The sequence below is a fragment of the Xyrauchen texanus genome, chromosome 4 (assembly GCF_025860055.1).
Source record: "Xyrauchen texanus isolate HMW12.3.18 chromosome 4, RBS_HiC_50CHRs, whole genome shotgun sequence".
In the NCBI taxonomy this organism is placed as follows: Eukaryota; Metazoa; Chordata; class Actinopteri; order Cypriniformes; family Catostomidae; genus Xyrauchen; species Xyrauchen texanus.
The window spans coordinates 25,809,996-25,954,174 of NC_068279.1; positions in this window are offsets into that span (position 1 = coordinate 25,809,996).

Consider the following 144,179-nt stretch of genomic DNA (forward strand, 5'->3'; position numbering starts at 1 on the left):
TGAAGCTCATGTCTGAGACCTCTCGCGTTTTTGTGAGTACACTGCACAACCGTAGGGGTCCGGACAGCCCCAAGTGCTGCGGCGTGGGTATTGCGTTCCCGTAGCGCTTAGCAGCGCAACATCGTAGTGAAGCCTTTTGTAAAGGAACGCCTCGGGTTACATGTGTAACCCTTGGTCCCTGAAAAAGGCGGAACGAGATGTTGCGCTGCTTTGCCGCACTGGGGCGTCCCAGGACTGCTCTTCAAAAAGAAGTATCTGACGACACCTGGTGACGTATCCATTTATAGCCTGGCCTCAGGTGCATCTAATGATTACATCAGCCGAGGCAATAAATTCCGGTCAATGTTCATTGACGTGTTCCACACATTTATTCAGCTCGGCTCACAGCTAAAGCTGTTCCCCGTAGCACTTAGCAGCGCAACATCTCGTTCCGCCTTTTTCAGGGAACAAGGGTTACACATGTAACCCGAGACTTTTTCCACCTGAAAGGACTAAATATTAAATGAAACAAATGACAATAAAATGCAAAGAAATCTCGTCAGTAATCAAAATACTTTTTGAATGTAACTCTATTCTAATTACCAATGATTTAAACTGTAACTGTAGTGGAATACAGCTACTTATATTTTGTATTTTAAATACATAATCCCGTTACATGTATTTCGTTACTCTTTTTGAGGTGCATTTTCTGCTGCAGTATGTAGCCTACTTTTTTATTTTTATTTTAAAAGAACAACACTTTTACAATAATTTAGCAATACAATTTATCAATATATGTTTTATTATATTCTTGTTAATGACCTGTGTCCATAATATATTAATTATATATAATGTTAGCACAATTTGCATAATCTACTCACCTCATTATTATTCAAAAATAAATTAAATAAGTGTTTAATTAAATACAAAATAATAAGAGTGTGGCCTTCAAAGCTAAAGGGACCATGCTTTCCTGCCCTCGGCTTTCCAAAATTGAGCACCTCTTGTCTAGAGGGCACTGCTTTTGAAATGGTTTAGAATAAGCACCTCTTTGCCTCTTTCTGGTTTACTCATATGAGCTGAAATCTGTTAAGTCCTTTGCTTTAGGTTGATATCCACATTCAGCTATTGGCTTTTCTGAGGAATGATGTTCACAGGGAACTCTCCTGTCCCACATAGCCTATCTCTACAGTTCAGGTGTGTTTGTGTGTGTGTGAGTGTGCAGGTTTGGGGGGTTTACGAGGACTTTTTTTTTAGGTTGCAATCTGGTAATTACAAGGGTATTATGCTATAAATGTGGTTAATGAGGATATTTTTAGTGTCCCCATAATTAAATTGCTTCAAAAACATAAATTATGTTTGGTTTTTTTTTTATTTGAAAATGTAAAAATGCAGAAAGTTTTTTGTGAGGGTTAGGTTTAGGAGTAGGGTTTGTGTTAGGTGATAGAATATATAGTTTGTACAGTATAAAAATCATTATATGGAGAGTCCTCATAAGGATAGCCGCACCAACAGAGTGCGTGCGTGTGCGCGCGTGCGCGTGTGTGTGTATTAGGTGTACAGCTGTAGGCAGTATTAGCAGGTGCAGTGCTGAGATTAAAGGCTGAGGTGTCCGGTGGCATAGCTAATGGTCAGAGTTAAGGAGTTCAAACAACATACATGTCCACTCACTTACAAAGATCCATACGCTGACTCTATACTTTATTTGATTTTTCTTTTGATTCTGTACAGTGCCATTGTATAGAGCTGTTCAGTTTGTAGTTCTTAAACCTGAAATTAGCATTTATGAGCAGTGGGTTCTCTCTGTAAGTAGGTTTTTAGAATAGCGGTTTTTAATTGATAACAAAGAAATATGTACCACATTAATTAAACATACCTGGGGGAAGTCACCATTTATTTGCACATGCTGTCTGCACTAGTTTAGCGGGAGTTTCAATGAAGGAATTATGCAGATCAGGAATCAAATTTCAATCTCGCTGACCGGTATTGAGCACAATATTTTGGAGGATGCAGCAGACTACCGCAATCTGACTCACTTTTCTGGGACTTTACAGCACCACTCCAAACACCTGAATCATCTGTTTAAGGTCATTTTAAGACCTGTAGAATGTTTGCTTTGTTCTGAAAAGAATACTAAATTGTTACAATGTTGCATTTTCTCCTTGGTTTGGATGTGTTAACGTGGGTCACATGTGAGTACACTATACCATCATTGGTCAAAGTACGATGTTTATGTTCTGGCGTTCCACTTATACCAGCCGGATATTATCTATCAAAATGGATGGACAACAGCTCTGCGGGCTTATTGTGGCTTTTTTTCTAATCACAGTTATATTAACTTAGCAGTTTGATAGGGAAATCAAGGCTGCATCAGAACAACATTGCCATGCACTTGTTTCGTAGAAGAGCATAGCAAGATCTATCGCTTATCTAATCTCTATAGCTTATCAGCATTTCACGAATGTTTAACCCTCTTTTGCATCATGTTGCCTTAAAACATTTATGGTCAAGTAAATTAATTGCATGTTATGTGTATTTGTGTGAAAATTAAATGGATATACCTCACCAGTTCACATACTCTATGCGTGTTTAATATTTACTTAGAAGTTGGCTATATTAAGTTTTCAAAAAAAAAAAAAATTATATATATATATATTCAGTTTTGTCCCATTTATAGTATTCTGACTACAAAATGTCACACATTTTCTGAGGTAAATCACTCTTTGTGATGAAAACAGGACGAGAAGGATTCAAATGCAGAAACAGGTTTAATCGTAGAATTCAAAACACAGAGGAAAAATCCAGAGAAGTGAGGAAAACACAGTCCAAAGTCAGAGCCAAAGATATCAGTCCAATTAAACAAACAGGTGGAGCAGGGGAAAAAACAAACACGAGAATGAACGCTAGAATTACAACAGGTTTTCTAAAGGAGTTAGCAAAGCAGGATAAGAACATGCAATAACCAACAAAGTCAAAAGTGAAAAGGCAGGGTATAAACAGAGTCCAAAACAGCGCAGGTGAAACTAATATTCAGGAGATTGCGCACGAGTGTGGGAACTGGAAGAAGTGGGGTGGATTATGGAACTGGAGTTCATTACACTCTTGATGATGTATCATTTGCATTTTGTTGTCACCCCATCGCAATTCTAAATCCGGTCCTTTAGGCCCCCCCAACAATGCAAATTTTGTACACAAGGACACAAAATGTGTAGTGTTGGGGGCCTCCAGGACAGGTTTGAGAACCAATTTTTGGAGAACCAAGGACCCGCACATTACTTTTGTCCAAATAAATTACCTTCAGAGAGCAGCTGACATAAGTGTCATTATATGCATGTAAAGTTTAGATGGTAAATACAAAGAGAGGAATACTTAACACAGTAAAACTTCTTCTTGAGTTGTTAACTTGTTACTGTAACATTTGTAGCTGGCAATAGCAATAGCAATGGCAATGGCAATGGCAATGATGAAGACGATGAAATGAAGAACACAAGTGCAGTTTAATAATCAAAGTGAAAACCAAAAACCCTAACTATAAACATGAATAAAACATAACATAAACTTGAAACTTAAACATGAACATGGTAGGCAAGGCTTAAACTTGACATGAACTTGAACACTGATACACAACTAACATCAATACTAGACAATGGCAAACATGAGTGCTTAAACACATGGACATGGGGAAACATAAGCCAATGAACAAACAGAACTCTAAACAAGATAACAAGACAATAAACTAAAACCAATGACAAACTAAAACTGAAAACAAAGTAATCAAACAATGAACCAATGAAAACAAGACACATGAACATGGAGGGAAACAGAAACATCACATGACAAGAAAACAGGAACAAAACATGACATGAACTTTTCAAAATAAGAGACATGAAAAACAGGAACCAACTGAATAAACATGACAGTTACCTAGTTACAGCTGAGTTACTTATATTGATGATGAATTCGGACCTCGGTTCAGACCCAAATAATATGATGTGAACAGAGACCAGTAGGGGCAGGAGGAGGGGGTTCGGACCAAGTAAACGATGCAGGTGTGAACGCACCCTCAAATACTGAGACTTTGCTTATATATATTTTGATATATGCCAAGTAATAACACTCTTCTCCATCATTTGATCAATATTTCATGATGAATTACTGATGCTATGATCAATATAATATGTGCACATTCTTCTCTTTTGAATAAAAATCTGTTTACCCCCTGTTTTCTTTGAGCGGTATTAGCGTAACATTTATTGCATATTACATGGAGTTTTGTGAACAAAGCGCAAAATATAATGAGCTTAAGTCACACAGAAAGGAGGCAAGTTTCACAGAAAGGAATGACAATGATTCGTTTAAATACTCAAGATGCAGGGCTATCTTAGCACTGATTGGGGCTGCTTAAATAATGTACGAACAAAACGTGAAAGTCCTCAAGAAATGTTAACCACAGATCTTATTGTACTCATATATCGAAAACCATTTTCTAAATGCCCATGGGAAATTATAGAGGGAACTCTGTAACTCTTTTTTAGAGTATTCTTTTGTATGGATATAATCAATGCAATATTCACTCTAAGACACAAGAGCAACTCAAGCATATAAATAAAGCACAACCTTATGTGAGCTTTAGTGTTGTACTCTAGCTACAGAGCTGAAGGCAACGAGACATGCTGGGTTAACACCGTTGATCTGATGGTCAGGCCGTGCTGTAAGAGCTCAAGGCTATACACTATGCTACACTAACCACATCATTGTCAGGCCAGGAGAGGTTAATGACTGCATGCCCACATTGGCAGTCGTTCTGTGTTAGCAGCTTCAGTGCCAACAGATCCACATTATCTTAAGACACACATCAGTATAAACAGAAGTCCATGTGTCATGTAGACACATTCAAAATAGAAACACCACACAAGAAAAAGCAATGGAATTTGTAGTTACACACATTGTAAGTGACACGTAGATGAGTGAAATTTGAAATTATTAACAGATACACATGCACTAGTAATGAGTACTGATTTTTCCCAATGACTCAAATCTTTTGAATCCATTTGCAAATCCATAACAAATATTCAGTTTGTATAGATTGGCTCACTGGTTTGTGCGTGTTTGAACCTCAAGCTTTGCTTAGTGCTGTTCAGTCAGTAAGTCACTTTAAAACACATCCAATGCTGACCGAGTCTTGTTTTGAGTCCGGACAGATTTTTTTCACCTCAAAGCACTGCATTTCCAATAGATCACTTGCACTCAACATAATTTTAATTTTGTGTTTATCTATTTGTTTTTTGTTTTTTACATTTTCATCTTCAATTTGGAAGTTTCAGACTCAAGGTTTGGTCACATTTACTTTATGCTTTTGCGAATTCATGCTATCAAAAATATTGATAGGGTTAGTATTAAGGTAACTTTGACACATGAATTCACCATGTTGACCAATAGGAAGTTGCCTGTATGTCTTTAAAACTTGCTTGAGTTTCATTATAACTTCATTTTCTCTGAGTATAATGCAGCATGAAAAAGAGGCTGCTTTGCAAGACGTTTTTGGGTGTTTCACACTTGTTTAACACCCATGCCTTCTTCAGCTAAGAAATGTCACTATTTAAAGAGAAATGTGACTGAGCCTTCAGATGGCACAACTACAGACCGTTCACAGTCTGTTGCTCACAAATCTGAAAACACGTCTATAATCTGGCAAACTCTAATTAGCATGTAAAACAATACAAACTGTAATTGGACACTTTACATGTGTCTTCCTGTCTAAGCAGGTGTTTTTTTGCCAGATTAAGCTGCAATGTGGAACATACCTTTTGCCATTTAATTAAAGGTCTTGCTACATCAGACTAATAAATTGGAGGTTATGCTTTGTGCAAACCTTTAAAACTTGGCCTAGTGCTGCACTCTTTTCATTGTACTACTTCCGCCCTATTTTGCTTCATGTTAAACAGGTAAAACTCCTAAGGGAATGAATGGTAAACTCAGACTCAAAACACTAATTTGCCAGTGTATGTTGTGAGAAGCTTAGGGGTTTATTCTGCAGGTTTCAATGCTCTTTTCCAGCCCACCCATGCTACAGCAATTTTCTTTCACATTCAAAATGTCTAATACACAAAGAAGCAACTCATTTAAAATGTCTAACTCACTATTCACATTTCTGATTTAACTTCTCTGTATCTTATATTTCCTGTAGAACAGTGCAATTTGCCCATACCGAGCTAGAAATGCTGCATCATCAGATAATGAGGTTGACTAGGGACCATACAACACAAGAGGGACCAAAGGTTGTCCTAACATCCTTTCAAAAGTGGCTAAATATTGACCTCATTCAACACAGGAAGTTGGGTGATTTTTCTCTTGTTGTTTCTATGGTAACCACTGACAGGTAGGGCAGACAGTGTGCACACCTGAGTTCTATGTTTAGCCCCTGCATCAAAGTATTTCATAGCAACAATAGATATTTTTCCACAGGAGCTACCTGGGATTACCTGATTGATGCAATCAGTTGCCATATACTTTAGCATCTAGTGTAAATTTGAAGAAAATACAACAACAACAACAACAACAACAACAACAAAAGAACACCTTAATCCATGAGTGAATGTGTCCGATAACAGGGCAGTTACTGAGATTAAGGGAGTTGCATTCAGCTGGTCATGTAATCCTAAAATTGCAGACCCCATGAGGGGATGCTCTCCGTGTAGAATAAAACAGCTTGTATTAGGTTTTAATGTGACTGGAGTCTTGATCTTATTTGATTGCTAATGGTTTAACACATGTGTTTCCAAATTACTAAACATTTCTTTTGGAATAAAACTTTTTTAAATAAGGAAAAAAATCACTGAGTGCACCTTTAACACCAACTCATTCACCTTTTGCCTCCTACACAATACACAACTTTCAAAGACGTTGGATTGTGGTACCATTCATATTACACAACTGTCTGTCTTGTCATAGAAGTCGTAGCGTTTTCAAATGACACAATGAATTGGGGGCAGAAGAACACATTACAAAACATTTCAGTATTGACGAATCCTCGACGACACTGCCTGGACTTCAAATTACATTTCACAACAGAGTACATGTGAGAAGTGATACGAGATTTGAAAACAAATACATGATCATATGTTATACATTTCAGAATATGATGTGTATGTTTTTAATCGCCTTTACATAATGTGTAAATGCATCATATATTTTATTGGTTAAACTATGAAAATGTAACTCCTACTGAAATATCTACCTATTTGCTTACCTGACTGTCCAAGATAATTAGCAATTTCTCTTCAACTCTTCTCTTTCTCCACCCGGTTGTGTTAAAGTTCAGATGAAACATCAAATAGGCACTGGTGCTCCTGCCAATGTTCCACTACTTTTTCCTCCATTTGTTTGGTCCAATGAGACTTTATTGATACCGCAGCCATGCTAGTTGATGTTCTGTTGCAGGTACATCAGGACTCCTCCCTATGAAACTTCCCGTGCCCCATTTCTTGATCTCTCATTGGCTGGAGGTCAATGCTGCAGTTGTATTCAGTCAAGATATTTAATCAATCCAGATATTTAAAATTCTAGATATCTCGCTGACATCAGCGATGCGTCGGTGCTTCCCTCAAATCGTGTATTTGACAGGAGTGGTGGTGGCGTAGTGGGCTAAGCACATAACTGTTAATCAGAAGGTCGTTGGTTCAAGCCCCACAGCCACCAACATGTCCTTGAGCAAGGCACTTAACTCCAGGTTGCTCTGGGGGGATTGTCCCTGTAATAAGAGCACTGTAAGTCACTTTGGATAAAAGCGTCTGCCAAATGTAAATGTAAAATGATAGTTCATACATTGCGATCCTCGCTCATGGGAGTAGAGCCTGAAGCCATTTGTTTTGAGAATAATGGCTGGCTGATGAAGTTATTGGCTGGCTAGCCGGCTCAGCCAAAACCTAAATGGCTGCTGCAGCCGCCAAATTTTTCATAGCTGCAAATGGCTGAAGCTGCCACTTCATGTCTACAGAATGACGGCAGAGATCGCGGAGAAGTATGTTGATTAAGAACGCAAACTTTTGTTGAATTTATGAGAAATCTACAGACGCAAACAGACGAAGTGTAGTAAAATAAAGACCTAAATGTGTATTTCGGACTTTTTTTCACCACAAGTCTGAAAGCAGACATTTTATTGAAGACAAATATCCAAAACTCTCCAAATTGACCAGTAAAAAAAAACGATGTTTTTGTCTGCCGTGTCTCGCCTTAATATAAACACACACTGTTATCAGTATTATTTTGGACAAAGTTTTGCACATTTCACTTCAATGTACACTGAAGCATGCGTCATGAATTAGCAATGTGGAAACGGTGGTTTGTTACTGCAGTAATATCACGTTCAGTGCTATAAATCTCTCCGTTCCAGAATATTTGGTTCATAACATCAATCTTTGATTCAGGTGTTTGTGCAACCGTGCCCTGAAGATTTAACAAAAGTCTGGGTAGGCCTAAGTTAAAAAAAAAAGTAAGTAGGAATTAGGAAAGTATGTGAGAAGTGAGATCAAAATTACATTGATCTCCATTTCACCTCAGTGCGAGAAAAAAATGCATCGCTTCTTCTGTACGGAAAACGAGCAATTTTAATTGGTCGTCAATTCACTGTGAGTCTGTGTATCGTAGCAACGAGCACAAGACTGTGCTGTTATGAATCCAGTGGGAAAATAGATCTTGTGTATTGTTTATATATTTTGTGTGTGTATGTCTCTATGTGATAGAATTATTATTTGATGCAAATAATTCTAGCCGGCTCAGCCAAACTTTATCAGATGGCGGCTCAATTTGGCTTACGAAATTATTGGCTGGCGGCGGCTGAAATTCTAAATGGCGCAAATGGCGGCACCTGGCGGCGGCTTCGGGGTCTACATGGGAGCGGGCTCAGATTTGCCTACGACTTCAGGCTTTCGATCTCCACAAAACTGTTGGCGAGCAAAAATCGGGCTTAAAATCGTGTAGTGTAAACTCTGCATTACATATATATATACATACACATGATCAAACTCTCTCGGCTCCTTTTCTTGTGGCCACTGTGAGATTCCGCAGTATCAGTAACCATTAATTAAAAACAGCTCTTAACCTCATTTACACATTATAAAAATAAAACAAACAGTGCCTATTTATGACAGTAGTCATAAATCCTCATTAATTATTATAAAATATATCAAAGGCCTTCGATCATTATGCAATACAACAAGCAAGCAAACTAACACTAATGCTACCTCTTAAACTAACTGACACTAGGGAGATGTGGCTTTCTAATTAAGTCAGGTGTTTAGCTTTGTTTTGATTGTCATTACTCTATAACTGCTTGTTCCTTTTAAATGCGACACAACTTTAACAAGCTTGTTTGTTTCACCTCTAAATCTTGCTTCTTGTGATCCACACACAAACACACACAGCTTCTGTCACACTGTCTCATTGATTAGCCTATTGATCTCTGTTTCCTCTTTGCATTTCCTGTAAGAGTATGACTGGATCTCAGCCATCGGTGTGTGTGTTTGTGTTAGAAAGAAAGGAGGAAATAGAGAGAGAGAGTACAATTAACTGGATATATTGAATGTCTGATTTGTATTTAACAAGGGCATGATAACTTTTGAGAGAGCTAAGAATGCATGTCATCACTAGGATAACACTCTTCTGCTCCTCTTTCTCTGAGGCTGTTGTGTGATTTTTACGAGCGTATGTTAGCAGAACAGCTGTTTGCGTTTGTTTTTCATTCTGTGTAAGATGTCTTCTTTTATGAGTTGTCTGGATTCTTTCGACAATGTTTTCGATTTTATTGATTTTTACAAGCTTATGGCTTCAGAGATCTGGGGGTGTGCTTTAGAATGTGAGAAAATCCCAGAATAGAATCTGATTGTGGTGTTCTGGAGGAATCTGCCACGTTGTAAATCAGTAGCATGCTTCAGAGTGTTTTGCTATGGGATCAAAAATAGAGCTCTAAATTGCAGTGCTGAGAACTTAACAATTATATCTTGTCACCCTTTCAAAACTTCTTGAGTTATCTGTATTAATGATGTAGACAAGATCAGAATGTACATACTGTATGTCTGCTGCTGCTCATCTCAATGTTTTTACATCAAACTACTACACGCCGCTCACAAAAGTCTGAAATGCTCAATTTGTGTTTGTTACCAAACTGGTTATTGCAGCACAGTCTTTGTATTATGACTACTTTAGACAGAACATGAATGAATAACAACAAAAGACAGGAGGCATGAGTATCACTGAATGTGCAAAGCAAAAATTGGCTCACTGAAAAAGAAAAACAAATGTATGTGCAAAATTGTTGTTCTGTATATGAATAGCCATTAAAAGCCTTAGTTAAAGCTGAACTGTGTCATTTCAGAGCCACTAACAAGAACTATTGGAATAGTAAAAATAATAATTGTCTTTAATCAGCTTTCTGAATACACATCTGCCATTGGTTGAACAAACAGATAGCCCTGCCCCAAACTCATGCCATTAGAGTCAATGTTACTGTGTCGAGCTGGTAGGGATGCTCAAATAAAAAGAGCCAATCGTTTTATACTGCCACAGTTGATCACACTGTATCAACGTGTTAAATAAGCAGCCCTAATTTTAACGTTGCAAAAATGACACAGTTCAACTTTAATTTATGCAATATTTTATGCAGGTATCAATTTGGAACTTTCACATAGTTATATTTAGGGACTTTAATCTTAAAAGCAAAAAAAAAGCTCATGTTAAAGAACTAAAGTGACCAAATATGTCTCTGTCTGTTGCTATTTTGCAGCACAGAAATGTATCTCCTGGTATCATCTGACATGCTAACCTCTCTGGCTTAAATGGAACATTATGTGTTTGTAATCTGGATATGTACTTCAGCTGAAATCTGGTTTCCAAAAGCAAAAGAGAGATGTGAGACAGACCCTTCAGGCACAGACATTTAGCATATTAGGTCAAGATCACAAGCCTGCAAACATCATCGTCCGCTACTGGCAATGTAATGAGAATAAGAGAGAGAAAGTAATGAAAAACAGTGGAGGAATAGAGTGCTGTCGGAAAAAGAGACGAGCATAACAGAATAAGAGAGAGGGATAGCTGGTTTGAGGGATGAAAGACATAAATAGAGGGAGGAAAGAATAATATGGTCAAATGGATGGAAAATGAGCTGTAAGTGGCCTGCTGATAAAGTGATCCTGAGATGGGGTGAAGGAACTGGGAGGAGACTACACCATGCACCCTGTGAGACAGAGGCCACAGCACCCACTTTCACAAAGCCTTTTTAAGCATCATTGCAATGAGGAGGAGGGCATGGCCGGGCCGTGATGACACATACCCAGCCCTGAATTGATCTAATCAGCTGGGAGGGTGAGAAAGGTGAGCAAGAGGAGCCAGTTAGAGAGAGAGAGAGACACACGCAGCTGCTGTGTGTGTGTGTGTGTGTGTGTGTCTGTGTGTTTTATGTTATGTTTCAGTTGATTTATGTAATTAACGTTATGTTGACTGTTCTGCCAGTTCCCGCCTCCTCCTTGCCAATTGTAAAAACCCTGTTACATTGGTGACCTGGGAAGGATGAGGGATGCACTGTTGTGGAGTCCTCGGCGCTGCCGTCTGCCAGGGGAGGAGCCATGGCCGTCCACTAGGGGACCGAGGATTCGCTGCCGGTAGTCGAAGGAAACGTTGCTGTCTGCCAGGAAGGGGAGGAGCCTTTCCATCCACCAGGGGTCGGAGGACTTGCTGCTGTCCACCAGGGGAGGAGTGGCTGTCATCCACCAGAGGGCGGAGGAGTGGCTGAGGACCAGGCGGTGGTGTGTCCGGGAATCAACGAGTGATTTTTTTTCTCTTTCACTCCAATCTCTCTCTGTCTCTCCCCCTTGCTCTTACCCTCTCTCCTCTCCCTCCCCTCGTCTCTCCCAGGGCTCCAAAGAGGCAGGGAAGACCTACTGGCAGAAGGACGGCCGGAAGGGAAACACCTCCCCTCCAGGAAGGGAGGGGAATACGCCATGCTGGAGGTTTCCCTGGCCTGTGTCGGGCAGTGGAGGAGTGTGATGAGGAGGAGGGCATGGTCGGGCATTGAGGATGCACACCTTGCCCTGAATTCGTCTAATCAGCTGGGAGGGAGATAAAGGCAAGCCTGAGGTGCCGTTTGAGAGAGAGAGACATGCACGTTGTAACTGTGTATGTGTGTCTGTGTATTTTATGTTATGTTTCAGTTGATTTATATCTTTAAAGTTATGTTGACTGTTCTGCCGGTTCCCTCCTTCCCCTTGCCCATTTTAAGAACCCTGTTTCAATCATTTACATCAAATTGCTCAAAGGTAAATACTAAAAGATGTTTGCATGCCTGGACTGGACTAGATCAGACCAGATATTTTCTGATTTAGCTGTAACTTCTCGACAGAGATCAAAATCACCACAAGTAAAGACTTGCTAAGTAAAGGTCTCCACAAGAGGCTAAAACCTAACACAAACTTGCACAGACCAGGTGCTGGGTTAAGGCTCTGGTGAACGTGTCTGTAAAATATTTGCATTTGTGTGCAGAGATGATCAGTGATGGAATGCAGTGTGTGTTTGTGTGTGAATGGATGTAAACGTGAGTATGCGTGATATCCAATGCATTTGGGCTGTGGGCCAAGAGTAGCCTACCCAACAGCTGCTTTCAACAGGCTGTTGTCGCCACCCCCCTTAAAAAAACCCCTCACCCTTTCACACACAGAACCCCTATTTCAAAAGAAAGAGCAACAGAGACCATTTCTTGTTTAGTATTTAGAGTGGTTTTAGAGTAATTTCAGTTATTTTATATGATAGATTTCTGTTTCTGCATCTATGGACATGGTTACAACCTACCTAAGTCATATGAGAAGAACCCTTGAGGTCTGTAATCACTCAGTCTTGTGAGATGAACCCCAAAGGTCCATAATCACTCAGAGTATGAGAACACATCTTGATCCATCTGTTCCAGTGACCTGACCTCATTCAGAATAGACTTCATTTAGATCAGAATTTGTTTAAACCGCCCTGCTGAAAAGACTATCTTAGACCAACATGAATTTTCATGCTGGTTTATGCTTAAATTTATGGAAATTAACATCATATCTCCATCAAATAACTTATGTTTATGTTCCTCAGAAGAAAGAAAGTCATATGAGTTTGAGACACCACAAAGGGGAGTAAATTATGAGAGAATTATCATTTTTGGGTAAACTATTGATTTAAAGGGTTCTCTCATCATTTACTCACCTACATGCCATCCCAGATGTATGTGACTTTCTTTCTTTCTTCAGCAGAACACAAACAAAGATTTTTACAAGAATATTTCAGCTCTGTAGGTCCATACAATGCATGTGAATGGTGATCATCACTTTCAAGCTCCATAAAGCAAAGACAGTTGAAGTAAAAGTGACCCATACGACTCTTTTGTTAAATTAATGTCTTTTAAAGTGATACGATTGCTTTGGGTGTGAAATAGATCAATATTTAAGTCGTTTTAAATGTAATTGTGTCAAGGAATGAGGTGGGGAAAACCAGGGGAACAGAATGGGCCAGGCCAAGAGACAGATGACAGACAAGCAAGGGTGGGTGGGGGAGACCAAGGGGATGGTCTGGACCAGGCTGTAGGTGGACCAGACGGTCATGGTGGAGCCAGAGGAGAAACCGGAGGCCTAGATGGACCAGCAGGCCAGGGCGGAGCCGAAGAAGGACGTGGAGGCTAAGGCAAAGTCCGAGCCGCTGAGCAGTTGGAAAGGTCAGTGGTGGCCACAGAGGACTGGACAGACTAGTTGGTAATCATAGGGGTCAGACTGGTCGACGACTGCTGGGTACATGACTGAATGAGTGGCACCTGCTGGGGACTGAACAGACAGAGTAAAAGAGAGTTGGAAAGGGTCAGACAGGGCGTGACCACTGAGAACTGGACTGGGTTAGACTGGACGTAGACGGCCACTGGGCAGCGTGCAGACAGGACGTGGGCAGCCACTGGGTATGGTGGCCGCTGGACAAGGGTTAGACTGGACGTGAGCAGATGGAGGACAGGACTCGAGATAAGGTTCGACAGCCACAGGGAACTGGACAGGCCTGTCGACAGCCACGGGGTACTGGAAAAATCTGACAAATACAAGAGGGAAGAGGGCACAATATATAGTCAAGGCACCTGATATACAGTCAAAGGCAATTAACATAACAAGGACTAAACGAGGGAGATTGACAAGGGAAGAGGAGGAGAGGAAAGGGAAGGGAAGCATACGGCTAACAGAAACATAGACACAGCCAATTACACATACACATGACAAACACACACAAACAGAAAACAGACAGAGACCGAAGGGCAGACAGAACAGGATCATGACAAATTGTTTACTTCCAGTCACTCACCAATGCTCGTCCATTAGGGGAATCTGTTCACGCTGCCTCTCTCATGACATAAGCGTGCTGGCATTTTCACGTGAGAACTGATGTGAAACAACCAGAAGTGCAACTTGTTTAATTTACAATAGAACACTGTTCACAAGCTTCATTGTTTTTCTTTCATTTGAACATTTGGCAAAGGATTAATTTGGGCAGATATTCAGTTTGTCCAGAATACTTTGTGAGCTTTATGTTTTAATTTAGGATATGATTTGTTTCATTTGCAGTGGACATATGGTTTGTTGACCAGGCTCCCAAACACTTCAGGGTATGAATCAATCATGCATCTTAGGATAGGAACATTTTGTCCCAATTCAGAGTCCAGATGAAACACACATGCTTTTAGCACCATGGTAACATAAGTGGACCTATTCAAAACCCATACAAACACACTCTCATGAAAGTGATCTGTACCATATGGAGCAATATTAAAAATTATACGGTTGTGAAATAATTACATTTCACACATCAGTGAGGTATCATTAGCACTAGGTAACGCTAACTGACCATAACCTGTCACTACAGCATTATCATGCCAGCTTGTGTATTGTCATAATAATCCCCTGTCATGCTAATACACCAACTGGCTCAAAGGCTCCATTAACTCAGATATGGAGTTAAGTCATGAATTAAGTCATGAATTAAACCTAGTCTTGGGCTAAACCATATTAGTGTTGTGCATTTAACCTAATGATTTGTTACATTTATCTTGAGCTAAAGTTCATCAAAGAATCTAATTACTCCTTCATGGAACCTGGAATCCCCCAGGTACAAATTATGAGCATGTTAACTAAGAACACTATTGGCTAGCTAAATTAAAGCTGAGAGCCATGTACAATTCTAACAAAATTTCAGTTTATAACAACTTTTGTCATCTCACACAAAAATAGTGTTCTGGAAATCATAATAGCAAACTTGGCTGAACATTGCTAAAATGTCCCAGACGTTTTGGAAGCCTGTATTTTAAATAATTTTGATAGCAAGTTATCTGCTGCAAATTCTTGAGAAAAGGGACAAAACTTGTCCTACATACAAAAGTTATCTTTGTGTTAAAAATCAAGAAATGTATAATAATAACAATACTGCAAAACTTAATTTTAAAGGAAATGTGTATACTCAAGGCATTTATTACTTGTATTTTAAAATACTTTGTGGTAGGGTGGAAGGCGGGGCCGGGTCGTGATTCTACACACCGGGTCCCTTATCAGGCTAAAGCCTCCGAGAGGGATAAAGGCCGACTGCGGAAGATGGTGCGGGAGAGGGAGATAGTTTACAGGCATGTCCGTCGTGTGTGTGTTTGTGTCTTTTGTTTAAGTTTCTCATTAAACTATTATTTATATTGTCAAGCCGGTTCTCACCTCCTCCTTTCCATTGAACTGCATTACATACTTTTATTAAATTATTTTTTAAATGAATTCTCTATACTTGGAAGCACATGTAACTTATCCTATCCTCAGGAACAGGTCACGATGTTTAACTGCCAAACAAAGTGTTTACAAATTCAACAAATTAATAAATATGAATATCAAATTAAAGGTTGGGATCCCCTTTTCACACTTCCTGCTCATTGTGGATGTAATAGAAGGAAACATGGTCTGGTAAGTTTGATATTTTTTATATTTTAAACAATGTTTACAACATGTCATCATGTCTTCCCATTGTGATCTTTTATGAATCGTGGGATAAATCTTGGTATTCTAGGTTAGGTTGTAGAGGCAGCACAAAAAACAAAACAAAATTGCTCCAATGTAACAACACATTGTTACGATGGAAATATATTACATTGTGTCAACAAACATTTTATCCTTAACTCCTTTACTGAACAAAATTATTAGATAATTAAAGACTTTACACTCTTGTTTAATAAGTCAAAATAGCATATTTTTAAATGTGTTTGACAGAGTTGACTCAAATTGATCCTTACACTTTCTTGTTCTGACAAGCTCTGCAGAACTCCCCATTGGAATGATTTGGAGATTGCCATGAAGGACACGGTTTTTAGCAAAATACAGCCCTTACTTCATTGTACCCAAGAAGCGGCGGGTTGCGACCAATCTTGGACCTGCGAGTTCTAAACAGGGCATTGTACAGACTCCCGTTCAAAATGCTCATGCAGAAACAGATTCTCACCTGAGTTCGACAGCTAGATTGGTTCACAGCAGTAGACCTGAAGGACGCGTACTTCCACGTCTCCATTCTGACGTGACACCGACCCTTCTTACGGTTCGTGTTCGACGGCCAGTTGTATCAGAACAAGGTCCTCCCCTTCGGCCTGTCCCTGTCCCTTCGCGTCTTCACGAAGGTCGCAGAGGCTGCTCTTGCCCCCCTAAGGGAAGTGGGCATCCGCATACTGAACTACCTCGATGACTGGCTCATCCTGGCCCACTCTCGAGAGTTACTATGCCCCCACAGGGACCAGCTGCTCAGCACCTCAGCTGTCTAGGGCTTCAGGTCAACTAGGAAAAGAGCAAGCTTGACCCGGTTCAGAGCATCACTTTTCTTGGCATGGATTTAGACTCAGTCTCAAAGACAGCGTGGATCACCAACGAGCGCGCTCAGTCAGTGCTCAGGTGCCTCGCTTGCTTCGAGCCCTGGGGCATATGGCATACTCAGATTATTACAGATATCAGCTTTAATTTACCTTGGAGCAAATGTAGGTGTCATTGTAGATGTTATTTGTTCATTTGGTAATGAGGGCTGACACAGTTTAATCCATAACATGCCCTTCTCCACATTTATTTAAAGAACAGAATAGAATAGAAAAGAAAAGAAAACACTGCAGGTGTCCTCTCTGGGTAACTCCTGTCACTATTACAAATGACCCGACAACAAAGTGTTATACTTATATACACACACACACACACACAAGCACAAGCTCTTGATTCGATTCCAATTTTGATTCGAGATGAGTCAATTCAGATAAATGTGGGTATATTTCTGTTATAATGTTCATATTGCTTATATAAAACTAATTTGACAATTATCAATACCAATTTCTACACCTTGTTGTGGTGTAGAAATTGGTATTGATAATTGTCAAATTAGTTTAACACTAACTAATCTGAGTAAACTGATACAAATTACAAGCAAAAGAACAAATAAAAACAATAGAACAAAACAAAGGTACAAATTAAGAAAAAAGTGATTTTCACAGCAGTATCAAGAATTCAAGTAAACATTCTGAAAGCGAAAAATAAATTATGAACTTTAACATAAAACTACTTAATTTTATTGAATGATTCTGAAGCTATTGTTGTTTTATTAATATTAACGTCATACTAGACAGCATCTATTAGGCTGCTTTTGCACATCAGGGCTGATATTTTTATAAAAAATCTGCTTTTTCCCTGCTGTTTACATTCATTTTAGCCCATCCAACCCTAATTAACCCAGGACCAATTAGGCCTGGAACAAAATGTATCTGAGTGAGCTCAGTGAGTACTGTTAATGAAAACTATTTTGAATCTTAGGGCTCCCCTTTTTAAATGTTTCTGTTTGTCCCCACTGACGATGTCCTTGTACATAGTAGTAAGGCTTTTGCAAATAAAGAGCTTTCCCCTGGGATTTCATAACCTTCCATTTAAGATTACCTGTGTATTCGTTTGTGATCTCCCTCTCTGAATGTTGAAGTGGTACAGGATGTTGCTTATGTTCAGTGCTGCGGTGGTATTTTTACACAGGTGAATACAGCTGAATGTCTTAAGGTGATATATGTGCTAGTAGTTGATCTCTCCTGACTTTTCTGTACAGTAGATAGTACACAGACTGCTCTGAGGTGCTCTGTAACACTGTAGAGCTGTACTGGGCTCCCATAGCAAATAAACACCAATCAAGAGTTCACTGTCAATTGCAGATTCACATACCTTAGGCTGTATTAAACAGCGGGTGTCAGCTGTGTTATAGTCCAGGCAAATGGACACCTGTGTTTGTATTGCATTTCAGGGTCTGTTAGAACTTCAGCTCTGGTCCAGACTTAAAGAGGCCCTATTTTGCTTTTGCGATTTTACCTTTCCTTTAGTGTGTAGTATAACTGTTTGTGCATGTAAACGTTCTGCAAAGTTACAAAGCACAAAGTCCAAGCAAAAGGGAGTTATTCTCTCCCACAGAAACACTGCTCAAGAACTACAGGAAATAGCTGGATTGTAGTCCAGCCATTTCTTCTGTAAAGTATCTACGTCACTATGAAACACATTTGCATAATGCCCAACTAAGTGCTTCTTTGGCCCACCCTCAAACAAACGTAGTTATAGCACAGGCCAGGATGAGTAGGGTTAGTGTTGTCGCCAAGTCGAGAAGACATTGTTTTCTTCACTGCGGAACCAAAACCTCTTTGTTTAGACTTCCAAAAGCAGAAGAATTGAAGAATCTATTTTTAGAATTTTAGAACCACTATTCCTCAGCAGTAAAACCACAACCAATGCTGTTTTTTCAAGACAGTTACTACTGAAAGACAGTGCAGTTCCCACTTTGTAGGAACAATCTGGCGCCTCAGAATCACAACCTGTATGTGCGCTTGATTATTTGTGGATTTATCTTTACCAAGAGTTCAAATGTCAGAGTTTTGTGCTGTAGCTACGGTGTACACCCAGTACACAGCTGTAGGTCATTTTACATCTGCAATTCACAGTAGTGCTCGGCTAACTTGCTATGTAATGTTATTGTTTTGGTAAGGGTTTACTATTCAGCTGTGGACCTGCTTTTACCTAAAACTGTGTAACAAAATGGTCGATCTCAACAGTCTTATATAATTATATAATTACAAGCTGTAATTTTAACTTGCTCACTAACCGAAAGCCTCTGTTCTCCGTTCATATTTCAGGCGAAAAATGTTTGGCTAAAAGATGCACTATGTGTCTATTGAGGTGGAAATATCAAAATTCCCCCCAAAATACACACCTTTGGCAAAATTTGCCATTGACATTAGCACTGCCAAAATGATCAAAAATACAAAAATGAAAAAGACAGAAATGTCCTGAAGGTCACACAAGGGTTAAAAGTGTTAAGTTCTTTTCTACTTATGTGATCAGCTTTAGTACAAAGTGACAATAGTGACAATATAAAATACAATTATTTAATTTCCCAAACAATGGTGTTGTCAAAAGTTCCGGCACTTCGCTACGAAAATAAAAAAGATATAATGATATGCAATATGACTGACACACCTCAGCTTTAAAATGCTCACAGGCTTATTTTGAACACATGCTCTGTTACTCCTTTTACACTGAAATTGACAATTAATCCAAGTGACTTGTCCTGGTGTGATTTATTAACCGCTAAAGGCTGCAATCTTAGCGTGGATGAGCTGCGTACTTTAAATGAATGTATAAATCTGACCGCTCAAACCTTGGAAACTCCACCGAAATTGAAAATCATTCACATTGTTTGAGATTACAAAGCAAAGTACTAGTTCACTGTAAAGCACATATTAATATATGACTATATTTGTATAATTATATCACAGCATTTGCACTTTAATCTCAACTTAACTTTATTTTTATTGCATTTAAAACAACAAAGTTGACCAAAGTGCTTCACAATAATAAAAGGTAAAACATAAAATTTCTAAATTATCACATACACAAACGTCTAGGTTACTGTTGTAACTTCCGTTCCCTGATGGAGGAAACAAGACGTGTTGAAGAAGCGACACTAGGGGTCTCTCTTGAGAGCCTTGTGCATCTCTGAACTTGAGAAAATGCCAATAAGAAATTGGCAGACAGAATTTGCATGTCCCTGCAATGCTACAACACGGCGACCAGGGGGCAGCGATGACTGCCCATGGGAGACGCGGGTCCATCCGTAGGAGGACAGTACCGCGGAAAATACATACAGGGGGATTAATCCACACAGGGGCCCGTACTGTAGAGCACCTATTCAAGTACAGAGTAGTTTCAGTACCCGTAGTGGGTCTGGTCGGGGAATTCCTCCGCTGAATTTGCGGACCAGAGGGATAGGGAGGAGTCATCCAGGGAGCCGAGTTAGTGGTATCTCCTGGGAAAAGAGCGCATGTGATCGCCTCAGTGGAGGGGAAAGGCGCTAGGTGCAAGCGGTACACCCGGTCAGTTGTTCCGCGTTACCGAGTTCTACCTGGCTAGGACCTGAGCAGGAGGAGACCGACTCAACCAAGGTATTGGGTGTTGTCCAGCCCGCTGCTCTGCATATGTCTGCTAGGGAGGTGCCACTGGCCAGTGCCCACGAGGATGCCACACTTCTCGTCGAGTGTGCTCGAACCCGCAGGGGTGGGCACGGCCTGGTGTGATAGGTCAATGTTATGGTATCAACAACCCAGTGGAAAAGCCTCTGTTTGGAGACAGCGTTCCCTTTCCACTGTCCACCAAAGCAGACAAAGAGCTGCTCAGAACATCTAAAGCTCTGTGTGTGATCCACATAAGTACTCAAAGCACACACCGGACACAGCAACGAAAAGGCTGGGTCTGCCTCCTCCCGTGGCAGCGCTTGCTGGTTCACTACTTGGTCCCTGAAGGGGGTTGTAGGAACCTTGGGCACGTAGCCTGGTCACATTCTTAGGACGACATGAGTGTCTGCCGGACCGAACACCAGGCAGGTGTCGCTGACAGAGAACGCTTGCAGGTCCCCAACCCTCTTGATGGAAGCGAGCACGATCAGGAGGGCCATCTTCAAGGAGAGGGCTTTAAGAGGACCACTGAGAGATCCCAGGAGGGGAACAGGCTTGGCTGGGGAGGGTTCAACCTCCGGGCGCCTCTAAGGAACCCTTCAAGGTGGAGGGGAACAGCCTCCCCTCCAACCTCTCCTGAAGAAATGAGAGCACTGACCCGACTGCGCACCACTGCGGGTCTTCAGACCAGGTAGAACACCAATTTGTGAACAAGCGCCACTTTAGGGAGCAACATCGTAGTGAGTGACAGACGGGGAACACCAGTTATCTAAAATACAAACACTCCAAATCTGTATCCTACATTTAATTTTTCAAACTCGAAGGACAGTGTAAACGGATGACATTTCAGACATGACTTAAAAGTCTTCAGTGATCACACTGGGCCATGTCGAACTGTTTATCCAGAAAAGTGAAGCTTCCAGTAAAAACACACGTCATAATAAAAGCACAATTCAAAGTAAAAGCTTAAGGCTTGAAATTGAAGAAATTAAATAAAAAAATATATATATACAGGTGAAACTCAAAAAATTAGAATATCGTGCAAAAGTTCATTAATTTCAGTAATTCAACTTAAAAGGTGAAACTAATATATTATATAGACTCATTACAAGCAAAGTAAGATATTTCAAGCCTTTATTTGATATAATTTTGATGATTATGGCTTACAGCTTATGAAAACCCCAAATTCAGAATCTCAGAAAATTAGAATATTACATGAAATCAATAAAAAAAAAGGATTTTAAATACAGAAATGTCAGCCCTCTGAAAAGTATAATCATGCATATGTACTCAGTACTTGGTTTGGGCCCCTTTTGCATTAATTACTGCCTCAATGCGGCGTGGCATGGATGCTATCAGCCTGTGGCACTGCTGAGGTGTTATGGAAGACCAAGATGCTTCAATAGCGGCCTTCAGCTCTTCTGCATTGTTTGGTCTCATGTCTCTCATCTTTCTCTTGGCAATGCCCCATAGATTCTCTATGGGGTTCAGGTCAGGCGAGTTTGCTGGCCAATCAAGCACAGTAATACCATGGTCATTGAACCAGGTTTTGGTACTTTTGGCAGTGTGGGCAGGTGCCAAGTCCTGCTGGAAAATGAAGTCAGCATCTCCATAAAGCTTGTCTGCTGAAGGAAGCATGAAGTGCTCTAAAATGTCCCGGTAGACGGCTGCGTTGACTCTGGACTTAATAAAGCACAGTGGACCAACACCAGCCGATGACATGGCTCCCCAAACCAACACAGACTGTGGAATCTTCACACTGGACTTCAAGCATCTTGGATTGTGTGCCTCTCCATTCTTCCTCCAGACTCTGGGACCTTGGTTTCCAAATGAGATGCAAAATTTGCTCTCATCAGAAAAGAGGACTTTGAACCACTGAGCAACAGACCAGTTCTTTTTTCTTTAGCCCAGGTAAGACGTTTGACATTTGAAGCCCATGTCCAGGACCCGTCTGTGTGTGGTGGCTCTTGATGCAGTAACTCCAGCCTCAGTCCACTCCTTGTGAAGCTCCCCACACATTTGAATGGCCTTTTCCTGACAATCCTCTCCAGGCTACGGTCATCCCTGCTGCTTGTGCACCTTTTTCTTCCACACTTTTCCCTTCCACTTAACTTTCTATTAATGTGCTTTGATACAGCACTTTGAGAACATCCAACTTCTTTTGCAATTACCTTTTGAGGCTTTCCCTCCTTGTGGAGGGTGTCAATAATGGTTTTCTGCACAACTGTCAGGTCAGCAGTCTTCCCCATGATTGTGAATTCAACTGAACCAGACTGAGAGACCATTTAAAGGCTCAGGAACCCTTTGCAGGTGTTTAGCTGATTAGAGTGTGACACTTTGAGCCTACAATACTGAACCTTTTCACAATATTCTAATTTTCAGAGATTCTGAATTTGGGGTTTTCATAAGCTGTAAGCCATAATCATCAAAATTATATCAAATAAAGGCTTGAAATATCTTACTTTGCTTGTAATGAGTCTATATAATATATTAGTTTCACCTTTTAAGTTGAATTACAGAAATTAATGAACTTTTGCATGATATTCTAATTTTTTGAGTTTCACCTATATATATATATATATATATATATATATATATATATATATATATTTAACAACTGTATAGTAAAATGGAATATTCTCTGTAATAATAATAACAAAAATTAATCAATTTATCACCAGCAAGACAGCTGTGAATAAAAGTTTGTCACAAACAAAATGCAGTGACATGTTAAAATATTCTATTTCACTTATTAAAAAAGTTTAAGAATGAATTGATTAGACAAAATGTTGATGATTAAATTTAATTAAACTAGCATGTTCTGGAAAACAAAAATAATTATTAAAAAATTATTAAATTGTTAAAATAACTAAACTTATGTGTTCAATAGCACATTATCATATTAGCATATTTTTGCTGTGATATCAAAATTGGTATTGAGAACCGTGAAATTTCACTGGCATCAACTACTGAAATATTGGTACCATGACAGCACTACTAAGCAATACCTGGTGCCCTATTTTAAGAGCGCTAGCGCTAAGTGCAGGGCCATGCTTCAAGTGAAAAGTGCAAAGTAAGTGGGCATGGCCATGAAGTTTTGGTATTTTCGTGCAAGTATGCGCTATGTCTAGGAGCATGTGGGATTGCCAAAGTGCTAATGGACTGGATAAAGTGCAATTTAATTCTGAGGTTCTTTTCTGGTAATTGCACCCTCTGTGTCCAAAATAAATGGACTGTATGCAATTAATCAGAAAAATAGAAATATGGATTTACATCTTTTTGTGCATCCACCGCATCCTTGTTAAATTCATAGTCATATTTCTATGACAGTTACATGCTCCTTTAATATTTATCTACTGACTCAAGAATCATGACTAGTATTAACAGTGTTTGTATCAGCACACACTTGACTGCTGTTAATTTTTATATTGAAAAATTGTATTAATTAATTGAAACATGAAAAAAAGACACCAAACTTATTTCTAAATTCAAATTACACTTCAAACTAAATGAAAATATAGTAAAAATAACAAAGTGGTAAAGAAAATCATACCAAATCCAAACATTTTATCCTCTCCAACTTCTTCCACCAACCTTTTTTGCAGTGACATAAAAACAGGTGGAAAATTATCAATTCAAATGATATTAATACAGTTGTAAATATAAAAATAATAATAATAATAATAATAACTGAGAAATAAACCATGAACTGGCGATAGATAGTTTATCAAATCTCATAAATGTTTTATATCATAAAATGACTAACAGTTTTAACGAGGGACATACACTGCATGCCCAATTATTAGTCAAGTGAGTATTCTGATCTCATCATTATTTCCATGAACATTTTCCAGCTCCAAACAATATAAACTTGAATACTTATTGGATTCAATAATTTTCAGGTGGTATGTATTTGTGTAATGAGGGAGGGTGTAGCGAAAGTGACTAACACCTTATATTAAGGTGTGCATAATTATTAGGCAGCTTCATTACCTCAGGTAAAATGGACAAAAAAAAGAGATTTAAGTGACACTGAAAAGTAAAATATTGTAAAATGCCTTTCAGACGGATGCAACACTTTTGAAATAGCTAAACTATTGAGGCGTGACCACCGGACAATCAAACATTTTTTTGCGAATAGTCAACTGGGGCACAAAAAATGCATGTAGAAGAAAAGGTGCAAATTAACTGCTAAAGACTTGAGATAAATTAAATGGCAAGCTACCAGGAACCCATTATCTTCCAATGCTACCATATTCCAGAACTGCAACCTACCTGGTGTGTCCAGAGGTTCAAGGTACCAAGTGCTCAAAGACATGGCCAAGGTCAAGATGGCTGAAACACGAACACCACTGAATATATTCACAAGTTGAAGCATCAAGATAAAAAGAGAAAAAAAATACATGAAGACAGATTGTTCAAAGGTTTTATGGACAGATAAAATGAGAGTGACTTTTGATGGACCAGATGGATGGGCCGGATCACTAATGGACACAGGGCACCACTTCGAGTCAGGTGCCAGCAAGGTGGAGGAGGGGTACTGGTATGGGCTGCGATCATTAAGGATGAGGTAGTTGGACCTTATCAAGTTGAAGATGGACTGAAACTCAACTCTCAAACCTACTGCCAGTTTCTGGAATGTACTTTCTTCAAGCAGTGGTACAGGAAGAAGTCCTCAGCATTTAAGAAGGCCATGATCTTTATGCAGGACAATGCTTCATCAAATGCATCCAAATACTCCACTGCTTGGCTAGTAAGGGCCTCAAAGATGTCCAAATAATGACTTGACCCCCTTCTGCACCTGACTTAAATCCTACTGAGAACTTGTGGGCCCATCTCAAACGTGAGATTTACAGTAAGGGAAGACAATACATCTCTTTGAACAGCATTTGGGAGGCTGCGGTTGCTGCTTCAGCGAAAGTTGAACGTGAACAGATCAAGAAACTGACAGACTCCATGGATGAAGGCTCATGGCATTTATTGAAAAGAAGGGTGACTATATTAGTCACTGAATATTTTTGATAGGCCAAAAATGTTATTTAATTGTCATTTTGTGTTACTTATTTGTTGCACCTACTCTAAAAATTGAGAATAAACAACTGTGTTGAGAGAAATTATTTTTGTAATTTAGTTGCCTAATAATTCAAAGACAAAACTCACTTTTTCTTTGTTAAACATTCAGGTTTGAGGTTAAATATAATTTTTATTGACTGAGAACATTGTGTTTGTTCAACAATAAAATGAATCCAGAGGAATACAATTTGCCTAATAATTGGGCTTGCCATGTACATTGATGTCCCACTATATTTTCAGAGTTTGCATATTATCTTTAATACCACCTGCTGGTGGAGTCTCAAAACTACTAATTAAGTAACTGAATTTAGACTTTGCGCTGAGATAAGACGCGCTACTTCATTACCATACAATACACCCATACAGTATTGCCAAAACTGAGAGTCTTTATAAGGTGGGATAGGAGAAAGTATTTTAAAATATAAAAATGATTCACTTCCCATTTGTTGATGTGATCTCTCTCATACAATGTGCTCTATTGCTTTAATTGTTGATAACTGTGCCAAGTTTAATTTGCTGAGGTGAAATGTATAATTTGCTCCGAACGGGTGTCGTCCGTCATAAGGACTGTTCTACTATCTGTTCCACTCTCTTCCAGCTCTGCTTTCTTGCCCCAATTCTGTCTGCTAGGCTGAGAGTGTGTGTGGTGTGTTTGTGCTGACTCCATATTCTTCTATTCTTCTTCTGTCCCTAGTGTTTGTCTCACCTACAAAATGCAACAAACTGTCCTGTTTCTCTCTCTCTCTCTCTCTCTCTCTCTCTCTCTCTCTCTCTCTCTCTCTCTCTCTCTCTCTCTCTCTCTCTCTCTCGTAATTTCTGACTGATGCAACATACAAAGTGCATAATGGAATGTTGTTCAAATTGTGAAGTGTGTCATTTTTTTAAATGTTATAATACTTTCTCCTGTCCCAGAGTAATATGCAAGTATAGACAAGTAAGACAAGTATAAGAAAGCCATTGTTTGGTAAGAACAGATCTAAATGTAAGTATTTATGTAATAATCAGCGTTCCAGTCTGTTGTAATAGTTAGATCCCGACCCTCACTCATTTAAGCATTCAAATATATTAAGCATTATAAGTTTCTACATTATGGGCAAGTGGGGTTCAGCCCCACCAGAGGTGGTGCTATTGTGCAAATTGCATGGCATCATCAGACGTTTATTTTAATAAATAATATATTTTCTGCAACATGTTTTATGTCCATTATAAAAGAAAAAAGTAGATATTATTTTGAGAAATTCTATTATTATTAAGATAAGTTGAGTAAAAGCCATTTAATCATTCTCATTTGATATGTGTGAGGCTAGCCCTTCATCCTCAATGTTAATCAAACGGAGAGCGGAGAACGTCATGCGCATGTGCAACAAGCATTCAAAGATGACCTGAGGGGTTCATTTGCCTTTGCCCCTGAGCCAATCAAAAGCTTTGATCATTTTTATGTCAGCTGTTGACATAAGCATCGGAGTTTACCGCTCTTGACAACAGACCTGCGTAGTGAACTTCACTGGAAAGTTTTAAAAGCTATTTTGTTCTAATGTGCTGTTGTTTGGATTAATTAAGCATTCATCATTTCATTGAACTGTAGCCATTGCTTGAGGTGTTGTGTTGTTGAAGCATTGGTTAGATATCAATGACTGATACATACTGGTAGTCTGTGTTTTTATAAGTTTTGTTATGCTGTTTATTTTAGTTAGTGAGACAATATCTCTTATTTTACTTTCATGGTCACTTAAGCTTTTTGACGTGGATGTGCACATCTTAGTGGTGTTTTGAGATTAAATTATTAGGCATGTTTGTGTGGCATCGTGTTCAGGGGTGCCCCATAAAATATCTTTATTCGTCACTCTCTGTTAAATATCTGTCATGCTTGTTTTCATTTTATAAGTACTAGGGCATTGAGGGGCAGAGCATCTATTTTAATGGCACATGCATTACAGTAGATAGGCTTTTATGATAGATTTTTTACTCTCCTTATTTGAGTGTGGTCTGCCACTTCTACCTGTCAATCAACCGCTGCGCTAACACTTACGTTTTTAAATTTTGCCATTTAAAGTGCACACACATGCACAAGTTCACAGAACTCATAGTCCCTGATGTGAACATAAAGTGTAACACCGTGAAGCTCAGTTAACACAGTTGCTCCACTAAAATAACGGACAATTCTGCTCTAAACGCATGCACTTATTAAATGCATGCATAATTGGCTGCTTTATTGTGTATTCTTTTTGTTTTTGAGGTGGGTAGAGTAGCCAGAAACTTTACTCAAGTAAAATTACAATTATATTTTTTGATTATAAGAATCAAGTAGAAGTAAAAGTATGTTAAAAATGACTCGAGTAAAAGTAAGAATGTATCCAATAAAAAGAATACTTAAGTTTTGAGTAACTAGCTACTTTCACATATGAAATAATGGATATTTACTCTCCTATATTCCTGTATATTATACACATTTTACATGCATTACAGAATGATTCATAATAATAATATTAATATTATTGTCAATAATGGAAATTGTCATCATTCACCACCATGTTGTTCCAAAACCATATGACTTCTTTCATGCATCAAATTAAAGGGATATTTCAACTAAATTTTTAAATGCTCCCATTTTCTCACCCTCATGCCATTCCATGTGTGACTTTCTTCTGCAGAACACAAATTAAGATTTTTTGAAGAATATCTCAGCTGTGTTGGTCCAAAAAGCACATAGAGGCAGCATAAAAGTAATTCATATTACTCCAGTGATTTTCAGAAGCAATATGATAGGTGTGGGTAAGAAAGAGATACATATATATATATAACTTAATAATATATAAAGTCCTTTTTGTTTTTACTATTAATCTCCTCCCTGCCCAGTAGGTGGCGATTTGCATAAAGAATTGAATCACCAAAAACACAAAAAGAATGTGAAAGTGGAGACTTATTAGTAAATTATTTAAATATTGATCCATTTCTCTCCCACACTTATCATATCCCTTTTGAAGACAGATTAAACCAGTGTCATTGGAATTCCTTTAATGCTGCCTTAATGTGCTTTCTGAGCTTCAAAGTTTTGGTACCCATTCAATTGCATTCTAGTACAAACTAACAGAGCTAAGATCATCTAACATCATTTGGGTTCCACAGAATACAGAAAGTTTCACAGGGTTGGAAGAACATGAGGGTGGGAAAATTATGATATAATAGGACCTATTAATTAAAGGCTGAACTATCGCTTTAAGGATGCTTTTCAGATGTGGACAAATCTGTAAATTAGAAGAGAAGTATGGAAACCTTTTTCTAGTAATTATTATGATGAAAAACATGAACAATGTCACATAATCCCAAGTTATATATAATGTTTAATTATACACTGAAGCAAGATCATGCTTTATTCAAGCCTTCTGTCGTTATTTCACAGCTTTTACATCCTGCGTGAGTTTAGTTCAGTGACGGTCCAGCATTGTCAGTGTCGAAAGAATTTAGATAATTAGTTCTGTACACTAAGGGTAAAATGCTCCTTTTCTCTGTGTTTGGAAGCTTGTTGTCCATAAGACAAAGCCGCCTGCCTCTGTCAAATGCTGAGCACGTGCCAACCTTGCATGTGCAGAAATGCTCACAATCGCGAAAGGCAGGGCAAAACATTTACAATTAATGCAGATGTTTACAAGGATTTATTCAGTAGGCACTGACATTTTGCAGCGCTGATATAAAAATGTATACTTGAAACTGAGGTCATAAGAGCCCATAATTACAGATTTACACTGAAAATTAATTAAGTATCACCATGACACACACACGCCCACATTGTGACAATCTCAAAAATTTACCTCACTGTGTTTTCTTATGATGGAGCTGCAATTTTAATCTTGAAATATATCCTTGTCTTTGTGTAAAATGAATTGTGTGGAGTGAAGAAATGTTTGTTTTACACACTTGCTGCTGTAGTGTTGAACGTGACTCGAGTGACAGTCATTGTTGCCAACTATTTTCAATGGAAAGTAGCTAAAGCCTGCTCGAAAAGTAGCTAAATGTCGCCAGATGACGTCATGCGTCATTAGCATATTAATGACGTCATCGCGTCGTATTTGCATTCTGCCTAATTTGTCGGTACTGTAGCCTACTTAAGTTTATAATAATGGTTATCTCCCCTAAACCGTGCTCATACTGTTTTTATATAAGTATATAGCCGAAAAACGGTCAAATTAAATGTTTTGAATTAAAACAAAGGAGAAGGCAGCTGCTATGTGATCACTGATTGGTTCCTGCTAACACAGCGTGCACATGCGCAGCTCATTCATGTCTGTGTCCGCTGGCGTGCAGTCAACGGAATGTGCTGCTCCTATCAGCCGCTCACTGAACAGAGCAGACGCAGCGGGGAAGTAAGACCTCACGCTTGCAGTACTGGCGATATTTGGAATTTGGAAAGTTGCTAAGGTTTGTCCAAAAAGTCGCTAGATTTGTCGCTAGTCGCTTTTTTGAAAAAATGTCGCTAAAGGGGTCTGAAAAGTCGCTAAAAATAGCGACAAAGTCGCTAAGTTGGCATCAATGGTGACAGTGTGCTGCTGTGAAGTTCCGCTGTCGTAAAAATCCCATTTAAAAATCTAAATAAATGACACATTTATTAACACTTATTAAATTAAAACCAGTAATGTAACGACAGGAACGCTACCCATTGTAACACATTTTTTTCATCAGAAATTTACTTCAGTTAGAGTGAGAAGTACCCGCCATAAAACATACTCATAAAAATATTTTTTTGAGTAAATTTAGTGCGTTATTACCCACCTCTGGTGGGTAATATGAAAGACAGAATTTGGAATTGTTCGTCAATGTTTCAAAGATTGGTCAAATAATTTATTAAGTGATTGTTTGTGCCCCACGCTAAATAATGACCCTGAGACTCCACTGTGACCATTTGTCACCAGTTTGGGTGCATATTTTGATTGAGATGTGACTGCCTTCAGGTTGAGGAAGATTTTCAGTGATTAAATCCTTCAGTTTCATTCTGTTCCTCATACAAATATATCATATGGTTTCGGAAGATTTTAAATGCAGCATGAGTAGTTTGGAATATATTTAGTGATTTTTATATATTTATTTATTTTTTAAACAGCTTATTGTGACAGCAATTTTATCTCCTGTTATGTATTCTATATTTTTGAGAATTGGTTAGGTTTCGGCGTAGGGGTGGGGATACGTAAAACATATATATTTTAGTGTAATATAGCTAAAATTACTGTGACTACTTTTACCTGCAAGGTTGCATGGTTTACGGGCGGGGTTGGGTTGGGTTAAACCTCTGGAGTCTGAGGGTATTATGGGCCCTGGAGAAGTTTTGACATGACTTGACATTTGTGCTTTTTTCAGTTGCTTAAAAACATATTAATGGATAAAGTCTAATTACACTGTATTCAGCACAAACTGGGCTACAATAATATGTGAGCAACATGTGTGTACATGTTTGTATTTTTGAGAAAATAACGTTTATGCTTGGTTTTTGAAAAAACTAAATGTTTAAGTCATTGAAATGAGGCCATATAACACATACTAAACATTTGTCCACAAGACTTTTGAGAACTGGATCTTGTAGCCTAGAGTTTTTGCTACAAAATGATGTGAAAACCATCCTGATCACTCATTCATACAAAACAATATAGTACTTGAACTTTTGTAAGACACTTTTCGTGTTGAAAGCTCAAATGTGAGGAGGCGTGAACTATCATGAATATTGAGGTAATTCACACGAATATTGAGGTAATTCACCCCCGAGGACACAAAAGACCCTCCCCTGGGCCTATTGTCGTGTTGTGATATGTAATGCACATGGAAACGCAGGTGGAATGGGCCACGACAAGGAGATGCTTTCACAAGTTTTACTGAAGTTCTTCGGACACAGATGTAAGTTACAGTTCACAGCGCACTCACCAACAGTGTTACATTCATGAACACAGACGTATATCAGGTTGCTGCAGCTGATAGTGCGCTCTTGCTCCGGCACTGGACAGCAGTTTTTCCGATGTGCGATGAGCATGCGAGCAACCTCCAAGAACAACAACTAACGTTACCAACGTAACTTCATGCTCTATACTAAGGAGTGCGTATCTGAACAACCAATGAGCTACAAGAACACAGTAGGCAGTTAAGGGACTTAAAGGGCCAGATTACAACACTATCCCCCCTCTTTTGAGTCCCTTCAGTACAATAACCCAAAAACAGGTAACATTTTTTACATGTAATAATGAACAGTAAGTACCTTTAGCCTGGAAAAGTCCTCAAAGGCATTAACTCTGAAATAACAGTCCATAAGTACTTGCACTTAACTGAAGTCTGGAACAGTCATTCTCTTCTCTCTTAATCATTGTATCTTGCAGGCTTACGAATTTCTCTTCCTTTGTTTGTCCTCTTGATTGTTTCTTCTTGTCCTAGGTCTAACATAAACCCAAGTTCTCTTTCTTTTTTTCTTCGTCGGCGAGCTGTTGTTTGATGTTTTCTTCCTTTGACCAGGTTTTCCTTGGGCTCCAGGTCAGAAGATACTGAATCTGTTTTACTACTGTCCTGGGTTGCAAGTTGTTCAGGTTCAAGCTGAGGTTCTTGAATGATAAGATTTTCCGGGGTACCATTGCCCTTTTGCAGAATCTGGCTCCTTTGGCACTTAACCCATGCTGGAATCACCTCACAGTCGTAAGGTTTGAGACGATCATGATGCATGATTCTCTTGTGTCGTAACCCCTGAACCTCATAAAGTACAGGGCCACGACAGGCAGATATCACAACGGGCCCTTTCCAAGGTGCTTGGAGTTTTGGACTTTGTCCCTTCTTTTTGGTGCTGCCCCTAATATACACCAGATCTCCCACACTATACATCCTCTCCTGAGGCCGGAGATCATACATCTTCTTTTGACGTTGTTGAGCTGTTCGAAGGTGCTCTCTGGCAGTGTCATGTGCTTCTCTTAAGCCTTTCTCCAAGTTGTACAGGAGGTCTGGAACTCCCAAACTATCTGACCTCTGCTCTGCTATGCCAGACCACAGATCTTGAGGTTGATAGACTTCCCTTCCGAGCATCAGCCTATTTGGTGTGAATCTGGTAACTGCATGCTGGGAGCTACGATACACTGATGTAAGGAGGGGAAGATGCACATCCCAGTTTTCTGATCCTGGTTCACATAGCAGCGTATCATCTGCAGGAGTGTATGGTTGAACCGCTCAACTTGCCCATTTGAGGCAGGGTGGTAAGGGGTCATCCTTGTTTTTGTGATCTGCAAGAGACTACAAACATTCTTGAATAGTGAGACTTTCAAAGTTGCGACCCTGGTCTGTGTGCAGTTCAAGTGGTGTACCAAACCGGGAAATGAACTTGTAAACTAGTGTCCTAGAGTGTTGGCACCGTTGTATGTACAAATGTACATCTCCACCCATGCCGTACCAGTGAAAACTCTAACGGAGTCGCTCTAACGTCTTGCCTTCACCCAAATGGCCAGACTGGGGCGGGTTATGGCAGGCTTGCAACACTTCTGTTTGCATTGACGCTGGTACTAGTAGCAGCAAGAAAGGGATGAGTCCTCCAGGCATTTCCCAACGATAGAAGAGAACACCTTGATGTGATTGGACTTGTGGCCAACACAGCCAGTATTTCCTTACTGCTGGACTTTTCAATGCTACCTGCTCTTTTGTGGGAAGGGTTTCCCTCTCTTTCCACTCATGCAAGATTGAAAGATCAGGATCAGCTTTTTGTTCTTGAGCCAGCTGTTGTTTGGTAATGGTTTCTAACCAGTTAATACGTGGGGCTCCAAGCAACTCAGAAGCTGGCCTGTTCCATTCACCTGTGCAAATGTCATTGTGTTCCTCCATTTCACACTCAATGTGCCTTACTGCTAGTGGCACAACGTCATCAACGTCTTCTTCGAACCTCTCCCAATGGTCTTGGAGACTTTGGCAGTGTTGGCAGTCTCCACATGGCAAATCTGAAACATCCTTCCCCGCCTGATAACAGTTACACATATTGTGGATCTTGCCCTCACGTCTTGACATCGCATCAGCATTTGAATGGTGTTTTCCAGCCCTATGCTCAATGTCAAAATCATACTGGCTCAGCTCTTCCAGCCATCGTGCAAGCTGTCCTTCAGGGTGTTTAAAACGGAACAACCAGGTCAGGCTGTTGTGATCGGTGCGCAGAAGGAACTTCTTGCCAAGCAGGTAGTGTCGAAATTGGCGGGTGTAGCAAACAATAGCTAGCAACTCTCGTCTCGTTACACAGTATCTCCTCTGAGCTGGGGTAAGGTGGTTACTGGCGTAGGTGATAACTCTCCTCTCCCCACTGGAGTTGTGATAACACTGCTCCGATGCTGTGATTTGATGCATCTGTGTCCAGGATATATATTTCCCTTCCGCAGAAGGATGCCCAAGTATCGGTACTGAAGTTAACTTTTCCTTGAGCTGTGTGAAGGCATTTTGGTGCTCCTCAGTCCACAGGAATGTTACTTCTTTTCGAAGGAGTTCATTTAGAGGGCTTGCCGGAACAAACTTCCTGTAGTAGTTACACAGTCCAAGGAAGATCTTTAGCTCAAGCACACTTGTGAGGGTTTTCCAAGCTTCCACATCCTTAATCAAAGCTGGATTGGGGCGTATACCCTCACCACTGACCACATGGCCCAGAAAAAGGACTTCATCTTTGAGTAGATGACACTTTGATGGCTTCAGCTTCAACCCGTAACTGTCGAGGCGTTGGAATATGACTTCAAGATGATCAAGGCTCTCGTCTACCCCTTTACCCAGGATTATGATGTCATCCAAGTAAATTAGGAGGGTTTCCCACTGAAGTCCTCGAAGAACAAGCTCCATTGCCCTTTGGAAAGTGCTTTGAGCATTGCACAATCTGAAGGGCATACGATTGTATTCATAAAGTCCACAGCGAGTGATGAAGGCCGTCTTTGCTCTGTCCATTTCATCTACTACAATTTGCCAGTACCCAGCTTGGAGGTCTAAGGTAGAGAAAACACAAGCACCACCAAGAACATTAAGACATTCCTCAATCTTGGGGAGAGGATAAGCATCTTTAATTGTCAGGCTGTTTAGGCGCCGATAATCGACACACCAGCAGACACCACCATCCTTTTTACGGACTAGCACCACAGGTGATGCCCACTCTGAGGAGGAAGGTGTAACGACTCCTGCTTCCAGCATAGCTTTGAGATGCATCTCCTCTTCCCCTTGAAACCCAAGGGGAGTCCGTCTTACAGGCTGGCGTACTGGCCTAACCGCTCCAGTGTTTATCTTGTGCGTGACAGCTGTTAAGAATCCAAGGTCATCATCTGAAATGGCAAAGAGAAACCTGTATGAATGCAGGAGCTTAACTAGTTGTTGTTGCTGTTCCTCACTTAATGCCCCGCTTGAAGGAGCATAAAGGGATTGGAGGTGCTCAGGTAAGTCAATGGCAGTTGTCAGTCTTCTCAGTTCTGAATTAACTGTGTCATCACTCTGCTCTTGAAGACTACAGTCCTCTTCTTGCTGCTTGCAATTTGATAAGCTCTCATCTGAATAAGTTTCAACTAAGAGGCCAAGGCAGGCTCCTTTCAGTAAGGTAGTCTTGTGGCTGGAAAGATTGCAGAGCCTGACAATTACCCGTTGCTCCATGGTTGTCACAACACTTCTAGAAGCCACAGTTTCCGTGATCGGGTAGGGTTCCAAAACAGCACAGACACCAGGTTTTGGATTGTCAACTTCTCCCCAGACAAGACATTCACTTTCTGGAGGTAACATTGTGTCTGTCTCCAGGACCACTCGTGCAACGTGATAGTCTGTTCCATCACCGCCAATGATCCTAGCAGGAACCAGCTCCTCCTCAATTAATACTCTGCCATTAGTGTGGATTATTACGTTTGCAGCTTGCAGAAGATCAAGGCCCAGCAGAACAGAGTCACGTATCAGAGCCACAAAAACATCCCATTCTGCACTCCAGGTACCAATTTGAAATTTAACTTTTAGTCCACCTTTGGCGCTCATGTCTTTCCCTGATTCTGCATTATGGAGGCATGTCTGTGTTAAAGCCGTCTGCCTACTTGAGGGAAACTGCTGATACAAGGTTTCTGAGATAACTGTTGCTTCAGCTCCTGTGTCTACAACTGCTTTCACTGGAATGCTGTTCACAGTTGCATCAATGAGCAAGCTTGGGCCTCTACTTGTAGCGCGTCCCACCTGGGGTGTGGGGGACTTACTTCTCCAGCTTACCGTGTCTCTTGGAGCAGTGCTGCGGTTTTGATCCTTACTACTTTGACCGGAGTTGGGTGGCAGGTTTGACAGCCTCATGCACTCTCTGCGAAAATGTCCTTCTTCACCACAGTGATAACACAAACCTGTTCCAACACGGCTGGGACTTGGGGAGTAGGATCTGGTTTGTGCTACACCACGTTGTGTTGGAGACCGCCCTCGCTTACTTTCCTGATTTTCTTGCTCCAGCTTTCTTGGCTCCTTAGCCACAGGGTTGTCTAGTTTTGATTGCAGCTGCTCCATCTTTTTCATCAGGAGGTGAAACTGGTCAACAGTCACATAGTTCTTACTAATCCTCTCCACTGTCTCTGTTAGGGATGTAGTTTTCTGAGAGAGAAGGGCTAGCTGGTCTGTAGCTACGTAGCTTGGACTATGCACCCTGCGTGAGGCTGCTGGAGCTTCAATGGACACGTCATCATCATCTGCCCATGAAATCCACCTGGCTCTGCTCTTTGAATCAAAACCACGCCCCACAGTGGCTCGATAATTGTGCTCGTGGGCCTCTACAAATCTTTGAGCCTCCACTAATGAATGTGGATCTCTGTTCATTACTTCATAAGCCACCTTTTGGTTACGAAGCCCTTTGAGGAAGAAATCTGTTGCAAGTTGGTCTTGCAGATCGAGGTCCACACCAGGGTAGGCTAAGGTGACTAAGCGTTGTACCACTTCTGCAAACTCTGCTGCCGACTCTTTGAACTGGCAGAGTTCTCCAAGCTTCCTTCTAATTGTGGTTGGGGGTCTCGTTGACCAAAAACGTTGAGTTAGCTGCTCTTTCAGAAGAGTGTAGTCCTCTCGAATATGCTCAGGAAGTGAACAGACGTACTTAATTGCTGCCCCCCTGGCATTCATGTAAATAGTCCACCCTGTGGGCTCCACTCCATCCATACTTCCTGGCCTGCCGTTCAAATGGTACTAGAAATGATTCCCAGTCCCCACTACCATCAAAAATAGCGAGCTTTGCTCTGGGACCCTCTTGAGAAACAGGTTGGCCTTGATGATGAGAAATGCTTTGTCTTTGTTCAAAAGCATAGGTAGGTGGCAGTAGCTGAGAGCCACGTTCACTATTTCGCTGCCTAACACCTGTCTCTATGGAGGGGTAGCTCTGGTGGGGCCTGAAGTGCGTGCTCTCTGTTGTATGACTTCCAGCTCAGCAGCAAACGGTCCGCTGGTAATGTTGCGTGACCTCTCTGGATTCTCTAAGGGAAACTGTGAATCACAGTAAGGCATCCGTCTATCTCTGACAGTGGGCTGCAAGCTCTCACGGGTGTCCCACCTAGGTGCAGTGGACATGGATGTTTGCGGGGCTTGGGTACTACTTGCAATATGGTGCAATATTGGAGTCATCATCGTTCGCAGTTGCTCATTATTCTTGCTCTGATTTTCAAGCATTGCCTTCAACCATTCTGGAGGTTGGTCGGGATCAGGGGCTGCTGCTGCCATTGCTCCTTGGTATAAATCTTCCTGGGACATGCTTTAATATTATTTTATTTTTATTTATTTTTTTATTTTTCCTACTTGTTATCTTGCTTTTTTTAATAATTTTTTTAATTGATTTTTTTTGTAGTTTTTTATTTATTTATTTTTTTTACACAGTCAATTATTCTCAGAAATCTTCCAGGAGCATTTGATTTTCTTAATGTCTCTGGCAATTCACAGTGTAGTTGAGTCAACACAGTTCTCATCGGGCGTGATGACATCAGCCAACTCGCGCCTCCGGCCTCAAGTGAAGTGCTTACAAATTAGAATGCCACTAGCAACTGCACCATCCACTTTTTTTTTAATCGATATCCGATATTCCTCTGGGTCAATTCACGTTGTTACAAACACAATCCCACTTCTGACACCAGTTGTCGTGTTGTTGATATGTATTAATGCACATGGAAACGCGGGTGGAATGAGCCACGACAAGGAGATGCTTTCACAAGTTTTACTGAAGTTCTTCGGACACAGATGTAAGTTACAGTTCACAGTGCACTCACCAACAGTGTTACATTCATGAACACAGACTTATATCAGGTTGCTGCAGCTGATAGTGCGCTCTTGCTCCGGCACTGGACGGCAGTTTTTCCGACGTGCGATGAGCATGCGAGCGACTTCCAAGAACAACAACTAACGTTACCAACGTAACTTCATGCTCTATACTAAGGAGTGCGTATCTGAACAACCAATAAGCTACAAGAAAACAGTAGGCAGTTAAGGGACATAAAGGGCCAGATTACAACACTATAAATGAGGAATGTGACAGAAAGAGAATGAATGTGAGGAGACTTAATGATCAAAATCAAGTTTTAAGTTAAAAGAAGTTACATAAAAGTTACATCTTTACATAAAGACTTTACTTTTAAATGGTAGTGTAGGTCTAAAATTTTTAAATTTTTTTGGTGAACTTCTGCTCACCAAGACTGCATTTATTTGATCCAAAATACAGTAAAAACAATGTGTAAACTCATTTTACAATTTAAAAGAACAGCTTTCTATTTGAATATATTGTAAAATGCAATTTGTGATCAAAGCTGAATTGTCAGCATCATTACTGCAGTCTTCGGTGTCACATGATCCTTCAGAAATCATAATAAGATGCTGATTTTCTAATATGGGCATATTTAAAGTGCATTTTACTCATTTAACCTGAACACATATTTGCAAGCACAAGCATTGATGATATTGAGGCAGCATAAACACTAGATCAAATATATTATAAAATTCATATAATTTTATATCATATTACATATCATATTTATATTATACAGCATACAATTTAAATAACTGCTTTAGCTGAAACAACATTTACATGTAACTAAAACTTGTTTATTAGGACGTATTTCAAATTTCAATATTCTGAATCCTGTCTGGCAAGTCTGGAAACAGTCCCACTAGTAAAATATGTACATGTTTATATAAAATAGCAAGTCAACTAAGGAAAACTAAATGACTTACTCGTCTGAAATTGTATCCTTGGCTGGATCAAGTCTCTATTCAAAATACAAATGTTCATCAGATTCCCGCTCTTCTTCTGAGGAAAATGTTAACTCTTCTTTCCTATTCAGGACATTCATCGCCTGTGTCCTTACAAATGTGCAGTAAATTGAATGAATTTTTTACATCAAACCTCTGAACACTGTTGGGGGTGTTCACCATTTCCCTTGATAGTCTCAGCACATTAGCGTATGAATGGCGCGCTCTGCTGGTGGGTGTGATCACATTATCTATAATTAGATTAACCGGTAAAAACTGTACATCGCTTTGTTTCATACAGATTACATTGCAGGAGAATATTTGTTTTACATTTTAATTGTTTTATTTAAAAGCAGACATTTTAAGCTTTCTTTAGACACATGTTTCATGTTTGTGTGATAAGTATTCGCGGAGTTTCAGTTCATTTTTGTGACATGTTTCAGATATATGCTCACAAACCAAGAGACTGCTGAAAGCTCACGCTTTATATTTTCTTTATTTTACAAAAGCACAAGATTTTGTTGTTATTGTGAGTGTACACAAATAAAAATAGACCCTTTATAGTCTCTAATGATGTCTTACACTTATCTGTATACCCCAAAATGATGGAGTATTTTAAGTTGTTTCAGCTGTAATGACGAAAATATCCAGTCAACCCCAGAGGGTTAAGGGACATAACATTTTGATATGATAATGTAAATACACTTATATATTTATAAGTGTTATTAAACATTCCAGTTAAAAAACAGAAGATTACAGAGCCTATGACAGAATCGAAAGAACTGAGGTGAGAGCGGCATGAAATGGACATTTTAATGTTTTGTTTCATTTGTTTGTCCATCAATGGAAGACAGGGAAGTTTCTGAAAACCTGTTTAATAAATGTGTTTAATTATTTTTGCAATTCTGAAATTACATACTTTACATTTAAACATACTATAGTTCGATCAAGTTACTAAACATTAAAAATCTATAAACAACAGAGTTGCAGTACATCGGCTTTGAGGAATATGTACTGCAAAACCTATAGCACTAGAAGAGCAAAGCCTAAGCCCATCTAACTCTCTTGACTAAATCGTTCCACCAAATATTAATCTTCAGATATAAAATATTTGCCAGCACTGGAGAGTTCACACCGTCCCCTGCGCAATTTATAAACAACTCTCAGTTCCAACAGCTGGAGATTGACTCTGTAGAATAAATGTTTTAATTTTCTTAAAGATATATTGCCTTTGTGTAAATTCCTGAAGTTGAGAGATTTTTGGAAGAGGAACGGACACGATAGTCTAAGAGTCAGTAAATGTTTTGACTTCTTTTTTTTCCGGGGGTTTCCAGTAGAATGCTTCCTGTCTTTCCTGTGGGATGTGTTCAGTCTGTTTAGCTGGAAATGAGGGGCGCTTAGAGAATCAAAGTGAAGCTCACTTCTGAAGAAAAGGACCACCAGATTAAACAGGGCACATTTAAAATGAAGCGGATAACTGTGAGGGTGTCCAGTGTGTATGTGTGAGGTCTTATGGGTTTGCAGCAGAATGTAAATAAAAAGTACAACTTGCATTTGTCCTGGACTCAATAGATCCACCCTGACACCACAACTCAACCCTACTTCCTGTTTACAAGGGTGTGTTTTTTTTTTTACTATTGCAGCCGAGTAGTCAGATTTAAAGAGACAAACACAAATGTTTGGGGGAGGAAAAGTCTTTACACTCCATTTACCTCAGCTTCAGCATTCTCCCAAGTTTACAGTACATAAACCATTGCTTGTATAGTTTTTACATTTTACTCTTTTTTTTTTATTTAATTTTAGTATTTTAGTTTTTATTAACAGTTTAGTTTTATCTGGTTTTTATGGTGCAAAAACAAGTTTTATATTGTTTGCATTTTTTTGTTTTGTACAATGACTAATATTTTTTTATATAGTTTTTATTTAGTGTCTTTAGGTTATAAGTGTGACGAGGAGGAGGGCGTGGCCGGGCCGTAATGTTGGATGGCTGGAGTCTCTCTCAGCCAGGTGCAGTTTCAATCTGTCCCCCTTAGATCGGGACATTCGCGCAACTCATAGAAGAGGCACCGACCACACAGAGAAACGTTTGGTTACGTATGTAACCTCGTTCCCCGAGGGAGGGAACGACACATTGTGTCGGAGAAGCGACACTAGGGGTCTCTCTTGAGCACCGATATCCACCTCTGATCTATGAAAAAAGGCCAATGAGAGTTGGCAGCCAGTATTTGCATGTCCCGACAGTCGTGGGCAGGCGGAAGGCGGGATCGCCACGTCCGGTGTACCGGGACTGTCGTAGTCTGAAAGCAGATTGCCGTGAGAACGGCATCTGCGGGCCAGGTGACCCAGAGGCAAAGGAAATAGCTCTTTTATTGAGAATGTGGGTACCACAGCCCCCGTCAGGGGGTGTGGCAAATGAAAAAACAAAGGATTCTCCTCCCGGCCTTCCACCGGGGGACTTACCACCTCCGGAGCTAACGTCTTCGGCTCTGGGTCGACTGTCTCAGGAACGCTTGGGAGCCTTCCGGGTCCTAGAGGGGGTTCGTGAGACAGGGGGCGTGCGCCACCTGCGGGGTGCTCGACGCTGGGGCTGAGAGCTGGGCCCGGGTTGAGGCGGAGCAGGAGCTGGTTTCTTCGCCGCAGGGTGACGCCCTCAGTGAGCAGACGGGGCAGGGCCCGTAGCGGCAGGTGTGCGGCGGGGCATGATGTGAGATATGGCCTCCGTCTGCTTCTTCACCGCGGAGAACTGTTGGGCGAAGTCCTCGAAAGTGTCGCCGAAAAGGCCAATCTGGGAGACAGGTGCGTCTAGGAAGCGGTTCTTGTCGGCCTCACGCATCTCGACCAGGTTGAGCCAGAGATGGTGTTCCTGGACCACTAGGGTGGCCATTGCCTGTCCGAGTGCCTGCGTCGCTCTCAGGGCGAGGTCGGTCGCTGAGCGCAGTTCCTGCAGCACATCAGGATCAGGTCCACCCCCGTGCATGTTTCTGAGTGCTTTGGCCTGGTGGACTTGCAGGAGGGCCATCGCATGCAGGGCGGAGGCAGTGCGTCCAGCCGCACTGTAGGCCTTCGCGTTGAGCGAGGATGTTGTCCTACAGGGCTTGGATGGGAGTGCAGGCGGCCACGCCAGGAGGTAGGGCTACCGGGCATAGATGGTACGCAACTGCCCTATCGACCTGGGGAATCGCCCGTATCCGTGGCGCTCTCCGCCGTCGAGGGTGGTGAGAGTGGAGCGGGTGGCACCTAGACGAGCGGAGAGCGGGGCTCTCCACGTAGACGTCAGCTCGTCATGCACCTCCGGGAAAAATGGGACCGGGGGGATGTGTGTCCGCAAACGGCGCGCTGTCCCCAGGAACCAGTCATCCAACCGTGAAGGCTGTGGGGAGGATGGAGGGTTCCAATCCAACCCCACGCTCAGGGCGGCCCGGGAAATCATGTCAGACATCTGAGCGTCGGCCTCAGCCTGGGCCTGCTGGCCCGAGCGGCAGTCCAGGGAGTCCTCGGCATCAGACATCACACTCTCCGATGCGGCGGCGAGCTCATCTGCTTCGGGCTCGGGAGGATAGACAGCCAGGCCGTGAGGCGAGCCGCTATCGCCCTTGGCGTGGGCGGGGACCAGAGGCGTGTCGAGAGCGGGAGGTTCGCGGGGGCTACCGGCGAAACTGCACCCGCCGCCGCCCCAAATCGCCCCAGCGCCAACCGCATCGTCCTCAATCCCGTGGGAAGAAGGAACAATGCGAGGTGCAGCTGGGGTTGCTTGCTCTTCAATCTTTCTGTTGAAAGCAAGCGCGATCACTAGCGTGGTCATGGTCATGTTCTCGCAGTGAGAACATGAACCATCCATAAGCGCTGCCTCGGTGTGATCGCGGCCCAAACACATGAGACAGCGCCTGTGGCCGTCTGAAGCAGAGAGGCTTCTACGCATCCAGGAACAACACGGGCGGAAGGGCATCTTGAAAAGACACGTCCTGAAAAGGGCGTTCAAGCGCCGCTGTGTTTTGCTCTTTTAGAGAAATTCACTCTTTTAAGGGAAATAACTCTTTTAATACACAGTATGTGTGTGTGTCTGCGCTGTCGAAGCGCTCAGGGGCAACAATGCATGCCGTGCAAGTAGGAGAAAGCCGCTGTTGTGCGCCGTCAAATCCAACAGCGTGCAGATCGTCAGAGGAAACAGGAACATAGTGGTGTGTAAACTTGCAGCAAACTGCAAACAGACCATCGGCTCCGAAGAAATTTTCTGAATGAACTTCCGTATTTGCGCCGATACCCGTATGTCCGGGGGCGGGACATGCAAATACTGGCTGCCAACTCTCATTGGCCTTTTTTCATAGATCAGAGGTGGATATCGGCGCTCAAGAGAGACCCCTAGTGTCGCTTCTCCGACACAACGTGGAGAGAGCGACAGAAGGGGAATGCCAGTTTCTGAGTTTATAGTTATTAACATGACCTGCTTCTGTATTATTTTAACTTTAATAAAGCTATAACACATTCAATATAACTGCATTTGTAATGCCGGAATGTTTCCTTTGAAGAGCTCCGGCTCCGCTTATTCCACAACGAGACTGCTTCTGAATTTACTTTTTTTTTTATAATTCCCTAATACTTTGGGATCTGCATAAAATGAAGCTGTGAAAGTTTAGTGTGCATATGGACTGTGATCTGTGTAATTATTTCTCTCCTCAGTCAGGCGTGAGCTGCAGTGCTGCTCTTGCGCGTCATCAATACAGTTTAATATGATTTCATTTTACGTTAAATGAGATCAAATGACTATTCGACAATGAGACATTGTCGATAATGTCGACTAATCGTTTCAGCCCTAATGCAAATGATAATATGCTTTTAAACTATCCTGCTTTGGTTGCTTGAATTAATCCGGGTGTCTTGTCTTTCAGGTGATTTATTAAGTTTGATGTGTTTCTTCCTTTTGTCAGAAAATTGCGAATGAAGCATTTACAAATAGGTTTTTGCTGATCTATGATGTATCCCTTTTCATCAGCCTCAAATACAAAGAATTTCCAAACCTGGCTTTTTGACAATATTCAGTTGAGCCTCCCCAGCAGCTACTTTGAATGTCACCATCTTTTGCTTGTTGTGAGCGTTCGAAAGTTCCCGAAACTGCATGGGTACTCCGGTACATTCAGAAATTCTGGTATCATAAAAATGTTTTGTTCGTGTACCGACTTGGTACCGGAGTACCGGTATTTTTGACAACACTACTGTGTAGTGCATAAAGGTGAATGTAGTCACACAAATAGTGTCATGTAGTATTATTATTATTTTCATTGGCCATTGGGGGCCTCCATGGTGTACCGGCCCATGGGCCTCTCAGCTCTTAATCCGTCTGTGATGAAGAGGAGGGCATGGCCGGGCCGTGATGGAGCACGTCCGGAGCTGAATCAGCTGATCAGTTGGAGAGCGAGACAAGGGGCAGCCGGAGACACCGGTTCGAGAGAGAGAGAGAGAGACGCACGCGGCCACATTATGTGTGTCTGTTTGTCTTACGTTTTATGTTGTTTTAAGTTACGTTTTACATTAAAACTTACGTTTACTATTCATCCAGTTCCCGCCTCCTCCTTGCCTCCACCTTGCCTGTCCTTGAACTTCTACACTGTCCTTGACACAGACACACTGGCCCACAGATATGGTATAATTTTTGTATAGAGCATCTCTCACATGAATGAGAAAACAGTGAAATACAGTGACTTTCACACAAGTCTTTTTTTTCTATCTTTTTTCTTTTTCAGACAAGTAGAGGTTAGTAGCTTCTGGACTGGTAATGTAAAAGTCATAAGTTGAATTCCAGGTAGAGGAAACCTCTGAACTGCAGAGCTACTGAGAGAAATCTATCTCTGTTGTGCCCTTGAGCGAGGCACTTAACTCCAGGTTATTCTAGAGGGACTCTGCCTGACATTGGTGTACTGTAGTCACATTGGATAGAAATTTGCTTTGTAACCAATTCAAAACAGCTGTGAGCTTTCAGGACTTTGCCTCAGTAACCTGACTTTGTCTTTGATGATGTTCTGGATAGAGCAAGGTCTTGCTGACCACCAATGGGGAGAGAAAAGGAGGTCTTTTTGACTTTCATGCATGTTAAAGCAAAAAAAAAAAAAAAAATTATTACTCTTTGGCTTATGTGAGTATCATTAATACAACTGTTGCACCCGTAACTGTACTCTAACATTCAATTATAACAAAACTGTACAATGTATGCTTACAGTATTTTTGAACACTTATATAAGATTTTCTTCAACTTTTGCAACTTTTAAGTTTTTACCAAGTACTAAAAAAAAAAAGAAATAAACAAGCATACAGTAGAATGAATAAAAACTATTTCCAAACTAATAAAGCTGCATATTGCCAATTTTCTTCACGATAAGAAATGCACATTGACATATATTATGATTAAATAAGTCGCGAGCCATCGCATTCTAATCTATTCTGAATTTACTTTTTTTTTTATAATTCCCTAATACTTTGGGATCTACATAAGAAGCTGTGAAAGTTTAGAGTGCATCTAGACTGTGATCTGTGTAATTCTTCCTCTCCTCCGTCAGGCGTGAACTGCAGTGCTGCTCTTGCGCATCATCATTACAGTTTAATTTGATTTCATTTTACAATAAATGAGATTAAATGACTATTCGACAACGAATATTTTTCTCGTCAATTTTTTTTTCGATGTTGTTGATAATGTCGACTAATCGTTTCAGCCCTAATGCAAATGATAATATGCTTTTAAAGTATCGTAAAAAAAAAAATTGTTTGAGTACCTACTTGGTACCGGAGTACCGGTATTTTTGACAACACTACTTCCAACTGCACTCGACAGATTCATAAGACTCACCCTTGCAACCTCTATCAGTCCGTCAGATTCTTCAGATGCTTTGCCACTTTAAGAATTGCAAGGTTTTAGCATCTGTTAAATGTAAGAGTGTGTGTGTAAAATGTTTAGTGGGCATGTTACAGGCAGGCACTTTTAGGGTTGCACGGCTTTTTGTCTCTATATTATTTCCAAAACCAAGCCTAAACTCGCCACAGCCTCCCTCTGTCTTGTGAAAACTGACTCTTTTCCTCTCTTTATTCTAGGGCTGTAATTAACAATTATTTTGATAATCGATTAATCTAATGATTATTAGAACGATTATTTGACTATTCGTTGATTATTGCAACGATTAATAATTAGCTCTTAACTGACTATTCAGCTTGTGCCCTGACTTAAAAGGTTGTATTAAACATGCTTACTAACAATAAAGAGGGAAAAATATTTCCAAATGACATTCACTGAATTAAAGGGAAAAAAATACTTTTTATTATGTTTAATTGAGTAAAGAAATTCACTGCACAAAACTATAGTTAGAAACTGTTTTTGTCTTGTTTTCTATTTAAAATCATCTAAAAATTCTTAAAACAAGAAAAATGTACTTGAGAAGCAGCATATACGATATTTAGACTTGCTTTAAGAGAATGTATCTTAAGTATAAGTGTATTTTGTATACAAGTGTATTTTTTCACTTGGTTATACTTCTGCAAGTGCAGTAAAAACAAAATATACTTATATTCAAGATCTATTCTCTAAAAGCAAGTATAAATCTCTTATATGCTGCTTCTCAGGTGAATGCATTTAAAGGATTTTTAGATATTTTTAAATATTTGTATTTTTTATATTATATTCAACATTCTCAGATAAAAAAAATTCTTCAGCAGTGTAGTTCCTAAAGTAAATGTTCATTGTTTTAAATTAGTTTAAATTTTTTTTTGCAGTGTATAATGGGGCGAAGACCTCTCTCACCTTTCTGTTCACTTCAATCCATCTTTAAATCACTAAAAACAAACTCTCTATTATTAATAAAGCTGCATTTTGCCAATATTCTTCACAATAAGAAATACACAGTGACACATATATTATGATTCTATAAGTCATGAGCCATCGCGTTCTAATCTAGCTGCATTAAGTGTGCGCGCTCGAGGGATGAGCGTCCCCGCAACAGAGTGCCTCAGCCGGGTGCAGTTTCAATCTCTCCCCCTTAGATCGGGACATTCACGCAACTCATAGAAGAGGCGCTGACCACAGAGAGAAATGCCATTTTCTGAGTTTATAGTTATTAACATGATCTACTTCTGTATTATTTGAACTTTAATAAAGCTATAACTGCATTAAATATAACTGCATTAAAAATGTAACACCAGAGTGTTTCCTTTAAAGAGCTCCAGCTCCGCTTATTCCACAATGAGTGTGCTTCTGTATTTACTTATTTGTTATTTTTGTATAATTCCCTTCTACTTTACGATCTACATAAGATGAAGCTATTTGGAAATTTTAGAGTGCATCTGGACTGTGATCTGTGTAATTCTTCCTCTCCTCAGTCAGGCGCGAGCTGCAGTGCTGCTCTCATGAGTCATCATTACAGTTTAATGTGATCTCATGTTACGTTAAATGAGATCAAATGACAATTCGACAATGAAAATTTTTGTCGACAATTTTTTGTTGACGATAACGTCGACTAATCGCTTCAGCCCAACTTTACTCTCTTAGTCTCTCATCAATATGAGTTACCTTCTCCCCTTGCAAGATTGTGACTGTCCTTGTCTCCCCTCTTTAGGCCAAAGGTGAAGGTTTCCATCTGTGATTCCAACATTATCTGCTTCAGGATGTGCTCGTCTTTAGCATATTAACACAGACTGCTCATAGAAAGAGCATATGTATACAAATACTGCATTGCAAATAAATAATTTCCTTGAATGTGCGGAATGACTAATTTCACTAACGTTTAAACAAATCGACTAGTCAACTAGGCCAAAATTAAACCAAACTTCAGAAAACAGTCAAAAACAAAATATAAAAACTTTTTTATGCAACCCATTTCAAATACTTCAATTCCGACACAAAATTCAGCTGAAAAGGGGCTGTGACAGGGCAGAGGGCAGGGCCGGGTTGTGATGCTACACACCTGGCCCCTAATCAGGCTAATCAAGCCTCAGAGAGGGATAAAGGCCGACTGGAGACTGCAGTGGGATAGAGAGAGAGATTTGCGGGCAGCTGTCCGACACCTTTGTGTGTTTTGTCTTTTTTTTCAGTTCTTCATTAAACTATTATTTATATCGTCAATCTTGTTCTCGCCTCCTCCTTTACCTTTATCCCTTTACAGACGTGCTCTCCTTGCATTATGATCATTGTACATTAAATATAACATGACATGCATTCAGCTTTAGTGAATTCAGGTTTATTTATTGAAAACAATTGAATGAATAGTGCAGAACCGATAGCGCAACCCAAATAACATATTCTAAATGGAATTCACCAAGTAAAATTTACTTAACATATTAAAACAGTCAGGACATTGTTGAAAATAATTAACAGGTAGGCTAACCAAATCTATGTGAGTAAAAATGTGCCGAAAAGTTGCTTGTATTTCACAACGTGCAGTCGTGCATAAGCCATTGATCTAATATGACAGCTGTTTTGTAAAGAACATTAACCAATAACAGTTACGATGTTACAGTACTTTTACAGCCTTTATTAATCTTTGTTCACGTTAATTTCAACATTAACTAATACATTTTTTAAATCTAAAGTTGTATTTGTTAACATTAGTTAATGCAATATAAACTATACCAACGAACAATTGTAATTTTATTAACAATATTTGTGAACATGAACAAGATTAATAAATGCTGCAATAAATATATTGTTGATTTTTCATTCTTGATACCTAATGCATTCAGTAATGTTAACATTATTGTTATTGTAAAGTGTTACTGATTTTTGTCTTGTTTTCCAGTAAAAATAACTAAACACCCTCAAAACAAGATACATTTACTCAAGAATAAAAATTGTGTTGTAATAAAACTTATTTTCAGAGAATAGTTGATTTTAGTTGAATTTAATATGTTGAATTAATATCTTGAATTAAGTTATTATTTCTCATCTCATGGGCAATTCTTTTCTTATTTAAGCATAAATTATGCTTATTTTTATTAATGCTTAAACAAGATGAAAACAACAATTTATCAATGGAAGATGAAAGATAAACTTGATTCTAGTCTACTCTTTGAAAACAAGTCTTAATATCATATGCACACTTTTTATTTTTTTGCAGTGTTTGACTTTTTACAATACTGGTGCAAGATTTTAATGGAAGAGACTAGCTTTCCAATATCATGTGCCATTTATGAAGGGTCCCTTTAATGACTCAGGTTATAAGCCAGGAAGTAAATATCAAATGACCTTTGAAGAGGGTCAGAGGCAGAATTGTTGATTGATAACATCAAAAGCTACTCGTTTTTCACGAGAAAGCAAAGATGGAATAGATTTAACCTTGGAAATCTATAAAGACAAACAACCGTGCAATTCTAAAAGAGCTGAATCTGGACAGTAATGGGGCCCATGTGAAGCTTTGTGTGTACAGTCTCCAAATCTTCAGAAGATCTAGTGATATTGCAGTGCGTGCTTCATTAGTTCATCTGCTCTAGAAGACTCCTGCTGGTTTTCTGACAGTGTATTTCAGAAATCATTTCTCTGGTTGTATGTATGATGATGATTGGCACAGAGTAAAAATTCTGAAATTTAATCATGAGAGTGTGAGATCAGAGTGATGACATTTATGTCCAAACAGACAGACCAGTTGCAGTTTATACTCCTAATCGTGCAAAATGGCACCTTTGACTAAACAACATAAGGTCTGTTCTACTTTGCAGCTTATTAGGGGGAAAACTGCCTGCTTAGACAGAGAGAGACAGTCTGACTAACATGTAAAATCTTTAACAACAGTTTGTTTTGTTTGTTCTAGGAATGTGCATGGTTACTGTTTTTAACAATCGGTTAACAGCAACGTTTCACGAACGGTTAAGTTTTTCCGTCGGGATGTGGAAATAAATAATGTTTATTGCAATGGAATTTCCTCAAACACTACTCAAAACAGCAGCAAATACATTACACGGTGACCTATGAGCCTAAATAGCAGAATACAAAGATCTTCAAATGATAAAATCTCACATTAAACTTAAACAAAAATAATCAAACGTATATGGGCTCTGCATGCAGCTTCATATTTCTGTGAGGGAGTGAATGCAAGTATTTTCATGTGTGGGGAGTTACACTGCTGCGGTTAAATTGCCTCTTCAGGGTGCTCAAATGCCATTGAAATTGTTTAATTATTGTACAAAAATATGCACACCAGAGCAAAAGGGAAAAAAAAACTGTTTTTCCGTTTATCAAGCGCTGAAACTTTCCTTAGTGAAAAATAACTTGGGATCTTGTTGAATGGTGTCACAGTCACATGAAGCCCTCTTTGCAACCTGAACTTCTTTAGAAAGCAGCAAAATACAATGCAATGAATGAAACAATGTAGTTGTTTTGTGATACCTTTTGTAAAAAAAGAAAATGTGTTCTTTTATATTTCACTTGGTGTCTAAAAATGTGGCGATCTTGCACAAGACGCGGAAAGAAAAAACTGTGAGATTCAGCGCAACAGTCAAAGACACCAGTCCAGCACGTGTTAACAGTATATCAAATTGCGCAGACGCACAGAAAAGCATTTTGAACAGCCCCTAATTTACCCTGTACTTGAAAAACTGACCCAAAACCGGATGGTTTGTCAGAACTCCTCAAGTTCATTTTGGGTTGAAGACCTCTATTGCACATGTAGAATAACCGAATGGTGATTTTGGTTATCATATTGTGGCAAGTCGAGCGGTTAACCAAATTTCGAATATCCGTGCAAATCCCTAGTTTTTACATGATGTTTTAGAGAGGGTTTATCTGTCAGTTAATTCAAATAAAGGCTCTGCAGTTTCTATGAGGAAAACTCCAAGAAAAGAGCAGCTATCATGTATAGACTATGTGATCAGAATTTCTGTCCAAAGAAATAAGTACTGACTATTTCTCAGACACAAATCAGAAACCAAAACAGAATATACATTTCTGCTTGTGGATATCTAGTTAACTTATTACTAAGTGCCTCAAACCAAATTCTGATTATCTTTAAAATATTTCATACTAACCAGACAAATCCAGTGATTATTTGATCCTCAAAAGTGCTTATTGTATCAACTCTGTACCTTGCTAACATATCTTTGTTTCCAGGTGAAATGATTACTCCTGGACGTTGATAAAGTCAGCCAATCAGATTACAACTTGCAGAGAACAGCCTAAGGGAATTCTGTAGTGTGCCGTCTGATGCTGAGACTATATACTATAGCACTGGTTCCTTTCTGGCTCGTACATCATTCTTCTGCTGGAAAGCCAAAATGTAAATAATTTTATTGAAAAGCAAAATATTTGGGGGCCTGGGTAGCTCCACAAGTAAAGACGCTGACTATCACATGTGGAGTCGCAAGTTTGAATCCAGGATGTGCTCAGTGATTCCAGTAAGGCTTCCTTAGCAACCAATTGGCCTGGTTGCTGGGGTGGGTAGAGTCACGTTCAGCTAACCTCCTCGTGGTCACAATAATGGTTTAAAAAAAAAATCTAATTTTTTCTTTCCAAAATTTCCGGAAGTCTTTGAATATGATGCATGAGCAGCATGGACTTTTATTATACTTTTGTGTCCTATTTAAAGATTTGAAATGAGTCACTATCAACTGCCATTTTATAGAAATCAGTCAACGGGACATCCTTTAAAATTCTTCCATTTGTGTTCAGCAGAAGAAAGAAAGGCAGGTCTTTGAATTACATGAGGGTGTGTAAATTATGATGGGATTTTGTTTTTTGGTCGAACTATTCCTTCAAATTATTTTATTTCCTTAGGAGAAGTTTGCACTTGCAATAGAACAGTGCTGATTCTCTTTTCAAGGTGCCTTGAGAAACACTTGGTAACCTCCCCTCAGTTGCTCCAGTATTTTCCATGGTGATTGTGCACCTGTGGGTTTAAGCCTTATCTAAGGGAACTTAGGGTGTTTCTCAATGCAAAGAACGCAAAGAATGGACTTGCACTCTTATGAATAGCAGTCTTGCCAAACTACCTTTGAAAAATTAACTCAGAAGGACAGGAGGAAGTATAACACCTCTGATGCGAGTATTGAAATGTGCTGTGATATTCCTGTTGCACAATTGACATCACTGGCATTATTACCAGTCACAGCATTCTTATCATCACACCAGTGAAATTTTGCATGACTAGTGACAAGTTCAAAGAATAAAGTTTGTTAACACTTGTTTCCTCCATGTGATTATCCATTAAAAAGATCCCCAACAAAACAACAAATGTTTACATACTATGACAAGTTTTACGAGCCATCAGACTTTTGCAAGCTTACAGCGGGAAACTCTTAAGGCAAAACACAATGATAAATGTCCTTCATCTGCCACCTTAGAGGTGGAGTGAAACTGGTTCTTGCCCACAAGTCTCATCCGATGCATTCTCACGGGTAATTTTATGCAATCGCTGTACTTGCGTTCTTGAGTTTTGGAATTGAACTTCGGTGGATGATGATGCCAAGCAAGTCCTCGAGAACATAAGTTTAAAAAAGAACAAACATTTAGAAATAGCTTTAGTGTTGATCTTGCACAGAGGGTTAGGGTTTCCATGGTGATGTCTGTAAACAAGCAGCAAATTGAAGCCTATGTCTGACAGCAACATTTATGTGGATACATACTGTACAACATTCCTAAACCTCATAGGCTGTCTTGGGAACTGCACCATCAGGTAGACATTCTAGTTTATGGTTAATTGGTTGACTGAAATAGGGGTAAACTATGATTGAAGTGAAAGAAACTTCTTTACAGCTAAATGTAAATGTTGAGAAGATTTTTGATTTTTAATCAAAGAGAAAATAATTAAATGATCAATAGTTTGACTCTCACAGTAACTTAAATTCCTGCTAGAAAAGATGATTCTGTAGAAAAGATTCCTATCTGATACAAGCTTTCCACCAAGATAGACCCCAAAAATTGAGCCATTTGGAGCCACTTTTCAAACACATTTTTTGTTTAGCAGTGATGTATGGTGTGATGGATGAAGTAATGAAAAAACATTAATCCTTTGATTTTTGGAAGAGGATGTGAACAATGACTTATTGTTGATGAATAATCAGGCGCAACATTTATCAAAGTGCACACCACAGAACATTCTTTCCAAAAAAGTGCCCCCTTTTCACTTTAAATCAACAAGTACTAACAACCATTTATTTTTAATTCTTTAGTGATTGAGATTTATGCACTGCATAGCAAGCTTACTGTATCTAAAATATAAACATAGAATCATGCACACATTTTTCTGTCCTTGTGAGGACTGTCCTTTGACGCCTATTGTTTTTATACTGACCTTAAGATATTTTCTATCCATTTACCCTAACCCGAAACCTAACCCTCACACAAACCTTTCTTTGTTTTTAGATTTTCAGTAAGACATGATAAAGTTTTAATGAAATGTCACTGTCAATCCCCACAATGTCAGAGATTTCAGGTTTTCCAATCAATGTCCCCACAATGTTGGAAAAACTTTACTCATATACACACACACACATACATACTAACATACTCAGAGATGCTTCTCTTTGTGTAACATATACCGTTGAATGGAAATAGCAGACCATCTCTTTTCACTCCAGTGGTCTTGGAGTTGCTGTGTGATGTCCGTGGGGGATCCACTCTATTCTCTCTACACTGAATCCCACAAGGCAGGAAACTTTCCCCATCCTTGTAAAGGAATATGTTTTAGAATACTTACTGTGCAAGGTTTACAGTGTTTCATTTGAGCTGTATGAGTGGCTGGAGAGCTTCCAAAAAGCTTTAGATTTCTCAGGAGCTGTAGCTAAACATTTTGGCCTTTTGCAAGAGCTTGCTGATCGCTAGCACACTACAGCTGCCATTCACTCTTCCCTTTGCCCTTCTAATTCTGACTCTCTATTTTTCTCAACCTCTTTTTTTATAGCCTGTTTTATAGCCCCCCCCCCCCCACCACCACCAAGGCTCACACATTCTCTCTTAAGCTGCGAGTGAGTTTGTCTGTGGTGCATATCGCGAGCAGTGTAATCACAGGGGCCTCTCTGCTGGCCAGATGTTCAGGGTCTGAATTTGATGCCGCGCTCACTCTTTGAGCTCTTCTGTGGTTCTTTAGCAGGATGATTGGCTGGGAGACAGCGCTGACAGCAATCCCAGACATCCTAGAACAATGACATTCTCAGAACGTTCATTTTAAAATGGGTTCAAGATTGTGCAAGACAGAAAGCAACGAGGATTCTGTTAGAATCTTTTTCCCACCTTTGAACTTCTGAATGTTCAGTGAACATTTTGTGTGTGTGCTGTGCATGGCTCCAGGACTTTGGGTCCGGATCATGACAGTGATGATAGTAATAATATAAATAATCAATTCAGTGGTTGAGAACAATTACATTAACACACACTAATGAAAACAATATTTACACGAAGCCGCAAAAGTAGACCATACTCCACAAACAATATATTTAATACAGCAAGAATACGTTTGTTTACTTTGACCTGGACCAGGTTTATAATGTTGTAATAAAACTAAGCAAAATCAAATATGTTTACAGTAACCATCTACAGTATATCTGCAGGTTGTTCATTCACTGGTTAAAAGTACAGGTGAGTTGTACCATGCAACAAACCATAATGTGAGTACATTTTTGAGAATGGGATTTATAATTGTACAATTTTCCAGTTGGCACCCAAGTAGTAGTAATCGTGATAAACACTCTTAGTTTCCACACAGCATCCCGGTATAAACACACAATATGTCATTTAAACTGCATGACAGGATTTTCACTTAACTGTTATGAACTTGTAACTTTGTTAGTCTCTGTAATGTGACCCTCAGTGTTTGGGAGACTGGATGACTCTTGAGGATATAAATGAACCATTTATTCACAAAGATCAATGTTTCAGTAATTTATTTACTGAACTTTGGAAGTTTGAATGGGTCTGCTTTTATATGTAAAACGACACCAGGCTCCATATGGGATCACTTTGAGTGTGACAAATGTTTATAATGACGGGAGATTGAATATTTAATCCACACACAGATTCCAAAGGTGGTTTCACACCAGCCAAACCAAACTGAATTTACAGAGTAAACTATACGAATGCATCACAAACATTATCAATTGTGTTACCAAATATATTAAAACATAAATTTTACTCCTAAATATGTTCCAGTACCTGCAGTATATACAGAATGAATAACAGCAGGTTTTCACACCAAAACCGACAATTTTACAGAAACATCTTAAACAATTATACAGTTTAACACATAAATTTCACTAGAGGTTTAAAAATCAAATGTTACCTTTTCTTTAATTTTATTTGAAACTTTACACTCTGGTGACATGATTACAATAACATGGATATCCTATTGTGTTGTTTAAAGTAACATCCTAAACGATCTACACTGATAATTAAATAACCACAATCAAATTAAATAAGGATAAATAAAAAATAAAAATACATATGCATCCACTACAGCATTAAGCTTATTTTTAAAAATGTATTATTCATCAGTGCGCACAGATGCAATAACACAATTTACACATTATGTCTGTCTTTCTCAATTGCAAAATATCTGTGAGTGAGGATAGAGAGAGAGAATTAGACACTAAGATACCAGATACTCATCACATAAATATTTACAATGGGCAAATGTCCCACAAGAGCATATAAATACTCATAACTATTTGGAAGATTTTGTTCAACTTTGAAAGCTACATGTATACATGAATGCACAAAAGTTTATTGATTTTAAAGATGGAGACCATAACTTCTTAAAGAAGTTTTGTTGAGTCTAAGAATGGGGATAATATCTCACATGTTGAGTTTCAAACTGATTTCAATATACTGTAGCTGTTACGAATGCAGACAGCGAAGGCAGACGAGGAGAGCGGATCTAAGTGCAGCTTTACTTTATTGGAACACAAAAACACAAAGGAAAACCCTCAATGGGGAAATAAACATAATACTGAAAACACAGGCAGGGAACACACACCGGGCTAACAACATTCAATGACAGACAAGGAGAGAACAAGAAGCAGGGCTTAAATACACAGGGAGTGATGACTAAATTGGACACAGGTGAGAACAATGAACAAAATGGCAGTGATGATGACAGGTGGATACTGGGAAGTGTAGTTCTTTAACAATAGACTAGTGAGACGCAGGGCAGACAACAGAGGAACGTGACATAGCCCCCCTCAAAGGAGCAGCTTCCAGACGCTCCTCAGAAAAAAGAAAAAAGAGAATACTCCAAAAAAACAAAAAATCATCCAAGGAGAAGGGGGGCAAACAGACAGACCAAGGGAGCACAAGGGGCAAACTGACAGATCAAGGAGGCACAGGGGGCAGACAGGCAGTCCAAGGGGGCACAGTGGGCAGGCAGGAAGTCCAAGGGGGCACAGTGGGCAGGCAGGAAGTCCAAGGGGGGCACAGAGGGCAGGCAGGAAGTCCAAGGGGGCACAAAGGGCAGGCAGGAAGTCCAAGGTGGCACAGAGGGCAGGCAGGAAGTCCAAGGTGGCACAGAGGGCAGGCAGGAAGTCCAGGGGGGCACACAGGGCAGGCAGGAAGTCCTGGGGGGCACAAAGGGTAAGGACAGGTTCAGGTGGTCTGGGAGCTGGCCACAGGGCAGGGACAGGTTCAGGTGGTCTGGGAGCTGGCCACAGGGCAGGGACCGGTTCAGGAGGCCTGGGAGCTGGCCACAGGGCAGGGACCGGTCCAGGAGGCCTGGGAGCTGGCCACAGGGCAAGGACAGGTTCAGGTGGTCTGGGAGCTGGCCACAGGGCAAGGATAGGTTCAGGAGGCCTGGGAGCTGGCCACAGGGCAAGGATAGGTTCAGGAGGTCTGGGAGCTGGCCACAGGGCAAGGATAGGTTCAGGTGGTCTGGGAGCTGGCCACAGGGCAAGGACAGGTCTGGGGGACCGGGGAGGAGGCCACTGGACAGGAACAGGGTCAGGGGGCCTGGGAAGAGGCCACAGGTCAGGAACAGGGTCAGGGGCCCTGGGAGGAGGCCACCGGACAGAGGCAGGTTCAGGAGGCCTGGGAGGAGGCCACAGGACAGGACAGGGTCAGGGGCCCTAGGAGGAGGCCACAGGACAGGGGCCGGGTCAGGAGGCCTGGGAGGAGGCCACAGGACAGGGACTGGGTCAGGGGGCCCGGGAGGTGGCCACAGGACAGAGGCCGGGTCAGGGGGCCTGGGAGGAGGCCACTGGTCAGGAACAGGGTCAGGGGCCCTGGGAGGAGGCCACAGGACAGGAGCCGGGTCAGGAGGCCTGGGAGGAGGCCACAGGTCAGGGACAGGGTCAGGGCCCCTGGGAGGAGGCCCTAGAGGCGGTGACCTGGAAGGCTCTGGCGGCGGAGCCGTAGGAGGCTCAGGAGGCTCTGTAGGCGGAGCCGTAGGAGGCTCGGGAGGCTCTGAGGGCGGAGCCGTAGGAGGCTCGGGAGGCTCTGAGGGTGGAGCCGTAGGAGGCTCGGGAGGCGGAACCGTAGTAGGCTCGGGAGGCTCTGGAGGCGGAGCCGTAGGAGGCTCGGGAGGCTCTGGAGGCGGAGCCGTAGGAGGCTCAGGAGGCTCTGGAGGCGGAGCCGTGGGAGGCTCAGGAGGCTCTGGAGGCGGAGCCGTGGGAGGCTCTGGAGGCGGAGCCGTAGGAGGCTCGGGAGGCGGAGCAGTAGGAGGCTCGGGAGGCTCTGAGGGCGGTGCCGTAGGAGGCTCGGGAGGCTCTGAGGGCGGAGCCGTAGGAGGCTCGGGAGGCTCTGAGGGCGGAGCCGTAGGAGGCTCAGGAGGCAGAGCTGTAGGAGGCTCGGGAGGCTCTGGAGGTGGAGCCGAGGGAGGCTCAGGAGACGGAGCTGAGGAAGGTGGCGCCGTAGGAGGCTCTAGAGGCGAAGGCCTGGAAGGCTCTGGAGGCGGAGCCGAGGGAGGTGGCGCCGTGGGAGCCTCGGGAGGCGGAGCCATAGGAGGCTCAGGGAGAAGAGCCGTAGGAGGCTCGGGAGGCGGAGCCGTAGGAGGCTCGGGAGGCGGAGTCCTGGAAGACTCGAGAGGTTTGAGAGGCGGAGCCCTGGAAGGCTCGAGAGGCTTGAGAGGCGGAGCCCTGGAAGGCTCGAGAGGCTTGGGAGGCAGAGCCCTGGAAGGCTCGAGAGGCTTGAGAGGCGGAGCCCTGGATGGCCAGAGGGGCTTGAGAGGCTGGAGGGGCAGAGCCCTAGAAGGCTCGAGAGGCTTGAGAGGTAGAGCTCTGGGAAGCTCGGAGGGCGGAGCTCTGGAAAGCTCGGAGGGCGGAGCTCTGGGAAGCTCAGGAAGCTCGGAAGACAGGGTTCTAGGAAGCTCGGAGGGCGGAGGTCTGGATAGCTCGGAAGGCGGAGCTCTGGAAAGGTACAGACTCTTGGACGGTCATGGCCACCGGCGCCGGCTCTTGGACGGTCATGGCTACTGGCACTGGGACGGACAAGACCACAGGCGCTGGCTCAGGGACATCGGAGGCGACAGGCGCTGGCTCACTGACATCGGAGGCGACAGGCGCTGGCTCACTGACATCGGGGGCGACAGGCGCTGGCTCACTGACATCAGGGGCGACAGGCGCTGGCTCACTGACATCGGGGGCGACAGGCGCTGGCTCACTGACATCAGAGGCGACAGGCGCGGGCTCTGGCTCGCTGACCGTGGCAGGCGTGGGCTCTGGCTCGCTGACCGTAGCTGACGAGGGCTCTGGCTCGCAGACCGGGGCAGGCTCTGGCTCTGGCTCGCTGACCGGGGCAGGCGTGGGCCGGAAGGCGGAAGCCTTTCTTTCCTCCTCCTCCGGGCGGACGAAGCTGGCAGCATTGGCTCCTTGACCAAGGCAGGCATGAAGGTTGGCTCGCTGGCAGACGTGAAGGAACGAACCACGGGCGAATGGAGAGTTACCACTGTGGGAGGAGCTACGGGGTCCTCCTCGACGACGCCCACAGTGAACGAGGAACCGCAGGCCAGCAGAGTCTCCTCCACGAACGCGCGGAACATCCAGCCGCGCGTTGCCGGTGGCAACCGCTCCCTGAGCGCACTGCTCAGGTTCGCCCGGAAAAACACGACCAGGGAGGAGTCAGGGAAGTCGGAGGCACTCGCAATCGCGAGAAAATCGCGGATGTGCTCCTCGACCGGATGGTCTGCCTGCATCAGGCTGAGAAGAATACAGTTGGCCTGTACAACCGCTGGATCCATGTTGGGTCTTTCGTTCTGTTACGAATGCAGACAGCGAAGGCAGATGAGGAGAGCGGATCTAAGTGCAGCTTTACTTTATTGGAACACAAAAACACAAAGGAAAACCCTAAATGGGGAAATAAACATAATACTGAAAACACAGGCAGGGAGGGAGCACGCACGCACGCACGCACGCACGCACGCACGCACGCACGCACGCACGCACGCACGCACGCACGCACGCACGCACGCACGCACGCCGGGCTAACAACATTCAACGACAGACAAGGAGAGAACAAGAAGCAGGGCTTAAATACACAGGGAGTGATGACTAAATTGGACACAGGTGAGAACAATGAACAAAATGGCAGTGATGATGACAGGTGGATACTGGGAAGTGTAGTTCTTTAACAATAGACTAGTGAGACACAGGGCAGACAACAGAGGACCGTGACTGTAGCATCAGGCCCTCAATGACATGTTAGCAGTTTTTAAATGTCAAGATTCACAGTAGGGCTGGGCAATAATGCCAAAATTGTTATCATGATAATCTTTTTCATATTGTTCGGTATCGATATTTATCACGATATACATTTACACATTGCACTTTCTTTTTTTTATTTCAAAGTTGACGGAAGAAAAGAAGAATTAATTAAGAAAAAATTAATTCTAAACAGTCAAAATAATCTCCACAAAACTGCACAGGGGTTTCAGAGACAGTCTGCAGGATCTTTTACCAATTTTACCGTCTTTTACCGTTTATCAATTGAAAGTTAATGTTAAAAGATCATCTGTTTGTTCTGAAGCATAGTGACAGCAGTCCAGTATTTTTTGGAATATTAATTTTTACATTAAAATGAAATATTTTTTATATTTCTTTAGATTCAGATACATAGAAGCCCTTGTGACTGTGGAATGATGCTGAATATGGGTTCAGGGGTGTCCCGTTAAAATGTAAAAAACATTTGTATAATTTCATTAAAGTGAGAGACTAGTCTACCAACTAGTAATTTTAGTCTTTTCTTATCCATTCCAGACATCTAAATAATTTTCACAAAATTAGAACAGAAATCGATTTGTTTATTATTAAAGGCTCGTAACATGCTGATTAATAAAGATACATATAGAAGGGAAAAACTTTATGGTCTAAAAGGTGCTTTGAAACCACGTTAACTCATGTGCTTCATGTCTACACACATGCATGAAAAAGAGGCAATGCGTGCGAAGCGGGACAGGGCAGAAATGATGCATGTTTGTTGCTAGAGAACAATTTTCAATTTTACAGAGCAGAAAGATCAGAGCTGTTGTCCACATCAATGTTGTTCTATCGCGCTCTCATTAGAGATGATGAGAGGGCGCAACCGTTGTCATGAAGTCTTGTGGTGCAGATGGAATCAATCCAGTGTCCGATGTAACCTAATTGTTAGCAAGGTAGCTAGCATTAGCAAGTTCATCCAGTCTGACCCTAAAGTTACCACTGGCATGTTGTGAGCGAAGCTGAGACCATTTTCAATTCATTCCTATGAAAGCTGAGCATCATGCTCGCAAGGTGGACCGTAGGATTGGCAGCGGTGCGGAGCAAGCTCTCTCCTAGTGCTGTGAGCTCCTTTGTGCGTATTTCATCCGCCCCAGTGGAAACACAGTCTGAGAAAGAATTATATAAAAAATTCCTCAAAAGCTTATCGTGGATTTTCTTTATCGTGATGTATATCGATATCGTTTTATCACCCAGCCCTAATTCACAGTCAGTACTGAACAGCATGATGCACATTCAGTACCGACCATCAGGATGCACAGTCAGTACTTAACACCATAAAGCACAGGCAGTATTGAAAGTTATAATGAACAGTCAGTACTGATCTTTAGGGTGCACAGTCAAAACTGATTATCAATATACACAGTCAGTGCTGAACAGCATGATGCACATTCAGTATTGACCATCAGGATACACAGTCAGTACTAAACCTTAGGCAGCCTCCAGCCTGGATCCAGACCTAAGGACAATTCAGTCTGGACTGAGATCTAAATCTTTGTGCTCGTTAACAGACAGCTGGCTAAGTGATTGTGTAAGCATACGTGTATTCACGCTTCGTCCAGCGCTGTATGTACTTTATTCCCGCTCCGCACGCTTTGCGTCTCCCCTATATAGAGGCGCTGCATAAAGCCTGAACTGAACGTAGTTGAAGGTTATTTTAACAATAATAGCAGAGACACAGCTACAGATACTGGCATCTTTCACTTAAACACACTGCAGAAGACAAAAATGAAGCAAAGTGAGGTTTGTGTCAGGAGTCAGGACAATTTAACATGCCACCTTTAGACCATAACATTTATCCATCTAAATGTTGCTTCATTAATCAGCATGTTACGAGCCTTTCATAATAAACAATCACTGAAATGAACTGTTGATCTTATTCTGAGAGTTTTGAAGAGACTACTTTGACTGTTTAGTATTTGTTTTTTTATTTTTTTACAAAGTACTATTGCTTCCAAAGTGGCAAGTTATAAAAACTATTCAAATAAATATATTCTATAATTTCATAGCCATATGACACTATGTAAGCAATGTATTATTATTATCCGGACATTTGCTGTTAAGGAAATGTATGGACTGAACATCTTGGAACTGTAATTGTGTACCCCTGTTATAAGGCATAGGCTAAATAATGACTGGATGAGATTCCGGAATTGAATAAATGAATGACGTAATGCAGTGGGGATTTCTTTAAGACTGCAAGGGAAGCTCAGCTTCCCCTATAATGTCAAAAAAATAATGGTCAAATATGTACTATTGTGTAAACAATTTATTGACTAAAAATGCGTTAGAACACGTTCATTTCGAAGACGAGTTCGTTCAGAATCAGCTACATTACATATAGCAGGTCGGCTGACTCGATTTACTTCTCATACATTCCCGTAGCGTCAGTGCATTTCCCTGTTGAAGCCGGCGTCCATTGACTTCAATGGGGCTGCTCTGAACAGTTTTTTTCAGTGCTCCGAAAATAGATGGTCATTGGATAAATGCTGCGATTATGTCCGCCCACGGACGCTCAGCGTCTCTGGGGGTGAATGAGGAGTGGGCTGGCCCGGACTCCGGGCTTCCGCGTGATGATTGGAGGATCTGTCGAAAGACTGCATCTCCTTTTGATTGACAGCGAATCTGTACTATAAGAAGTCACTGAAGCTATTTCGCGCTCAGTCCCATCGCGGATTTCTCAAGCGTAGTCGAAATACAAACTGCTGCAACCTATTTCTTTATATTTGTTTGGCGAAATTGCTAGTCAATTTGCATAATACATTTCACACACCACATTCCTTGTTTCAGTTTTACCAAGTTTAATATATTTTGTTTTAGAGCGTTCGTTCGTTCGTTCGTTCGTTCGTTCATTCATTCATACAGTAGGCTAGGCTAGCGTTGTACGGGTGAAACTGCGCACGATGGCAGACGGTGCTAATATTGTCGACCTGATTTTGGCGAAGCCATTTGAAAGTCTTCCTTACGAGGAAAAAATTAGAATTAAACAGCAGGGCAGATCAACACCTAAGATTGATTTAGTGCAAAAAATAGGGTAAATAAGTTTATAATGTAGGCCGAAAATGAGCTTCCCCTCTTTGAAAGACCAGCAGCCGCCACTGACGTAATGCTATTTCAAGTCCTCTGCTAGAATAATCTTTTACACCCTGTCTACACCGGGTGCATCTGTTGATGCGACACAACGGCTTGAGGCTTAAGGCACAACGGCTAGATGCGTGGACACAAATGTTCTAAACCGTTTAATTTGTTTAGTAGTACCAGCACCTGTAGTGTAAAATGGAACGTGATAGCATCATTGATTATAATGGGGTTCTATTGCTTTTGCTCCACTCGCGTCTGGTGTAGACAGGGTGTTAGGCTTCTATTTCCTAGCACGTCTACATAGTGTGTTGTTTTTCTTCTGGACTTCTAGACTGATTTGAAATCATGTTTATTTGATCTATGACAGATATGTTATTCTGAAACTTTTGAAGTAGTGTTTGTGTGTATTTGCAGTCAAATTTGAGAGAGTGTGTGGAACTGTGTTTGTCTGAAGAGTGTGTGTTGCTAGATGGTGCACTGCAAATACACACACACACACACACACACACACACACACACACACACACACTGAGAACTGTAATATTTCTTAATGTAGTCCAACTGAAATGGGTTCAATCAAACATTCTCTCTTTCTTTCTCTCTCTCTGTTGTTAACACAGCTGTGTGTTTGGGTTACTTACATTAATTTAAACATTTCTGGAGGTCTATTTGACTCTCACAAGTCTTCACATCTGAAAACAAATAAAGTTTTGTTGACATGGCTAAGAAAGCTTTACATTCCAAAATCATAAATAACATTCTACAGAATATAAATACATTCACATTTTCACACACATAGCAGGCCATTTAAATACATCAACAATATTCCAAATAATACTAATAATACAAAAATACTATTAAGTTCAGTGAGACATACTTTGACAGCCTTTGAAGTCAGCAAAAAACTATTTGAAGTGCTTTCTCATCTTTTTTGTTGATAACGTCTAGGTTACGGATGTAACAATGTCCACTGAATTACGGACCCAGAGGGCTAGGGAGGAGTCATGGAGCCGAGTGAGTGGGATCACCTGGGAGAAAAAGCGCACGGTTTTACCTCAACCAAGGGAAAGGGCGCTAGGTGCAAGTGATCCACCCGGTCAGTCTGTCAGCGTGTTACAGAGTTCTACTGTCTCAGTCCTGAGAAAACACGGGACGAAACTGACTCTACCCTGAGATTGTAAAATCTCGCAAAGGTATTCGGTGTTGCCCAACCCACTGCTCTGCATATGTCTGCCAGGGAGGTGCATCTGGCCAGTGCCCATGAGGACACAACACTCCTTGTTGAGTGTGCTCGGACCAGAAAGGGGGGATGGCCTGGGTGCGATAGGCCAATGAAATGGCATCCACCACCCAGTGGGAGAGCCTCCGTTTGGAGACAGCGTTCCCTTTCCGCTGTCCACCAAAGCAGACAAAGAGCTGCTCAGAACGTCTAAAGTTCTGCGTGTGGTCCAAATAGGTAGGCAAAGCACGTACTGGACACAGCAACGAAGGGGCTGGGTCTGCCTCCTCCCGGGGCAGCGCTTGCAGGTTCACTACCTGGCAGGTGGCAGATCAGCTAGATCTTCCGTGTCCTGTCCAGGGGCCAGATGTGGAGGTTCCAGAGGTCTGGGTGCAGATGCCAGAGTGTGCCCCGTCCCTGAGAAAGAAGGTCTTTCCTCAGGGGAATTTGCCAGGGAGGGGCTATCGCGAGAAGTACGAGGTCCGAAAACTAAGCCCGGGTGGGCCAATAGGGAGCCACTAGAGTGACTTGTTCCTCGTCCTCCCTGACCTTGCACAGCACCTGTGCAAGAAGGCTCACTGGGGATAATGCGTACTTGCACAGCCCCGTAGGCCAGCTGTGTGCCAGTGTGTCTGCCCCGAGGGGAGCCTCTGTTCGGGCATACCAGAGCGGGAGGTGGGAGGTCTCTTGGGAGGCCTGGTCTACCTGTGCCTTGCCGAACCGTTCCCAAATCAGCTGGACCGACTGGGGGTGAAGCCTCCACTCTCCACTGGGCAAGTGTTGTCATGATAGTGCGTCCGTCACCACGTTGAGGTTGCTGGGGATTTGAGTCGCTGCTGCCTCCAAGGAGGAGATGGAGGGCGAGTTGTGACATGTTGCGGGAGCAAACTGAATTGCGTAACCGAGTCGGATGGTCCTGGCCAGCCAGCGTGATGGGTTGGGAAGTGAAAGCCACGCATCCAAGCTCCGTTTTAGGGGCATTAATGGGACGATTATTTTTGACGTACCCGGCAGGGCTTCGCAGCGGGGCAGAGCAGGTAGTACGGCATCGGGGGGCAAAGTTGAGTCCCGAGGCTCTGGTGCTGAGAAATATTCTAAGCACTTACCTTGCTCCGCACACACAGCAGGGGGCAGGTTAGTGACTGAGGAGGAGGTCCGGTGGAGGCATCCTCTAGACTCGTCAGAACCGGCCGGCCGGGGAACAGTCGTGGGGCTGAAGGTGGAGGGTCCGCATTCAGCATGCCTGGACTGTTGAGTTGTGGCAGCAGAGTGCTGTGAAAATGGCATTTGTGGGCCAGGTGATCCAGAGACATAGGAAATAGCTCTTTTATTGAGAATGTGGGTAGGGGGTGCAGCAAATGTAATAAAATCAAACAAGGATTGTCCTCCCGGCCCTCCACTGGGGGACGGAGTGGTCTGCTTACCAGCTCCAGAGCGAACGTCTTGGTCTCTGGGTCAATTGTCTCAGGAGTGCTTGGGAGCCTTCCGGGTCCTCGAGGGGGTCCGTGAGACAGGGGGCGTGCGTTTCCTGCGGGGCACTCAATGCGGGGGGTGAGAGCTGGGCCCAGGTTGAGGCGGAGCTCCACATTTCTTAGCCACAGGAGGATGCCCTCGGCAAGCAGACGGGGCGGCGGCAGGTTTGTGGCGGGGCAGGATGTGTGAAATAGCCTCCGTCTGCTTTTTCACCACGGAGAACTGCTGGGCGAAGAGGCCGAACTGGGAGACAGGGGCATCGAGGAAGCATGTCTTGTCTGTCTCGTGCATCTCGACCAAGTTCAGCCACAGATGACGTTCCTGAACCACTTTTTTCCTTTTTCCTTTTGCCTTTTTTCATAGATCAGAGGTATATTCGGCGCTCAAGAGAGACCCCTAGTTTTGCTTCTTCGACAGAACATTGAAGTGAGCGACAGACGGGGAACCATATATTTTGCTATGTATAATTTTTTGTTTAGTTGCATTTAATTATTTGTATTCAGCATTGTTTTACGTAGCTGTCTACATCCCCATTTTATCTTGCGACCCATCAGTTGAAAATCACTGAGTTAAAAAAGAACAAAAACTTTATTTGTATAATAAAGTCAAAGCCAGTATTAATAAAATGATTGTTTAGTGTAACGTCACTAAAAGTGAGGTTACGCAATGGTCACAGTTCTGCAATACACACTGTCTAAGCACCATAGTTACCAAGCCGTGTTTAACCACAAGTATTGAAAGTCCTGATTCTAAAGCAGTCACCACTCCATCATGTTATCAAGAATATCAAGAAGTCTTCAGCAAGACTAAAGCGACCCTTCTTCCACCTCATCGTTCCTGGGATTGTGCCATTGACCTCCTGCCTAATGCGATGCCTCCCAAAAGTAAGGTCTATCCCTTATCACACCCAGAAACTCAGGCCATGGAGGAATACATTGAAGAAGCTCTCAGTTCTGGTTTCATTCGTCCATCTACTTCTCCAGCGGCTGCAGGCTTCTTCTTTGTGGAAAAGAAGGGTGGAGGACTTCGGCCTTGCATTGACTACAGAGGTTTGAACAATGTCACTGTTAAATTCAGTTATCCATTACCATTAGTACCTTCTGCCCTAGAACAACTCCGAGAGGCAACAATTTACACCAAGTTAGACCTCAGGAGCGCCTACAACCTTATCAGAATCAGAGAAGGAGATGAGTGGAAAACAGCATTTCTGACCACTAGGGGGCACTATGAATACCAGGTCATGCCATACGGATTAGCCAATTCACCGGCAGTCTTTCAGTCTTTGAGATCTTCAGAGACATCCTGAACAAGTACGTTGTTGCATACATTGATGATATTCTCATTTACTCCAAGTCTGAAACGAACATAAGGATCACGTCAAGACTGTGCTATTCAGACTACTAGAGAATCAACTTTATGTAAAAGCTGAGAAGTGTGAATTCCATGTCAAGCGAACCTCATTCCTGGGATATAACATCAGTCATCAAGGTGTAGAAATGGACAATTCGAAGATTACAGCAGTCACTGAATTGCCCCAACCAACCACAGTCAAGGGACTTCAGCGCTTCTTAGGATTTGCCAACTTCTATCGACGCTTTATCCGTAATTATAGCACTACTGCTGCTCCACTGACGTCTCTGCTGAAAGGTAAACCTTCAAAGTTAAAATGGACTGAAAATGCCACACAAGCTTTCGCTAAACTCAAGGACAGTTTCACGACAGCACCCATCCTCAAACATCCAGATCCCAATCTGCCGTTTGTAGTAGAAGTTGACGCTTCAGACAATGGAATTGGTGCAGTGCTCTCTCAACGCCATGGACAGCCAGGCCTGCTCTATCCTTGTGCATATTTTTCTAGAAAACTCACCGACGCAGAACGCAACTATGATGTCGGCAACAAGGAACTTCTATCTATGAAAGCCGCAATAGAAGAATGGAGACACTGGCTGGAGGGTTCCACTCACCCATTCCAGGTTATAACGGACCATAAGAATCTTGAGTACGTCAAGAGTGCCAAGAGACTAAATCCTCGACAAGCATTCTGGTCACTTTTCTTCACAAGATTCCAATTCACTGTAACTTATGGACCAGGAAGTAAAAATAGCAAGGCTGATGCCCTATCCAGGCGACATGATCATCCCCAAAAAGAATCCACGCCAGAATTCATTCTGCCACCATCAGTTATTATTGCACCTGTTACATGGGACTTGATGGAGGAGATTCAAAGAGAACAACAGAATGAACCAACACCACAAGGTTGTCCCTCCAACAAGCACTATGTTCCTGTAAATCTTCGTACAAGAGTCATGCAATGGGTCCATACATCACTCTGTTCCGGTCATCCAGGTATCTCAAGAACTCTTTGTCTCACACAAAATTCATTCTGGTGGCCATCAATGATTAAGGATGTGGCTAACTATGTCAAGTCATGCTTGATCTGTGCCCAGTCCAAAACACCTAAACAGTTACCCTCTGGTTTGTTAAAACCTTTGCCCATTCCCCAACGACCTTGGTCACACCTTTCAATTGACTTTGTCACCGATCTACCTCCATCAACTGAATTCACAACAGTCCTAGTTATCATTGACCGCTTCTCAAAATCCTGCCGTCTAATACCTATGAAGGGCCTCCCCACCGCCATGGAAACTGCTCAAGCACTGTTTCAACATGTTTTCAGAGTTTATGGCATACCCGAAGACATTGTTTCAGATAGAGGAACACAATTCACCTCACAAGTATGGAGGGCCTTCTGCAGACAGCTGGACATCAATGTCAGCTTAACCTCAGGATATCATCCTCAGTCCAACGGTCAAGTGGAAAGATTGAATCAAGAGATTGGCAGGTATCTACGGTCGTACTGTGGTCATGAACAGCATCGCTGGGCAGAGTTTCGCGCAGAACTCATTAAGACACTCATCCACTGGTATCACCCCATTTCAATGCGTGCTTGGATACTAACCCCCTATGTTCCCGTGGTCAGGAGAACCATCTATGGTACCTGCAGTCGATGACTGGATTCATCGTAGCGAGAGGGTGTGGAACACTGCTCATGTACGTCTGCAAAGGGCTGTCAGGAACCAGGAAATCCAGGCCAATAGATGACGTTGCCCACATCTTCCCTACCAACCTGGACAAAGGGTCTGGCTCTCCACACGGGACCTCAAGTTGCGGCTACCAAGCATACCTTGAAACTAAGCCCAAGGTATGTAGGCCCATTTAAAATAATAAGACAGATAAATGAGGTCACATATCAGTTGGAGCTTCCAGTTAATTATCGTGTCTCTCCCTCCTTCCATGTATCCCTCCTCAAACCGGTCCACCCGGGTGCTGACCCCAACCTTGAGAACCAGGAGCCACCTCCACCGCTGGACATAGATGGATCCCCTGCTTATGCAGTAAAGGAATTGTTGGACTCAAGAAGGAGAGGGGGTCAACTCCAATATTTGGTGGACTGGGAGGGGTACGGACCTGAAGAGAGATCTTGGGTAGCCGCCCATGACATCTTGGATCCTTCACTTATCAAAGACTTTCATCGAGCCAGACCCGATCGTCCAGCACCACGACCACGGGGACGTCCTCGTCGAGCGCCAGGAGTCGCTCCTAGGAAGAGGGATTCTGTAACGTCACGCCAGCAGAGGGAGCCCTCTCCCGAGTACTGACTGTGTGCCACTCCCTCTGCTTCTCTGGTTACTTCCTGTTTGGTAGATATTTAAGCATGGCCTGGCCAACAGGCTATTGCGAAGTATTGCCAGTCTACCTGCCTTGCTAACGTTCACTTGTCATTGTCTTGTTTATCACGTGTATGACCATTGCCAGCTTTGTTCTGTTTTTGCCTCTTGGATTATCCCTTTTGCTCTGTAGTTTGGATTGGACTGCCTCATTGTGTCTTACCTCTGCCTGCCTTAAAGTTTATGCTATCTGTCTGCCGATCTTGATTTGTTTGCTGTGGATTTTAATAAACAACTGCATATGGATTCAGCCTTGGCTTCCACATCATTACATTTAGTTTATTTTACTCTGTGTGAAAATCTGTTTGATCCTTTAGGTTTTTATTGAAATCAATAGGACGCCAGGCATTTAGTTTCTGAAATAGTATGTTGTTATATTTAAAATTCTAAATTGGGTTATCCATTATTTTTATAAATTCTGGGAGATTTTTTAAATGTTATCATGCTGTGTCGATTTACAATTTATCCTGATTTGAGTGTAATTAACAGTATGTGTGTTTGTGCACTATTACTACATGCAGAAAAACTCTAAGCTTATCATTAGTAGAAGAAACCTTTCATTTTAAACAGCAGAATGATCCAAGTAATTATGCATGTAAGAATAAGCAGATATTTCTGCTTAAGCGGCTTGTAGATGTTAGAGTAAAGATTATCAGGTTTTGACTTAATGGTTCTTCGGTGTATCAATCAGGGAAAATCATATAGCCCATAGCTATCCTAGATTTCATAGTCTTTATAAAATTGCAGCCCATAAATGCACACACGACACACAGGAAAATCAAAAAAAGGCATAAAACACTGTCTAACAGATATGAAATGGTTATTTTCCCACTGAGAGGTTTTTGGTCCGCTGTGTGTAAGGTGATTCCCTAATGCATAGCCAGTGGTGTATGCGGGTGTGTGTGTGTATAACTCCTGACAGGAAATTGTTCTCTGTGGAAATGAAACCACTCTAACGCGGCTCTCAGTGAGGAATGCAAGCTTATGGAAGACTTCCTCCCCACTCTTTCTCGCTCTGCACCCCATCATGGACGTGTGTGTGTGTGTGTGTGTGTGTGTGTGTGTGTGTGTGTGTCTGTGTCTGTCTGTCTGTTATTATGATCTCTGTACATACCATAAGTAGTATTTTAAAGTATTCGAATCCTACTGGTGTGTGTGTGTGTGTGTGTGTGACCCCTTTGGTCATTTTAGTGTTGTGGGAACACCCTGTGGTGTGCAGTGAAGTTTATGGGCCATGCTGAAGAAAAACACTTCTATATTACCGCCTCTGAAGATTGACAGGTGATATGATACGCCTGTGTGTGTGTTAATATATTGTTCAAAGAAGTGAAACTATGCACTTTTTTGAGTGCATATTTGAATTGGCTAGTTCAAATTACTCCCTTGGGATCAGTCATATCCTGATATGACTGAAATGTACTTATCTGAGTGGTGAGGAGAGAAAGCTTTCAATTTAGTGGTGTTATTCCTGAGTGGAGAGGAATTTAATGAAAGGGTTCATTCTTGATTACATTTTCTTAAACACTTGTATCAGTTGGTTTAGCCTCTAAATGCACATGGCCATGAGGACTTAGACACATTCATTCCCACACTCACTTTATATCTGTGTGGAGAGCTCACCATTTCTTTGCTATTTTGAAGACAGAATATTGTGTCGGAGCGATGACATGATGAGGCGTGGTCCTATATACATAACTTTTTGTGTCCATTTGCAGAGAAAATATCTTAATTTCTGATCATATATTTACTGTACTTAAGTACTTTAATTTGTGGAATAAATCATATTTATGAAACTATATCATAAAAAATGTGTTAATTCAAGTGTATGTGGCCAAACATTTATGGAAACCATAAGTACTTGATGAACATTTCATTTCAAAACAGCTTTCAGCTACATGACAGCTTTCACTCTTCTGGGAAGGCTTTCCACTACTGTATGTAGTAACATGGCCTTTGCTCCCATTCATACACAAGAGCATCTGTGAGGTCAGGCATGACCTGATGTTGGGCGATGGGGCCTGGCTCACATTTGTTGTTCCTATTCACCCCAAAAATATTCAGTCGTGTTCAGGTCTGGGCTTTGTTCCTCCACACCAGACATAGTAAACCACTTCTTTATGGACCTTGCTTTATGCACAGGGGTATTTGTCAGGGTGGGTGAGAGAGACAGGACCCAAGAGTAGAGGTAACAGTTCAATAGGATTTATTAACAAAAAGTTCCTTTTCAAAAAAAACCGCAAAGCCCTGGCAAGTTTATCCCCTGACACGTGGACAGAGACAGAGGAATCCTCCTCCAAAAGGACTGGGCAAAGATACAGACAAATCGAAGGCACAATAGATGGTAACCACACCTCTAGAGACAGGTAACCAATAGACACGAGCAATCTCCAATTAAACAGGAGAGTGCGATTTACACTTAACAACAAACATCACCTTGGTCACCTTGAAACAACACACAACAGAATAACAATGATCCAGTATCGGACATGACACAAGAAGTTATTTAAATAAATGGGGAAAAATTTGCAGCTAAAGGTTGTAATGATCAGCATTCCTATTGAATCAATCAGTGTTCTCATGGAAACGCTGATTCAGCATGCCAGCAGCACCTGAAACACATAAGGGCAAAATGTAAACATGCTTTGACAAAAACAGAATGGAACAATGATCCTACAGCCCTTGTCAGACAAAAACTCAACCTGGCAAAGTGACAGGGCCGTGACATCTCTGGAGGATGCATGGCGGCAACTTGTGCACCGCGGTAACCCACCACCGGACCTGTGCACCCACACAAAGCACATACATGAAACACAAGACAGACTGGACAATGATGTCATGGTCTTCGTCAGACAAAACCCAACCTGACAGGTTTTCAGGACCATAACATTATGGTCACACACGGCAGTCCCAAAAAACCGGACCCATGCGCTCACACAAAGGAGGTACACAAGACACAGAAGCAGGCCGATACTGTTACGGTCATGTCAGGCAGAACCCTAACCTGACAGGGTGACCGGACCGAGAAAGTATTGCCATGCTCAAATAGAAAAGGGCCATCCCCAAACCTTTGCCACAAAGTTGAATGCACACAATGCCCTAGAATGCCATTAAATGGTAGCATTATGATGAGTACACAAACTAGGTAATTAGAAGGGGGGTATCCACATACTTTTGGCCAAATAGTGTTTATTTTTTAATTACATCCTTTTTGACTTTAAATCAAAATGCTAACACCATCTGAATAGCCTCTATAGTTGGCTGGACTAAGATGACTCATGTGAACATAAATTCACCTGAAACATCTCCTGATCTTATAAAAATGGCACTCATCTATGGTCATGAAGGTTGGGTCATGACCGAAAGAACTAGGTCGCGAGTACAAGCGGCCGAAATGGGCTTCCTCAGAAGGGTGGCGGGCTTCTCCCTTAGAGATAGGGTGAGGAGCTCAGTCATCCGTGAGGAGCTCGGAGTAGAGCCGCTGCTCCTTTGCGTTGAAAGGAGTCAGTTGAGGTGGTTTGGGCATCTGGTAAGGATGCCCCCTGGCCGCCTCCCTAGGGAGGTGTTTCAGGCACGTCCAGCTGGGAGGAGGCCTCGGGGAAGACCCAGGACTAGGTGGAGAGATTACATCTCCACACTGGCCTGGGAACGCCTCGGGGTCCCCCAGTCAGAGTTGGTTAATGTGGCTCGGGATAGGGAAGTTTGGGGCCCCCTGCTGGAGCAGCTGCCCCCGCGACCCGACTTCGGATAAGCAGTTGAAGATGGATTGATGGATGGTCTCACCTCTGGATTTTATCAAGAAAGTGGAGAGTGGCTTCACTCACTTCTGCATACCATGGATCATGATCCTGGATCGCCCCTGTCTTGTGTCCAAAAGAAAACCTACATCTAGAGTACATGAACGCAAACCCTTCATGCTGAATTGTTGCATGTCAGAGCACAATATAGAATGCTATGCAAGTTAACTATAAAATTTTTATAGTTAGCCACTTCAATAATAGCACATCCAGTTCTTAGGCCTGGCACAGACATTTTAAGCCATTTTTTTGCCCCCTTGAGTGCCAAAGATCGGTACCACAAAAACAAAAGAAAGTGCACACAATAATGCTCAACAGGACCACGCACTTGCAATACATTACCCAAACATTTGCGTCTGCATTGGCAAATTTGCATTAAGCATGTTTCTGAACTTAAGTAGCACCTTTACATCAGGAGATGCCTGAAAATGCTGCTTAGATAGATCAGGACTGGAACAGAGCCATACATGCACACTCATTATGTTTGGAGAGTTTAAAGCATTCTGTATTTACAGTGGCTAATGGTAATTCCTAACACTACACCAAAACATTTCCCCAACCCTCTGGCTGCTGGGTCAGCCCTACTTAACACAGAGCATGCAACCTTTGTGTTAGCAGTCCAGACCCTTCAACATTATCCAGTGCTTTAAATTTATCTGTTTGCTTTCTGCAAAAGCAACAATGGTGTCATAAAGCTCAAATCATTTTGTCTGTTTTACTGTTGGTCATTAAGTGACCTGTCTTAAGTTACTAAGACAGGTCACTTTGTTACTGTAGAAACTAATACAACAGGGGTATGATGCAGCCAAATATATGAAAGAGAGCATAAACAATAAAGAAAATATTTTGCAGGGTTAGGCAGGTTTTCTTTGGCTATAGTGATCAGTGCTTACTGAGAGTTGTAAACCCCTACATACTGGCTGAAGGAGCTCTCTCTCTATGTTTGTCTCTCTCTGTATTTCTCTCACAATTTCCCTCTCTTTTTCTGTCAGCTCTTCTCTTCATGATTCCAATGTTTTGCCCATCCAAACACATAAAGTCCCTATGCAAACACCAGTTGTGGCAGAGAAGGACTGCATTTCTGGAGATGAATGGGAGCTGTATGTGTGCATGTCTGTCTGTAAGTGCTCTCATGGTGAACTCCGACAGATTATGTTGTTTTCCTGCAGTAAATAGCAGAGATGACCTTTACTTTGTGTTTGATGAGGACTGAAATAGATTGGATCAAATATTTGATATTATAATATTATTGAAGGCATAATATCCTAAGGAAAAGATTTATATCAGAATTAAAATTTGACCTATAAAATATTTCAGACCTCAATAATATGATAGAAAAGAGAAAGACTGAAGTCTTATTATTGCATATCATTACAATGCTTCATCTATGGCTGCAGGAGACCAGACGGAGAATGATTGTATCACAGTCCCACCACAGAGCTTTCAAATGCCTTTAGAATCTTACAGGTGTGCGTGTGCGTGTGTGTGTGTGTGTGAGACACATGTTCGCAATAACTCTGTGGCAAAGCATACAGTCTAAAGCCTCTCATGCTCTGTGAAATCTCACCCTCATTTCTCAGGTATGCACTGGCCACCTCAGACTCAGCAAGGTCCCTGAGGGGGCCTCTGCCCAAGACACATGCACACACTCTCTGTGCTTTGATCGGTTAGTCCACATTATAAATGTGGATTGAAGCTAGTGGCCAGTGGCTTAGGAATGGATCTCCGGAATGGATCTGTCCAGATTCTAGTTGCTCTGAGCTGAATTGTGTTGGCAATAAAATTCATGCATGGTTGAATGACTGCAGTGAGCTGAGGTGATTCTTCCTTTATGAACTGAATCTGGCCAAGTGTTTTGTGCTCTATCCACCCATCCATCCATCCATGCATTCATCTACCCATCCATCTGTCTGTCCCCTACAGCTCCATGGTTATTGCACAGTAACTCTTCAGGGTTACCACAGTAATCGAAAAGATTATTTAGTTCATCCATGTTGATTTATAACAAGGATGATAATAAGCTGTGTAATATCTGTCCCATTTAGATGCATCAGAGCGAGAGAGAAAAGGGGATTGGTTGCTTTGTTAACTTGCATGCCTATAGGCAGATTGTTTTTTCAACAGCTACATTAAACACTAAAGGCGTTTAAACATTACTGAACTAAGAACCCGGGAGAGAAAATGAAATTATCAATAAAAATTTGCTGCATTTTTCTTGGACTGCTAATTAATGTGTCAGGGTTGTGTAACATTCAGAAATGAATATAATTGCAAAGTCAAATTCCAAGTCAATTCATGAATTACCTATAAATATATTATCATATGGTATATTTTCGAAAACATAAAAAAAAAAAATTATATATACACTATTTATTGCTGTATATATATAATAAATTACATTTATATTTCGTTGTGTTGTGTTGTGTTTTGGTAATTTTTGGTAATTTTCATGAAACATCATCTCAAAAGTATATAAAAACAAAAAACTGAATTAATTGACAACATTTTCTAAAATACAATTTTTATCTCTTTTTAGTACATTAATGCGGCTATTGCTCAATATATTATATAATCAATAGATACATTTTTTATTTAAAAATATTTTTTATAGCATTATTATAACAAAACAATGTGGTGGACATTTAGTGGTGGTGCATGGCAAAGTAAAAATAAATGTAGCTTTTAAGTTACAGTACATTAATTCTTAAGAAAACAATTTGTTTCTACATATAAAAAAATAAACAGGCATAATTAGCTCAAATTAATGGTCTAATTATCTATGTTTTGTCGTAAAACGTGTCATACTATGAAATTCCTCTGTTGTCTGACTGTACTGAATATATTTGAGTTGAATACATTTGTCTTTCTGTCACTTCAATTCAGAATCCAATTTAACATCCTGTGGTGCGTGACCAATTCAATTCAAATTAACAGGCACTGTCGATTTCTGCCATTTATTTTTATAAAAAACATCCATCTTGTCCATCTCAATCTCTCTTTTTCATACACTGATTCCATCTCTCTGTACATTCAATGATGAATCAGGGGATATCAACGAATGTTTTTTCTCATTTCTGAGGTTCAGATTATTTTATCTCCAAGCATTCAAACTAATCTTGGATCAGATCAAAGCCAAGCTTAATTGAATCATTTGTGAACACGCAGCTGGGGAAACATATCTAAATGGGAGGTCTCAGAGCAGTGAGTGGAGAGAGAGATTCTCATCTGCAGGTTAAACCTCCTGCCAACAGGGTTCAGATTAGTCAGAGATCTCTATCTCTCCCTCCCTAAAATCAGCTTTACACCTTCCCAAGTGGCCAGGCCACGTCATGTGTGTGCAAATGTGCAAGTGTGGAATGCAATCTGATTGTAAGTGGAAGCATAAGCCTCTTTATTAAAAATGCACAGGAAATGTTAAGAAAAGTCGTATTGTGCTGTATCTGTCATCAGCGCAGTGGCAAGAAAAAGATTGACAGGAAAAAGAGAGATAGAGAACAGAAAGTTTCACACACACACACACATTTGGATGAATAGACAAATTAAAAAGGAATAGGAAGAAGAGAGGGAAGGAGAAAATAGGCAAGGGAAAGGGCAAATGCAGGGAGGATGGACAAAAAGAAAATCAGACACACACACACACATATCTTAGATTCACATCAGGCCAAGAGGAGATGGAGAAATTGAATTGGATAGGCCTTGAGTGACTCCATCAGTAATTACCATTCAACCAGGCCAAAAACACAGTTCACATACACATACACACACACACACACACACACACACACACACACACACACACACAGAGAGAGAGAGATTTTATTTTTGTAAACATTCCAGTTCAGGTTAGAGTGTTTTTCCCCACAGTTGGTTTTGATCAGTAGAAAGACAAAGAGGAATCAAACTGATGAAGAAACTCCTCTTCATAGATCATTACTTAAAGTGAATAAGTGAAAGAAAATTTGAGTGAGACCAATCCCTTTATGTTATAAACACTTTGTGAACAATTTGTCATATGAACTCTTTGGTCCTTATTCTGGTTTTAGGCAATTATTACAGCACAGGAATCCTGGTCCAATCAGAGTCAAACTCTGGACCAATTTTGGATTGTTTTAAGTTCTGTAGAGATTTTCCACATTAAGTTTATGAGCTGATGTCATCACATTATCTCAAGAGTTAGAGACAGCACCAGTAATGCAGAGTTCATGTGAAAGAGTGTGTACATAAAGAAGAATTCATACTGTGGTATACTGTTAGTTCACCACCAAAAAAAAAATTCTTTCATTATTTACTCACCCTCCTGCCATCACAGATGTGTATGACTTCCTTTTTCTGCAGAAAAAATATCTTAGCTCTGTAAGCCTTTAAAATGCAAGTGAATGTGTGCAAAATTTTTGACACTCGAAAAAGCACATAAAGGCATCATATAAGTAATCCATACATCTCCAGTTTTTTAATCTATACCTTGAGAATTGTGGGTGAGAAACAGATCAATATTGAAGCAATTTGTTGTTAGAAATTCTTCTCTCTGCTCTGTAAGGGGTGATAAGAAGAAGAATGTGAAAGTAAAAGTTAAAGTAGAGGTTGAAAATTACATGATCTGTTTCTCACCCACAAACCTATCATATCGCTTCTTAAGAAATTGATTTAACCACTAGAGTCTTATTGATTACATTTATACTGACTTCATGTGATTTTTGGAGCTTCAACATTTTGGCACCCATTCGCTTGCATTTTGTGGACCAAAACAGCTGAGAAATGCTAATATAGATTTCAGATAATATAGCAACATATATACATATATGCAACAGTTAGTTCTGCTCCTCAAATCTGATTGGACGAGAGACGTTCCATGAGCACTGATTGTCTGACCGCATCAGCACTCTGACACTTCACTGTGTTTATCACTCCGCTTGTGTTCTAGCTGTTCAAGAGCAGTGCATATCTGTTAGGAGTTACTGTCTTTATTTTTTTAATTACATATGTTAGCCAGCAGGTGGTGGCAAATGATAATTTTTGTGTGTAATTTGAGCCAGTTGGTGACATAAAGTGAATCCGTTAGTCATTGTATACATAGAACAGCGTTCCATGATCGCTTGTATTACCACTACATTACTTAAGCTATGACATTGTTTTAAACAGCTTTAAATGAACAATTTCAGGATTAAGGCTCATCGCAGCTGAGAGACACACCAGACTGTTTGATTACAGAACTCAAGGCACTTACCAAGTTTCCACATTGGATACACACTGTTTAAAATGGCGGAGGACATCGCTGTTTCTTTAGTGAATGACTCTTTATAGCTACCACGAAATAGGGAGAAATACACCAGCTTGGACACTATTTTTCCACTGAGAAAGCTGACCATCACAAGGCTGACAGCATATCCGCTTGGGAGTGGCAACAGGTGATCGCACAATACATGATTAATTAATCGCGATTAATCGCATATACAAATATTTGCTGAGAAAGCCCCTTATATAACAATAATTCAATATATAATGATTATACATATTTATATCAATATATAATTATACATAGTTATCTTTAAATATTTAATAATATATATATATAAATATATATATATATATATATATATATATATATATATATATTCAGATAATTAAAATGCATTGCATTCTTAATCATTGATAAGACAATGCAAAAAGCGGCTTTAGAATACAATGTATTGTTTACTACCATATTATTGATCATAACTCAATCATTGACATACAGTTCACAGCAATCCATTTCACAAGTGAATTTGTCAATCAGTTGGAGATTTATTATGAGGGCTTGTTTAAAGACCCGTCAATTTACACCTGCATCAGACATTTTGTATATTTTTTTTATTAATGCTTACAAAACTTTTACATCTAGAGCCAAGAGGTATATTAAAACAAACAACAACAAAAAATGTAATAAAAAAATATCAAATTGTGTACATATTTCAATACACTTTACAGCTTTCTTGTTACTCAAATTGGAAACTGTTCTTAGGTATTGCTGAACCGCTGAATTAAAAATTAAAACTAATGGTTTATAACCACCATACTTACATTTATGAATACTAAACTTTGCCAACAAAAGCAGAACATTAATCAAATAATATTCCTTATGAAAAGACATGGCATAGCTAAAAAACTAATAAAACATTTTCAAAACAAAGTTGAAAGCTGGGAATATTATGATCTCTAACAATCTTGCAGAAATCAGACCAAAAACAAGTCGAGTAGGGACAACTCCAAAATAAATTCCGCCTGCAGACCACAAAATGTAAAGAATACAGCTGAAATTTCAATTGCTGCCCTCTGCAGTAAACAGGTGATACTACAAGCTTGCATTTCTCAGGACTCTTCCTTATTATGGTCCGGGGGTCATTGTGATTAAATGCATTCATTTTTTTAACACGTTAATTTTTGTCAAATTAATCGCACTGAATGAACGCGTTAAATCGACAGCCCTAATTTTAATATTGAATTATTAATGAAGGCTTGAACGCACCATTTATTTTGAACCAGCAACGGCAGATTCTGATCCGTTGCGTAAGAAAGTAGTTCCATGCACAAATGCGTTTGTATGACCGTACTTGGTTTTTCAAAAAAAAATTACATTTACTTGTTCATTGAACTGTTGTATATAAGCAATATCACACTCGCAAGAGTGCAATATGGCCCTATATCAGCACTTCTGTAATTACCTACGGCCGAATCACAGCAGTGCTGATGTAGGGCCATATCGCACTCTTGCTCATGTGATATTACTTAAATATACAGTATATTGTTCAAAATTAAGGCAAACATCATTTGGATACTTTCTAGTAGTCAAATCATTAAAATGTCCATAGATAGGTGTTTCTTCAACTTTGGGCATTTTCATGTCTCAGGGATTCATTAAAGAGGTTTTTTTTTTCTTCTTTTTGTTAAATGAAGATCTTAAAAACACTGAAATAAATTGCTAACTTTCTACCAAGACATTTATTTTTGGTAATTTCTAATGCCATTTAAGTATTGATTTACTTTCAGCTTAGTCCCCGACACAGATTTTCACATTTAAACAATCAAAATCCATTATAAAAGTACAAATTATTACATGTGCAGAATTATCATAATCTAAACATAGAGTGAAATAAAGATAAGCTGTTTCAATATATTATGTAAAAATTATTTCTCAGTTTTCCCAAATTTGTGGCATCATTTCCACTATACCAAACAATTTTGCCTCTATATCATTTTTCTTTTCTTCAAAAGTTAGTTTAGTTATAACTCCACATTACGTGAGGTGCCAGAAGTTGAAGAAACACCCAGTTTATGGGATGAACTACATCTCTGGTTACTCTGCTGCAGCACCTGTGTGAACCTGAGGAGAGCTGACTTACACTGATACATACTCTAAAAATCTTCTCTGCATAAGTTGATTAAAAGTAATTGGGTCAAAAAGTGTCTCTGAAAATTGTAAATGCACTTAGTTCTTAGAAAAGATCTAGAATCTTTTTTTTTTATAATGCAATGACATTCAACCATCTTTAAGTCTCCAAAAGTGTCCAAATGCTTTCTGGAACCATTCTACATGTATATGAGAGTCCCCATAATGAAGAGTTCAAGCCAAAGAAAGCCTTTATGACAAGTTCAAGTGTGAGATTACCCTTGAAAAGCATTTAATTAAAAGAGTAACCTTGATGAGCCCACCTAAGGGAGTATCAGTGATAAATATTTGCCTCTTCTCGACATTCAGAATAAACATAAGCAAATATTCCTTTTCTCTAGTTGAATTATGTTTGTGGAGGTAGCTGTGCTTGAGTTAAGTGAAAACATCAGCTAAAATGTATTTGCTTATGCTTTTCCTCTGTTCTGTGACACAGCCCTCCTCAATCCGTTATTTAATTCAACTTGTGTTTACTTTGTTTCCAGCTGAATCCGATCTGTGTTCTGACGCCAGCAAATCAAACAAACATTCCACACATCAACTCAAGCATAAACAGAGAGAGGGAGCTTGAGACTTTCACAGATGAACTTTCATTTAACACAGTTCCTGGCAAATAATTAAAACAAAAAAACTTCTGAAACAAAAGAGTGTCTTCTGATAGACACTCCTCACTTTTATTTCAGGTTTACAACCGACAGTGAGTTATCTGCCATTGTGTGTGTTTGTGGTGAAGCGTGGAGAAAGTTTCCTGTGTGTCTTATTGTATTTTGGGTCCGAAGGCTCCATTGCAGTTTAATACCAGCTCTAATGTTGTTTTTGGAGAGGAATCAGAGCATTAATTTAGTATGTGCAAACAATGTGATCATCTAAACTACTGTTTTCCAGCTACACAATTAAAGCCACATGGTAAGAACAAAGCTAATTTAAATGCTCTCCATACTCACTTTATCAAAACCCTCAGAACTCTTGGATCAAAACATTTGACCTCCCACGCTTTCCTCTCATCTATGTGCGGGTGAAGGTAGAAGGGCTACCCTGCAGTTTCTGTTTTTTTCTCTGTCCAGAACATTGAATTTCAACCACTGGGTTCTTTTTTTTTTTTTTTTTTTGGCCTAACAAAAGGAAATGAGTAGGTAAGAGCGAGGGTCGTATCCCTCAGACAACATAAGGACACGCCGAAAGATGTCAGAGGTTGTATGTTAGAGTTGTGTTGAATGGTAGCAGCAGCCCCAGGCTAATACTACATAGGTTACATGTGACTCATCAAAAGTATTTTTGGCCTGCATTGAAAAAACAAATGAAACCGTTATAGTTTAGCAAAAACTTGTGTAATTTAATCAGTGAAGAGCATAATTTAAAAACAGATGTCCAGTATTCTGTATCATTGGATAAAATATGTTAACTTTAACACCCACATGTTGCTACAAAGCCATATGATTTTTTTCTTTCAAGGAACACAAAAAGAGATGTTAGGCAGAATGTTAGCCTCAGTCACCATGCACTTTCACTGCATCCTTTTTCCACAGAGTAAAAGTGCATGGTGACTGAGGCTAACATTCTGCCCCACATAGTCTCGTGGGAACATGTAATAAATTGTATGAGATTGCGAAATCATACAATAAACTTGAAATAAACTTTTATTCCTACAGAGATCAACTAAACAAACAAAATTTCAAATTGACAATACAATTTCTGACAATTTAAAAGTTTCATACTAATTATTAGTGCATTATATAGTGTAACCATGGAGTGGTGGTGGTATAGTGGGCTAAAGCACTAAACTGTTAATCAGAAGGTTGCAGGTTCGATCCCCAGAGCCCCCACCATTGTGTCCTTGAGCAAGGCACTTAACTCCAGGTTGCTCTGGGGGGATTGTCCCTGTAATAAGTGCTCTGTAAGTCGCTTTGGATAAAAGCATCTGCCAAATGCATAAATGTAAATGTAAATTATTACCACTTGTCATGAGACCTTTTTTCTCAGCTGCGGTTGGCACCGTGCTTAGTGCAACGACCGTGTGCTTGTCTTATCACATTTTCGTGAGAGCGCTAAAACTAAGCGCATTTTGTGTGCCAGCGCAAGTGAGTGTGGGTGGGAGTGTTTGCGATATCTATGAGCACAAACTCTGGGTGTATTGTATGTTAATGAAGTGGCACAAAACACACTGTGCTATTTTCCTGATAAATAGGTAATTGTGCTAATTAAGACATTTGAGAACCACATCTAATCTCAGCGCAAAGTCTAAAATCAATTCCTATATTTGCAGTTTGGGGATTCCACCAGCTGATGAGATTGAAGAGCTATTGGTCACTTTTAGTTCTAGTTATGATTTGTGTGCCAGTAGCTCAATATGATTCATCATAAAAATAATATGTTTATTTTGGATAACAATCGGAACCTTTCATAAGCTCAAGGAATCTCTATAGAAATTATACAAAGCATTAAACAGAGAAACATAACAAATATACATTACAAGACAATGAACATTAGGAGAAAAGAAAATAATATTTTAAGCAGGTGAGACACGGGTGAGCGGTATGAGAGTTAATACTTCAAGAGAACATTTGTGATGGGAAATCCGATTAATTTTTGCGAACTGTTCTTTTGGACTGTTAGTTTCCATGCAATGGTTAAAAAATTACAAATAAAAAGATTCAGTGGTTCTTTTACATCATCACGTAATGGTGTCACTAGTACTCAATTCTAAAATCCTGGTGTCATGGTATGCACAGTCAGACATTTAAATAAAGTCATATGCATATACACTCACCTAAAGGATTATTAGGAACACCTGTTCAATTTCTCATTAATGCAATTATCTAATCAACCAATCACATGGCAGTTGCTTCAATGCATTTAGGGGTGTGGTCCTGGTCAAGACAATCTCCTGAACTCCAACCTGAATGTCAGAATGGGAAAGAAAGGTGATTTAAGCAATTTTGAGCGTGGCATGGTTGTTGGTGCCAGACGGGCCGGTCTGAGTATTTCACAATCTGCTCAGTTACTGGGATTTTCACGCACAACCATTTCTAGGGTTTACAAAGAATGGTGTGAAAAGGGAAAAACATCCAGTATGCGGCAGTCCTGTGGTCGAAAATGCCTTGTTGATGCTAGAGGTCAGAGGAGAATGGGCCGACTGATTCAAGCTGATAGAAGAGCAACTTTGCCTGAAATAACCACTCGTTACAACCGAGGTATGCAGCAAAGCATTTGTGAAGCCACAACACGCACACCCTTGAGGCGGATGGGCTACAACAGCAGAAGACCCCACCGGGTACCACTCATCTCCACTACAAATAGGAAAAAGAGGCTACAATTTACAAGAGCTCACCAAAATTGGACAGTTGAAGACTGGAAAAATGTTGCCTGGTCTGATGAGTCTCGATTTCTGTTGAGACATTCAGATGGTACAGTCAGAATTTGGCGTAAACAGAATGAGAACATGGATCCATCATGCCTTGTTACCACTGTGCAGGCTGGTGGTGGTGGTGTAATGGTGTGGGGGATGTTTTCTTGGCACACTTTAGGCCCCTTAGTGCCAATTAGGCATCGTTTAAATGCCACGGCCTACCTGAGCATTGTTTCTGACCATGTCCATCTCTTTATGGCCACCATGTACCCATCCTCTGATGGCTACTTCCAGCAGGATAATGCACCAAGTCACAAAGCTTGAATCATTTCAAATTGGTTTCTTGAACATGACAATGAGTTCACTGTACTAAAATGGCCCCCACACTCACCAGATCTCAACCCAATAGAGCATCTTTGGGATGTGGTGGAACGGGAGCTTCGTGCCCTGGATGTGCATCCCACAAATCTCCATCAACTGCAAGATGCTATCCTATCAATATGGGCCAACATTTCTAAAGAATGCTTTCAGCACCTTGTTGAATCAATGCCACGTTGAATTAAGGCAGTTCTGAAGGCGAAAGGGGGTCAAACACAGTATTAGTATGGTGTTCCTAATAATCCTTTAGGTGAGTGTATATTGATTATTATTGCTGGTCATACCTTGTACTTGTACCTTACATACTTGGTGCAGTATGTAAGATTCAGAAAACCTTTATTAATGATACCTGTGGCCATTAAGTGAACGGTCACAGGTGTGAACGTGATTCACTGGCATCATGCTGACAGATGTATCATAATTAAAATTACAGTTATGATTGTTTTACTACAAACTTTTAGACTAAACTAAAACTACTTATCAGATAATATAGCATACACACATACAGCTACATACTACCGAACTATACCAGACAGCTAAAATGACACAGATCAATCCTTATGGCACTATATTTCACATGCTTTGCAGTTATGTAACTTACCTGTCCAATAAGAAGAATGCCAAATCAGAGTCTGTTTTGATCCCCAAAACTGAATGAAGGTCCCTCCAAGAATCAAATGCTCTAATCGTCGACCATGATCATGTTCCCGCTTAGCCAGATGGGATTCAGTAGATACATTTTTTTTTAGGAGTCAGTGTTGTGCTGGGAGCCGGACGGTTGCTGGATTCCATCTCTAAGATAACATTAACTGGTGTTGCTGACTGTCTGTTGAATAGCGGAAGAGAAGCTATTACTTAGGCAAGGCTCTCGGGAGCATCACATCCTTTGGATTTTGCCGGCAAAGGGACCCACTCCCTTCACATAAAATTCAGCCTACAGACTTTAATAGGCAGCCTAGGAAGTCTGGGACGGGCACATTTTTTATGTTGCGTTACAAGCCGTTCACACATTGGCAAAAAAAAAAGGTGAATATTACATGAAAATTGTTACATATCGTCACCTTCCTAAAATAATGTCCTAAGTCATTTTTTGCCTAAATCATCTCTTCATGATATTTGGTTCAGTTTTTTGTGTTTTCTGAAAAACCTGAAAAAATTACTTAGGACATTATTTTAGGAAGGTGACGAGTCATCAGTGTTTCATTCTGTAATTCGGCATGTTGAATAGCCTGACAGATATTTATTACATCTTGGATAAAAACCTAAAGCACCCAATACAGACACTGATGTGCAAATGCAGATATGTTCTACATGTCTAAAGCAAATAGAGAGAATAAACTAGCCTTAATCATTTCACCTGAAACCATGATTCAGCTTGTAACCATCTAAAATATAATCTGTATGCACAATCATCAATTAAAAAAATTATTTACATCTCTCGACTAAAAATATTAGCTTTTTAAAAATAAAATGTTTTAATAAAAACCAGTCATAAGCATATGGGGCAAAATAAGGGGAATGGACACACACACACAAATAACATCCGAGCACTCCAACAAAATACATTATCTGTTTATGTTCTCTCTAACTGCTCCAGAACGGTATTAGAGCAGAAGCAGCTACTCGATGATCCGAATGAACTTGGCTGGGCGACCGGCCAGCCAAGTATCAAGCTGATCCGATGATAGGCCAAGCAAACAATGAAGTGCAGCCTGGTAGCAACCCAAACAGTTAACAAGGAGCAATATAGCTGATCCATCAGCCCACCACAACATACATAAGGTATCTCTAAACACACCTAAATTTACATACAGGAAACACACCAAATAATGACTGAAGAAGCTTGTTATTAGAGAGACATAGCTTGTTAGTAGAGAGCATCTCCATCTCCATTGCAGACGGGAGCTTTAATGCACTGGGGCATCGCAAACGAGGGTTCACTATTTAGTTCCTCAGTCCACTAAAAACAAATGAAGCCCATATCACTCAGTTCAACATAAATACAGCCCACAGTGTAAACACGAGCTACAGCTCCTACCCACGCACCGCGCCGGAAATGCAGTGATGGCACATAATGCTCAGGATAACGCACTTCCAGGTAGTACACACATGCAGCTTTTATAGCCCACATAACCAGGGCTTAATCAAACATGCCCCCATTCCATTAGGTGAGGAAAACGGCTACTGCAACAGTCTATCACCCTCATTCCCCCCCACACACTTGACATTGTCATCCCGACGGGGAAGTAATCACCCATGAGCACTGCAACTAGAAGTACCCTACTTCCAAGGTCTAAACAATGCAATGACGGCATTAGACTCCAGCACAGGAGAGCCAGCAGCTCAGCGGAGGTTGCATACCTACTGCGGTCTCAGTACAGACTCCAGGCACTACATGGGCCAAATCTATATTCTCTGGTTCTTCCTCATTCCCTGATTGCACCGGTGACACCAAACCATTGGGGAGATTACCCAGTGATGCCTCACCTTGGACTCGATGCTTCAATGAGGATCGATGAACATGACTTACTTTGCTCAGGTCACTCACCGGAGCCACTATTTACACAGCACCTCCATCCCTTGGTGCCCTTACTACCTGGTATGCAGTTGAACTCCATAAATCCTGAATCTTGTGATGACCCCGCACCCCATGATCATGCAAATAAACAAACCGGCCCTCAATTTCCTTTACTCCCTGATCATGTGTCACCTTCCAATGACTCGCAGCAGCCTGCAGCTGCTGCAGAGCACCTTCAATGGCAAACTGTAGCTGTGCATGATGTGCCACTGGCTCCAGTATTCTGCAACCTCGGCTCCTGGCCAAACATTAAGAAATATGGAGACTCACTGGTTTCTTGGGGTGGGATGGTATTATTAACATTAGAGTACCTGGGATAGACAAGAGGCCCAGTCTCTCTTCCTTCCAATGGGCAAAGTTCGCAGCAAGTTATTTGAGGTACTATTGAACTTCTCACACTGGCCATTACCGGCTGGGTGATATGGAGTGCTGCGAAACTTAGCCACTTGGTAGAGACTTCACAGCTCCTGGATCAAGGCAGACTCAAAATTTAGACTCAATGAATGAATCTGCCCTGGAACCCCAAACGTAAGACATTCTTCCACCAGGACACAGGCCACAGTCTCGGCACATTGGTCCCAGGTGGGAACAACCACTGTAAATTTACTAAATACGTCTAACATGACCAGCACGTTCTCCTCCACCAAGTGGGAGGGCTCCAACATAGGGCAATTGATAGCCTCGATTTAATTTGTCTGTGAGGCCAACAGATGCCCCATGTAGCTCCGAGCAACCGGAGAGGCATCTTTGGCCAACTGACACAGCTCACACTCTTGGACCCAGCGGGCGGTATCTGCCGACATACCTGGCCAAAAACACTGTTGCCGCACCAACTCGAGGGTGCATTTGATGCCTTGGTATCCATGTTGTTGGTGCAACTGTGTCTGTACTTCTGACTTTAAGACCATGGGTAACACCAATTGGAGTACCTCTTCCCCACCATCTGGGCTAAGAACTTTGTGGTACCTCAAGCCCTCCTCCTAATGCTGGAGGAGCGTCAAAGCCGGCTTGGGCAAATGTCGCCACTCTTAACAGCCCTGGGTGTTGACCCTGCCACTACCATCTAAAGACTTCCCCAATAACTGGGTCTGCAACAACCTGACATCAGAAAGTGCATCAGCATTCTGGTTATGTCTACTGGACCTAAACTGAATCTCCAAATCAAATACGGCCAATTCGGCCACCCACCTTTGCTCAGTAGCCCCAAGCTTGGCGGTAGCCAAGTGGGCTGTCATTGGTGCATACCAGTCACTTATGGCCTAGCAGGTATTCACAAAATTTTTCAGTCATGGCCCACTTAAGGACTAAAAACTCAAGCCGCATGGAACTTAAGTGGCTGTGTTATGCTCAGCCAGCCTAAGGCTATAACAAGAGTAAGCAACGGGTCACACATTACTGTCAAACTCCTGCAAAATTACTGCTCCTAGCCCCATGTGACTGCCATCAACCTCCAGTATAAAATGGCATGCAAAATCTGAACAAGCAAGAATGGGTGCAGTAGTGAGCTTAAGGGTTAGAAAAGCTTCTTCACACTGCTCTGACCAAACATCAGTCAACTCCTGACTACACTTATTACCTGACTTACCTCTAGTTAATTCATCCTCTAATTTGTGTAACAGGGCAGCCAACTTTGCAAACCCATCCACATGATGCCTGTAATGGCTAACGAACTGCAAAAAGGTCTGCATCTCAGATGGCTTCAACAAACGAGGCCACTGGGCAATTACCTTGATATTACTAGGGTCTGTCACTACCTCCTGGGCAGAGATGACATGCCCTAGGTACCTTACCTCTTCTCTAAAGAACGTGCACTTCTTCAACGTCACTCTTAGGTGACCAAACACTGCCCTCAACCACTGCAGATGTTGCTGCACGGATGAGGAAAACACAATTATATCGTCAAGATACAACAAAATAGATTGGTGACTGGTCTCCAAAGAGTTGATCCATCAAGCGTTGGAATGTTTTTTGGGGATTACAAAGACAGAAGGGAATTCTTCGATTCCATTCGAATAGCCCAAAAAGCATACAAAATGCAGTCTTCGGCCGATCAGGCTCAGAGACAGAGACTTTGTTATACGTGCTGGCCAGATCAAAAGTAAAAAAAAACAATGAGCCCCTGTCAACGACTACAACATCTCCTCAATCCAAGACAACGGAAAGGCATCCTTACATGTCTTAGAATTAAGTTGACTGCAGTGTGCGCACATGCGCAGCCTATCATCCTTCTTTTTAACTAGCACAATCGGTGATGCGTATGACTACAACTTTCTCTTAATTTAATTTCTCATATTAACTGATTTACATTTTCACTCCAATGGCAGAATTCGCCTCTACCATTGTTGAACCAGAACATCATCGGTTAAAGGGATATCATTAGAGAGCAAGTTAGTACAACCTAAGTCTCCCTCATGCGTCGAAAACACACTTTGGAATTCACAGAGAAGGTCCCTAAATTGTGCCTATCCCTCAAGCAATAACTCTCCAAAATCAGCAGACTCATTTTGCGCCGATACGGACATACCTGGAACATCACAAGAGGCTACTTGGGCAACCACCAACGGGACTTCAGTCGCTCCGTCAGTTAGGTTTACAAGATACAGCTCCTTCAACTTACCTATATCAGTGGTGGGGAAAAGCACCACGTCTATGGTACCCACATTAACCAAGGGCACATATTCAGTTCACCCCCCATTACCTGTACCAGTGCAGGAGAAGCTAATAAACCCACTGGCAGACCTGTCTCTGGGGCTAAAATAACACAGCGTTAACCAAGGATGAGGCTGAACATGTCACTGCCACAAGCTTCATGGTGCCACCTGAAATGCAACACACACAGCACTCTCTCGTACCCGTACATCACCCCCACGATCAAAAACGCGAATTGCCTGTTGGCAGTGTTAAAGTGCCTGAGAAATACTAGGGTCCTGCGTCACGGCCAGAAAATCTCTCGGGAGCAACGACTGAGCGCATTCATCCCCAAAATGCCAGGAATGTCAGTACACCAGCCACCGGGACCACAAGCACCCCACAGCCAAGAATTAATCTACATGCTCATAATATCAGCAGTTCACTCATCAGACTCCTCTGTTTTCCTCTGCAAATTTCGACAGTTATTTGAACCGGCTCATTTATTTATATATTTTTGAGTCGGACTCACATAGTGCTGCACTTAAGGCATAGTGCTCTTAAAATAGGACCCAAGGTTGTTCTGGCCAACATCTAATTTTGTTTTCCACGGAAGAATAAAAAAGTCATGCAATGTTTGAATCAACATATGGGTGCGTAAATTATGACAGAATTTTCATTTTGGGCAAATCTTTAGGTTATAACAGTCATATCAAATCACTTTACAGTAATAGCACAAATTAGTTTAATGATAATTACAAGCACAGGTAGCTGAAAAACACCGAACTTGTTTTGCTAGACTTTAAACAACAGTGAGAAGCCAATTGTAGCTGCAATCATTGTTACTGATCTAAACATCACTATCTGTCACCAAAAACCTAATACTAAACACAAGTCGAAGACATCAAACACTGGTTATTTGTAATGCTGGTCTGTGAGGATTTTTTTCTTTTTTGGGAGATCAACTTTGTAACCAACTTAACTTGAAGGTACCTCTCAAATAAAGTAAAAAAAAAATTATAGACAGTTTTCATATTCGCTTTTCCCTAATTAATTAATCCCATTTTCTGTTGAATCTTTACTGAATAATACATATAAACATACAGTGGCGGGCCATGCATTTAAAATCTTGGCCTTCATTGTGATTCGTGCCATTAAGAAAACACAGTTTCACAATGAATAAGACACCCTATGCCTTTGGGCATCATACATTATGTCGCAGCTAACTAGTAATACCAACTGACATTTTAAAAACTCGTCCATGCTAGGCCTGGGTGATATGGCCAAAATTGTTATCACGATAATCTTTTTCATATCGTTCGATATCGATATTTGATGGAAAAAAGTTGACGGAAAAAAAGAAGAAAAAAATGTATTCTATACAGTCAAAATAGTCTCTACAAAACTGCACAGGGGGTCCAGAGATGGCCAAAGCAGTGGGGTCTGCGGAATCTTTTATTAATTTTACCGTCTTTTACCGTTTATCAATTGAAAATGAATGTTAAAAGATCATCTGTTTGTTCTGAAGCATAGTGACAGCAGTCCAGTATTTGTTGGAATATTTTTACATATATTTGGTCATTTTTTTATTTAAAAAACATTTGTATTTTTTCATTAAAGTGAGAGACTAGTCTACCAACTAGTAATTTTAGTCTTTCCTTATCCATTCCAGACATCTAATTAATTGTCACAAAATTAGAACAGAAAGGCTCGTAACATGCTGATTAATAAAGATACATTTAGAAGGGAAAAACGTTTTGGTCTAAAAGGTGCTTTGAAACCACGTTAACTCATGCAGCGCTTCATGACATGCAGGGAAAAGAGGCAATGTTTGGTGGCAGAGAACAATATTCAAGATTACAGCGCAGAAAGATCAGAGCTGTTGTCCACATCACTTTTGTTCACTAGAGACGATGAGAGGGCACAACTGTTGTCATGAAGTCTTGCGGTGAGGATGGAATCAATCAGGTGTCATAGCCTAATCATTAGCAAAGCAGCTAGCATTAGCAAGTTCATCCAGTCTGACCCTACGTTACCACTGGCGCATTGTGAGCGAAGCTGAGAGCGTTTTCAATTCATTCCTACGAAAGCCGAGCGTCATGCTCGCAAGGTGGATCGTAGGATTGGCAGCGGTGCAGAGCAAGCTCTCTCCTAGTCCTTTGAGCTACAGATATAATGATCATTTATTTTCCCCATTTGGTCCTCACAATGGAGGTTAAATTATTCAGGTATGAGTGTCTGGACAAAAATATCAATCAGCTTCAATGGATCAACATGATGAACCTCATCGCTCTGTACTTTCATCTCTCTGCTCCCTTTTATCCTCCAACTCTGCATTTTTCATGCTGTCCATCTTTTTTTTTTCCTCCAAATGCTCTTTATTGCATACATCCTCCTCAATATTTTCCAACCGTTTCTCCCTCTTCCTTGACCTTTTCTCTGGTGTTCTAACGACAGCTTAGAAGATGTCTGCCCATGTGGGCAGAGAGATAGAGCGAGAAACATACCCACTGAGATAACATTTTTGTTCTTGATTACTCCTGAAGAGATTTTTGATATGTCAGATAAACTAATCCAGATTGAATCGTATAATGATTGCAAAGCTCTCGCTAGAAGATCTGGGGATTTCCATTGGAAATTCTAACTGGCAATATAGAGTCTGTTTGTTTCTGTGTGTGTGCATGTAATATAATTCATAAACTTGTCCCCAAAAGTGAGCTACATCTGATTAAAACTCCCTTTGGTGACATCCGGGGACATCCTTTATAGGAAAATGTATTCATAAATAAGCAAATGCTTTTTTTTTTAAATGATAGAAATACAAGACATTTTCTTTTAGTGGTACGGTTAGGTTAAGTCAATAGTTATTATATCGTAATTAGCTGTATTTAGAAACAATACTAGTCTAAGGTATGTCTCCAGTAAACATGTGTGTAAGTGAGTGTGTGTAATAGTAAATTCCTTACCCCTTCCCCAGCCATACGTGAGTGTTTCAATATGGCAACTCTGTGTAGTGTGTGTGTGTGCATGCGTGCACTCGTGTGTGTGTGTGTGTGTGTGTGTGTCAGTGTTTGTGTGTGTAATTGGGGTAATTTCTTTATTACACTAATAAATCACTCATTAAACGGCATGTCCAAAATGTCACTGTTTAGTGTCTGTTTGTCCAACACTCCCTCCCAATCTTTCGCTCTGTGTTCCTTCACTCCTCCTCCTTCCACCTGTGAGCAGCACTGACATCTGTTGCAGAAGTGATCTTCTGTGGTAAATCATTAGCGAGCGCTCAATAATCAATCAAGAGTCGGTTCCAAAAAAACAAAATATTTTATTGAACAACAAATTCCACTCATTTCACTTATCTGCATTCTCAATTTAGTCTTGATCAGAGATATTTGTTTTGATCTTCTGAAGAATTTTAAAAGTTCAAATAACTCACTCTTGTTTTAGGTTGCTTCACTTTGGGAAATTATATACATCAATTCCTTTACTCAGATAAATTAATTGAGAGGCAAAAGGTCTTGAGGGCCGACAAACAAGTAAACAGAAGTCTGAAGATCTGTATGCTGTAGTTGAGCACTTTCTGCTTTATCATGCTCCTGATTTACCTCAAATTAGACATTAAAATGACTCATGACTGGAAAACAGTTAGTTGTCACTTCACTGATGTGCTGGAAGTTCATTGCTGTTTTAAAAATAGAAAGTTTCATCTCTACACTGCAAAAAATATAAATAAAAATAAATTCAAGAGAAGTATTTTTGTCTTTTTTTCCTGTAAAATTGTCTAAACATTCTTTTAACATAATTTATTTACTTGTCAAGCAAAATGTTATAAGATATTACATTTTGTTTTAAGAGAAATCTGACAAAATTGAGTGAACTTTAGACTTAAAACAAGAAAAAAGAAATCTGCCAATGGAGTAAGAAAAATAAACTTGTTTTCCCTTTGAATAAAGTTTATTTTTCTTGTTTTAAGCATAATTTAAAAAGAAAATAATACATTCAGTTATATTTCTCTAAAAACAAGACTTATGCCAGTTTTCTTGTCAAGTAAATAAATACATTTAAAGAATTTTTAGATATTTTTACTGGAAAACAAGAGAAAAATACTTTTTAAAATGTTTTGTTCAAAAAGTAATATAAGACTTTATTTTGTAAATTCTTGTAATCAGATTACAGTTACTTAATCAAATTACAGTTACTACTTTTAAGTACATTACTTAGGTAACATATATTTCTAAAATAAAATCTTTATGTTGAATGTGTAAAGCATGAATTCTAATCAAATCAATCAAAACACTTTACTGTCACACGACCATGTACACAAGTGCAACAGTAGGTGAATGTCTTGTGTGCAGTTCATAGCAAAATAGCAGTCATGACAGAGACGAGACATATACCAATTTACAATAAACAACATATTTACACAACACAATTTACATATCAAATGTACACATACTTACACAATAATTATATACAATGTACAGTAAACAATACACACAATATAGAATGCACATAGGCCTACAATAAAAAATAAAATTAAAGAGTATATAAAGAATATATATATATACAGCAGTTGTATTGTGGTGAATAGTAATTATGACAGTCCAGTGTGAATTATGATCATATGTACATCTGTTTGTATTTCTGTGACAGTTGAAGGGTGTGTGCCCAATACAATCTCACATTGAAATCATCAGGATTCGTACAGCTTTTCTAAATTTAGCTAATTTGTATAATATTGTGCAACTACATTCGTTTGAATTCCTACGTCTTTCACTACAGCCAATGATGTTGCTGGACATCGTTTCCATCTAATACAGGACAGTGCTTCTCACAACAGCTTTCTATCATGTTTACACACTCTAATGATCTGTTAGGTTTAGATAAAGGTTTTGGTAAGGCCATAATATTAATAAGTACGTCCTTAACGCCTAGTGCGTGGAACTCACGCTTACTTCCGCATTAGACATCCGGGATTTTTTACGTGATGAATTCGTGATAAGTTTATGCGAACAACATTGTGCGAGACCATATGATATAGCCAACTCATAAATTATGTACGACTTTTCATGAGATCAGTTTGGTGTGCCCCATAACGAGTCATTATAACAGAAAATTGTGTGGTGTTGAGTCCATGACTTGCGTGCAACAATGAACAAAGAGCGTAAAAGCTAAAACTTCCTGTGAAACTTATTTTTTGAAGTAACTATTAAGATAAGTCTATTAAGGTATGAGGCAAGTAACAATGTTGCTTTGCAGCCATAAACATCCTACAGTTAGGCAAATTAACTTTATAAATGAAAATGCAATTATTTATCTAATGCAATTATTTATTGAATATTGGTGTTCTTCATCATAGGCAGTTGTTGGCATTGTTGCCTCACAGCAAGAAGGTCCCGGATTTGAGTTTCGTCTCAACTGGGCCTTTCTGTGTGGAGTTTTCATGTTCTCCCCATGTTTGCATGGGTTTCCTCCGGGTGCTCCAGTTTCTCCCATAAGTCCAAAAACATGTAGGTTAAGTGAATTGGAGACTCTAAATTGCCCCATATGTGTGAGTGAGTATCCCCCAGCCACTGGGGGTTGCGTAAGGAATGGCATCCAGCGTAAAACATGTGCCAAGTCAAATATGTGGATCACGGATGGTCCGCTGTGGCGACCCCTAATGGGAGCAGCCAGAAGAAGAAAAAGAAGGTGTCCATCATATTGCTGTTGATGTTGTTTTATAAAAGCAATAAGAGAGACAACACTGTGTGTTACAGTAATTTTACCACTGTTAGGGAATTGTAACCCCTCCTCCCAAATCAGAAATTGAGAGCATAAAAAAGCATCCTTCATTTATATTCAAGGAGGAAGAGAGCAGTAATTCTAGGCACACATGCTTGGCAAATGGGGGGAAAAAAAGAAACATCTTAAATGGTAGAGGAACTGTGCAGGATGGAGAGAAAGAAGGGCATCATATCTGACTGTATTTTCTTCTGTTACTCTATATAGGGCAGAATATAATGAGTTGATGATGGCTTTAAGCTTTTTTGTCCATCAGTTCTGTGACTCAGTGAGTGAGCTTTGTTGAATATATTTCTGTAACTGAATGTCTGATATTGTACATTGTCAAAACAGTGACTTTTACAAAAGTAAATGAAAAAAGAAAATGTTTTGAAAAATGAAAATGCTTGTGAATGAGTGGTGCTTGGCTGTACAAAAGTCACTGCTATAGGGTGTTGTGGTAAGAGCCATGGTTGCTATGGTTTTTTGAGTGTTGTTAGTTGGTTGCTAGGGTGTTGCTAGGTGGTTCTGGGCAATTACTATGTGCTTGTAAACTAGCAAGTCAAAAGAGCTCACCCCAAATCTTGATGATTATCTGTTCCATAAATATAGCTCAAGCTTCTCCTTCAAAGTAAATTGATGGGATTTTTTTCACCTGTTTCATCACTTAGAAAGTATTAGCATGCATCTCTTCAATAAGTAACACACAGTATCATTCATGTGCATAGCACAAGCAGTGCAGTACAGGTTTCATGCCAAAATGTAATACTTAATGTATTATAGTAGTAGTGATAATTGCCTTAGCAAGCACCCCTAATAAGAAATTAGCTAATTTAGTAAAGCTTATGTTTATAACAATTGAAGAGATTTCCCAATATACTTTACATTCTCTGTAGTCTTCATATTTAAGTCTTCATATTCTATGCAGTTTTGTTTTTCATGCAAATGTGTCTTGTAAGGATATTTTATAGAGAAAAAGTAAGCATTTCACTATGGTTACACATGGATTTAACATCTCTATAATCAAACACTCATCATCAATGGCAAGGTTGTGTGTGTTGTGATGATAATAGCTCAAATAATAGGTGTTTTGCTTGTCAGGAAAGGCTTATTAAAAGCCCTATTACACTCATTAAGCCATTACCTGACTTTGACCTGTAGATCAACAACACACAGACACACACAGACCCATACACATATACACACACAGCTAAATGACTGGCTAAATATTTCATGGTGAACACTGCACAGGAACATTTAATTAAGCTAATTGATCCTTTCCCTTCACGGTGAAAAATTGTCAACCATGAGACAAATGACAAGGCGTCTCTTTCTTTCGTTCCACTTCCACCTCCCTCTCTTCTCTCTTTTTCTCCAACTATAGCTTTCTCTGTTGCCCTCTCTCTATCTTTCACTTTTTTCATGACATTCATGTCTTTGTTTTATTTCAATTAATTCTATATCAGTTATACTTTGTTTTCGCACAAACTCCTGCAAACATTTCAGAGTGCACTCGCACACATACTCACACACTCACACACACACATTTGTAATGAGGTGCACTGGTGCTTATCCACTGAGTAAAAGGTGTTTCTCTCCATATTTTCCTCTCATTTGATGTTGAGAAAGTCATTTCACACCTGACAAAGTTCGCTGACAGGAACTCATACACATGCATGTGTGTGAATTATACATGCCACTGAAAAATGATGTAGAGTTACAAGTCGGCCTGCTACTGAATACATTAGACTCTTAAAATATATGTTTATAATGTATAAAGTTCTTTAATACAACTCTCGGGTTGGCTTTTGTACTCTATTTGGACCTGCTCTTTATTTGGACCACATAAAGACATTAGACCATTTTGCTTTCATCCTAACCCTAACACATACCCATACCCTGTATCCAACCTTAACCTTAACCATATTAAGTAACACTTTTCTTTTCATTGTAATATCTCTCCACGACTACATCGACACAAGGTGCAGTTAAACTCTAGGGAGAGTATATATTTTACCTGAACAGGTCAACACAGTGTCAGTGTACATGTACACACAGCAGTAGCTGTGTGTTTAGTAGCAGTTACAGGACAGAAAATATAATTTGTTGAATCATAAGGCAGAGCAGTGATATTACAGTAATGCTTTCATTTATTCAGTTGCTCCCCCTGTCCTGCCTCTGTAGCTCTTTATTGTCTCTTGTTGATGCAGTCATATTAAGCCTGATCCTCATCCAACATCATAATCACATTTCTCTTTCTCTATTACACACACACACACCATGCATCATCTGGAAGATGCCATTAAAACCCACTCTCACTCGACACAGATTGATCACTGATGAGGTTGGAACGTGGACATAAAAAGATAAACCAGAATTTTTTGCGAGGCCTGAATATCACACACACCATTCACAATCTTACACACACATGCTCCGAAATTTCCACAGCACTGGCTTGTTCTTTGTTTTCTCGGGTTGCCTTATTGTCTGGTGTCTGAGGTCCTCTTAGGACACTGGTAATTTAGTACTTCCACCTATTTGTTCAGACAGATTTTCTGCAGTCAGACAAATTGATTCTGTTTTCCATTTTCTTTTCGCTCCTTTTCTCCACTGACTCAAAATAGACATTGCTTAAACTACTGCCTCTCTGATATTTTTAAAAGGAAACTTTCAGCTGACTTGGCTAATTAATATATCCAATACTAATATTTCTTCCTTGCTCTCTCTCCTTTACATAAACATATACAAATCCTTTCAAAATTAAAGGTGATGTAATTTCTTTTTTCTATGTTAAAATTATTTTTCATATCTCAGCTTCAACTAACTACACATTAACATTTAACACTGCGAAAAATGTATCTTTGTTTTAATCAGCCCGTCCCGCCCCAACACATCAACATTTGCTTGATCTGTTTGTACAACAAATGGAAGATGGAAAGTTTTCTTTAACTTTCCATCTTTGAAAGCAATGATTTATTTTTGTAATTCCATTTAGTGATGCTAGTGGCACATAAATAACAAATGTTTAGCCTTAAAACTAAAATAAAGCTAATAAAAATTATTTGGAGGCAGGGACAGAAATCAACCAGGCCTTGGGGCTAATACTAGTGAATTCATTTTGCATCCTGACCAATTAGAGTATTTTAAATGTAGTCTTGTTAGTGTTTGTTTTATATCTTGTATTATTTATAGCTACACCTTTGATAGCTCTAATAAGAAAAAACAGCTATAATTGTCTATAATTATAAATTGATAATTATTAATTCAGTTAAATGTATTACTTGGATCACACTGTGTTCTTTATTTAGTTACAATATACCCCGATAAAGGCCTCCAATTACAAAGGCAAGTACTGGCCATTTGACAAAGTATTTAATTTCTGAAAAGTTTTCCTAATTAAAAGATCCAGCATTTTGTTGTGTCATAGTTCTATATAAAGACACATACTATCTCAATAATGAAGTAAAACATGTTGCAAATTTATGGATTTTTGGCAATAAAGCATGCATTCTAATGAAAGATTTTCAATGCAAAAAAATACTCAAGGAATAAAAATGCATAATTGTTATGGGGCAGATGATGAAAAGCACCGTGAACAATGTGGGTACTAGTGGTTCCTTGAATCCTGTAATGCAGACATCCCATTACACCATATGAAACAGGATATTAATGGCTATGGTTAACTAGAAAGAACTCTGGAGATTTCACTGAAGAGCTTGTCATCAGCTAGCTAGCAGCTGCACATTGCACTAATAGCAGTATGAATATACAATAACTTCCCTTGCTGGATAAATGTTTTTGTCAGAATCTGAACTGTGGAAGTTTTGTGTTTCTTGCATGTGAGTATCTCAGCTCTTTTAGAAAGAGGAGAATTTTTGGACCTTAAAAACAAAGTAATTATAAAGGTTCTTGTGACTATATATAGTGTATGTGGAACATGAAGGGATAGAGCATAATACTGACTCCCAAAGTCCAATTTTATTCACTTTTCTATTTCTGTCTGCTTGCTCTCTCTCTCTCTCTCTCTCTCTCTCTCTCTCTCTCTCTCTCTCTCTCTCTCTCTCTCTCTCGCTTTCTCTCTTCAACCGCATTCGTAAGTCTTTCCCTTCTGTCTGTCACTTATTTCTATCCCTTTAGCATACTTAATTATGTCTTAATGAAAATCTAAACTGTCCCCACGATGACAGATACACGTGTGTGTGTGTGTGTGTGTGTGTGTGTGTGTGTGTGTTTCCAGGTATTCCCTACATTGTGGGGACCAAATGTCCTCACAAGGATAGCAAAATCTGAAATTTTAGAAGTTGTGGGGGCAATCAGTTGGTCCCCATGAGGAAAAAAGCTTGTAAATCATACTAAATGATGTTTTTTTTATGCAGAAAGTTTTCTGTTAGGGTTAGGTGATATAGCATATAAAGTTTGTACAGTATAAACACCATTATGTCTATGGAGAGTCCTCAAAAAACATGAAAACCCAACATAACCCATGGGTTTTTCGCGTCGTGTGCGTGTGTGTGTGTGTGTGTGTGTGTGTGTGTGTGTGTGTGTGTGTGTGTGTGTTTGATTCTGGTGTTGGTTCAGACGAAAGCCACTTTAGTTCTGTTTCATCAGATCAGGCTGGCATCCCATAGAGTCAGTAACCAGGGCAACCTGGTATTCTGGTGCCCCAGGGGAAAGAGAGAGAGAGAGAGAGAGAGAGAGAGAGTGTGGTGTGCCGGTGAATGCATGGGGTTGGCAAAATGTTTTTAAGCTGTCTTCTAAAAATGGAACACAGGAGCTTAGGAGGCAAAATTTTTGTGTTTTTGCTTCAAAGAGATGCTGACTAAATCTGAACTGATCTAAGTTGTATTAATTCCAAGTGACCTGTTTCAGCTGTGTGTGAGTGTGCGTAAAAGTGGGTCAGTAGTCAGTTAAAGAGGAAGCGGGTCAGAAGCATACGTCAGCTCTGGATGAGATTACTGAAGAAATCTGTTGGACAACTGGAAACCTTTTACACAGAGCTCAAACATGAGGAACTTTCTGTGTATTTGAGTTGATCCATAATTTATCTGTTAATGTTACATTTACAGGATAAAAAGAAGTGTTATTCACTTTGATGTGAATTAACATTCATATCTCACCTCTCTGCTAGATAAAAAAATATAAAATAGTACAGTTTGGTTTAACTTTTTCTGAGACAGTGCCTTTAATGGAGCTTGTTCCATCCGTATCAAGTGTTCTGTGCTTGTTGAATAATTTTTTTTTTTAAATGTGATGAATTCATAGTAGAATATTTTTGCATATTTGCAGTGTGATTTGTGATGATTCATTGTCATAACATGAGCTGGCTGCTTTGGTTTTAAAGACTAAACTCATTGTAAATGCGTTTCCCCAAACGCTGACTCTAAATGTAAAATTAGAAAAGATCGCACTCTGATTGAACACACAACATGAAAATCCCGCCATTCATAATTAATTGAGGTAAAATGCTGTGAACAAACCCATTGGCAGCACATTTGAATTAGATTTGCCAGGCCATGAGCAGTAAAACAGGAACAGTTGTTGTATTAGATTAGACAGACCAAAAGCAAAAACGCATCAAACGTAATTGCATTATGTGTATTGTGTTCAAGGGCCTTCGTGAAGTACAGAAGATGTGCTGAATGCCTGCCAGAGGGCGAACACAGTGTGAAAAAATGCTTAGCTACTGCTTGTTCATTTATTGGGGTTATTAATCATTCATCTCAACTTGAGCGATATTATCAGTTCAGTGTTGTTACTCTGCTCTGTGTGTGTGTTTGTTTTTGTTTTTGTCTTTGCCAGCCTCTGGCCAGTGAAAAGCAATATCAAAGCTTGTGTGTGAATTAAAGTACATTTATCATTGCTTATAATCGTACTGTAGGTGGATAGAACAGAGAGAGTGAGATATGAGCTAAGAGAGATTAAAGGTACACAAAGATGCACTGCTCATGCAGTAAACTTAGAGGCAGATGTGATGATGTGGTGATGAATGTTATGTAAGTCTTTTGTGTTTACCTTCATCTGTGTGTAAGGCTGCCTGAGGATGCTGTCATACTTCTCTTTCTCCATCCTGTATGATTTCATATAATGACTCACAGACTTTATTGCCTCTCAAAGAACATAGCTATAAAAATCAATGTGCACTTATTTAGAATAAATTAATCTTTCCCTTGGAGTCCGAAAGATGATTTTTGGCAAATGCCAGCCATAACCAAAGTTCTAGAGCTGTTCCGTTCCTCCCGGAGCAGAACAGGAGCGGCAGTGAGCGAAAGAGCGTGGTGGTCTGGCAATACTCATTTATCTTCATTATATGCTCAGAATCACTGAGATACAGAGAGAGAGAACAGAGCCTGACTCTACAGTAGCCATACGGCATGTGTGTGTTTATGTGTGCGTGATGGATATTGGGTGCCTGAAACAGAGGCATATCTGGGTTACATAAAGACCTTGATTAGACTGAATGTGCTTTTAGGCCTACAGTAGAGGGTTTGTGTGTTCTGTGTGTGTGTTCTGAGAGTGTGTGTGTGTGTGTGTGTGTGTGTGTGTGTGTGTGTGTGTGTGTGTGTGTGTGTGTTCGGCAGCTTTGATTAGCTGATTACAGTGTTTTTATAGTTACCCACTATGCCCACCATTATAACTTCCTTCAGCTGTAACACAGGTACCTCTGTGCATGTCCATGCTGAACCTTTTCTTGCTGACACTCAAAAGTCCATCAGCCGTCTGCTTTGCTCCATTCTCATATGACAAATATTCATATTTCTTTCATTTACTCTGTGGAATCGGAGTTTAATGGGGCTCCTGTTTTCCAAGATTTTACTAACAGCAGCAATAAATAAAATGGACTATAGTGGTGGTCTTTGTGTGTTTGTAAGGGTATATCATTGTATATGCAGTGCTTTAAGTGGGACGGTACTCACCAGTACACAGTACCTGCGATTAAGTCAGGATCACTTCTGTCAAATGAATACTAACATGAATGATTGAATGAATACTTTATTGAGTGTACATAGGGCTGGGCGATAAAACGATATCGATATATATCACGATAAAGAAAATCCACGATAAGGTTTTGAGGAATTTTTTATATTTACTGCGTGTCTCTAAAACACAAGCAGTTCGGCTTTCTCAGGCTGCGTTTCCACCGGGGCGGACGAAATCTGCTCAAAGGCGCTCACAGCACTAGGAGAGAGCTTGCTCCACACCGCTGTCAATCCTACGATCTACCTTGCGAGCATGACGCTCAGCTTTCATAGGAATTAATTGAAAATGGTCTCAGCTTCGCTCACAACGCGCCAGTGGTAACGTAGGGTCAGACTGGATGAACTTGCTAATGCTAGCTGCCTTGCTAACGATTAGGTTACGTCGGACACCAGATTGATTCCATCTGCACCGCAAGACTTCATGACAACGGTTGCACCCTCTCGTCGTCTCTAATGAGAGCGCGATAGAACAACATTGATGTGGACAACAGCTCTGATCTTTCTGCTCTGTAATCTTGAATAATGTTCTCTAGCAACAAACATGCATCATTTCTGCCCTGTCCCGCTCCGCACGCGTCGCCTCTTTTCCCTGCATGTGTGTGTAGACATGAAGTTAATGTTAACTTCATTAACATGAGTTAACGTTGTTTCAAGGCACCATTTAGACAAAACGTTTTTCCCTTCTAAATGTATCTTTATTAATCAGCATGTTACGAGCCTTTAATAATAAACAAATAATTTTCTGTTCTAATTTTGTGAAAATGAATTAGATGTCTGGAATGTAACTTATTGGTAGACTAGTCTCTCACTTAAATGAAAATATACAAATGTTTTTTAAATTTTTTTAAAAAACTTTTTCTACATTTTCTCTCGGGACACCCCTGAACCCACATTCAGCATCATTCCACAGTCACAAGGGCTTCTATGTCCCCTACTTGGGTATCTGAATCTAAAGAAATATAAAAAACATTTAATTTTAATGTAAAAATATTCCAACAAATACTGGACTGCTGTCACTATGCTTCAGAACAAACAGATGATCTTTTAACATTCATTTTCAATTGATAAATGGTAAAAGACGGTAAAATTGGTAAAAGATCCCGAAGACCCCACTGCTTTGGCCATCTCTGGACCCCCTGTGCAGTTTTGTAGAGACTATTTTGACTGTTTAGAATAAATTTTTTCTTCTTTTTTTCCATCAACTTTGAAATAAAAAAAGAAAGTGCAATGTGTAAATGTATATCGTGATAAATATCAATATCGAACAATATGAAAAATATTATCGTGATAATAATTTTTGCTGTAACGCCAAGCCCTAAGTGTACACAATTTAAGCATCTGTTGGTGCTGGCGGTATGGTTCTGATCTGGGCAAACTCAGCATGCAGGGATATTACGTTTACTTGCAAATGTACTTTTAAAATGTTTTAAATGTTTTATGTCATGAATCTTGTGAAAATTGGTAAATACAGTGACTCGTTTTTTTTCCGTAATCTTTTATTACGTCATCCCTGGTACCGTTAATAACACTTCTTTTTTTGGACACCTTGTTATGTAAATAAGCATTGCTCAAACACGCCACAAATATATATATTTTAGGGAGATATGGTTAAAAAACAGTTGACGTTTAATGGAATGTCCTCATTTAATTCCACTACATTTACTACACAGCTCTCATCCACACTAGAATGTCATTCTCCTCCACCAAAAACAAAGCGTTTAGAAAACACTCTCTGATTACCACGTACTTAAGAAACTGAAAACAGAGTTTTCAAATGAAAATGGATTAGTGTTGATGTGGCCTTGGTTAGCATGTGTGTGTACAGAATGAAGAATCACTTGAATGCTGATCTTAAATAACACATTTCATTCCTTAAAATATATTTTTCTTTGTATCCATTACCTCATTAATTAATAAAAATCCATAAGAAAAGAAAATAATAATACCATATGCAGATTTCCTGAAAATAACCACATTGAGAGGTAGACAGAGGGAGCATTATCCCTGCAGTTTAAAAGCATTCTCCTCTTGGCTTTTTCTTTGAGAGTTAAGTCTCTGTCCAGCATTGCTATAAGCGAAAAACATTGCCAGAGTGCGTTTATGTGTGTGTGTTAAGACCTTTATATACAGGGTCACTGTATCTAATGCTAAAAGGACATCTCTGATCCTCATGCTGAAAAACATGAGGCGTGTGTAAGAAGCTCAGTGGTTTTTAGAGGTGTTGTGATGATGTAACATTGCAAATTACAACTTTTCCCCATAAGAGATTTATAATACATGATTTATATGATTTTGTTCTGTGCCAGCAGATTTAATGTACACGTGCACAAACAAGCCTCCCTAAACAAAAACCCCTCGGGATTCCTTTTTATGCAAAAAAAATAAATAAATAAAAACCCTGATTGAACACAGTCAGAAACTAATCCACAAAGATTTAAAAACAATGTAGATACAAAGCAGTAACCCGTGTCATTTTGATATTTGCTTTATTTTTCCCTTTTAGACATAATAATGACCTTCACAAGCCAGCGTTGCCTCTTATGAGAGCACATTGCATTGAAATTCACTTTTAGGAATGCAGCTGACATGAAGCCTAATCCAGATTGAAATCCAGATTGGCATGCCTTTGGAATCCAGTGTGAAATATTTGCAAGGCATGAAGGCTTTGATATACCACATAGGCATTCAAATGCTGCAGAGTTGATGAAAAATGTAGAGGGTGAGGAATTTTTCAGGATGCATAACACAGCCAAATTCTGTTGTATTCTGTTCATATCAGCTGTAAAAAAAAAAAAAAAAGGCTACAAAGACGGAGTCAAACCGAATGAACAACTTCACGTTTATAATGCTGATGTTTTAAAGCAGGTGGTGATTATTTTTAATCAACCTACAAACAGCAGTTACTGACATTGTTTAATAAATGTGAAGAGCTGGTTTATTTAGCTCGGTGTTTGTATCATAAGTTTCACCTTGTAGAGGAGTGCAGAAGACATGAGATTAGGGGCTTGACTATTGGTAGGAGGGTTTTGGAGAATCTGCTTGTTTTGATGCAAGTGTGTTAAGGAATGTTTTGGCGGGTAAACACACTGTCAGTATCCATTTGAGAGTTTAGGACTGACATCCCTCTCTAGGGCACTTAGGAACAATGATTATGCACACTCACACATACCCACCAACCTTGAGATAAAGCCTGGAATACTTCAGCCCATCACAAGATCTAATGACTCTATAGATGTTTAGATGAACAATATTCTGAGTGGGACAAGATGAACGCTATTTATCATTGGAGAATACACAAAACACTGTGCAGTCAAAGCAAAGATCACGTGACCAATTAATGCATTTTATCGTTAATTGACCAGTGTCTGGATTTGGAACGTGGTTTTTCGGAAGCTTTTCTGGAGAAATGCCCCCATCTCCACCTCTCTACACAGATGTGCTTTTAGAGGGGCTCGATCCCAGATATGCATGCCTGAGTGTTGGAATGTACACATTTTCTCTGGTGAAAACAATCTGAAAATGATGGTGAAGATGGAGTAGCCATATAGCAATAGCTCAAAATATTAGTATTGTGTTTGATTTAATGAAGTACTGTATTTGTCAAAATATAACGGAAATGACATGACCCATTAAACATTAGGTTTAAGGTCACTGCGGGACTCGCATAGTATCACCCCTCATTTCCTGTCCCCACTGTCTCTATGAAAAAAAATATAATAGTAATATGTTATTGTAGTATAGGTGAGAATGGTTGTCACACATGAAAGTTGTCACAATGGTAAGATTTTAAGTCAAAAGTGGTGCAAATATGTTTTTTCTCTAGCACAGGTTTTGTATTCAAATGCATATTTAAACCATTTTAAATTAGAAATATATATATATATATATATATATATATATATATATATATATATATATATATATATATATATTAGGGCTGTCGATTTAACGTGTTAATAACGTGCAAATAATTTTACAAAAAATTATGCGTTAAAAAAAATTCCTTTCCTGAGAAATTCCTGAGAAATTCAAGCTTGTAGTACCACCCGTTTACTCCAGAGGGCAGTAAGTGAAATTTCAGCTGTGTGAGCAACATACAGTTTATTACAGTGAACAAAACATTAACAACGCTTCAGCAGACACACGACACAAACTTGCGTTACGTTCTTGCGTTCAAAGCACTTGAAGGAGCGCAAATGTGAACAAGGGATCTCAAGATGTGTTTAAAGATTGAGTATTAAACTATATTTAACTTGAAACAGTGACCTAAACATTTTACTTTTATGACGCAACACACCCGAGACGCAACACAAGCATGTCTGACGCAAGGTCGTATGGTCTTTTCCTCACAAATATTTAATTACCAACAAGGTTAAGGAGGTGTCCTTTAAACTGTTACACCGTTTTCAATCTTTATTTAAGAAACATGTTCCCTGAAATGGATCCACTTTGCTCCTTCTGTAATGCTGCAGATGAATCTGCCCCTCACCTTTTTTGGGAATGTTTCCACGCTGTAGTATTTTGGAGAAAATTTTGTTTGTTTGTACGTACCTCTATTTTAACTAGTTTTTCTTTGCTTTATAAAGACATTTTATTTGGTTTTCAAAGTTTTGATAATTTAAGTTATTAATATTTTCTGATTAATCTGTTTATTTTTCTTGTCAAGTTTTTTTTATACATAAGTGTACATTTATGTCTATAAAGCCCCTATTAGCACTTTTTTTTAAAGACTTAAAATATTATTTAAATACTCTTTGTACCTCCAACAACTCCAGAGCATTGAAACCCATTGCACTATGTAATGAATATAATGTCTTGGCATTATTGTAAAATATATCTGTAGTATTGTGTACTATGTATACCCCTGGCTTGTTTCTAAAAAAAAAAAAAAAATGTCTGACGCAGGTGTACATTGACGGGTCCTTAAACAAGCCCTCATAATAAATCTCCAACTGATTGACAAATTCACATGTGTCAATGATTGACTTATGTTCAATAATATGGTAGTAAACAATACATTGTATTCTAAAGCCGCTTTTTGTATTGTCTTATCAATGATGAACTCTTCTGCCACAAGAATGTAATGCATTTTAATTATCTGAATATTTTATTATTTATATATATATATATATAATTTTTTAATATTTAAAGATAATTATGTATAATTATTTCATCATTATGTATTAAATAATTGTTATATGAGGGGCTTTCACAGCAAATATTTGTATATGCGATTAATTGCGATTAATTAATCGGGTCACAATGTAATATATATATATATATATATATATATATATATATATATATATATATATATATATATATATATATATATATATATATACTTTATATTGTGAATTCTACCATCCAAAGGAAACCACCATCATCATATCTTTGTTATACAGTAGCTCTTGGGTAAACAAGCTAAATCAAATCACACTGGCATACATATTTCTTAACAAGTATATTAAGAAAGAAGATTTTTATTGAAATTTTTAAATTTAGAATTAGGAAAAATGTAGCTTTCATGAAAGTCAGATCAGGGCATGTTGTCACATTTTTACCACAGCAGGTTTTCATGTGTTTTAAAGTTTTGCTTGTTTACTTGTAAACTTGTTGGCAACAAAGTTAATTTGTATATTTGTGTACATAACCTTACTTATAGGGCTTTCCCTTTTTAATGGATTGTTTTGTGTTTCATAATTGTTTTATGTTTTACATTTTTGCTTATTAAGATTCAATGTTGTTGTCACTCCATTGTTGTTATTGTTGTTTTGTTGTTACTCCACTTGGCAGATTCCATTGGGACAGCATGCCCCGCTATTGGTCCAAGTTGCCACGAAAATGTCTTGTCTTCAATGAATGGTTTGTGTTTCCTGTGCAAGTGTGGTTAAAATGTTCAATAGCTTAATTGGTGGCCAAGACTTAAGGTACGTGGCTATGACTTTTAAAAATAAGCATAACCAAGAAATATTCACTGGAGTAAAAAGTGTGAAAGCTAGCTCCGGCCTCCCCTATTAAATAAACTACTGTATATACTATTCATATACAGTAGTTTATGGTACTGTTTAAAAGATGTGTACTTAAATATGAAGTCTGTTGTGGATGTAAACATGTGGATTTGTGAGCATGTGTGTGGCTTGGGCCTTTCTAAGTACCCTGCAGTGGATCCTATGCTGTTTATGCACTGTGACAAGCGAAACCAATTTAACCTTCATTTCACATAACCTCTACCGATGCGAGCCCTTTCTCAATCAGCGTCTCTCTTTCTTTCTCTCCCTCTTATGGATGTTTTTTTGTAATATTCATCTCATCAATGCTGATGCAAATTAGAAGTGAAAACATTTTCTAGGAAACAGTCAGAGCGGAGAGGGTAGGGTGGTGAGATTTCTGATCTTTGTACACAATTTCCCTGCAAGCTGCTACAGATCTCTGACCTTTTCATCTCAGAAACAGTTTGCAGCACAATTCCTGTCTGTCGGATGTGTTAAAGACCTGAGGCTGCTTGAAACCCACATATTTAAGAGAAATGAATATGAATTGATTTATTTAGGCCTGTTTATTTACAGAAATAAAAGGCACCAGTATGACTAGAGAACAAAAAGTTAAATACAGTGTGTGTGCTCTTTTGGTTATACAAAAGGAGTGTGTGTGTGTGTGTGTGTGTGTGTGTGTGTGTGTGTGTGTGTGTGTGTGTGTGTGTGTGTGTGTGTGTGAGAGAGAGAGAGAGAGCACGAGTGTGTGAGAGCGAGTGTGTGAGAGTGAGTCACTGTTACCACGCAAGTTATTGCTGATTCAACAGAGCATGCATTTGGCAACATTAAAATTGCAGTCTGTTCATGTTCATTTGAGCAGGACTCTGCTTGTAGCTTTTGGCAAAGAGCAGTAATATTTCTAAGAGTGATAATATGTGTTGGGTAACAGGGTAGTTTCAGAATTCCACTGTAATCCATTATAATGTGGTATGAGATTCATAAGGTATAAAATCACTGTTTAGTACATTATCACATATTTTTTATTATGCATTACTGCATATTGAATATACATTAGTAGTGTGAGTGTTTTAAAGATGTCATGAATTGGATTTTTATTTTATAATGTTCCTTGATGTCCACTTATAATGTTAGTGTGATTTTCTTCATTAAAAATAGTCATAATTTAGGAACAATTGGTCATTTTCTATACAGATTTGCCACTGATTCATATACTCCATTTTTGGGGGCGTGTGTTCTTGAAGACTTCAGTGTAAAAGACTAATGCTGTGATAGGGTAACATCTTTGCATGTGGATAAGTGTAAGAGCCCCTCCATAATGCACATGTGGCGTTGTTTTGAAAACTTCGGATGGTTACATGTTTGAGCCAGATTCTGATCCCCAATTTGAAGAAAATTAGCCCCCTCCACAAACACCATGGATACTGCAGTCTGTGACAGCATGGTAAGTAATCACAGTAATTTACTTGTATATTTGTGTAATAGGTATTACTTTTATTCTTGTTTAAACCAAGACACGACACAACTGTTTGTATCTTACAACTATGTAACTATGTAACTATGTACATAGTTAGGGCATTTTCCAACGGTGAAATATTTCTGTGTTTTACAAATGTTGAGTAACGCATGACAGTACCAAATAAAGTAAAAATACATGGTGCTAACACATTTTGAAAGGATACACTTACCGTGCAACATGTAAACGTATACAGGATACATTCGCCGGTGTTTGTTGCACTGTCTTTCGTCATATAATCATCATATATTCAGTGTAGTGATATATGAAAATATATGCTGCTTAGAGATCCCTGTGCATTAACTAATACACGAGCATCTAAAATCACTAGGATCAAATAAAAAACTCAGTACGCATCTAACTGTCTGTAACATACTAATCAAAAAATGTACATGGATACATACACTTGTTTGTTGCGACATCACTGTATAGTCCAATATATCAATAAAAATATCAACTCCAATATAGTTGGCATTGCATCAACTTTTAATTTTTTGTAGGGCTGTTTATTGATACAGATTTCCCGATTCATTTCCGATTCACTTGCTCTCGATTCAATTCCGATTTTTATTCATAGGGGTATATTTCTGTTACAATGTCTACTTTGTTTAGAAGAAATTCTCACCCAGATAATGTTGTTAATTTTACTGGGGGCTGTGGAGGCAAGGACATGGCCGAGTGTTTTTCTGGTGAGAGAGGAAGCAGTAAGGGTTTTCACCTGAGATGAATTGCTGATAATTGTGATTTCTATGTTCACAGTGAAAGGCAGGGAGATATAAGGCTGCCCAAAACCCCAGAAAGGGGGAGAGAGAGACAAGCCTGCATGTGTGTGTGTGTCCGTGCAGCCCGCAGTGTCGAGTGTGACATTTTCTTTAAGTTGTGAAAATAAAATGCCTTTGAGATGGATTAGTTGCCTCCTGCTTCCTCCTTTCTCTCCTCCATGAATGAACCTTGTTAAACTGGTGCCGAAACTCAGGATTTAGAGGAAGAGGATATGCTGTCATGGAGTCATCGCCACTGGAAGAAGTCATCTGGTCCCTTGCCAGCATCCCCAAGGCCAACACCAGGTCCTCATGGAACTCAGAAGAGAGCAGCAGCAGTGCTTTGAGGTGCTACTTCGGGCCCAGGAAGAAGATCAGCGGGTGCTGCGGAGCTTGGTTTCCCAGGAGGGGCAGCCGCTGCAACCTCAGCAGTAGTGCACCCGACCCCCGCATATTGCTTACTAAAATGGGCCCCCATGATGAACCAGAAGCATACCAGGAGATCTTTGAGCATAACGCTGAAGTGGCCACAGGGCCAGTGGATGGTGCATCTGCCACCCTTACTGACCGGGGAAGCCCAGATTGTGGCGCAACAACTTCCGGTCACCAACCTCCTTGACTACTCAGTGCTGAAGAAGCAGCAGCAGCTCCATGAAGCCTGCCACCGGCGAGTGCTGGCCAAGGAGGACAGCGATGCTGTTGATGCCCCCCCCCCACCCCTATTCTCTCCTCCCCTTCCTTCCGTCCTGTTCCTTTTCCCCAGAAACGGGGAAACATTCCTCCAAGACCGGCCTCTCGGGCTTGGGAGTCTACTGCTCGACCTCATACTGCCTCTCTCCACTCTTCATCTAATTTTGGGAACCAATTAGCCGTCTTATTGCTCATTATTGAAGTGGTTGTGTGTAGATGGGTTCTGTGAGAAAGTGAATTGATGTTGGATGTAGGAAGTGTGAGCTGGGGAGTACTCGCTTTTAGGTCTAATTGATATCAGTTTTTATTCCTTATTTAATCTGTGTTTTTCACTAGACAGTAATATTCAGAATGCTCTGAAGTACCTTTTTGGATTTAACACAAAAATACAGCACCAGAGCACACAACATTCAAGAGAATAAGAAAATGCACAAAGTTGCAATATTCACATCAAAGCTGGTCTCACATCACAAAACATCAGCAGTACACAACTCTGGCAACTGTCAGTTCTCTGTAATCAACTCAATCCAATTGCTGTCTGCAGTAATCAAAGTAGAACAGTCCTTACAGTCCTACCAGGATGGAAGAAACCCAAGAAAAGTTGCCTTTTCTGCAGGTGGCTGATATGAAACAGTTTCTATCCTCCTTAGTGGTTAGCAGAGGTGGGTTTAGTAGCCAAAAACTGTACTCAGGTAAAAGTACAATTACTTCAAAAACATAAGTACTGAAGTAGAAGTAAAAGTACTAATATAAATAATTACTTGAGTAAGAGTAAGAAAGTATTCAATTAAAAGCATACTCAAGTAGTGAGTAGCTCGTTACTTTCACAAATGACATAATAGATGTTAACTCCCCTATATTCCATTACATAATACACATTGAACATGTACTACAGAATTATGATTATTATTAATGGAAATTCTGTCATCATTCACCATCACGTTGTTCCAAACCTGTATGACTTTCTTTCTTCCATGCAACACACTAAGGAGATATTATACAGAATGTTTGCCCGAGTCACTATTTACTTTCAGTGAATGTTTTATTTTATATATATATATATATATATATATATATATATATATATATATATATATATATATAGAAAGTGATTGGTGACCGAGACTGTCTCAGTCCCTAAAATTCTGTCTAACATATTTTGTGTTCCACATAATACAAAGCCTCACACTGGTTTGGAACAACATCAGGGTAGAGAAATGATGACAGAATATTAAATTATGGCTGAGCGATCACTTTAGAGATAGTTTACCCAAAAATGAAAATTCTCTCATCCTTTACTCACCCTCATCCCAGATGTGTATGACTTCCTTTCTTCTGCAGAACACAAATTCAGATTTTTTAAAGATTATTTTAGCTTTGTAGGCCAAATTTTTGATGCTCCAAAAAGCACATAAAGGCAGTATAAAAGTAATTCATTAGACTCCAGTGATTAAATCCATGTCTTCAGAAGTGATATGATAGGTGTGGATGACATGTATGTGACTCACCAAAAACACAAGAAGAATGTGAAAGTGATCTGTTTCTTGTCCACACATATCACATCGCTTCTGAAGATACTGATTTAACCACTAGAGTCTTATGGATTATTTTTATGCTGACTTGTGTTTGTTTGTTTAGCTTTACTTTTCACTTGCATTGTATGGACCTACAGAGCTGAGAAAATCTTCATTTAAGTTCAGCAGAAGAAAGTCAGTCATACACATCTGGGGTTGCATGAGGGTGAGAAATATCCAATACGTGAAAATATCCAAGGACATTTTATATATTTATGGAACCATCCAAGCTGTATACAGCAAAGATATGACGCTGTTGACCTCAGCCGGGAGGTTATTGAGCGGTGGAAGGAACACTTTGAAGAACTCCTAAATCCCAGATTCTATTTCCCTGGGGGAGGTCACTGAGGTAGTCAAACAACTCCGCAGTGGCAAAGCCCTAGGGATTGATGAGATCCAACCAGAAATGCTGAAAGCTTTGGGTGTGGAATGGGTGTCACGGATGACACGCCTCTTCAAAATTGCGTGGAAGTCTGGGACAGTGCCTAAGGTGTGGCAGAATGGGGTTTCTGGTTCCCCTCTTCAAAAAGGGGGATCAGAGAGCGTGTGCCAACTACAGGGGTATCACACTTCAGCCTCCCTGGTAAAGTTTACTCCAAGGTGCTTTTCGGCCGATTGTCGAACCTCTGATTGAAGAGGAACAATGTGGGTTCCGTCCTGGCCGTGGAACGACGGACCAGATCTTTACTCTCGCAAGGATCCTGGAGGGGGCCTGGGAGTATGCCCATCCGGTCTACATGTGTTTTGTGGATCTGGAGAAGACGTATGACCGGGTCCCCTGGGAGAGACTGTGGGAGGTGCTGCAGGAGAACGGGGTGGATGGGTCCTTTCTTAGGGCGATCCAATCCCTGTATGTCCAAAGCGAGAGCTGTGTCCGGGTCCTCGGCACAAAGTCGAGTTTGTTTCATGTGGGGGTTGGTCTCTGCCAGGGCTGCGCTTTGTCACCAATCCTGTTTGTGATATTCATGGACGGGATATCGAGGCGTAGTCGGGGTGGGGAAGGTGTGCGGTTCGGTGGGCTGGGGATCTCATTGCTGCTTTTTGCAGATGATGTAGTCCTCATGTCATCATCGGTCCGTGACCTTCAGCTCTCACTGTGTTCACTCATTCTTACACACAATGCTCTCTAATTTCAAGTGCACTCAATGACGATTAATTTCCCATAATCCACCACAGGGAAGACGTACGAGCTAGGAGTTTACTGCTTCCTTCACTCCTGCAATGTTTTATTTCATGCTGAATGTAGTAAATTACTTTTTGACAAATCATGACTGGATTAAAATTACATATAGAGAGACAAAACATACAGATACATTTTATAAAAATTAAATAAAAATTTCATATGTGACGTTTCTGCACTAGCCCCAGAGCTCCAACACTTTCGTCCGAATTCACTCATTTCGTTCACTTACTGCTGAGATATAGTGCACTAACTGCCATGCACTATATAGGAAATAGTGAATGATTGCGGACACAGCCACTCTCGCCGTGACGATTGCCTCATGCACATCACACTCGTACCTCGCTGTGCACGCGCAGAAATGCTGTCTGTTCGCGCTCCAGTTGTCGATCAGGCGAATGGCAGTAATTTACACTTATCTTGGATGTTTACACGTATTTATACAGTTAATTCGCCTGAAGTATCTGCGATAATTTCCAGTAACCCTGCGAGGGCGCGGAGTAAATGCATAAATACTGCTTATGACATGCGGGACAAAGCACACTGATATATTGCTGCACTGATTTAAAAATGTACATTTAAAAACTGATGTCATAAGAGCCCAGTTACAGAACCACCCTGAAAATGACCATCGCATTACAGAGCAAAGCCCGCGTTAGAATTAGAGCCAAAATTTACCTCAGCGTGCTGTCTGAAGTTGGAGCTGTGACTTTAATCTTGAAATAGCAGCTTGTCTTAGTGTTAAAAGAAGGCTTTGCATGACGGAACTATACTTTTTTCACTGTGTGGAGCGCAGAAAGTGTTTGATGCTGCTGCACTGATGACTTGAGTGACAGTCTCCTCACTCAAGTGGGAGCGTCTCATCGCGCGCAGCTGTTAACTTCCATTCTCGTAAAAGTCCCATTCAATAATTTCTCAATAAATGACACATTAAGTAAAATTAAGCCCAGTAATGTAACGACCGTAAAAATTCATTCGAAATTTACTTGAGTGAGAGTAAAAAGTACCCACTTTTAAACTAGTAAAATGTTACTCAAGTAAATGTAACGGAGTAAATGTAACGAGTTACTACCCACCTCTGGTGATTAGTTGGGTGGCACTCCATCTCGTTGAAATTAATTATATGTTCAAAAGACATGTCCTGTTTTCTAAAAAGTACCATGCACAGAAGAGCAAAAATACATTAACAATAGAACACAATACAACACAATTTACCACAACTGACGAGATGAAATATTTGCTTGAAACATAAAATACTCTCCCAGTCTCTTAACAACAATATGGTTTTCTCAAAATGGTGGCTGCACATGTTAATTAACACCGCATATGTGGCTCTGGATAAGCATTCACATATAATCCACATCTAATCCAATTAACCAAAACACTCACTTTTCATCAATACTACATATTTTAAAGAAAAAGCAATTTTATGAACTTACCAAATCTGTTTCTTTTGAATTCACAAACATGAATAAACTCCAAATTAAACCCACAGGTGTACATGGAAGGATTTCAAAACTATAACACTTCAGAACAACTTAAAGTTACATTTTCAAACATATAATCAAAGTTTTCTTCTTCACTCAACTGATCAATTCCAGCTTCTCCTCTCATCTGCTCATCTTTCTCTCATCTAATCAGCACATATACATCACGCTGCAGTGACATCACTGCTTACATTCAATATATAATTTACCATCTAGCTAATTAATGTTAACAAATTATACATCTTTTCAAAGGTCTACGGGATCAACATTGATATCCGATCTCTGTTTCACGATAGCAATGCTCCAGAAACAGCAATTTAGTTATTTGTGCCAGCAGTACTGATGCAATATCAAAACCGGAGTTCATACCTTTTTTCGAAAATGCGATCGCCAAATGAATCCAGTTCGCCACACTTGGGTTAATTGTGCATGACAAGCGTTCATTGAAAAACATCCAATAGCACTTTTTGTCCATAAAAGTGATAAATCTGAGAAATATTGATATATTCTCCATTGTTTACATGAGATCTTGCCTGAAAGAATTACCCTTCATCATCATTCTTCAACAAACTATGCAATCTGAGCAGCATTCATGTTGTAAAACTGTATATTATTTTATATATTAGAGTCTCGTAAACAAAACAAGCCTGTCTTCAAAGTCTATTTTTAAAAATGGGGCGTAGTTTTATTCATAATAGCCAAGCAGTGCTGTCAGATGTTGTGTCGTCTTGAAAGGCGGAGCCTTAATTTTACTCTGTACGCTTCCAGTGATTTTACAGAGAAAAAAGCATGCAGGAACCTAATTTTTTGTTAGATCATCTCCAAATTGGAAACATAACTTCTTTAGACTTGTGGCTTTGAGAACATTGTATTTCTGGGTTGTCTTGGTACTTTTATTATTGCTTTTTTAGATTATAACAGCACAAAATATATCCATTACTATAAACTTCAGCTTCTCTGACTTTAAAAAATAACAACTTATATTAATTCTGAAACTTGGGAAATAAAGCCCAACGTGTCTTCTTTCAAAATATACTACAACTGTGTCCATACACCAAAGGGTCCAGTAAATACAACCATTTAAGTTCAGGTATGTCATTTTCATGGTTTGTGCTCAAAAGGGGGTGCGTATCAACAGGTTAAAGGGCCCGTGTTCCTTGGGAGAGGGGAAAACACTAAGCCATCTCATGGCCCATTTTTATTGGCAGGGCATTGCCGGTGGTGTGCGGCATGCCGTGAATGTCAGCTGGTGAATCTGCCAGCCACTCCAAAAGCACCATTGTGGCATCTTCCATTGATCGAGGTTCCTTTTGACTGAACTAATATGAACCTCATCGGGCCATTAGAATGGACCACACAAGGTCATCACTTTGTGTTAGTCCTAGTGGATTATGCAACGTGATATCTGGAAGCAGTGCCGCTACGCAACATCTCAGCACGTAGTGTTGCAGAGGCACTCTTCAGAATTACCTCCCGAGTGGGGATTCCAAAAGAAATCCTCACTGATCTGGGCATGTTTTTTGTCACATAATCATGAGACAAAAAATTGTCATGGGCAAGTCCGGCCCCAAATTGATAAAACCGCAGAGATTGGGACATGTGCCTAATTATTGGGACATCACAGCCTACTGCCTGATCTCACTAAAAAGGAAGTTCCAGACCAGTTTCAGTGGACAGAGCCATGCCAACAAGCATTCATGCAGGTAAAAGCGGCACTTTATGGTTGGCCGCTTCTACATTCCCCTAACTTCTCTCTCTCTCTTTTGTTTTGCAGATGGACATGTTGCATTTAGCCGTTAGGGTCACAACGGTTATGAGGGGTAACCGTTATGATTTTTGGTAAATCACGATGAAAAATAAACAATATGAAACCATTCAAACTCTGACTACACCACCCTGGGAATTTCACCCTAAGAATTAGAATGAACCAACCACTAAGGCATACATAGGTTTGTATCACCAATAAGAGTCAGAGACATGGGTCATAGTACAAAAATAAACTCTTTATTGACAAATCTTAAATAAAAACAATATTAAAATGGATAATGCAACATTTGTTCCCATTCAATAGGCCACTAGGTGTCTAGGACAAAGTCAAAGCCAGGCACTGAGCTTACCAGCAGTGGCAGGGAGTCAGACTACACCACCCAAAGGAAAATAATCACTGCACTTCACCGTTCACACACACACACACACACACACACACACAGATGTGAATGCAAATCACAGCACACAGTGAGGAAGATACCACCACCTCAAATAGAGCTAGCCCTCTGCCCCTGGTGCTCAGGCCCTGCCAAGACACAGAAAATGCACATCAGAGATGAATACAGTCACTTTGGGAGCTGGATTGATTATCAAACTCAGTCATCCAGCCAAAACACACACACAAAAAAAAAAAAAAATATATATATATATATATATATATATATATATATATATTGCAAACTAATGAGACAATCAATAAACAGTTGCTTGACACAAAGCACAATACAAACTTTATAAACAAAACAATTATATATCCATCAAATCAAATCTAATGCAACTCTAAAAGCAAATAGAAACAAAATTAGAAAGAAAACCAAAAAAACAAGATAATTAGAATTAAAGACAAAGCAATACACAGTTCCAACTTTAGAGACAATCTTATAAATCAAATCAAGAAAACAATTACATCCAAAACCAAAACAAACTAGAAACAACAATATAAAACAGTCAAAGAAAAACAAATTAAATTAACTGAAGCCCCAAATTTAGAAACAGAACAATGAACGACAATGGCCGTGAACGATCACAGAGCACCCTGACTGGAATGCATTTCAAATCAATCAAATCAAATCACTTTATTGTCACACGACCATATACACAAGTGCAACAGTAGGTGAATGTCTTGTGTGCAGTTCCGAGCAACATAGCAGTCATGACAGAGACGAGACATATACCAATTTACAATAAACAACATATTTACAGAACACAATTTACATATCAAATGTAAACATAATTACACAATAATTATATACAATGTACAGTAAACAATGCACACAATATAGAATGCACATACAAAAAATATATATATCTATGCTGTAGTTGTATTGTGGAGAATATAATTATGTTAGTCCAGTGTGAGATAATAGATTAATAAAGTGCAGTGCTGGTGTATACTGATCATGAGAGATCAAGTGTTCAGAAGTCTGATTGCTTGGGGGAAGTCATTTAAACTTACCAATCATCAAGAAAATGAGTCAATGCTTCATCAAGAGACAACAAAACCATAGCGTTTCCTGGCAAAAACCAGAGCAGAGAAACAATCCAGCAACAGCATCAGGCTGTTGAGAAAGGGAATAATTTAGACAACGTTCTAAAATACAACCCAGCGCTCCCAAAACACGTACCTAATACGACTACAAATGGGATTAATAATACATTCTCCTTACCTTCTCCAGTGTCCACATCCAGTTTGTGCAACCAGCGAGAAACAACACAGTAGCAAGGATTGAGATGGGAAGGAACCCAACTGCCATCCCCAACTCGTACAGTCGAAGACCAGAACAAGTCAGCGTCTCTAGAACATACATTTAACAGAATGCACTTCTCGTAACATGTTATCATCTATCAAACAACTAGCAGCGCATTCTCCTTACCCACTCAGGTACTCGCATCCGGTTCCTGGAAACGATGACGAAAGTGCATTAATGATGCAGCAGTTCACTGAAAATGACGCATACCCGGCAGCATGTATGCGTCCATTTTTATAGCCCAGGGGTGCAGCTGATAGGCCAAAATGCCTAATAACAATAATGAAAGTAAATCGCCCCACCTGCCACAGACACATCGGACAGGTTGCTGGGTGATGTACTGTCCCAAGTGGTGGAGGGGTTAAGAGCACCCGGTGCTGTATATTAGTCGGAAGCTCTCTATGAGAGAGACTAAGTACAGCACCATAGAGAAGGTGTGCTTAGCCATCAAGTGGGCGGTCCTCACTCTCTATTAGCTGGAACGGGCATTCACCCTCTGTTCGGACCATGCCCCACTACAATGACTCCACCATTTGAAGGATGACAATGCCCGGATCACTCGTTGGTATCTGGCACTCCAGCCGTTTAAGTGGGTAGGCTGGGCTGTTCCCCTGACCTGAGTCGGCCAGTGGGGGCTGTGGAGGCAAGGGCATGGCCGAGCGTTCATCTGGGGAGAGAGGAAGTGGTAAGGGTTTTCACCTGAAATGAATTGCAGATAATTGTGATTTCTGGTCACAGTGAGAGGCAGGGAGTTAAAGGCTACCCAAAACCCTAGAGAGGGAGAGAAATACAAGCCTGCATGTGTGTGTGTGTATGTGTGTGTGTGTGTGTGTCCGTGCAGCCTGCAGTGTCGAGTGTGACATTTTCTTTAAGTTGTGAAAATAAAATACCTTTTGAGTTGGATTAATTGCCTCCCAATGAACCTTGTTACACATATTATTTATATATGATATGTTATTTTCATTTTTGTGGAAACTATTAGTTTAAACTGGGATAAGAAAAAATATTTTAAATTAGAAAATTTACCCAAATAACCTATAAATTATAACTAAATACCACCTCCAAAAGTAACACCATACCTTCACTTCACATTTCTGTATGTGCGTGCGTGCGTGCGTATGTGCATGCGTGCATGTGTGATCACATGACATAGCGGTGACAGTTGTAATGTCAGGGGAATAGCAATGTGGCCTGAAGCCATCAATGAACTGAAAGTGAGCAGCGAAGAGTTAATAAAGAGAGGATAGGGTCTGGTAAGAGTTAATGCAATATGGCTTTGCTGTGTGTCTGTTTGTCCTTGTGTCCAAAGGCTGCCCTGGTATAATTGAGTAGGGATTTCATTGCTCGTGTCCAACAGCAGGACAATCCCAGTGGCCCTGCACGAACACACACATACACAGTCATTCCCTTCACACAATGTTCCTTAAGAGCACACCGAGCATACCCTTTCAATGTCAGGCTTTTAGCCAGCAGCATTAAGCTTGAAAGAATTCATATCAGATTTGGGAATAGATCCACCTATACTGCAGAAGGGAATGTAGGATTTTCACAAAAAAAAAAAAAAAAACATTTGAAAGCTTCTACATGTGATATGTCACTAGTGAACTAAATATTTCCATGTTCAATGACAAAGGGACAAAAAACAAGTTCATCACCAAGAACTTAGGTGACAGGCTCCTCTTAAAGGCAATGTAAGTAATGGCAATGATTAGCATTGACTATAGATTATGTGGTAATACTTTACAGTAAGGTTCTACTGTATATGTTTTTTTATATTTATTAATGTCTCAGATTTCATGAATTTGCAATATGTATTTTTACAGCATTTAATTACCTTGGTTAACTTTATAGTACTGTATAAATAAACTATTGCTCATTGTTCATGTTAGTTCATAATGCATGTTAACATATACAACCTTTAAAAATGTATTCGTATACATAAAAGGAAAATTAAATTACATTAAATGAATAGTTCTCCCAAAAATTAAAATTGTGTCATGATATCCTCACCCTCGTGTTGTTCCAAACACATATGACTCTTCCGTGAAACACAATTTTTTTTTATATATATATATATTCTAGTCCATCTTTTGAATACAATGGCAGAGGATTGTGACTCACTTTAAATCTTAAAGAGGACCCAAAAGTACCAAAAAGTAATCTAAAAATGTGTCCTATAATTTTGGCGCTAAACACAAAGTAAGGTCTCGCATGTACATGTGAGCCACTGTGAACAAGGTCCTCTCATACCACTCATGGACATGCAACTGACGTCAACATTTTCAATGAAAAATGACTTTAATTTTTGGGAAAAACCAAAACCTATTTTATGTCTATAGAAGACTCGGAATATGTCACACGAGTTACATGGACTAAATGTATGATATTTTTGGGTCCTTTTTAAGCTTTAAAGTGAGTCACTATTAACTGCCATTGTATTGAGAAACAAAAGAGAATAATCATTAAAAAAAAAAATCATTTTTGTGTTCTGCAGAAAAAAGAAAGTCATATGCGTTTGGAACAACATGAGGGTGTGTAAATTCTAACTATACTAATTTTAATTTTGGGTGAACTATACCTTTAACCAAGTGTAAAGAGATCAATGGAAAGGAGGAGGCGAGAACCGGCTTGATAATATAAATAATATTTATTATATAAAACTTAAACAAACACACATAACAGACATGTCCGTAAACTATCTCTCTCTCCTGCACGATCCTCTGCAGACGACCTTTATCCCTCTCGTGAGGCTTGATTAGCCTAATACGGGACCGGGTGTGTAGGATCGTGCCCTAAGCCCCGTCTGCCGGCAGGTCATCCCCGTCTACCTGGACGAGGGAGGAGACAAGGGGAGGGAAACAGAAATAATTAAACTGGGGGGTACTTCCTGTAACAGTGTAGTACCCCCCCAAAAAAACACTGTAAAATTTAAAAGAGAGGGAAAAGGTCAATGCAGAGCGTCAGTGAGAGAGAGAGAGATAGAGAGATGAAAAAAAAAAAACCTACTCGCCGGTTCTCCGATACACCTTCGCATGGTCCTCAATCACTACTCCACCCTCTCAGGTGGACGACAGCCCCTTCTCCCCGGGCAGACCGGAGTCAGACTCAAGACCCCCGGCAGAAAGAATGCCCCTCCGCGTTCTCTGCTACTCGTGGGGACTCTCCTCCGCCCTGGCAGCGGCCCTACCGTTCCAGGCGGTCGGGGAGACACTTCCCTCCTCTCCTTGCGGACGGCGGTCTTCCATTGACCCCTCCGTGTTTCTGGGGGATGGCAGGGCACTCCTCCACCCCTGGGAGCGGCTCCATTGCTTCAGGTGGTCGGGAAGTCCAGTCCCCACTCGCCTCATGGACGAAGGCCATTCACCGCGTCCGGGCGGTCGGTCTGCTCCCTCCCCTGGGTGGACAGCAGTGTCGAGGACTCTGCGACGGGCATCCCTCCTCCTTCCCGGGCTTCCGCACCAGTGTAAAGGGTTCAATGGAAAGGAGGAAGCGAGAACCGGCTTGATAATATAAATTATATTTTTAATATAAAACTTAAACAAACACAAACATGACGGACATGTCTGTAAACTATCAGTCGACCTTTATCCCTCTCGGGAGGCTTGATTAGCCTAATACGGGACCGGGTGTGTCGGATCACAACCCGGCCCCGCCCTCCGACCTGCCACACCAAGATTAATAAATGCTATAAAACTATTGTTCATTTCTAGTGCATGTTAACTATTTTGTTAACCAATGCTAATGTATATAACCTGTGAAGAAGAGAAGGGCATGGCCGGGCCTTGAGGGTGCATGGCTGGCACTGAGTCACCTAATCAGCCGGGAGGGGGATAAAGATGAGCCCGGGGGGGTAGAGACAGACAGACAGACACGTGGCCACTGTTTGTGTGCATCTATGTGTTTTATGTTATGTTCCGTTACTTTATGTAATTAAATTTAATCCTTTATGTAATCCTCCTTGCCCATCCTTACCCGTTATACAACCTTATTGTAAAGAGTTACTGATTATTATGACACATTGGCTAGCCAGTGAAAATGCATCGTGAAATTCTGAAGACTCAAACATGGAAACATAATTGACCAGAACAAAGACGATTGCAGCACAGAAGTCACCAATCTCTCATTTCTTTATTTCTCTCTTTCTCTGTTTTCTCTCCTCCTCTTGAGGTTAATTATGGTAATTAAACTGCCATTAGTTCTCAAAATAGATTAATTGATTGACAGGTGAGGTGTTTAAATGCTGGCAGGAAGTGAATGGTAAGGGAGCCAATCAGCACCAAGATTAAACATGCATAATTACCCCACTAATGAGCAACTACATTAAACAAATTTCATTCTGATGGCTTAAACTAATTATAAAGAAAAGAGACAAAGAAATTAGTCCATAAAACCCAGAACTAATAAAAAACATTGAAAAGTATAGTCAAGCCATCATTCAGTGGGAATTGGGAGCATCGATTGTTTACAATTCTGACACATCTGACAGATCAGAGACAGTACTTGACTTGACTTGAGATCAGAGACAGTAGTCACAGCTTGGTTTATCATTGAGTGTACTTACAGGTGAATTTTTCTCAATCAATGTCTTTTGCTCATTTAAGTAAACTCTTTTACATCTCACCATCTCCTTCTCTCCTTCCATCTCCCATTTGCACTCCCTCGTCGTTGCTCATCCACTAAAAAACAGGGAAGGAAAAACTTGAATCGAGTGATGGAAAATGTCAACTTTCCTTGAGTAAAAACACATCACTACATACTGAGACTGGAGCATCTCTGTTCAACCAAATTTCCTACAGAATTCCATCATCATGTACTCGCCTTCATTTCTATTCAAACCCGCATGACTTACTTTCTTCTTTGGAACACAAAAGGAAATGTTAAACAGTATGTTAGGGACTGACTTTACATTTTCCACAGAAGAAAGTAAGTCATATGAGTTTAGAACAAAATGAGGGTGAGATTCTTTTATTTTTTTTACACTTAAAAAAGTTAGTGTCCCAAAGTTGCCCAGATGGTCACTATTTCTGGTTTACAGTGATCAGAACAGGTTATGAGTGATTAATAATCCTCATCTTACCATCATGCATATTTTTATGTCCATGTACTGTATTTGTACTACTTATTGTGGATGCGCTTGTGTGTTAAGAGCTTATTTCTCAAAAATGATCTTTAAGGAAACATCTCAGCACCACATTGATTCAATTTGGGAATATCACAAACGGAAAATTTACCAAAATTAATACAATTGTCATTTTATTTTTGTCATTTATTGTATCACTGAAATAAAGTGGAGGTCAGATTCTCTTTCAAGGGTCTTTTGTAATGATGTAAACCGTATGTGACACTGCCAAAGAAAAACAATAAAGTGATCCAGCACAATGTCATTCAAGTATTCTGTCATTCCAACTTGGTATGACATTCAAGTTAAGTAGATTCTTCAAGATTTTTACTTTAGTTGATGATGAATCATAAGACCACATCTTTAACTTTAAAAATAACTGTTATCTGTGTAATATTTCATCTGCAACACATTGTGAACATTACACATTAAATAGAGATATCATAGGAAAAGTGATCATTTTGGTTTGCATTAATTAATTAAATATGCAAGCATATATTAAATACATATATTATACAAATATATTAAAACATCAGCGGCTCTTACTTCAATACAGTTGGAATTATTGTAGGATATTTGAAACGCAATGAAGAATAATAAATTAATATAAGTAAAATTGAAATGAGGAACTTGCATGTCATGATAACAGAAACAGGATGGTTGACAGGTCAGTGTACGGTGACAGAATGCAAATAACAATGAGACTGAGGGGTCATTGGTTTCAAGACATGATTTAATGTCATGTACTATGACCCAAATTAAAATTAGACACTTTTTCATCACAAAAAGTGTTCACACTTCAAGGATATAGTATAAGAAGGTGAATTGGAATGCAGAACTAAACTCCTAAACTAATAAGTGGTTATTAGGTTTTGAGAATTCATAACTGGTATAAAAACATTTCTTGTTATCATAGCAAAACCTTACTTTGTAATGGGCAGGATTCAAACCCTGTGAAGTTATGTCTGGTAAGTGTGCACGCAAGACAGTGAAACGTAAAAAGTCACGTCTACCTGATTTATCTAGTACATTGAGTTGACTCCATCTATAAGATGTAAGGTAGGCCATAGAACTCTTATTGTGGGCCACACTCATGGCTGAAAGATCTTGTGTAGCAGGGCCTGAATGCAATTCTAAATGACAATAGCAACCCTGAATTTAATTTGAAATCAAACTTACTACACCCATACAATATTGAATTCATTTGAATTCTAAGCTCAAGCCAGGTGCCAAGCTAAAATCACTGGACAAATATGGTGGCAATACTTATCAGTATGCCTGACAGTTCAGTAACGCCCTTGAGGCAACAGATGTAGGTCATGAATGTACTGCTGTGTAAATGCACATGTATGGCTAGTTTGATGGCTGGAGTCTGGGGACTTAATCAAGACTGAGAGATTGTAGATGTAGTTATGATAGCACAATGTTCTCTGTAGAATCCAATGTTCTTTTCTCATGGGGACGCGAATGTAATCCTTGAATCTAATTAGGGTTCAGAGAGTGTATAAAATATCTTTGAAAGGCTTATTGAATAAGACTGCAGATGTCCATTAACATGGAAAGCATTCCTGAACTACAGGCAATAAATGTTTTCCATCAAGTGTGTGAGTGGCGAAAAAGAAAGAGAGTGAGCGAGCGAGCGAGCGAAAGTAGCAGTACCTCCACACCTCATAACCAATTGAACATCCCAATTATTTTCACACCAATAATGCTGCAATCAGCAAGGAACAAAGAGGATATAATCTCCCATGCTCTCACACACACAGTCAGGGCTGCATTCTCAAACACCCCTGGTATAAAAGCCCATGGGGGGAGTAATTATCTGCTGCTTTGTTTTAATTGGCTTCAGAGAAAGATTCAGCAACAGCACCGGCCCAAGTGTTAAAACTCTGCGATCATCGTTTAATCAGCCTGAACAGGGAGCCAAGAGCCCACGGCATGACTTCTGGAACAGTTACACACACATTCTCTCGGCATATGCAAGTTTTGGGGATCACATCAAAGTAAGGGAATGCAGTCTGGACTACCCCGGCCGGCAGACCACACGGTTTTGCCAGAATCCTGACTGGGATGTTTGAAGTTTGGGAATTCGGCCAGAGCCTACAAATCAAACAGCACAGGCTTCAAATATTTTCCAGTTTGTGTCACCTCTATGACTCAAAATCCTTGGCTAAATTCTTAAATGAATCACATCCCTCTTGTAATATTTTACAGAAGTCTGTCACTTTAATTAAACACCCTTGCGAGTGATTACTCGAAAGAATCCATCTCTGTCTCGTTTGCTGTCACCATGGCAACTTCAGTATGTCAAGCTGCCGGTCACATTTCAAACTGTCTTTTCAAGCGCTAATACGAGTTTGATGTTCCAGTGATTCACGCAGCCTCTTCATTGACTCTCGCTCTCATCATGCGCTTGTGGTTTCTTCCATTCCTGAAGTTCAACTCATTGGCAAAAACTGGTGAATTTATCTCACTGGCCTGAATTAAGGGGAAAACAAGCTCAAAGTGGCATCTGTTAGCTTCCAAAACCTTTTTCTTTGAAACAACATACTTATGAATATGCACAAACGCATATTGATTATTAAATGAGTGATGCCATATTGGGTCCCACTCAGGCACGCAAATGAGTGTATTAATATGAATGGGTTATGCATTCCACTAGAACTGAGTGAGCAAAAATACTCCTGATGGGAAAGTGAGTTAGCACACACACACACACACACACACACACACCCCTGTAAACATACACAAACTTGTTCTTATATCATTGTGGGGACTCTCCATAGACTTTCATGCATTTTATGGATTTTATACAGATCTAACAATAATATATATTTCCTAACCCTACCCCTCACAGAAAACTTTTAGCATTTTTACATTTTCATAAAAAACTGTTTACTGTGTTTAATAAGCCATTTCCCTCATGGGGACCACTGGATAGGCCCTACAAGGTAGGTGATCTCAGGTTTTACTATCTTTATGGGGACATTTGGTCCCCATAATGTAGTATAAACATGTATACATTTTCATAAAGGCTGTTGTTTGCCAGGATGCTATCTCCAACAAACTCATGTAGTCCAGCAGATTGGTTAAAAAAAAGAGGTCTGTGTGCGTGTGTGATATGTCCCAGTGTCCCTCTAGATAAAACAATCAGACTTTGCAAAGTGTGTCAACTATTCTTACCTCCTCATCATTGCTGCAGGCACAGTATAACATTCCACCAACACTTCTTAATAATGAGGGAGAAACGATTCAGTGCTGTCAGATATTTCTGCCAGGGGAATAATACAAAAAAAAAAGTGCAGACTTTACTCATTTAATGTGAATTACTTTGTATTATTTTAATAGCAAAGCATGTTTTATTACAATTAATTCTTTAAATTCAAAAGTTGTATGTATATGTTAATATTAGTTAATGTATGAGGTGCCTCAAACTTAAAAAAATTGAGTAATCTTTAAATAATATACATTCTAAATTCAGAATAAATCTCAAGTATTTGATAAAAATTAATGAGTATGAACTTTAAAACATCGTGATCAAAATGTATACATTTTAAACAGTACAGTCTAGTAAATCGCAAAGCAACTTAATTTGCATTGCACTGAATTAACTTTTTTTTATTCTTTAAAGGTATAATTCACCCAAAAATGAAAATTCTTTCATTACCCTCGTGATATTCATAGAGACTTTCTTTCTTCACCAGAACACATTTATAGACAAATAGAAAAATATCTCAGCTCAGTAGGTCCTTAAAATGCCAGTGAATGGAGATTTCTCTTTTGAAGCTCCAAAATTCACAGACAGTCAGTATAAACGTCATTCATAAGACACCAGCTGTTAAATTAATGTCTTCTAAAGCTATTACTTTTGGTGCAAAAAATAAATAAAATTTAAGTACTTTTTAACTATAAACCATCGCTTTACGAGATGGTGGACTCCAAGTGGTCTCTCGTGTGACTTATTCGCATTGCCATGGATACAGACGTAATCTCATGTTCTCCACTTGGTTGAGACATCCAGGATGAGTACACAAATACACCATTGTGTGAGTAAAGATAAAAAAAAATTAAAATACAGATAAATACAGATCTAAACCAAAACCAACAAAGCTTCTGTACAGCGTTCCTGCTCCTCACTTTAAAACAGTACTGCTCTTCTGGCTGTGACACAGGTGTGTCAGTTCTCGCATATTTCAAATGCCAGTGCGATTGTGTCACATGTACCTTTGCAGAATAGAAGCATGATTTAGAGTTTAAAAATAGTACTTAAATATTTATATTTTTTGCACCAAAATCAATCGGGATGCTTTAGAAGACATTCATTTAACAGCTGGTGTCATATGAATGATGTTTATGCTGACTGTCTGTGATTTTTGGAGCTTAAAAAGAGAAATCTCCATTCACTTGCATTTTAAGGTCCTACTGATCTGAGATATTTTTCTCGAAGAAAGAAAGTCATACACACCTGGGATATCATGAGGGTGATTAAATAATGATTAAATTGTAATTTTTGGGTGAACTATCCCTAATAATTGTAAACGTAATCTTATGCCTGAAATAATTTTTTTAATGTAGTAATGTTAACGTATACCACTGTTAATGTTTAAAATGTCTTAGAGCATGTAGAAACAATGTTCATCAAGATTAATAGGTTGAGAAATGTTATTGTTAATTGCTTATTCATGTTAACTATGGCGTTAACTTATGTTAATGTACCCAACTTCATTGTTTAGTGTTATCCAATTATTTTACATTTATTAAATCAAAGGTTTTGATAGATTTGACATAGCATGTTAAGGGTTAGATAGCTTTTTACAGAGTTTACACAGCATGGTCTTTTATCGTGGAATCGTATGACAGTGGGTCTTTTTTTAACAGTCTGCTTGTCCTCCTGTCGTTATCGTGACTTGTTTGTGTTTTGTATTTTGAGCTGGCTCATTTAAAGTGAAGTGAAGCAAACAGTGGCTCTGGGGAGTTGACAGAAGTCTGACACACTCTGCTGACAGCACAGCAATGAATATCAAAGACAACTGCTCCCAGATCAGTGAGAGCAGTCCTTCTGAGTTCACTTCAGTCCTGACAGGTTTAGATAAAAGAGAATAAGGTTTAAATGCCCTGATGAGTTCACTGAGTGGCAATGCAGTCAGTTTAGAACATAAAACAACAATAAAGTAATTTCACCTCACCTGAATAATCACCTGAGGGAGCCCTGCATGCACGTATGAGACAAACAACAACAACATATAGTTAAATATAGTATATATATAATCTTTTATAATTAAGTTGCACAATTATTGATGGTAAATATAAAAAGGTGTATAAAACACTGTAGCAGAAATGTTCTATTCACATGTGTAAATTTGGTCAGCCTAATTTGCTTAAAACTGAAAATTCCTTAATTCTCATGTTGTTCTAAGACTTTTTCCTGTGGAATAAAAAAGCCATTGTTATAAAAATGTCAGACTGCTCTTTTCCATCACATAGGCACAGAAATACATGGTTATCACTGGCTGTTAAGTTTAGTTGCCATTTAGCTTGGTTTGAGAAAAAAAAAAAAAGCCAGTTTCCCTTACATGCAAAACAAAAGCTGTGCTTCTAGACTAAAACATCTTGCACTTATTTAATTAACTAACAGTTATTAAAAAGTAGGGATGCATTGATACAACATTTGTGTGCCAATATCCAATTTTTTTAGAACAACACCTACCAATACTGATACTAAGATTTCAGCATTTTTTATGCTACCTTGTCTCAAATCACTTATATATATATATATATATATATATATATATATATATATATATATATATATATACATATATATAATTCAACTTCAAAAGAAATGTAAATAAGAACTTTGTTTTCTATGTCTCTACATGTATTCCATGTTTCAGAGAAACTGGTCTGATCTATAATCAAAATACTGAAACATCTCAGTTACTGTCATAACCTCCATTCCCTGATGGAGGGAACGAGACGTTGTGTCAACGTAGTGACACTAGGGGTCGACCCTTGAGAGCCCCAAACACCTCTGATCTTTGAGAAAAGGCCAATGAGAATTGGTGAGTGGAATTTGCATGCCACTTCCCCGGACATATGTGTATAAAAGGAGCTGACTCGCAACCACTCATTCACTGAATTCTGAATGATAAGGTTTGTCCTTTTTAAGTTGAAGCAGTCTCCGCCCCTGAGCAAAACTACTGTACCACAGTTAAACTTTTAAAACAACTGCATGTTTGTGAATGTCCGTACATATGTTAGTCCTTTCTGCTCTTGATTGGGAGCTGATTTTTGAAAGTTCTCTGTTCGTAAACACCTCTTCAGGCTCAGACACTGATTCGCCCTGTTAGTGACGTGCTAAAATTTAGCAACTGCAGGCTGAACTGAAGCAGGTGTTTCAAAAGGCTTTGAATTCTTTATCCCTCTCAGTGGGATATGATGTTTTTGAGCCATCTGCTTGCAGGATACTGTGCTTCTCATTACCCATTGTTGCATTGCATGTGAATTTATTCATGACTCTGTCTCCCACTGAATTTTATTATTTTATTTTTGGCCATCGTATGAAATAATGTTGTAATTTCTGCTTTATATTTTTTACAATGCAAAACCAAAATCTTTCCCAGCACCCCCTGGATTCTGATTAAGTACACCGTAAAACTATTTTTATAGGTAACAGAAAAAATATAGGCTTCATGTGGTACAGTATATTAACTGGTTTCAAAAGTAGAAAGTATGATCTAATGTGACTCAAATAGCTTGACTGCTTGGATTACTTCAACAAAATTCATTTTTAAGGGTAAGATTATGTAGTAGATTAAGTGGTTCCTTAAGGAAGGAGCACCTGTCAAGGGGGGGCCAAGATTACAGTGGTGGTGATTTTGGTTCTTCCCAGTGAGTCAAGTCTTTTGAATCTTTCACCAAACAGATTAGTTCACTCACTATTTCTGCATAACATTACATCTTTAAGCCAGCTGATGCTGCAGGAGAAGGTAAATACTCTTGATCTGTTAAAAAATGTCTGATGGGAGATGTGGCTTGTCAATAACTCAGCAGAAGGGGTTTGATGTCAGGGTAATGGAACATTTGGTAGACTTGTCGACTTCCACAGTGATCATGTTTTTTTTGGCATGCACACAAGTGAAACGAAAAATAATTGACAACATGACAAAAGAATGCCGAACAGTACATAAAACACATGCATCATGCTAAATATCAAACCACATCTAGTGTATTGTTGATGGCTCGGTTGATTTTTATACTGTGATGTCAGAAACTAAAACTACCAATGAAAAAACAGAAATTAACAATGACCAGCCAAACACATCAAAAGTAAGTACCGCTAAAGATTTTAATGATATTGAATCATCATGAAGTTGGTACGTCATTTCTGAGAGTTCCAGTACCCTAGGATTGGCCACACAATGCTGATTTTCTGACAATCACCAGCTCCCATCAGACATTTATCTCCAGCATGTTTACCTTTACTTTTGACTCGGAAGCACGTCAGCAGAGTGGGAGACCTGGGTTTGGATCCCACAATGAAGTTATCGTGTTCGCATAATCAGAAACGAGCGTATTTCTGAGGTTGCGTTTTTCACATTAACATTACATTTTTACTCCACTGATAGTTAGGTTTAGGTTTGGGGTTTGGGTTGGGGGTACAGTTTACAAAATATGCACTCCTCTTCACTGTATTTCAGCCTGTACAGCTGAAAACAACTCGCTTGTTCAGTTCACAATTTGGTTTTGGTGCCCCTCTGTGGAAATTACACCTGGAAAATGGAGCTAACACATGCCCATTTGCCTAACAACACTTACCGCTTTGGCTAATGGGGCAGTGTTTTGAATATCTGTATGCACAGACCAATTTTATCTAAAAAAAATTTCACGTATTGGCATGATGTATTCCTACTCTCAGAGATCTATTTTATGTATCATATGTGTATAGTGTGCCTAACCTTAATTATATTATCTACATAGTATGTCTAATAGAATGCTAATCTTTACGTGGGGTTGGTGGGAGCTCATTTTAGACAAACGGACAGGGGCTGTCCTGTCCTGAAAGGTTGAAAAACCCTGCTTTAAGGTAACAACTGCATGTTACTGCTTTGTAAAGTATGTGTACCCTTGGTAAGGAATCATTGCTCTAAAACACTATTTTTGGATGACAAACCTCTTTTTAGTTTGCAGTATTAGTAATTTAACCAGAAAAATGCTCATGTTTTTCCATTCAACACACCACACACACACTCACAAATATTGATGTAAACAAAGTGAAATATGTAGCTGGCTGAAGCGATGTTAATAAGTTTTGATAAAATCTCTAGAAGGCCACGGTATAAACAAAGTTACATGTAAATAAAATGTATTTCATTAAATGTATATCAGAAAATAGTTATTGGTATCCTGTGTAAATACTGTGAGTATGTGTGTGTTCCACTTTTTTAATGACAGTAAGAAAGTTGCGCTGGTTAGGTCTTCATGCCACATATGTTTCTAGCTTATGCCAGACTGATTTTTACAGAGAATTCATCAGGAAAGGCTCCTGAGCATGCTGTAAAGTGAGGTCTCTCCCGTGTAACGGGTATACCATGTCCAGACACACCACAGGTGTCCTCAGCCATCACTGCACTACTTTTATTTTGTGCACAACTGTAGCTAAGAGAGAACAGACAACCTAGATTTAGATTCTGGTGGTGATTCCACAGAATTTATATGCAAACGATCAAGTGCCTGAAATATTTGTGGTTTTTTCACACTGTAGAAAATGTAAAAGAAATTAAAAAAGAACATAATAATACAAAATAATAATAATAATAATTTATATATATATATATATATATATATATATATATATATATATATATATATATACTTTATGAAGTAGTTACTAGTGTTGGGAGTAATCTGATTACAAAATAAATTAATATACTTTTTTAGACAGAAGTACTGTAACAAATTACAATTTAAATTCTTGTAATCAGATTACAGTTACTGACTGTACTGACTTCAATTTAGATAAATGCTTGTAAGTTCTTAGGTTACACATTGCTAAAACAATAGTATTTGTTTAGAATACATTTAAAATTATTCATATGTTCGTCTGTTTGTGTTTGTGTGACAGCTGAAAGGACAAGTTTAGTACATTGTAAGGTACAAGGCCATCACTGGGGTGCTTCCCTTGTTTTGAGTACAGTATTTGTACCGTTAAGGAGACAAAAAGTTAGATTTTTTTGTTCCCAGAGGAACAAAACGTACAAATGTACATTTAAAGGTACACAATAGGTCCTAAGGATACTATTACATTTGGAAAACAACTTTGTTTTTAATTTTAACTAGAGGTACATAAAAGGTCCCCTTGAGGCTGCACCCCAGTGACTATCCTTGTACCATAAACAGTATGGTAGAGTAAAACTAGTTATTTGTAGAGGATCATTATTTTTGATTATCTTACCCAACACTGGTAGAAACCTCCAATTGTTATACATTAAAGGAATAGTTGACCCAAATTTACATATAATTCTCTCATCATTTATTCACCCTTCTGCAATCAAAAAAAAAAATATGTACATGTGCCAACTGCAAGGAAGTGTAATCTTATGGATTACCTTTATACTGCCTTTATGACCTTTTGATGAAAGAATTATCATTTTGAGGTTAACTATTCCTTTAAGCAGCTGTTATTACCTGGTCTAAACCTTAAATTAGTTTTGTTGGTGTATAAATGTAGAGACATCAAGTGATACAGTATGTTTGACTTGTACAAAACCAGTTAATTTACGTTGTAGATGTTACCACATGAAGCATGTTTTTTAAAGTTCTAAGCAGCCATCCTCAGTTTATGTTATTACTGGTGCTCTAAAGACACAGTTAACTAAAAGACAAAAAAAAAAAAAAGTGAGCAGTTCAGGTATGGGATATCAAACAAGTTATTACAAAGCATATGATTAACTTTCTATTTTTTTCCCAGTTTTCTATAGAGGACTAATTAGTAAATTATAGGTTTAGTTAGGACATGCCTGAGTAACTGTGACGAACAGAACAGGAATGAGCAAAGTATCTCTCTCTCTCTCTCTCACTCTCTCTCTCTCTCTCACACACACACACACACACACACACACACACACACACACACTTAGTAATGTTGCTGGATCACATGATGTTGGTGCTATAGAAAGTATCATCCTGCAAACTTTCATTTGTTTTGGAGTGTAAGAGCTCTGATCCTACACTGTAAAACATTGTACAATTGTTATTTTAAGGTTCTATTTCTATATGTTTAACCCTTAAAATGTGTTTTGTTTGTTTAACATAATATATTTGGTTTTGTTCATTCATGTAAAGTAAAATATTTGACTTGAATAAAACCAGTTAATTTTAATTTACATGAAGCTAATTTTTAGGTTGAAATTATTTTTCATTGTGCTCACATTTGTTCTAAACAAAACAAAAAGACAAAGCAACAACACACTGTGCATTGATTTTGTCAAGCAACCTAAAAATGTGCTTCATGTGGTAAAATCTACAGGAACAGGTGAAATTCAACTCAAAAATCGTACATCTACGTCAAACTGAATACATAAGGTTACACTAACAAAAGTAATTTCATCCAATATTTATGGTAACATTTTCATTACAGCATGTTTTACGGTGCATTTAGCTACATTTAATCTGGTATTATTTATTTTTACAAAACCTGCAGATTCTTCTTGTGATTTACTAATCCACAACAGGGTCAAAATATTTTGCATGGCACTTCCCCTTTTTCTTAATCTTCACATTTCTGTCTGCCACAATTAATTTGCCAGTTGCCTTAAAGGTTCTATATGTAATCTTTTTACTGTACTAAATCATAAAATGACCATAATATGTCAATAGAGAATTAGGAAACATAGTAAGTTGAAATACTGGCTTCTCTGATAACAATGCTACAGCCAGTATTTTCTGCTTTGAAGTTTTCATTTCGGGCTGGAATTTCTGTTTACGTTTTGGCCTGTGTTATCCTGCCCACTCACCAATAGTATTTCGACACTGTCGGGTTGCCAGATTTGAAAAAGTTAGCAGGCAAACAACACTGAGTGCTGCAGCCATGGAAGCCAGCAAACAAAATGGATCAGAGATTACAGATTACAACCGACCTAAAAAGCCTCGCCATCCATCTAAATACCCCCATGACCAGAGGCGTAATAAAACAAGGATAAATATTGGAGATTCCATTGGAAGATGGAGACAGCTTAAAGCCCAGAAATCCTTTAAAATTGATGCTGAGTTGGCTAATTCTGGCAACCGGCATGAGCTTTGAGTCTGGGGCAGGGCAGACAACTCTCCAGTATTTTTCCTTTAGACTGCAGTACCCATTTCAAACACTTGTTGTCAATCTTACATATAGCACCTTTAAGAGGAACGACAAAAAAAAATCGAATGTTATGATACTCACATTTTACTAACACAAAATGTATCTAAAATGTTTTGTTCCACTTCTGTCACACACTCAACGTTATGCTGATGATGTGACACTAGCGTTCTCTCCTGGGAGCCCCAGACATCTCTGATCTTTGAGAAAAGGCCAATGAAAATTGGCAGGCATACAGGTATATAAGGAGCTGGAATGCATACACTCATTCAGACTTCTTCTTTGGAGCCGAGCGGTTGTATTCAATGAGCTGAATTCCTCTGCTGTCCATTAATTTCTTACTCTCATGGGCTGTTGGTCTCTACAGTGCATAACAGCGGTTCTCTTCCTCTCGCACCAGCGTTATGCAGAGAATCACCCCTGGGCGCTTCAGCAGCAGAAAAAAAAGAGCATATTTTCTCTAACAGAGAATATATTTCTTACTAAAAGAGTGGCACTTACGAAAGCGTCTTTTTCAAGATGCCTTTTCGCGTGTGTTATTCCTGGTTTGGGTGCTACACACATGGAGAAGGCGTTCGTGGATGGTTCATGCCCTCATTAAGAGAGCATGACCATGGCTGCGTTGTGGTCGTGGCTTTCCTTCATCAGATGTAAAACCACCCCAATGGCTCTCCGGCTCGGTCCTTCTGCCTGCAGGTATGATGCTGAGTTGGTTAGCACTGGGGGTGATTTAGAGACTTCAATGGGAGCTTCGCCGCCAAGAAACCCCCCACGGACCTCCTATTCCCCAGCACGCTCGTATGCCCCATTCGAGTTCTGGTATGAGATTGTGGCCCTTCTCAGGGCAAGTTCACGATCTCGTTCGGGGCTTGCAAGGAGGATGAGCTATCGTTAGCAGCATCGGAGAGCTGGCTCTTCATGTCTGACGTTGAAGATTCGGCTGTACTCCCACACTCGGGTGTGGTAGCCCAGTCACAGGCTGACGCGGAGCTGCCGGCCATGCTTGCCTGGGCAGCTTCAAGTGTCGGGCTGCTCCCCCCAAACCCTCGACAATTTGTTCCTGGGGCCAGAGTGCCGCACAGAGCCACGCTCCGCCCCATTCGGTGGCAACACCGGCTCCGCCACAGACCGCCCCAGTGGGCCGGCCTCGGCATGGAGCCACCCACAGGAAACAGACACTACCGGTCTCACGGCCTGCCGCCAAGAACCTGAGATAGGCAGGCCAGGAATTCCGGAACCTGCATTTCTGGAGCTGGTAAGAAGACCACTCCTTCCCCAGTGGAGGGCCAGGTGGAGAATCCCTATTTTTCTTTACTTTTGATTTTGCCACATGCCCAATGTGCTGCGGTACCCACTTTCTCAAGAAAAGAGCAGTTTCCTCACTTCCTGGGCCCCACACTCGGTGTCCACGGCCGTCGTTATCATGACCGCTGGGCACCGTCTCTCTCTGGCAGGTTCGGCGCCCTGGAGGCAGGTTTCAAGCACACCCAGCTGTGGCACAAATCCGCCCCCGATGTGATGGCCTCCACGGTTCACGAGGATGAACTTCTTCCTCTCCCATCCCAGGCTGTTCCGGTACTGGTCACAAGGAGCCAGGTAAGTGCTTTGATGTCCCTGGACTCAGCACGGCCACAAGAGGCACCTCAGGCTCCGCCCGTCACAAAGCCCTACCCACCAGTACGTCTGACATGATTGTTCACGCCCACAACAGTGCCTCCTTAGCAGACATTTGTAGAGCAGTGGGTTGGGCAACCCCTAACACCTTTGCGAGGTTCTAAAACCTCTGGGTTAAGCCGCATTTGTCCCGTGTTTTGTCAGGTTCAAACAGGTAAGCCTCGGGACAGCTGGTCGGGTGTACTGCTTGCGCATAGCACCTTTCCCCTCCCTTGACGCAAGGATGTGCGCTCCTTCTCCCAGTCACGTTCACAAAAGTGTGGATGTCCTTCCTCCTTAGCACTGTGGCTGGTGTGTTTTCTGAGAAACTCGCCGCCGGCCCAGTACATGTGTCAATTAGGCCCTGTACTGAGGTAGGTGCTCAACATGCATTGGTTAACCCAATGTGATGTATTTTCCGCAAAAGGGGTTCCTCTGTTGGTAAACCGTGTCTGGCCTATCTGCCCCCGGTCACTGTGTTTGTAGTAACTCCTCCCTCTTCAGGTAGGATCAACCATGGGACCCTTCCACATGACATGCTTCCGACTGAACTCGGGAAGAACTTGTGACGTATTCCCACTCTAAAGTACCCCACCCCCCCGGCTGGGATGTGGTCTCCACGGTGTCCTCCTCTTTGGAGGGACACCCCCAAATGTGGACCTTATTTGGCCCCCAGCTGAACTATTTAATTCATTTTTGGGAGAAAAAAGAGAAGAGGCCGCAGCTGGGTCAGGCAGTCCTTATTTTTTGGGCAGTCGACCTGTCCCTGTGGTGCAGGGGACCATATCTCTCTGTCTCTGTCTCTCTCGCTCTCTCTCTCTCTCTCTCTCTGTTTAAATAAGCTTTTCCTTTCTTCCTCCTCTTCACAGAAGATACAAACTGTTAGATAAAACACAAGCACACTCACTCTGAGCCCACCAGGTGGGTCAGGGCTGATTGATTTAGCCCTAAGAGAGAGCATAACATCTCTGAACTCCCATCACACTCTGAGTGAGAGCTATTTAGTGATGGAGAATTAAGAGGGGCATTTATTTTCATTTAGTCTTAAGTTATTTCTGCAGAGGGTAGTGTAGTGTCTGGAAAGCAGATGGGTAAAGGTGTGTTACACATAAACACATATAGAGCAATCTGACAGTGAAGAGAGCTTCCAGGCCTTTTATATGTGTTTAGGAGCAAAGACCAATATTTCTCACCACTGTCATATTTTCTACCTGCTGCAGCCTACCGGCAGTAGCAGTAGCTGTGTGTGTGTGTGTGTGTGTGTGTGTGTGTGTGTGTGTGTGTGTGTGTGTGTGTGTGTGTGTGTGTGTGTGTGTGTGTGTGTGTGTGTGTGTGTGTGTTAGAGCAAAGGGGCTTTTTAAACTAGGTAAGGGCTCATTATTTTGCCATCTCTACTACTTTCTGGTTTGAAGAGATTAAGATCGAAAGAGAGAGAGAGAGAGAGAGAGAGAGAGAGAGAGAGACAACCATGATGATTTTGTGCAATGGAACTAATTTTTCCTTTTATTGTGAGATTTTGAGTGTACTCAAATATTGTCACTCTGTCATACTTGTCAGTGTGTGTGTGTGTGTGTGAGAGAGAGTGTGTGAGAGAGTTATTCAGGGGAAGTTCATCTATAAATATAGTTAGAACCAGTAAGATCTTTTTCACAAATTTTTTCATGTTCGTAATCTTATCTCATTTCAGTTAAACATTGTAATAACTTTCGCTATTAAGTCATGAACAGACATTACATAATGCTGAACAGATCAGTAAATGTTTAGCTGGTTGCATTAAACAATGAATATATGAAATCACTTAAATCAAAGTTTCATAACATTTATATCTGCATGGTAAATTAATTGCCCGATATTTGGCCAATTTTAGATAATAAAATTGGCTGATTACCATATCCACTTCTCTGATAAACAGAAGTTCCAAAATCTACCGACTGCTTTGTCAATGAATAATAATAATAATAAAGTTTTTTTAGTGAATCTCCATATGCAAAAAAGAGGAATACATAAAAAAAAAATAAACACTGGCATACCTTGTAAATTAATAAATAAATATCACTTTAACTTAAAAAAAAAAAAATCACTTTATATAGACAATAACCATGCAAAATTTAAACAGAAGAGTGAAACTTGTTTTTATTTATTTGTGGAAAGACATTAACTTGTGGAGATTTGATTGTTTCAGGGCAAATCCTGAACTTTTTTGTTTATTTATTTATTATGTTTTCCCCACAGCAGTTCAGTTAGCAGTTTACAATGCCTTACAAATCCCCCAAAACTCAATGTTGCTCTTTATGGATTTCTACTTGTTGTTGTCCTGTCCTTGTATTATTACAATGTTTTTGAATAAAACATCCTTAGGATATTATGGATTGTCATTGTTTGGCCCATAAACGATAAATCGATCGCAGTTTAAATCATATTGTATTATAAACCCATTTTTCATTCTCCCCCCTTTTTCTACTAAATGAACAATGGGTCACTTGAGAGATGAATGATGATTCACTCGAGACATCTTTGTCTTCTTGCACAGGTTTGTTGAAATGTTTTTATTCTGTATCTTGGAGCGCATGCATTCACACAAATCACAAACAGAGCACGGATATTTCGCAACACTCTCTACAGCTCTTTGTCATTGTGGGTGGAGGCCATGCGCTGAAGATTTCCCACTGGTGCAGCTGATGGATGAAGCTCATCAAGGGGTAAACACAATGTTTGGCATCTGTGTCAGACACACAGTCAATGGGTTCAGCCCAAAGTTCTGCTGGACCACTATTGGCTCCCTGCTTCTTTAATATCAGCTGAGGGTGTCTTTCTCGTGTCGAGGAGGTGTAGACTCATAATGTCAGTCGTTTGTTTTCCCAATGAATCTATGAAACAAACCCATCAAAAACTGTTGCATTTGTACACTACCACCAGATCACTAGATGTGCAGCTGATTCAAAAATAAATATATCAATATACTTAACAAAAAAATGTATGACTATTTTAATATAAAGTATTTGAATTAGTTAGCTGTTATGCATTATAAAATGTAGTGATGTTAATGTTTTTAATTAATGTTAATTAGCACTCATAATGTATTGCCCTAATTAGTGAAAGACTGCTAAACCCCAACATGATCTCAATATTCATTGATTTTTTTGCATCTAAACCATTGTTCTGTCATATATAAAATTTTTTACATTTGCATAGATCCTAAAAAACCAACAAGATAATCGATTTGACAGCATCTGAAATGTAAACACTTTTAGTTTTAAAAACTTTTAGAGACTTAATAATGTTTACAAATCCTTATGTATAAACATTATGTACAAATTACAATATTAATCACATCACCATGGATAGCTATGTGCACTTGACCGTTCATAAGTTGTAAACAATGTTTAGCATCTGTGTCAAACACATAATCGGTGGGCACAATCCAAAGTTCTGTCGTCCCGCTGTTGGCTTACTGCTCTTGATATCAGATCTCTATCCTGAGTGTATGTAGTCTCATAATGTCAGCCTTTTATTTGCCCAATGAATCTATTTAACAAACCAGTCGAAAGCTGTCGTATTTTTACACCACCGGTTACGTCACACTACACACTCGGATCAGCCTATTCGCTTCTCATATAATCCCCCACAGCTGCATATTTTCAACTGGGTGGGTGTGAAATCTGTGGAAGATTTAATGGCAGAGGTCCTATGATATCAAAACTCTAAATCATTGACCCATCTGGAGTCATACAACACAAATAAGTGGTACACCCATTACAACACCAAATCAAATGCTGACTGTAAAGTAACTTAAGAGACCACATGAATCTCTTATTTAGTGCTGGACAGTGTACACGATATCCGTTGTAGAGTAATAAATAAATAAACATAATTTTCTTTATGATTTGCTTTTTCCTTTTGAGATCATCCCCAAATGTCCCCATAGAAAGGATTTGTCATATAACATCTGGGTGCATGTATAGGTAAGTAAACCCACCCCCTTACACACAAACGTGTACACTTTAAGGACCTTAAGTTAAGCTAACTGTAATTGCTACACTCCGTACCTTACAAATATATTTAGTTTTTTATTTTATTTTATTTCATACTAAAAACCAAAATGTTCAGAGATTTGCCCTTCACAGGTACTGTTTAGTAAATTACACACTCTCTCTCACACACATCCTGCAGATCTACTCAGATTTAAATTCCACGTTTATCTTTATGACTGCACCACATCACACTGACATAGGTCATTATGAGGCACTGTTCCTTCCTCCACCACCCCTCCATGTGTGTAAGTGTGTTTTGTGTGAGCATATGTGTGTTAGTGGCCATTATTTCCATTACCCTGTTGAAATAACCTCTCTGCTTTCAGTAACAGGCTACAGATGTCTGTGTCCAGCATTAAACTCACACCGAATTCCTGTATTTTCATGACCGTGTGAATCCGGATTAAAATTGCATCTCTCGTCAGTCAAGCATGAAAGAGGGGGAAAAATGGCTCTGTTTGTTTTTTCATTGGTATGACACACACAGATGTGAACACTATTAAATGCACTTCTACTGCTTATTTTGGTCAGAAATGATGTAAAAGAGTTTCTAAATTATTTCTGGTGGCCAGCAGTTGTTCTGCTTGCCTGGGCATTGGCCCCTGAGTGTGTGTGTGTGTGTGTGTGTGTGTGTGTGTGTGTGTGTGTGTGTGTGTGTGTGTGTGTGTGTGTGTGTGTGTGTGTGTGTGTGTGTGTGTGTGTGTGTGTGTGTGTGTGTGTGCGTGTGTGCGTGCATGTGTACATGTGTACAGTACATCACTGGGTTAGAACAGCAGGGGATGGTCATGCTGCTGTGTTTGATTTAGGACTGACACATACAAATATAGTTGCATATGAATATAGGAAGGCAGAGAGATAGACATGTTCTTGGAAGATATCTTAATCTTTAAAAGAAAGTATTCAGAAGGGCTCCAACAGAGCCATGTAATGCAATACAGACAAACAGATCAAACTCAGTGGAAAAGGAGAGGATGGAAAGAGAAAAAGAGAGAATTTATCTCTTATTTCTTCGCTTATACTTCTACAAAGTTTGCACTACAGTTTTATTAATCTGCACTCTTCTTGTGTTGTCTGCTACTCAAACATCAACATATAACAATGCCAACCTGGTCTCATATTATCACATTACAATACCTAATTTTTAGAGGTGCAACAACAACAATTTGTATTCCCTTTCACACAAATCACGAATAAACCAGCAGTTCTTAAACACATAATTTCCGTCCTGTTCCTCGCACAATGTTATCTCACATATTGCTTTTATGACACTGTTGGTAAGGTTTATGCTATGGAGGTAGGTTTTGTTGATTTAAAACTCAATAGAACATTAACCTTGAAAACCTCATCTGTTTGGGAGGAAAAATTACCCACGTTTAGCACCACACGGTGGAAATTTCACCTCGGAACTGCAGCAATACTTGTAAGAAATCAAGTAATGTCATTTTTCCAAAAATGTCTCCACTGTAATGCAATTTATTTGAAGCTTTTAACTCCTGATCCAGTAATGCCCACCTCATGAAATACCTTTTCTTAAATCTGTACCTTCTCTATATTCGTTTTATTATTGTTTAGTTTAGATTGCTATCTTAAAATACCTTATGTCTCATATTTTAGTGATCTGGGCTTTGGCACAAGCATTTCGATGCCTGATGTACCCCGTGAATTCAGTGAAATGACAAATAAAGTAAACGTGACTCGAGAGAGGGAGAGAGAGAGAGATGGCAGTTTGTATTAGAAGGACAACCAAGGAATTCAGAAAAGGCCTATAAAGATTTGTCCTTACCTTTAGAAGAGACATGACTGATTGTATCAGAGTATTTGTGTTGACGTGACTGGCTACAGATCCTCCTATCCACTTCAACAGCAGGTGCAAAAACTCAACAATAAATTACTTTCCTACAGTTTGTGTATGTGTGTGCGCGCGCGCGAGGCAATTTTTGGATACAGAAGCAGCATTTCTGTAATTTCTCTGAACAGCTGAAAACATTTAATCTGCTTCTCTGTCCGATTTCATTTGGAAAAAAGGTTTTCAAGATTTGAAACGTATCTGATCAGAACACTTTCTCAAACATTTATTTAGTTGCCCAAATTGATTTAGAGTTAAAATGCTAAAAAGAAAGAAATGTTCTTTCAAAGAACAAAGTTCCCTTAATAAAAGCCTGCTACATCCATTCCGTGTGTGTGTGTGTGTGTGTGTGTGTGTGTGTGTGTGTGTGCATGTGTGTGTGCGTGTGTGTGTGTGTGTGCATGTTTTTGTGATTTACGAGGACAATTTTGTAAGTTACAAATTAGTAATTACAAGGGTATTATGCTATAAATGTGATTTATGAGGACATTTCTAGTGTCCCCATAATTCAAATCGCTTAAAAATCATACTAAACAATGTTTTATTGAAAAAGTAAAAATGCAGAAGGTTTTCTGTGAGGGTTAGGTTTAGGGGTTGTGTTAGGTTTAGAGGATAGAATCTATAGTTTGTACAGTATAAAAGCCATTATGTCTATGGAAAGTCCTCATAATGATAGGTAGACCAACATGTGTGTGTGTGTGTGTGTGTGTGTGTGTGTGTGTGTGTGTGTGTGTGTGTGTGTGTGTGTGTGTGTGTGTGTGTGTGTGTGTGTGTGTGTGTGTGTGTTGGTATGTGTGTGCGTGTGTGTGAGACTGCGACGTTCGTAAAATAAAAAGCTAAGCAATGGGTCATGAATTACCCATAGCACACACAGGTTTTCCATTTGGGAGGTGTCTCCATGTCATTAAAGCTACTTAAATGTGAAACCCCATTAGCAAAATAAAGCATTAAAATAAAAGGTAAAATTACAGCTGAACAGTAATCTATGAGAGCTAGATTTCATCCACCTACGTGCAAACACACACATGCATACACCTCTATTCACTTACAGCATTTTATGAGGTGCCAACCTGACCTGGCACTAAGCCACTCTAACAGTTTAAACTTGCATAACCACAGACGTAAGTAATTCTGCGATTCTGATCTACATTAACGGGGTGCCGTCTGAAACTAAACGAGAGATAAACAGCATGCGTGTGTTCTTTGGGTCTTATCTACAGTATGTGCACAATGTGTTGTGTTATAGAAATAGGATAACAATACTTTTAGTGATGTGCTGCCCTCTGGATCCATTTAACTGTTAATCAGACCAATCATCCCACACTTCCCCCTTGCTCTGCCGAAGCCGACTCCAAATTTTACCCTGCAGAGGTGTGTGCAAATGTTCATTTCTAAGTTGGATTGTGGCCCATGAGAAAGACACGGTGACTGTGTGTTCCCTTTAGATATGATCCAGATTTTCTTCTCCAGAGCACAGCGAACAAAAGCAGTTCAACAGTTTTAACAGTAGAGTAACAATAACCCCATAACACTGTGCACGACCCAAAGTAATATCACCTGTACATCTGCATATTAGCTGAAAATTGCAAACATCTGGAGGATGACTTGTTGTTATCATGTTTTTCTTTCTTCGTTTTCCAGCACATTTTCTTAATCAGTATTT